Source organism: Rana temporaria, chromosome 9, assembly GCF_905171775.1.
Source record: "Rana temporaria chromosome 9, aRanTem1.1, whole genome shotgun sequence".
NCBI classification, from domain to species: Eukaryota; Metazoa; Chordata; class Amphibia; order Anura; family Ranidae; genus Rana; species Rana temporaria.
In genome coordinates, this window is record NC_053497.1 from 36305248 (window position 1) to 36449426 (window position 144179).

At 46.3% G+C, this 144179-nt stretch overlaps 1 protein-coding gene across 1 annotated transcript; it reads right to left on the reverse strand.

Annotated features, from left to right (window-relative positions):
- Positions 1 to 27924: 27924 nt before the first annotated feature.
- COQ8B (coenzyme Q8B) lies at positions 27925 to 101112 on the reverse strand. The gene is made up of 15 exons (XM_040323167.1): positions 100711 to 101112; positions 97138 to 97323; positions 93237 to 93518; positions 88071 to 88137; positions 87893 to 87970; positions 80392 to 80514; positions 53363 to 53448; positions 53126 to 53266; positions 47395 to 47476; positions 45587 to 45680; positions 41239 to 41380; positions 40273 to 40380; positions 37727 to 37792; positions 36258 to 36344; positions 27925 to 28468 (listed from the first exon to the last, which is right to left on the reverse strand). Exons 2-15 carry the CDS (start codon positions 97312 to 97314, stop codon positions 28163 to 28165), a joined length of 1839 nt encoding a protein of 612 aa, XP_040179101.1. The 5' UTR covers positions 97315 to 97323; positions 100711 to 101112; the 3' UTR covers positions 27925 to 28162.
- Between the last annotated feature and the right edge of the window lie 43067 nt (positions 101113 to 144179).

Here is a 144179-nt window from a genome sequence, read left to right on the forward strand (position 1 = left end):
GTCCGTCTAAAACTGATGTGTGAGCATAGGGCAGCCCGTCCAGCCTGGCAGTGCTCAGGGGAGGGGCCGCTCCTCTTCCTGACATGAGAGTTCTAGTTTTCAGTGGCTGCTGAGTGGTTCATGCCTTATATGTTGTGAATGGGTCATACCTTGTATTTTGTGAATGGGTCATACCTTGTATGCTGTGATTGGTTCATGTTGTAAATGTGTCATACCTTGCAGGGCCGTCTTTAATATTGATTGGACCCTGGGCAAAAAAAATTCTTCGGGCCCCCTCATGCAATTTTGCTCTCCACCTGCTCTGAGACATACAATACATATCAGCTAGACTTAGGCCCCTTTCACATGTGCGGACCGTATGTCCGCATTTTCATCCATCCGTTGCGGATGAAAACGGGACATACATTGGTCCCTATGTGATTGCGGGTGTCAGCGGATGACCATTTGCTGACACCCGTAATCACCCGCCTCCGCAAAGCTCTGATTTTTTGGACGGAAAAAAATCCTATTTTTCTTCCGTCTATCGGATCGGGTGAACACGGACATACGGTCCGTGTTCATCCGATCCCCCCATAGGGGAGAGCGGAGGAAAGACAGGGCGGTCCCTGTACAGTGTGCGGGGACCGCCCTGTCAGCCGACGGCTCAGTGGGGATTTTACGGAGCGATCCCTGCTGAGCAAAGCGGACACACGGAGGCGGATCATTACTGATCCGCCCGTGTGAAAGGGCCCTTAAAATCAGTTTACAACCTTTGTGGAAAAAAATAAATAAATTAGTTTACTGTATCAGATCAGGCAGTGATTGCGATTGGTTGCCAGAGGTTACAGCACACACTACGGCTCACTGATTAGTTGCTAGAGTTTACAGCACATGATTTCTTCTTGTTGATTGGTTGCTAGAGATTACGGTACAGTAATACTGCAGTAATACTGCTCACTGATTGGTTGCTAGAGGTTACAGCACATCATCTCTTCACTGCAGAGGGGCATAATATACATATGAATGCCACCTTTATTTACATATGAATGCTGCCTTTATTTACATATGAATGCCCATATAATTTAGATATGAATGATGGTTATTTACATATAAACACAGGGTCTGCAGGTAAGTCTTCTGTACACAACAATAGGGCAGAGCTGAGCAGCATTAGAAGCATCACTTCACACCACCGGCAGATCCAGGGGGGGGGGGGGCAACAGGGCAATTCCCCCCCCCCCCCAGGCAATTTTTTAAACTGCTTTGCGGTGCCTGCAGCTGCCGCTGCCGAGTCTCTCACTCTCTCTCTCTCATCACCAGGGCCAGACTGGCCCAGCCCGGTAGGCTGCCTGTCCTGAGGCTGCTTTGAGCTGTAGCTGACTGCAGCGTTCCCCCTCTCTCCCGCGTGTATGACACCGCGCATCTCTCGCTGTGTGTGAGAGCTGGGTCTGTGTTCGGCTGTGCTGCCTGTGCTAGACCTGCTTGTGTGATAGTAGATGGAACACTGATTGAATCAGTGTTTTGTCTATCACACAAGCCCGTCTAGGGGGGACCTTGCTAGAGCACACTGCCCTGCTGAACACAGACCTACAGCTCCTGTTTGTTCCATGACACACGTCGGGAGAGGAGATACCTGCTGTGTGTGATCGAGGCAATGGCATGGTGAGTACCATGCACAGTGGGGCTTCATTCATATACAAAAGTGGGGCTGCATTAATATACAAAGTGGGGCTGCATTAATATACAAAAGTGGGGCTGCATTAATATACAAAAGTGGGACTGCATTCATAGACAAAAGTGGGACTGCATTCATAGACAAAAGTGGGACTGCATTCATAGACAAAGTGGGATTGCATTCATAGACAAAAGTGGGGCTGCATTAATATACAAAAGTGGGGTTGCATTAATATACAAGTGGGGCTGCATGCATATACAAAGTGGTACTGCATTCATATACAAAGTGGGGCTGCATTAATATACAAAGTGGGGCTGCATTAATATGCAAAAGTGGGGCTGCATTCATAGACAAAAGTGGGACTGCATTCATAGACAAAAGTGGGACTGCATTCATAGACAAAAGTGGGACTGCATTCATACACAAAAGCGGGGCTGCATTTATATACAAAAGCGGGGCTGCATTTATATACAAAAGTGGGACTGCATTCATATACAAAAGTGGAGCTGCATTTATATATACAGCAGGGCTGCATTCATATACAAAAGTAGGACTGCATTAATATACAAAAGTGGGACTGAATTTATATACAAAAGTGGGACTGCATTTATATACAAAAGTGGGGCTGCATTAACATACAAAAGTGGGGCTGCATTAATATACAAGTGGGGCTGTATTCATATACAAAGTGGGGCTGCATTCATATACAAAATGGAGCTGCATTCATATACAAAGTGGGGCTGCATTAATAGACAAAAGTGGGACTGCATTAATAGACAAAAGTGGGACTGCATTCATAGACAAAAGTGGGACTGCATTCATAGACAAAAGTGGGGCTGCATTCATAGACTAAAGTGGGACTGCATTCATATACAAAAGTGGGGCTGTATTTATATATACAGTGGGGCTGCATTTATATACAAAAGTGGGACTGCATTAATATACAAAAGTGGGGCTGCGTTCATATATACAGTGGGGCTGCATTCATATGTACAGTGAGGCTGCAATGATGGGCACTGATGAGGCTGCATTGATCTCTTGTACCATGTCTCCAGTCTCTGACCATCCCTTGTACCATGACCATCCCTTGTACCACGTCTGCAGTCTCTGACCATCTCTTGTACAATGTCTGCAGTCTCTGACCATCTCTTGTACCATGTCTGCAGTCTCTGACCATCTCTTGTACCATGTCTGCATTCTCTGACCATTCCTTGTACCACGTCTGCAGTCTCTGACCATCTCCTGTATCATGTCTGCATTCTCTGACCATCTCTTGTACCACGTCTGCAGTCTCTGACCATCTCTTGTACCACGTCTGCAGTCTCTGACCATCTCGTGTACCATATCTGCAGTCCCTGACAATCGTCTACAAACTATGGGATAGATTTATGGCATTTATATTTAAATATTTTTTACTAGTAATGGCGGCGATCATTGATTTCTTAGCGGTACTGCAACATTGCAGCGGACACACCGGACACTTAATTGAGTTCCAGTAAGCAACACCTTATTTTCTGGCAGTGCCCCTCCCGAGACTAGACTCTGGATCCACCCTTGCTTCACACTGAGATATCAGGACACAGCACATGACTAAAACTTCAAGGGACAAGGGAATTTAAACTGGGATAGTTGGCAAGTATGAGGCAGCTGCTTTGGGCCCCACAACAATGACAGGGCCCAGGGCAGCTTCCCCTTTTGCCCTGCCTTAAAGACGGCCCTGATGCCTTGTATGCTGTAAGTAGTTGTGAATGGGTCAAACCCTGTATTTTGTGAATGGGTCATACCTTGTATGATGTGAGTGGTTCATGTTGTGAATGGGTCATACCCTGTGCATTGAGTGGTTCATGGTTGTATGTTGTGAATGGCTCTTGCCTTGCATTTTGTGAATAGTTCACAGAGTACAAGGCATTCTGTGAATGGCCAAGGGGAGAGAATGTGCCAAAAAACAACAGTAGTGTGAACTGCAGCTCTCATACAGGAAGGGCGCTAGAGTATCCAACATAAACAAAAGTCGCTATTTTAAGAGACACAGCAGCATTCCAGCAAGAGATTACACCTCGGGGTAGGTAACTTTTGTACACACACCTGAAATGTAAAAAAATATACATATGTAGATTTGGAGTTACGTTTTAAGGCTAGGGATATACACTATAATACCGACATATAATCACACACATAGGTTGAACTTGATTGATTTGTGTCTTTTTTTAACCTCACCTACTATGTAACTATGACCTTAAAGTACTGTAAATACCTAGCTTGTTTCACTGCTTTGCAAGTCATTTGCTAAGCAAAAGTACAGTGGAACCTCGGATTGCGAGTAACGCGGTTAACAAGCGTTTCGCAATACAAGCAATTTTTTTTTTTTAATCCTGACTCGGTTTGCGAGTGTTGTCTCGTGTTGTGCATTACCGCACCCATTTGGTCAGAGGTGCGGGGGTGCCGCAGCCGATCGGAGCCATTCGGAAATACTCAGTTCCCAAGTGTTTCCGAATGCAGCTTAATGGTCTCTGAGTATTTCCGAATCTCTCCGGCACCCCCCCACCTCTGGCCACATGTGGTATTGCATGCCATAGAAGTCAATGTGGAATAAATTATTTTCATTTCTATTGACTTCTATGGGGAAACTCACTTTGATATGCAAGTGCTTTGGATTACAAGCATTCTCCTGGAACGGATTATCCGCTTAAGGACCACCGCACGCAGATTTATGTCGACAGAATGGCACGGCTGGGAAAATGGGCGTATAGGGCGTGTGGTCATGAGCTCCTTGACCGTGCCTGCGGGATCCGCAGACTTGTTGTCCCCCCGTGTCCCGCGATCGGGTCACAGAGCTGAAGAACGGGAAGATGTCAGTGTAAACACAACATCTTGTCGTTCTTCTTGCCATGAATAAGCACTAACCAAGTGTGAAACGCGTCGGCTGTTTTTGATTTCTGCTGTGTATTTGCGGTGTTTGCTTATGTTCCTTCAATAAAGACAACTCAAGAGTTCTTTGGTGTGCGGCCGTCCATCCGTCCTTTGCTACTTTCCATTGCCTAGTGCATTGCCAGCACCCACATCCACCTGGACTTATCCACAATTGCAGTTGGGATTTCCCTGGAGCGGTGAACCCCACCTCGCTCAGTTGTCGTTCTTCTTAGTGACATGTGACTGATCGTCTGTTCCCTGTCATCGGGAACAGCGAGCGAAGCGACTGGCCACTTACAACGAGGTCCATGCAGGCGCCGTCTAAAGCTGACTCTCAGCTCTACATGTTCGGCTATTTTCGGAGGCAAGCGCTGTGCCAGTACAGGGGAGGCATAATCTCCCTTGGACACAGCCAATTACAGATCGCCGCGAACGGCCAATCAGAGTGGCCGTTTGCGATCTGTGCGGCCAATCAGAGATGATCTCATATGTAAACATCTGTGTCCCTTGTGCATAGACCGATCTGTGTCCCTTGTACATAGGGACATAGATCGGTCACCCCCCCTCCACCTACAGTTAGAACACAATGCAGGGAATACATTTAACCCCTTCCTCACCCCCTAGTGTTAACCCCTTCAATGCCAGTCACATTTATACAGTAATTAGTGCATATTTATAGCACTGATCGCAGTATAAATGTGAATGGCGCCAAAAATGTGTCAAAAGTGTCCGATGTGTCCGCTATAACGTCGCAGTCCCAATAAAAATCGCAGATAGCCGCCATTTCTAGTAAAAAAAATAAAAAAAAAATAAAAAATAATAATTCTGTCCCCTATTTTGTAGGCGCTATAACTTTTGCGCAAACCAGTCGCTTATTGCGTTTTTTTTTTTTTTTTACCAAAAATATGTAGAAGAATACGTATCGGCCTAAACTGAGAAATTTTTTATTTTTTTTTAAATTGGGATATTTATTATAGCAACAAGTAACAAATATTGTATTTTTTTCAAAATTGTCACTCTTTTTTGTTTATAGCGCAAAAAATAAAAACTGCACAGGCGATCAAATACCATCAAAATAAAGCTCTATTTGTGGGGAAAAAAGGACGTCAATTTTGTTTGGGAGCCACGTCGCACGACCACGCAATTGTTAGTTAAAGCGACGCAGTGCCGGAAGCTGAAATTTCACCTGGGCAGGAGGGGGGTATATGTGCCCAGTAAGCAAATGGTTAAAGGTACAGGCACCATGGGATGTTACCCGGCTTTAGAACCTAGACAGTCCCTGACATGTCTGAAGTCAATGAAGTCTCAAAAATGTCTGAACACTGATTATGTCGGCAAGGGCAACAGAGAGAGTTCTACTTCGGAGACTTTCAATTCCACATCAGGTGTCAGGGTTAGCTGAAAGTCAGGGTGATATAAAGTACAGAAGGAGGGGTTATTTAATACAGAGGGTAGTGGAGGGGGGTGAACGGAGATGGCAGGGGGGGGGTTTGCCACATCATGCTCGGTAAATGAGCACAGATTCTGCTCAGTGAGTCAACGCTGACCCCGGACTCCCCTCTGCTCAGTCAGTTCTTTTTCTTACTGTTAAATAGGTTTTCAAACCTTTTTCATAAAGTTAGCTTCTGAGAATCCAGTTACAGTAAATCCATTGTGCCTTGGTCATTGACCCTCGCCAAGTGAACTTCACTACCCTGCAGGGTTTTGTGTGCGGCGTTAAACCCTGCCAGGGAAAGGCGGTGCGGCGGCGATCCTAAATCACCCTCCTCCAGAGCTATAGACACAAATCCTTGCCACTCCGTATAACAATTCCAACTCATGCATTAAACAAACCCGGTCACAGATTTTTTTACGGAGTTGCCACTTGCCGTTAATATTTGAAACCCACGGAATAAAAATTGTGTATGTTAATATAATATCATACTGTTGGTTGGCCTGAAGATAATTATTTTCCCCCCATGACATTGCTGTTAGATTTCAATAATGAGATTTCATACACAAATTGCTAGGCGCTCGCTGTAGTGGCAATTAGTACATCAGACAACGTCCTCTGCAGCCTTGCTGAGCAATTTCATTTGGGAAACAGGAAGAGCACAAGATGCATTAAATGCACTAAAAAGTCTTCAGACAAAGCTCTTATCACTGAACTGCACAGAGATTGAGGAGCACATAAAGAGGCCCTGTCACCAGTCCAACATTTTAGGCTTCATTCAGGCAGGAGCTGACCCAGGCACAATTGGCACCTTTCGGGGGGAGAGGATACCTATCAAAGACAGGTATCCTTCCCCACTTTCGGGAGTCCAGCCGTGTCCGTGACGTCACCGCGGGGCTCCCTCCTCCTCCTCCTCCTCCCCTGGCCGCCGGGCTAAAAGGAGAGAGGAGCGGGCCTCGCGCATGCGCAGTAGGGTTCCTGGCGTGAAGCCGAAATACTACACTGCCGGGTTCCCTTACCCGCAATGGCGACGGCAGCACCCGACAGCTGATGGGAAACATCAGCTGCGGTGCCGACATCGAGGGTAGGGTTGCCACCTCATCCCTTTAAAACAGAACACATATTAATTACACATGTTCTGTGGCTAATTAAGGTGGTAATTAGACTCACCTGCATTAAATTAGCCTCAGAACCTGTGTAATTCATATGTGTTCTGTTTTAAAGGGATGAGGTGGCAACCCTAATCGAGGGACACCAGGACAGGTAAGTCTCCATTTATTAAAAGCCAGCAGCTGCAGTATGTGTATTTTTTTTTTTTTTACCCGGAACACCCCTTTAATGGCATCCCAGTCTTAGTCCATAGGGTTAGATAAATTTGTTTAGTTAAATTCGTTTTAGAAAAGTTTTCCAATTTTCAAACAGAATAAAATAGAATAGAAAAAAAAATTATATATATATTGTGACAGGAAGTCAGGTAAATCTATGGGTGTTGTCACAGACGGAACATACATTTCTGCCTTGTTTAGACGATACACAGATGGTTATCGGGCGTTGGCTACAAATGTGGCCAGGAAGGCTAAGGGCCGTTGGAAGACTCCAGCTGTTCAGAGTGAGGCAATTAAAGGCCTCTATAAAGTAGCCCAGAGGATTACCACTAATTGGCTGCATCACTACTAAGGCTGTGTGAGTAGGAGAGCAGTGCCAGAAAGTCTCCTGATGAGGTGAGGAGACCATTGACTTTTTCCTGTGTTACAAATATCAAAAGACTACTGTTTGTGCTGTATGACCAGCATTGTCTACCCAGCAGTAGGCTGTGTTAGACTTCATAGATAGGTTCCTGTGTGGAAGGTCGACGCCCAGAGTGGCTAGGATTTATTTTATGTTTGATTTTGTTTATGCTGTTTGGATGCTTGCAATTGTTTTCCAGCAAGATGGAAAAATAAACCAAGAACTTTGTTTTCAACCGTCTTCGACTGCCAGTCTGTATAAATTCAGTGTGTGGTGAACCCATCCAAGGGGTCACACACCCCGCTACCGAGCTAACCCCTTACAATAAATAAATATATATTTTCTATGCCATTACTTTATTTTTTATTCTATTATGTTTGGAAATTGGAAAACTATTCAAATTTGAAAACTTTTCGAATTTTCAAATTGAAAAGCTATTCAAATTTGAGTATTCAAAAACTATTTTAATTTCGTCTGAATTGTTTTTTTCATTATTTCAGATTCATTTAATTTCAGTACTATTCTAATTCAGAAATTCTGATACATTGCACAGGTCTTGTGACTCCTTTAGTCCTTCACTCCTGGATTCCTTCCCATCAATATATACTAATGGATTATTGTTTTAATCACCAATGGGTCTATAAGACGCCACATCTCTCCTCTAGCTTGGAAAGCCTGTGATTAAAAAAAAAAAAAAAACATCGGACCCGGCCTCTGAAGGTCATAAAGACTGCTGCAGACCATCTGGTCCATGGAATTATCTATTGTAAACTTCCATCGCCAGGGATTACTTTTCAGGTTCGCCGATCACATGGGTGAGCCGGTAGAAGCACCGGAGCGTGGTGAGAGGGAAGGGAAGGGGACATGCCCTCCCGCCACCTGTAAAAACAATCAACAAGCCGCTATGATTGTTTTTATGGTGCAGGCATTCAGATATCACCACTCAAAGCCCAGGACGTCATATGTTTTTGGTTTAACGTCGGTGTTGCCAACGTCCATATTTTTACGGACAGTTCGTAAAAACGGGCACTTTTTTTCCCACGTTCGTAAATGTCCGTGGTTGCGGGAATGTGACAGTAAAAATAGCCGAGATTGGTTCGGCTTGGAACTGCGCATGGAGATTGAAGGCAGGGGGTGTTGGTGGCACCGCAGAGGGGGATGGTGGCACCGCAGAGGGGGAGGGATGGAGACAAGGGTTCTTGTTGGCACCGCAGAGGGGGATGGAGGCAGGGGACGATAGAGGAAGGGGGTGATTGTGGGCAGGTAGGCCTGGGGGAGATTGGAGGCAGGGGGAGGGTGATGGCAGGGGATCGGGCACTGATGGAAATGTACAAAAAAAAAAAACACAAATAAAAGAATACATTGAACGATAGTGTAACATGTTGGTTTGAGAGCAATCTTGAAAACATGGACATCTCCCAAGGTGACTTTAGAATGTCATATCTGTAAAGCATAAATACAATTTTTTTTTTCTCCTGACACAATTACAATTAGGTGAACCACATCCCCCTAAAGCTATATTAAAAGGTATTTTTTTTTTTAAATAACAAACAGGTCATACTTACCTGCTCTGTGTAATGGTAGTGCACAGAGTAGCCCTAATCCTCTAGTTTTCAGGTCCCCCGCTGGTACTCCTGGTTCCTCCTCCTTGAGCAATGCCCCCAATAGCAAGCTGCTTGCTATAAGGGCACTGGTGCGTGCTTGTTCCTGAGCCCCACTCCATAAGACACATATAGGCATCTAGGGCCGCCACCGTTCTCTCATTGGCTCACTGGCGGTAATCGATAGCAGTGGGAGTCAATGGCTCCTGTGGCTGTCTCAGCCAATGAAAAGAGAGAGCTCAATCGCTGGATCGAGAGGCGAGTATTGGGGGGGCTGTGGGGAAAGCAGCACATGGAAGGCTTTTTTACCTTCATGCATAGAATGCATGAAGGTAAAAAACCTTCAGCCTTTACAACCACTTCAATTACCTTCTCTGAAGAAAGTGGCATCTACACCCTGGCTGGTAAAAAAAAAAAAAAATCTATTGCTGGGCTGCACATGTGTTAACATCCCATAGACTCAAATTAGATGTACCCATACTGTACCAGCAATGTCAATTCAAGTCAATAGGACTAACCCCTTTGGGTGTTTCCCGCCCAATTAGGACACAGGCAGTGAAGGCCTGATATGGGCTTTAACCTGTTGGACTTTAAAGTTAGATGTTTCTAAATTAGCAATAGTGCTGAAGTACAGGACCAGCTTTCTGTGCTCGTCTATAAAATGAGGATTGTGGAGCCCCCTTAAAATACTCTATGCCTAACATAGGGTCTTGACTCCGAGCACCAAGTTCAATCCCCCGACATTCATCTTTCCAAAGTCGGGGTTGCTACTGCCCACTAGCTTGCTGACAGTTGACAATTAAATGAGACATGGGGTTTATTTACTAAAGTTGGAGAGTGCAAAATCTGTTTCACTTCTGCATTGAAACCAATCAGCTTACAGGATTTATTGCCAAAGCTTAACTGAACAAGCTGAGGTTAGAAGCGGATTGGTCTCTATGCAGAAGTGAGCCTGAATGTGCACTCTCCAAAAGGGGGCAAAAGCCCCTCATCCATGCAGATTAAAAAAAAATGTAACTAAACTCAGCTGATTGCGTTGGGCAGCAGCATTACCCTTTCCAACAGTTTCATAAGGCTCCGTTTCCACTACTGCGAGTTGTTGTGCGACTTGACACATGTGAAGTCACATGACAAATCAAAATCCAAAAAGGTTTTTCGTACTACATCGTTCCGACTTCGGAGCAACTTGTTCTCTAATGGTTCTCACCAGTCCCATGACACTGCATCAAAAATCGCATTGAAAAGTCACACTGTAAATCGCGCAACTTTGGGGCCGCAATAGTGGAAACCTAGCCTTTACCGGTTCCCGACCGGCTCACGCAGATATACTGCGGCAGAATGGCTCTCCTAGGCGAAATCCCGTGTATATATACGGCTTCGCCCAGGAGAGCCACTAGAGGGCACGCGATCGCGTGCATGAGTGAAACCTGCACAGATGTCTCTGTAATCGCGGCTGAAATCGGGACTGCCAGCGGGAGTGAAATCGTGTGAGTTCAGCTGAACTCGCACGGCTTCATTCCTGCAGCCCAGTGGGAACCTGGGCTAAATGTTATACATTGTTCTTTTAAAAGGATCTACTTGTAAATCAGGTTTTTTTGCCTTTAACCTACAACTTTTGACTGAGCTATGTAAATTACACTCTCACCACAATGCCAATCCACTATGGCTGGGTTGAACATGGAGAAAATAATTTGAAACAAAGCTTAAGAAAGGAAATGAGTGTTATCAAGACTGCCAAAGTATGGTTTAAATACTTTAAGACGACAGTACGAAATAAAAGTGCAATAGTACGATTGCAATACTTTAAGAAGAAGAAATGTACAGTATAAAAACTGCCAAGGAATGGCCATAATATAAAATTAAATATACCTGCCATGATAAAATCATATTATAAGTAAGAATAGAAAGAATAGCATAAAAACTGAAATGTTATGCTCCCAATACCATGAAAATACAGAATGGAGTAAAACTGCGGTAAAGTCTAAATAGGATCCACAGTCAAAATGAAGTAAAACTGCCATGCTGTGGTCTCAAAGCCTTCGGAAGATAGACTGGCGTAAAGTTGCCATGGTATAGTCTCATATCCTTCCAAAGACAGAATTGCGTAAAATTGCCATAGTATTGTCCCAATACCTTCCGAAGACAGAATAGAGTAAACATGCCATGGTATGGTACCAATACCTTCCAAAGACAGAATAGAAAAAAATTGCCTTGGTATGGTCCCAATACCTTCCAAAGACAGAATTGAGTAAACGTGCCATGGTATGGTCTCAATATCTTTCAAAGACAAAATGGAGTAAACTTGCCATGGTGGGGGTCCCAATAACGTCTGAAGGCAGAATGGAGAAAAATTGCTATGGAATGGTCTCAATATCTTCCAAAGACAGAATGGAGTAAAATTGTGATGGTAGGGTCCCAATACTTTCTGAAGGCAGAATGGAGTAAAATTGCCATGGTAGGGTCAGAAAACAATAAGAAACCCAGTCTGTGCCTCACATTTACACTGTACCAAGCCAAATGATCAATGGTACGTGTCTTGTCTCCATAGTAGCAAGGATTACATTTCAAAGACTCAAAACAGTTAAAATAAGGAGTACGGCTTTATGTACACAGGACGTTGTTCAACCTCTCCTGAAAGAATTAGCTTGACAGCTAAAAATCAGTGTCTAAAAACGCCCGTTTAGCTGCGTTTACATGCCACGTTTGCGTCTAGAAGCATTTGAATTTATTATTTTTTTTGTTAAAATGAAATACATCTGTAAACGAAACGCTGCTAAACATGAGTTTCCGCATTTAGCTGGCTTGGTGCTTCAACTGCCTCTAAACACAGCTTCTGAACGCATTTTTTGGGGTTCAAGAAAAAGCCTCTAAACACAACTGCCTAGAAACGACTATAAAAGAACCAGTGTACATGTACCTATAAGATAACATAGAGGAAAGTTCAGGAGCAGGTGAAAAAAATGCAAAAAATGCTCCTAAACCTCAGTTTACCAGCAACAGTGTACATGAGGCCTAAGGGTCCTTTCACACATGCGGACCGTTTTTTAGATCAGTTTTTTATCATCAGTTGATCCGTTTTTCATCAGTTGTCATCCGTTTTTCATCCGTTTTTTCATCCGTTTATTTTTTTTGTTAGAACTTTATTTTTATTACATATTTTGATGAAAAACGGATGTTAGCGGATTGGATGTTAAATGGATCGTCCGCTAACATCCGTTTTTCGTCCGTTCCTTTTTTTTGACGGAAGAAAAATCCTGCTAACAATTACAAAATCTATAACTCATGATACAAAATGCTCTTTACACTTGTGGTCATTGGAAAGAATTACCACCTTACAGATAGCTAAACAATAGTGTCAGTGGGAACTTATCTGAGAGGCAGAAATTGCTCAAAGAGGAACCCTAGGTTTCCATTGAACCCTGGTTGAGAAACCTGATCTAAACTAAAGAACTGCAGATTTGTTCTATGAAAAAATGTACACTGCCTCATTTACCACCAATTAAAATTCATGAAATTAAAATTGGGTGTTCTAGATCAGAGTATGTGGTTAGAACCTGTGTTATCTAAACCTCAGACATCTAGGTTCTGATGTGTTCTTTGTTATTGATGTGTGTGGTGTCATCTTGCCAAGATCAATAGAGCTCTCCAAAACCCTCAGAAAGAATATTGTGGATGCCTGGGGTCCGGAAAGTGATTTCAAATGATCACCAATAGGTTTGAAATAAATCATTGCACACAAAAAATAATATATAATTGGATTTCCAGCAAATTTAACCCAAGAGCTGGTCACCTGATGCTAAAAGAAGTCTCCAAGAACTCCAAAATGTAATTGCAGAGCGTTCAGGTAAATATTGCAACAGTTGGGGTTGAAGAACATGCATCTACAAATCAGAAAGAGATTGCACCAATTTAACCACTTTCCGCCCGGCCCCATTGCGGTTGCGCTGTGTTGCTAAGACATGGCGCAACCCCGATCCCTGTAAAGAGCCGCTGGTATAGCTCTTTAATCATGTATTTGGCTGTGTCCAATTACAGCCGACCAGTTGTAAAAAAGGAAGTGTTGGTAATTGTCGCTCCTCACCTCACACTGACAGAGTGTGTGGCAAGGAGAGCCGATCAGCAGCACTATCCTGCAGGGACAGTAAGTGATGTAATCAGGGCACTGATGATCAGTGCCCTGATTACATTAGAGCACCAACAGTGCCTCCAATCAGTGCCCACCAGAGCCAGCAATCAGTGCCCATTAGTGATGCTAGTCAGTGCTGGCTTTCAGTGCCGCCACCAGTGCACCCATCAATGCCCATTAGTGCCGCTCATCAGTGCTGCCTATCCATGCCACCTATCAGTGCCCACCAGTGCCACCTATCAGTGCAGAATATTAGCGCCTCCTCATCAATGCCACCTAATCAGTGCCGCCTCATCAAGAACCTCACACCAACTGCGAAGCATAGTGGTGGAGAAATTATGGTCCTGTGTTTTGCTGCCTCAGGTTTTAGGTAGCTTCAGTCATCCAGTCCATTATACATTCTGCATCATATCACAGTGTGCTTAATGGGAACCCGAGACCTCCTGTCCAAAAGATGAAGCTGAACAAGAAATGCGCTGTGAGGATAGGAAGTACATTAGCAAATCCACCCAAAAAAATCTAAAAGTAAATAAATTAATGGCCAGATTCACGTAGAGGCGCGTATCTTTATGCCGGCGTAGAGCATCCCATTTTCACTACGCCGACGTAACATAGTGAGGCAAGTACTGTATTCACAAAGCACTTGCCTCTTAAGTTACGTCGGCGTATCGCAAATGGCCTGGCGTAACCCCGCCTAATTCAAAATAGGCAGGTAGGGGGCGTGTTGAATGGTAATGAATCGTGACCCCATGTAAATGAAGCGCCGATCGTATGGCACATGCTCAGAATCACGTCGCAAATACTCATTGCTTTCGACGTGAACGTAACCTACGCCCAGCCCCATTCACTTACGCAAACGACGTAAAATACGACGGCTGTTCCGACATCCATACCTTGCATGGGCTGCGCCATCTTTTTGGTGGTTTATCTTTACGCCGGAAAAACGCCTTACGTAAACAGCGTATCGGTTGCAAGTACGTTTGTGAATAGGCGTATCTTGCTCATTTACATATTCTAGGCGTAAATCAACATACACACCCCTAGCGGCCAGCGTAAATATGCATCTAAGATACGACGGCGTAGGAGACTTACGCCGGTCGTATCTTAGCAACAGAGAAGCATATCTCAGTTTGAGAATACGCTTAAAGATACGACGGCGCGCATTTGGACTTACGACGGCGTATCTACTGATACGCCGTCGCAAGTCTTTAAGAATCCGGCTAATAGTGTTATGAATATGGGAAGAGGTAAGGTTTGGGCCAAATTAGCAATCGCAGCTTTTGACAGGGGTGTATATAATTTTTCAATAGTACATAAATGGATATTTTTCTTGAATCCATGATTGAACAGGCAAATTCCTTATTCAAGTAGATCACCTTTAGTCCTTAAAAACACTGGCCCAGATTCAAGAAGCACTTGCGCCCGCGCAACCATAGGTTACGCAGCGCAAGTGCTTACTTGCTCCGGTGTAACGAGTGCTCCTGATTCAGGAACCTCGTTACACCGACTGCAGCCTAAAATCTGCGCGGCATAAGGCTCTTATGCCTCGCAGATTTTAGGCTGCATTCTTGCGGGGGCCGCTAGGGGGCGCTCCCATTGTGTATCAGCGTGTAGTATGCAAATTGCATACTACCACTGATTCACAAGCTTGCGCGGGCCCCGCGCAAGCCAGGTACGGAGTTTCCGTACGGCTACTTTTAGCGCAAGGCTGCCCCTTCTAATAGTAGGGGCAGCCAATGCTAAAGTATAGCTGGCCTTCCCGCGCCGTGAAATTTGAATTTCACGGCGTTTGCGTAAGTGAAGCGTGAATGGCGCTGGACGCCATTCACGTTCACTTAGAAGCAAATGACGTCCTTGCGACGTCATTTACAGCAATGCACGTCGGGAAAGTTTCCAGACGGAGCATGCGCTGTACGCTCGGCGCGGGAGCGCGCCTAATTTCAAATGATTTCCGCCCCCGGCGGGATCATTTAACTTGCGCGCGCTTACGCCGGGCAAATTTGCCGGCGCGCCCGCGCAATTCACGGAGCTACTGCTCCGTGAATCGAGGGCAGCGCAAAATATTTGCGGGGGCGCAGGGCAAAATCGTTGCCCTGCTCCCCCGCAAATATCGCGCAATTCTACCTGAATCTGGGCCACTGTTTGAATAAAGATCTAATGTTTGCCTGTGTAAATATGTTAAACAATTTTCATGGGGTGTACCCAATTTTTCACATGACTGAGGAAAACAAGGTACAGGTTGGAGTAGGACAGGGCACTTTATGGAGGGAAGTGAGGCACACAGGACAAGAGGAATCTTTATCATATGGATACACTTCTGTGGTTTTACAGATGCCATTGAAACAAATGCATCTAAAATAAGAGTAAAAAGTTTTGGTTCTTGGGAAAGACCGATTTTGGTAAAATAAAGGGTCTCTTCAGAATAGCAGCAGGAAAGAACGCGGGTGAGGAAATGTCTGCGCTATGCATGGCTGGCATGAATTTCCTACTAGGGGGTGCATGCTGCCATCTATTTATTTCCTTAATCTCTATTGTATATTCTGGCTCCGGAATATAAAGCTGCAATTTGGCTTTCTGAAGGCATATCAATGCCTGAAACCTGACTGACCCATTTTACATTGTTCCTGGGGTCCTCCTGTCAACGGGGAAATTTCATGGGGAATCCTATCTTCCTGAACAACCAGGCAGCTTCAAAGGACACAGAACAGTGGATTATGTGATTAATTAAACCAGTCAAATGACAAGTCAGTGAAAGTCACTGACAATTTTGGGACAGGCCCGATTTTCTCCAGCTTTGCAGAAATATATTACACAACCAGTTGAGAAAAAAAAAAAAAAAGAAACACAATATTTAAAGAGATATGTTATTTTGAGGAGCTTGTCAGAAGACAAATGTGTTCCACTTACTAGACAAAAGTATTAATTGTTTCTGCTAATTTCCGTATTAAAAAGAGTCAGTCCACCTGCACCGGCAGAGATTGCCTCCCATGTTTTCTTCAAGTTTACTTCAATTTTTACATAAAAACAGCACATACCGGTAAATGTAAGGGGTATTTTCACGGAAAGTGAGACGTTATGGGGAGTTTCCATGAGCAATGTCCTCTCCATCTGAAAATGCTAGATACTAACCTCCTGGCTTCCATACATGAATAAAAAGTTCAAGGTTCTCCAATTTCTTTGGTTTCGTGCTTTTTTCCCGCTCAAGGACACAATCAGTGACAGCCAGGCAATCAGAATATTCAGGAGGTCACCAGTAGAAGCCCATATATATCAATCAATAAATGTCTACTTTATTAACAGAAAATTCACACTGGAGCGGCCACTCTGCATTGGTTGGCACCGCTGTATGGTGTTGGCCACAGTGCTGCAGTTCAGTTGCAATCTTTTTATAGCCTAGGTCAGGTGTCTCCAAACTTTTTAAACAAAGGGCCAGCTTAGTGTCCTTCAGACTGTAGGGGGACCAGATGTTGGTGTCAGTAGGAGGAATAGTACCCCATCATTGGTATCAGTAGGAGGAATAGTACCCTATTATTGGTATAAGTGGGAGGAATAGTACCCCAACATTGGGGTCAGTAAGAAGAATGGTGCCCCAAAGTTGGTGTTAGTGAGATGAATAGTGTCTTGTACCAGTAGGAGGAATAGTGCCCCAAGGGCCGGATAAAGGCAAGCAAAGGGCCGCATCTGGCCCCCAGGCCGCAGTTTGGACACCACTGGCCTAGGCTATCTTTATGTAGAGCAACAATTCTATTTTTCAGGTCCTCAGAGAGTTCTTTGCCATGAGGTGCCATGTTGAATTTCCAGTGACCAGTATGAGAGTGAAAGCGATAACACCAAATTTAACACACCTGCTCCCCATTCACACCCGAGACCTTGTAACACTAAAATAAGTCACATGACACCAGGGGAGGGGTGGCTAATTGGGCCCAATTTGGACATTTTTACTTAGGGGTGTACTCACTTTTGTTGCCAGCGATTTAGATATTAATGGCTGTGGGTTGACTTATTTTGAGGGGACAGCAAATTTACACTGTTATACAAGCTGTACACTCACTACTTTACATTGTAGCAAAGTGTAATTTCTTCAGTGTTGTCACATTAAAAGATATAATAGTATATTTACAAAAATGTGAGGGGTGTACTCACTTTTGTGAGATACTGTAAATGCTCATTGCATATTCTCTAGCTGCTACATGGCCCACTGGCTACCCAAACATCTTAAAGTGGAAGTTCACTCTCCCAATCAACCTTGATTATTTTTGATCTTCAGGCTTTTGGCATCAGTAAATAGATATACTTTCATATCATATTTACTTGTTTTAAACTTTTGTTTTTACATTTCTTCAGTTACTTCCTGGTTTCTTGCCTAGGTAATTGATGTCATACTCCTGGGATGTATGACATCACTTACCTAGGTAAGTGATGTCATACCTCCCAGGAGCCTCTTCAGGAGGGGAGTGTCAGGTCACCTGTGGTCAGATGACAAGTGCACCCTGTTGGAGGCAAGGATGCACCACGAGGTAGTGAACCCAATAGCAGACTGCTGCGGAAGGACCACAGAATGGATATAGGAAAGAGGTTCACTGGGGCACAAACAGGGATCCTACAGGAAGCTAACCAAAGATTCCCCAGGGCGCGGAGTCTAAGATCCAGTTTGGTATTCACCAGAGCCTCTAGTAATGAGGATGGCCTTCGCTGCAACTGGATCCAGGTCGCGGCCCCTGGAGTCCCCTAGGTCACGCTCCGTAGGGAGAGAACGGAAGCAGCCACTCAGGACACAAGGAATAGTGAAGGGTAAGCCGAGGTTGGGGCAACAAGCAGACAAGGAAAACCAAGGGTCAGGGTTACAGGCAAACAGAAGTAGTCGTAGACAAGCCAAAGTTGGTACACAGAGATATTAACGTAGCACACGGCAAGCAGGAACACAAAGCTAACAGCAAAGCAGACCTGCAGTGCACTAGTTAATATAGACTTCCTGGGATGGCCTGGGGTGGAGCCATACAAAGAGGAGAGATGATAAAAGGCAGCAGATAAGAGAGTCAGGCCTCTAATAAACACATGGAGAAGAAAAGTAAGCTGCCAGACATTATTGCATAACCATGACAGGGAGGAAAGGGGAAGGGGTTTTCTTAGCTAAGCACACTCTCCTGTATGCATGCTTGAGCTAGTGGAAGGTTGATTCCAGGAAGTAAATGCTACATGAATCATCTGTCCTTACTCAAGATGGCCATTGCCAGAAATGCTATCGGGGTGTTTTTCAAAGTGATTTAACAAAATAAAGCACGTACCACGGGACGTTTTTACAACCTCTCCTGAACAATTTAACTTGACAGATAGTAACCCACGTTTGAAATGTCCAATTTGCCATATTTACATGCCGCGTTTAGCTGCGTTTTGCCACGTTTAGAAGCGTTTGTAAAAAAAAAATTGCCAAAAGACGCCTGTAAACGAAACACGACTAATTGCGCGTTACCACATTTAAAAATGGTTGGCGCTTGAAATGCCTCTAAACACAGCTTCTGAACCCAATTTTTTTTGCGTTCCAGAAAAAGCAACTAAACTCAACTGCCTAGAAAACGACTGTAAAAGACCCTGTGTACATGTACTGATAAGATAACAGAGGAGAGTTCAGGAGCAGTTGAAAAAAAATGCCCATTTACCAACAGCAGTGTACATGATGCCCAAGAAGAAGCAGAGGAACAGTAAAGCGCAAACACTGTGCACTAGTACTAAAGAGGAGATACAGCATGCAAATATATAATAAATAAAAGGAATATATCATTTATTCTGTAAAGGTATAAACATTTAAATGTGTGTTTTTAAATACTTTATCAGTCTAATGGCACATAAAATCGATAAATATATTGATAAAAAAATAATGGCGTTATAAGCAGAAACTGGATAAATACATTCTGTATCACTTGGGTGGGGGGTGTTGCCCATTGTTCAGGTTTCACTGTGCTAGAACATTCTGAAGCCCCATACACACGGTAGGACTTTTTGACAACAAATTTCAAAATGACCAGGTTTTTAAAAAAATCCTACCGTGTGTACGCTCCGCAAACGGACAAACTTTTCAGCAACAAAAGTCCTACAGAGCAAATTCCTATCGTGTGTACAGAAATCCATCGGACTTTTGTCCGAAGTACAAACATGCATGCCCAGAACCAATGTTAAATTCAACCAGCAATAGCAGAAGTTGACCAAAGGGTGGCGGCAAAGAGCAGAAAAAACACGTGATGTTGGGAAAGTTTGCAGAAAAGTCCTGCCGTGTGTATGCTATGGGTGTTCCCGGCCAACTCCCTTCAAACAAAAATCCACGGAAAAGATTGTTTGAAGTCCGATCGTGTGTATGAGGCTTAAAACTCTTGATAGTATGGTTTCTATCGCTAGCTGTCTGCTTTGGGCATTATAGAATTCTGGGGAAATCTGGTGTGGTTGCAGATGCTTCAACAGTGAAAAATCGCTATCTGGATGGATAGTCCCCTTATGGAGTCTACATTACATATGAATCACTACAGGAGAACAATGCTGTGAAGACCTTGTGGTCAGCAGCAGAAAGCTGCACTGTGAAATTTCACCAAATGCATCCACTGAGAATTAAGTCCACAGTGGAAAAATGATGGGACAGCAGGACTGGTTCCTTGACCATCTGCCTTCTGCAAACTGAGTTACGCAATCAAAGAAGTCAGATATCTACTGTATCTTATCACATTCAGTTAATTTTGTGATAAGGCTGATGCAAAGTATGAGGCCTAGTACACACTATGAGAAAATCGGATGAACAATCCAATTTTCCACAGGCGTGTATCATGATGTAACCAAGAGTGATGTTAAAGCAAAGTTCCACCCAAAAATGGAACTTCCGCTTTAAAGTGGAAGTAAACCCTCCTATCGCTTTCAGCCAAGGAAGCTGCCATCTTGGCCTCTGTTTAATTTACAACTGCCATGATTCTGCACATGTGATCAGTTATGACACCAGCCATTGGATGGTTTGACAGTCTGGTTGAGAGCACAACCAATGGGAGGGTTACGTTCCTGGCATGTTTTTTCCGGAAGTGTAACTGATTTGAAACAGTTAACTGGGTGGGTTTACTTCCGCTTTAAGTACTTGTGACCCCCTGACATGCCACATTTGGCATGTCATTTTTTTTTGGGGGGGGGGGGGGGTACCTAGTTTCCCCAGGTACCCAGCTCCCACTTCCTCTCCTGGCACCACGTGGAAGTGAACATCTCCCCCCTCCCTCCCTGCAATCGTCTGGGACACTTTACAGGTCCCAGAAGATTGCCCGGCCATTCACAACGCGCAGCTCGTGTATGCGCCCAGCTGTGAAGCCAGAGCCGGGCACCCACACTTGCAATATGCCAGCGGCGCAGAGAAAAGGGGGAGAGGAGCGAGGCTTCAGGTGGCCGCATCGCTGGACCGTGGGACAGGCAAGTGTGTGTGTTTATTAAAAACATTTACTTGTTTTAAACTTTTGTTTTTACATTTCTTCAGTTACTTCCTGGTTTCTTGCCTAGGTAATTGATGTCATACTCCTGGGATGTATGACATCACTTACCTAGGTAAGTGATGTCATACCTCCCAGGAGCCTCTTCAGGAGGGGAGTGTCAGGTCACCTGTGGTCAGATGACAAGTGCACCCTGTTGGAGGCAAGGATGCACCACGAGGTAGTGAACCCAATAGCAGACTGCTGCGGAAGGACCACAGAATGGATATAGGAAAGAGGTTCACTGGGGCACAAACAGGGATCCTACAGGAAGCTAACCAAAGATTCCCCAGGGCGCGGAGTCTAAGATCCAGTTTGGTATTCACCAGAGCCTCTAGTAATGAGGATGGCCTTCGCTGCAACTGGATCCAGGTCGCGGCCCCTGGAGTCCCCTAGGTCACGCTCCGTAGGGAGAGAACGGAAGCAGCCACTCAGGACACAAGGAATAGTGAAGGGTAAGCCGAGGTTGGGGCAACAAGCAGACAAGGAAAACCAAGGGTCAGGGTTACAGGCAAACAGAAGTAGTCGTAGACAAGCCAAAGTTGGTACACAGAGATATTAACGTAGCACACGGCAAGCAGGAACACAAAGCTAACAGCAAAGCAGACCTGCAGTGCACTAGTTAATATAGACTTCCTGGGATGGCCTGGGGTGGAGCCATACAAAGAGGAGAGATGATAAAAGGCAGCAGATAAGAGAGTCAGGCCTCTAATAAACACATGGAGAAGAAAAGTAAGCTGCCAGACATTATTGCATAACCATGACAGGGAGGAAAGGGGAAGGGGTTTTCTTAGCTAAGCACACTCTCCTGTATGCATGCTTGAGCTAGTGGAAGGTTGATTCCAGGAAGTAAATGCTACATGAATCATCTGTCCTTACTCAAGATGGCCATTGCCAGAAATGCTATCGGGGTGTTTTTCAAAGTGATTTAACAAAATAAAGCACGTACCACGGGACGTTTTTACAACCTCTCCTGAACAATTTAACTTGACAGATAGTAACCCACGTTTGAAATGTCCAATTTGCCATATTTACATGCCGCGTTTAGCTGCGTTTTGCCACGTTTAGAAGCGTTTGTAAAAAAAAAATTGCCAAAAGACGCCTGTAAACGAAACACGACTAATTGCGCGTTACCACATTTAAAAATGGTTGGCGCTTGAAATGCCTCTAAACACAGCTTCTGAACCCAATTTTTTTTGCGTTCCAGAAAAAGCAACTAAACTCAACTGCCTAGAAAACGACTGTAAAAGACCCTGTGTACATGTACTGATAAGATAACAGAGGAGAGTTCAGGAGCAGTTGAAAAAAAATGCCCATTTACCAACAGCAGTGTACATGATGCCCAAGAAGAAGCAGAGGAACAGTAAAGCGCAAACACTGTGCACTAGTACTAAAGAGGAGATACAGCATGCAAATATATAATAAATAAAAGGAATATATCATTTATTCTGTAAAGGTATAAACATTTAAATGTGTGTTTTTAAATACTTTATCAGTCTAATGGCACATAAAATCGATAAATATATTGATAAAAAAATAATGGCGTTATAAGCAGAAACTGGATAAATACATTCTGTATCACTTGGGTGGGGGGTGTTGCCCATTGTTCAGGTTTCACTGTGCTAGAACATTCTGAAGCCCCATACACACGGTAGGACTTTTTGACAACAAATTTCAAAATGACCAGGTTTTTAAAAAAATCCTACCGTGTGTACGCTCCGCAAACGGACAAACTTTTCAGCAACAAAAGTCCTACAGAGCAAATTCCTATCGTGTGTACAGAAATCCATCGGACTTTTGTCCGAAGTACAAACATGCATGCCCAGAACCAATGTTAAATTCAACCAGCAATAGCAGAAGTTGACCAAAGGGTGGCGGCAAAGAGCAGAAAAAACACGTGATGTTGGGAAAGTTTGCAGAAAAGTCCTGCCGTGTGTATGCTATGGGTGTTCCCGGCCAACTCCCTTCAAACAAAAATCCACGGAAAAGATTGTTTGAAGTCCGATCGTGTGTATGAGGCTTAAAACTCTTGATAGTATGGTTTCTATCGCTAGCTGTCTGCTTTGGGCATTATAGAATTCTGGGGAAATCTGGTGTGGTTGCAGATGCTTCAACAGTGAAAAATCGCTATCTGGATGGATAGTCCCCTTATGGAGTCTACATTACATATGAATCACTACAGGAGAACAATGCTGTGAAGACCTTGTGGTCAGCAGCAGAAAGCTGCACTGTGAAATTTCACCAAATGCATCCACTGAGAATTAAGTCCACAGTGGAAAAATGATGGGACAGCAGGACTGGTTCCTTGACCATCTGCCTTCTGCAAACTGAGTTACGCAATCAAAGAAGTCAGATATCTACTGTATCTTATCACATTCAGTTAATTTTGTGATAAGGCTGATGCAAAGTATGAGGCCTAGTACACACTATGAGAAAATCGGATGAACAATCCAATTTTCCACAGGCGTGTATCATGATGTAACCAAGAGTGATGTTAAAGCAAAGTTCCACCCAAAAATGGAACTTCCGCTTTAAAGTGGAAGTAAACCCTCCTATCGCTTTCAGCCAAGGAAGCTGCCATCTTGGCCTCTGTTTAATTTACAACTGCCATGATTCTGCACATGTGATCAGTTATGACACCAGCCATTGGATGGTTTGACAGTCTGGTTGAGAGCACAACCAATGGGAGGGTTACGTTCCTGGCATGTTTTTTCCGGAAGTGTAACTGATTTGAAACAGTTAACTGGGTGGGTTTACTTCCGCTTTAAGTACTTGTGACCCCCTGACATGCCACATTTGGCATGTCATTTTTTTTTGGGGGGGGGGGGGGGGTACCTAGTTTCCCCAGGTACCCAGCTCCCACTTCCTCTCCTGGCACCACGTGGAAGTGAACATCTCCCCCCTCCCTCCCTGCAATCGTCTGGGACACTTTACAGGTCCCAGAAGATTGCCCGGCCATTCACAACGCGCAGCTCGTGTATGCGCCCAGCTGTGAAGCCAGAGCCGGGCACCCACACTTGCAATATGCCAGCGGCGCAGAGAAAAGGGGGAGAGGAGCGAGGCTTCAGGTGGCCGCATCGCTGGACCGTGGGACAGGCAAGTGTGTGTGTTTATTAAAAGTCAGCAGCTACACTTTTTGTAGCTGCCGACTTTTAAATGGGTGGAACTCCGCTTTAACTTCTTAATTCTTGAACGGCAAAGGCAAACATAGCTGCATACGAGAGTCTTCCGGTTAGTTTGTTTGCTCCCAATCACGTGCATTATTTTCTATTCAACTGTTTCCATTACGCTTATTGTACACACTGAACAAAAATTGGACGTTACGTCAGCTTACAATAAAAAATTTCTAGCTTGCACCTTCGTTTTTTTATTTATTTTTTCCCAAACAGTCAGAATTGGCTGTGGAAAGCTCAATACTAACGAACAGATAATCGGCTGATCATTCCTCTTACAGAAATGTATTTCCGATTTTATTATCGTGTGTACTGGCCATTAAGCACATTTGCCGGTGATCTGCCGCGCTGGTTCCAGGTATCGTGGAAGTTCCAGCGCATGCGCAAACTGATGCGCTGAGATGGTTCCAGCTATCGGGAAAGTTCCTTCAAGGACTGCGCAGGTGCAAACTTGCTGACGGAAATCCCCTAACGGCGGCCGGCATCCAAAGCGACGTGGATTTTGAGGTAAGTGGCCAGTCGGCCCCTCACGTTCTCGCTGCGCTCGGACGGCTCGCTTCGCTCGGCCTCCTGGCTCTTTTTTTAACATCCTCCAATCCACGGGGATGTTAAAGAATGAGCCTGGATGCCGGGCGAGGTTCGGAGATTTCCGTCGGGAAGTTTGCGCCTGCGCAGTCAGTGAAGGAACTTCCCCGTCAGGGGAACATTGAGGACAAGTCACCGGTACAAAAAAAATACCTGCCGACATTCTGCCTGTGTGTATATCGGTCTGGCCAGCTTCTGTCGGACGTGAGTGTTGGATAACCAGCAGCCGACAGACTCCCGATCATCGCACGGTTAGTACAGCGGCTCCAACTGGACCTGGCAGTTTTTTTCCTGCAACCCACAGGGCTGCACGGAAAAAAATCTGTAGTGTGTACCCAGTTTTAGTCTTTTCACTGCCAAGATAAAAGCCAGTGTAGATTAAAAGCAAAAAATTGACAAATCCAACAGCCAATGTACCTAACTTTTTAGGCTTGCATTGGCTCCTTGGCTTTTAAACCTCGGGGGTGGGTATTGAGGAGCACTCAGTACAAAAGATCAGGAGACAAAAAAGGTAAAGTCAAAGGCCCGGATTCACGTAGAATCGCGTATCTTTGTGCGGGCGTAACGTATCCTATTTACGTTACGCCTCCACAACTTTTACAGGCAAGTGCCGTATTCTCAAACGAAAGTTGCGGCGGCGTAGCGTAAATAGGCCGGCGTAAGCCCGCCTAATTCAAATGTGGAAGATGTGGGCGTGTGTTATGTAAATTGTATGTGACCCCACGTAAATGATGCTTTTTACGAAACGGCGCATGCGCCGTCCGTGAAAGTATCCCAGTGCGCATGCTCCAAATTAACCCGCAAGAAGCCAATGCTTTTGACGTGAACGTAAATGACACCCAGCCCTATTCGCGAACGACGTAAAATTTTCAAAATTCGACGCGGGAACAACGTCCATACTTAACATTGGTACGCCTTATATAGCAGGGGTAACTTTACGCCGGGAAAAGCCTAACGCAAACGGCGTATCTGTACTGCGTCGGACGGGCGTACGTTCGTGAATTCGCGTATCTAGCTGATTTACATATTTCTAGGCGTAAATCAGCGTACACGCCCCTAGCCGCCAGCGTAAATATGCAGTTAAGATACGACGGCGTAAGAGACTTACGCCGGTTGGATCTAATACAAATCTATGCGTAACTGATTCTAAGAATCAGGAGCATAGATACGACGGCTCGGACTCAGAGTTACGACGGCGTATCTGGAGATACGCCGGCGTAACTCGTTTGAGAATCCAGGCCAAAGTGTTAATTAAACAAAAGGTATCCAATGAAACCAACAGGTTTTGGAGGCTATGCCAACAGTCTGCAATAAGTTCAAGCTTGACAGTTTAAATTGAGCCCTTACATATGTCTCCTAACTGTATCTTGGCGAGTCCATTCATACCCATGGCTTCAACCCTGAGTAAGGGGGGGGGGGGGCATTTCCCCCGAAACATGTTGGCGTCATTTGATCATTTTGTCCAATAAACACTTAATTTTGACCTTTTTTGAGTCATTAACTTTTTACTGGGCGCTCAATACCCACCCTAAAAGTACTGTCATCCACTGAGTGTTCACCTAGAGACCATCGGAAAGGAAGCAGTCCGAGACCAGAACAAGATTCATCTACATGGCACCTTGACTGCACATCAGCCCCTGTGAAGGAGGACTGAATTCTACGATTTATCCAATAATATCAACACTGCACTCCTATTAGTCCAGTGCCATCACACCTAGATGTTGCCTACACTGATCAGCCATAACATTAGACCACTGACAGGTAAAGTGAATAACATTGCCATGAATATTGAATAACATGAAAGTGTGTGGCATAAATTAGGTCGCAAGTAGGGTTGTCCCGATACCAATACCAGTATCGGTATCGGGACCGATACCGAGTATTTGCGGGAGTACTTGTACTCCCGCAAATACCCCCGATACCTAAATAGAATACTTGATACATCCACCTACCCCCCCGCCGCCACGAATGTCGCCGCCGACCCCGTCGCATACCGCAACAACGCCGCCGCATGGGTTAAACAGCGTGCGGGGAATATCACAGCTTTCATTTGAATAGCTGTAGTATTTCCCGCCGCGCAGACACTCCCCCTTGCTCAGGATCTGTCCAATCCCGAGCAAGGGGGAGTGTCTATACGCGGCGCAGCGGGAACACTACAGCTATTCAAATGAAAGCTGTGATGTTCCCTGCACGCTGTTTAACCCACGCGGCGGCGGCATCTAGGTATGGGGGGACATGGCTGGATATAGGGGGGACATGGCTGGATTTATGGGGGACATGGCTGCATATAGGGGGGACATGGCTGCATATAGGGGGGACATGGCTGCATATGTGGGGGGACACGGCTGCATATGTGGGGGGACACGGCTGCATATGTGGGGGGACACGGCTGCATATGTGGGGGGACACGGCTGCATATGTGGGGGGACACGGCTGCATATGTGGGGGGACACGGCTGCATATGTGGGGGGACATGGCTGCATTTGGGGACACATTTTAAAAAAAAAGTATCGGTATTTGGTATCGGCGAGTACTTGAAAAAAAGTGGTATCGGGACAACCCTAGTCGCAAGTGAACACGTTGTCCCTGAAAGTGATGTATTGAAAGCAGAAATAAAATGGGCAAGTGTAAGGATTTGAGCAACTTTGACAGGGGCCAAATTGTAATGGCTAGATGACCAATTCAGAGCAACTGCAGTGGTCAGGACCTGCAAAAGCATTCCAAGGGAGGAAAACCAGCAACATGGTCCTGGACGACTAATTCTCACTGATGCACGTGGGGAGGGAAGGCTGGCCTGTGTAATCCAATCCAATAGAAGAGCTACTGTAGCTCCAATTGCTGAAATGTTCATGCTGGTTCCGATACAAAGGTGTCAGTACATCTCAGGTTGTTGTGTATGAGGCTACATAGTCACAGACTGGTCAGGGCGCCCATGCTACCCTGTGTCCACGGCCAAAAGGCCTAAAATGGGCATGTGAGCATCAGAACTGAATGAGCCCAAATTGCCACAAGCGCTTCCCAAAATCGAATAGAAAGCCTCGTCAATAGAGTGGTGGCTGTTACAAATGCAAATGAGGAGGGGACAACCCTATATTAATGCCCATGGTTTTGAACTGGGAAGTCCAACAAGCTCATACAAGTGTGATCATTAGGTGTCTACATATTTTGGCCATGTTTGGACTGCAGGGAGCTCATGCATGCATAGTGAAGATTGTTTTCAATAAAAGGTGCTTTTTTAAAGTAATTTTACTAACAAGGTGGACCCATAGTGAAAACTTCAAAAAAGGACAGTTATCTCTGTGATACATCGGCGTTTCACCACAAATGACCATAACTTTGTGCTTGACAAGTCCTCTAATCTCTTGCCAAACATACTGCCATTTAAAGAAGACCCCTATTAAAATCAGGGATTCCTGCTTGAATTTCAAGTTTCAGTTCAAGTAGGTGACAAAAAAGGTGAAGTGGTTCATTCAGAGGTCGTCTGCTTCCCCTCACGTCCACGTTTTGACCAATACTCCCTGTAGACATCCTCAAAGAGCTGCTTGCACGAAATGGTGGCCTTAAGTTTGGCACAGATCAGAAATGAACCTGCCATTTTCCGGTGCAAGGAGTACGTTTCTTCGGGTGGAGGGGTAAGTCGGTGCTTCAGCATCACAGGAATCAAGTCGTGGATCCTTTTGGTTGTGTTCTGTGTACCAAAATTGAATGGCTCCTTAGAGGCAAAGGCCTCTCCTAGGATCATGACAGTATCTATATGTGCTTCTTCAAATACCTGGAAAACACACAAAACCAACAAACACTGGTTACTCATAATAAGGTACAGAGCTATCCTAGGTTGGTTGGTTAGGCTGGACATACACCCAACAATCTTACTGAACAAACTTGTTTATATTTAGCTAATCTATGTAATACGCAATGTCAATTTTGACCTCAATTTTCTATTTCGTTTTAGCCACAGTCCTTTGACTAAATGTCATTTTAGTTTTAACCGTATTTTAGTTGACTAAAATCGAATGGGTTAAGTTGTAACGGGAGGGCCCGTGGAACCCAGAAGCTCTTAGAAAGCATGAGCCAGAAAATAATGGACATTCAGAATATATCTTGGACTACCCGAGACAGGGCAGTAATGATTATCCACAATATATTCCAGGATATCTTTTAAGAACTAATTACTGTTCGTTGATTCTGAACTCAACAGGTTAATTGAAAGATGTTAATGTCATCACTTCCAGCTACTTGTGTAATGTAAATTGAATCCAGACTAACTTCTAAGGATCTTTCATGGTGGCTTGTGCTAAATGACCCTGTAGTGTGGTAATTAAAGCAGAGGTTCACCCTAAAAATCATCTATATACCATTACATCCAGCATACTGCTGACATCTACAATATGCTGGTATTTTTTTTTTCCGCTGTACTTACCGTCTTATAGTTCTTTTCGCCCGGCTCCGAGTTCTCACTCCCGCGGGGAGTAGGCGTTCCTATGAAGAGGCGTAGATGATGGACGTGTGTGTAAGGCGCGTCACGCGTTCCAAAAATAGACGAACTAGGACTCAACTCTATATGGCGCTATACGGCGCCTGTGCCTGCCGTGTAGAGCTGAGTCCAAGTTCGTCTATTTTTGGAAAGTGTGACGCGCCTTACCCGCACGTCAATCATCTACGCATCTTCATAGGAACGCCTACTCCCCGGGGCACTGAGAACCCGTAAGCCGGGTGAAAAGAACTATAAGAAGGTATGTACAGCGAAAAAAAATAAAAAAAAATACCAGCATACTGTAGATGTCAGCAGTATGCTGGATGTAAAGGTATATAATTGTTTTAGGGTGAACCTCCGCTTTAAGTCTGCTACTGTGATAATATGTATTGTAAGTTGGCAGACAGCCTAAAAGGTCAGGTGTCTGAGTCATCAGCTGTAGTTAATTAGCTCATGTAAATTAGGTCAGGTCACAGAGCCAGGGTGTCTGCAAAGAGATGTATTGAGGATGATGTGTATTGCCCCCCCAATAAATCCTCCCCTAAAACCGTAATGCGAGGCTTTCTCCCTGGTGTGGAGTGTCGTGCTCGCCCCCTCCCTTGGACTACAGGACAGTCAGCCTGTTCTCTCAGCACATCCATAAAACTGACCTCACGGAGATAGATGTAATTTAATGCCAAGTGTAGTCAGTTTGAAATAGGAAAGCATTGGGCCTAGCGGGACCAAGGAAGCAATACAAAGAGAACAGGATACTTTAACATAAGTACAACAGGTACATGTTCAGAGTGTGAAAATGCTGGGGTAACATTTTTTAAAATGATACTTTATATAAGAAAAAGAAAAAAAAACTCTCAGCTAAACAGTATCATGGTGAAAATTTCCTATGGTGAAAAGTAGCATGAATTAAAACAAAAAGTTCAAGAGCTAGAAAGAAAAAATGTTTAGCAATAAATACTGGCATTACAAATGGTAATGACGAACTATACAAGCAACTTCAAATATATTTCTATTGCATTTAAAGTGGTTCTAAAGTTTTTCTATGCATTAAAAAGGTACTAAAACATTCTTGTTGCAGCTCCCTCTCAGCCCCCCTCCCCCTATACTTACCTGAGCCCCATCTCAATCCAGTAATGTGCACGAGAAAATTCTTGTTGCAGCTCCCTCTTCAGCCCCCCCCCCCCCGCCCATTACTTACCTGAGCTCCATCTCAATCCAGTAATGTGCACAAGAACATTCTTGTTGCAGCTCCCGCTTCAGCCCCCCTCCCCCATTACTTACCTGAGCTCCATCTCAATCCAGTAATGTGCATGAGAACATCGGCTCTCCCGGGTCTCTCTCTCTCTCCAAATCAGCTCACAGCAACGGGAGCCATTGGCTTCTGCTGCTGTCAATGACAGCCAGTGAGCCAATAAAAAAAAGGGGGTGGAACAGGGCTGAGCCAGGCTGTGTGTGTAAATGGACACGCAGAACATGGCTCGAGAGAGAGTCTGCTTGAGTGCCCCAATAGCAAGAGTCTTGCTGTCAAGGGCACTTGGCAGGGAGGAGGAGCCAGGACCGTCCGCAGGGGACTCAAAAAGAAGAGGATTGGGGCTGTTCTGTGAAAAAACATTGCACAGAGCAGGCAAGTATATATTTTTTTAAGTTGATCCTGCTTTTCTTGGAGCTTTTGCTCTCTCCAAGGACACACAAGCTGAACAAGTAGCTTGTTCCCATCAGTGAGAACCACAACTTCAAGACCGCCCGTTTTACAGCCGTCATGTCACTGCTTACAGAAGTGCACCCTTGGCTATGAAGCACCCCAGCCAGGGGTTCACAATTTGGAAACCGGTACAGAGTATGAGAGTAGTGCATAGCATAGAGATCCAAAAATCAGGTTTGGAAAAAAAAAAAAAAGGCGAACATAATTTATATTGCACTTTTAAAAATATTTTTTTTTCATGAAAGATTAAATATAATTTGATATGTTACGTTGACCCTCTGACTTCAATGCTGTGAGTCACTACCCAAAACACAGAACGAGATCAGATAAACCCAATAAGGGTGGGGACCAGTTCTCTCTTCCAAGCAAAGGAGAGGTCTTTTGGATAGTCACAAGGGACACGAAGATTCTAAAGTGATTTAATTACGATTGGGATGTTTTCCCGTCTCCCAGAAATGGAAGGCTTCTAGAAGAACGTCTCAACTGAAATTCAAAACCAATGTCATCTGATCAAAAGGAAAGGGAACAGTCCTTGTTTGATTAAAGTGGATGTAAACCCACTCTCATCCTTTCTAAACTCCTGCCATAGTGCTGATCTAGAAGGATATAAATGCCTCCTGTATGTATCTTTACCTGTCAAATGTCTCCCCTCTGTCTGTTGTAAGAACTGAAAAACTGCAGATTCTGTGGGTGGATCTGTTGTCTGGAGCTCGGTGGGTGGAGTCGTGATGTCAGTAGGCTCCCCGCCCTCCTCTACACTCCCCTTGTCAAGATGCATTTTTTCCTGTGTATTCCTTACACTAAATTCTGCTATGATGCCTAACATCCGGTCAAAATTTAGAAAAGTAACCGCTTCAGAAAAGGAGTGAGTGGGGGTGTGAATTAAAAAATAATGCCTGTCTACAGACCAGTGCATGAGATATGTAAATAACCTGTCACTCACAGCAAGGGGGCGGAACGGACTAAGGTTTTTCTCTGCAAGTCTGTTTTATTTCACTGAACAATAAAAGAGGATTGCTCAGAGCTGGATTAACTCTGTGTGGCAAGACTGGGCACAGATGATAGGAAATGTCGTCCATCCTCTTACGTCACATCATAGCTGAAGTTATCCTCTTAGGTCACATCATAGCTGAAGTTATCCTCTTAGGTCACATCATCGCTGAAGACGTCCATCCTCTTTTACGTCGCAGCATAGCTGAAGACGTCCATCCTCTTTTACGTCGCAGCATAGCTGAAGACGTCCATCCCCTTACGTCGCAGCATAGCTGAAGACGTCCATCCCCTTACGTCGCAGCATAGCTGAAGACGTCCATCCCCTTACGTCGCAGCATAGCTGAAGACGTCCATCCCCTTACGTCGCAGCATAGCTGAAGACGTCCATCCCCTTACGTCGCAGCATAGCTGAAGACGTCCATCCCCTTACGTCGCAGCATAGCTGAAGACGTCCATCCCCTTACGTCGCAGCATAGCTGAAGACGTCCATCCCCTTACGTCGCAGCATAGCTGAAGACGTCCATCCCCTTACGTCGCAGCATAGCTGAAGACGTCCATCCCCTTACGTCGCAGCATAGCTGAAGACGTCCATCCCCTTACGTCGCAGCATAGCTGAAGACGTCCATCCCCTTACGTCGCAGCATAGCTGAAGACGTCCATCCCCTTACGTCGCAGCATAGCTGAAGACGTCCATCCCCTTACGTCGCAGCATAGCTGAAGACGTCCATCCCCTTACGTCGCAGCATAGCTGAAGACGTCCATCCCCTTACGTCGCAGCATAGCTGAAGACGTCCCTCCCCTTACGTCGCAGCATAGCTGAAGACGTCCCTCCCCTTACGTCGCAGCATAGCTGAAGACGTCCACCCCCTTACGTCGCAGCATAGCTGAAGACGTCCATCCCCTTACGTCGCAGCATAGCTAAAGACGTCCATCCTCTTACGTCGCATCATAGCTAAAGACGTCCATCCTCTTACGTCACATCATAGCTGAAGACATTTATCCTTTTAGGTCACTGATGCTTTTAGTAGGAGGGGCCATCATGAACTGATCCCCCACAGGTTTGTTTGCCAGTGTCCAATCCTCCTGTAGGCAGAAGTATAACCCGACTGGGAAATACTTTCTGTGCCCCTCGAAGAATGAGAAAGAAAAGGAGCTTTCATCTGAAGTGCGGCTGTCCTCCGTTTGCTTTTCAGTGAACACAGCTTACACTGAATGAGTCAAGATTGCAAGAAAAGCGTCCATTAGATCTACTTCTAGCTTACATACGGCAGTCACATCATTTTCAGATTTATCACACAAGATATCATATTATAGCTATACTTCATCTTGGCATTTGCACTAAAGAACCGTCTCATTTTGTTATCATCACAACAAACTGCAAATACAAAAGTTCTTTATACAGATAACTAGCTGTCTGCGGCTAATTCGCTGACTGTGCAAGATTTGCTTTTTGTTCTTAGTACAATTAATCCAGGAGGAGCTCTGTAGTCAGCTGCAGCTGGCAAAGGTAGTTGCTGTAGTATAATCTGCAATATAACAGATCATCACTCTAAAAAGGATGTCCCAAGCTTTTCCCGTACATCAAATCACTGATTACAATGGCTCGGGAGAAACCAGCTGCCTTACGTGTTCATAGCCCGGGAACATTTAACAATGGAAATGGAACACAGCAATGTCCTGACCAGCCTGTTGTACAGACACCGTGTTCCTCAGCATGGACATTGACAGCTATGAGAGCTTTACATCTGGAACAGTAAGCAGAGAATCAGCTGAACACCGCAATCTCTACTCCAGATCCCGAACATTCATTGCATATTTGGCCAAACTCTGACTGCACATCTGACCTCCATATGCTACCTATGGCCAGCTTAAGCCTTAAAACACACAAGCATTGTTCGGTCCCTGGATGTAAATGCTAGTTTGACTGCATAATGGTCCGGGTCTTAAGCGGTTAAAGGACCTGGCCCCTTTTTGTGATTCGGCACTGCATCGCTTTAACTGACAATTGCGCAGTCGTGCGACGTGGCTCCCACACAAAATTGGCGTCCTTTTTCCCCCCACAAATAGAGTTTTCTTTTGGTGGTATTTGATCACCTCGGGTTTTTTTTTTGTGCTATAAACAAAGATAGGAGCGACAATTTTGAAAAAAAAAAAATCAATATTTTTTACCTTTTGCTATAATAAATATCCCCCCCCAAAAAAATAACCTTTTTTTTTTTTTTACCTCATTTAGGCCGATACGTATTCTTCTACATATTTTTGGTAAAAAAAAAAAATTGCAATAAGCGTTTATAGATTGGTTTGGGCAAAATGTATAACGCTTACAAAATGGGGGATAGTTTTTTGGCATTTTTATTATTTATTTATTTTTACTACTAATGTCGGCGATCGCCTGGGAGTGGGGGGGGGGGCGAGCACCGCGGCGGGCTGGGTTGATCGGGAGCTGTCAGATATCACAGAGGAAAAGGAGAGCTGTGGATCGCAGAGCAGTATTGCCCGCTGTTAGAACTTACATTGAAATTTCCTCCGCTCTGCTCGCTCATACAGCCCTGCCTCTTCCTGACCCCACACCTGTGATAGACAGAATTGCGGGTCCAATGCTGGGATGTGTTGTCTATCACAGGCGCGGGGTCAGGAGGAGGCGGGGCTGTGTGAGCGAGCAGAGCGGAGGAAATTTCAATGTAAGTTCTAACAGCGGGCAATACTGCTCTGCGATCCACAGCTCTCCTTTTCCTCTGTGATATCTGACAGCTCCCGATCAACCCAGCCCGCCGCGGTGCTCGCCCACTCCCAGGCAATCCGTGGCTCTTCACTTTATCCTGTCATGATCTGGCCAGCAATCGGGGGGCACAAGGACTCAGCAAATCAGGGGGGCACAAGGACTCGGCAAATCAGGGGGGCACAAGGACTCGGCAAATCAGGGGGGCACAAGGACTCGGCAAATCAGGGGGGCACAGTGGGGCTGAAATGTGGGGCACAGCGAGGCTGCATTGATGAGCACAGGTGAGGCTGTGCTGAGGGGAACTGATAAAAGTTGTTGTTAATATTTATTTCCGTAACTTAATTCTGCATAAAACATTTAAGTGTCATTTCATGAGATAATTTATGAAGGCGTGATTAGCGGCAGAATTAGGGGCAGAGCAGTGTAGGGAGTGGGTTGGGCAACTGATGGCGAGAAACCCTTGAGGCCTGGCTAGTGGCTCAAGACTTGAAATTTTGAGCCCTGGGATAGACAACGTTGTCACCCTAAAAAATACACTCAGCCCCCTTTCACACTTGTACGACTTCAAAGTCGTGTGATTTTGCGGCCGCGATTTTACTGCGATTTTAATGAATGCCTGTGTAAGTGGTATCAAAATCGGACCAAAGTAGTGCAAGGACTACTTTGAAGTAGGCACAACTTAAAGTCGTGCCAGTATGAATGGTAGTCATTGAAAATAATGGAGAATGACTTTGCAATCCAAAATCGTGAGACAAGTCGTATAAGTGTGAAAGGGGACTCAAGGGTCCCGGCCCCAGACATTCTATTGTCAAACACGCACAGCATAGCGGCTATACACATACATAGCTGTAATCAGATCACTGCTCCTCATCATGACACAGCCCAATGATTTCTGATGTGTCCCATGTTCCCCCCAGACATCACAGCACACGTTCATCAAGATCTGTATATTTTCCTCTTACTGTTCCTGATGCAGACACCCAGCCACCCAGGTAATGATCGCCCACCCCAGAAGGGATTGCAGTCAGTTCAGTACACACCTGGCTCCAGGGTCCAATGTTGGTGTGCCTGGCAGAAGTTTCTCCTTTTGTTGGTGCCTGCGATCGCCCTCTTCCTACTGATGCCCCTCTTCATCATCTACGCCCACCATCATGGCCTCCCATTGGCTCTATCCCCACCACATGTTCACCTTGCCAAACTTCATTCAACCTGGCAGCAGGTTGAATGAAGGTCTCACCCACGCCAACCCCGTACACGTCACACTTGGCTCCAGAGCCATGTGGGAGATGTAGTTCTATGGGGGAGTGCAGTGTGGACAAGTTACACCTCATATAGGATTTTGAGGGAGTATAGCTGGCAAACCTACAGAGAGGGCTCTGCGTGCCGGTTGTGGCACGTGTGCCATGGGTTCGCCATCACTGCTCTAGAGTGAAGAATGTTAACTTGGTTTAAAACTGCACTGTATCCTGTGGCTTTTTTGTGTGCGCACAATAAGGAGATTTAATATCATATCGTTGTCAGGCTTCTATTTTTATGACCGGTCCCAGAATTCTTGATTATTGTTTGCAGTATTTCAAAACCGATCACAGACCGACCTATGATCGGCTCTCATTTGTCAGATAAAATTAACAGCTATTGGTACTTTTTTTTCCCCCCACTCTTACAACTCTTACCTTTGTTTCGTACCCAGTGAGGAATTTGAGGTCTTTGGATTTCTGGAGAACTCTTGCTCGATCCCCTTCTGCTGCTGCTTTCACAACCTGTGCGATTTAGAGTGGTATTCAGTCACTGGATCTATTAGATTAGAGCATCACATGTATAATTGTCATTCTTCCTTCAGAACCTCTCAATTTAGAAGTCTGAACAAGGAGTTCACAACCAATGTTTCACGAGAACTGAGCTTGATCCAAATTTGCCATCAGATCACTAATACTGACCATTTTCTTGTGCCATCTACAGGCGACAAGGTCTGTAGAAGAGACAGAGGTTTTGGAACTGGAGAGAGCACAGAAAATGCAACAAAACTGCGTGACAGCTTTTTTGATTTGCCAACAAGGGACCCTACAACCCTAAGGCCCATTTCACGCCGACAGACTGATCGGATCCGCCTGCCTTTTTCAGGTGAATGGGTAGGGGTACGACGTACCCTATACTCATTCACATAGGGTGGGTGGCCGGGATCATACCAGATTCCGATAAGCCCCAAGACCTTCGCCCACAGACCCCGACAGCCAAACGGTCAGGGTTGTCGGGAAGGGGCTCTTGTCCTTATCAACATGGTGCCCCTTAAAGTGGAGGTTCACCCCGAAAAGTTAATTTTTAACCTTAGATTGATGCTCATTTTGTCAAGGGGAATCAGGGAGTTTTTTTTAAAATCGAAGCAGTACTTACCGTTTTAGAGAGCGATCTTCTCCGCCGCTTCTGGGTATGGGCTGCGGGACTGGGCGTTCCTATTTGATTGACAGTCTTCCGACAGGCTTCAGACGGTCGCATACATCTCGTCAAGATTTTCCGAAAGTAGCCGAACGTCGGTGCGCAGGCGCCGTATAGAGCCGCACCGACGTTCGGCTTCTTTCGGCTACTCGTGACGCGATGTATGCGACCGTCGGAAGCCTGTCAATCAAATAGGAACGCCCAGTCCCGAAGACCATACCCGGAAGCGGCGGAGAAGATCGCTCTCTAAAACTGTAAGTACGGCTTAGATTTAAAAAAAACTACCCGATTCCCCTTGACAAAACGAGCATCAATCTAAGGTTAAAAACAATTTTTCGGGTGAACTCCCGCTTTAACTTAAAGTCGTGCCAATATGAATGGTAGTCATTGAAAATCATGGAGAATGAGTTGTCATGCGATTTTGCAGTCCAAAATCGTGGGACAAGTCGTACAAGTGTGAAAGGGGCCTAACTGATAAAAAAAAAAAAAGTGTTTCCATCAAAAGGCCCCCAGGTGGGCTCCAACTCTCATAAGCTGGTCCCTTTTGCAGACAGACAATCTTTTTAATGTTCAACTGCTTCAGGGATCTAAGCAATTTTTAAATAAATGCTTCCAAATTTAAAATTTAAAGACAGCAATTGAATAGAAGTTCTACTTGAAATATTATCGATCTGCTTTAGCACTCCTTATGATGGCCCATAATACACACCTCAATATATTCATCTGTGAATTTCTCCCCAAATTCTCGACTGGCTCCAAAATCCAACAGCATAACCTAGAACATGAAAGCCTGTTATTAAAAGAGGAACTCTAGACTCATGTTGTTTTATTTTTTTGGCTATACATCAGCAAAATGAGCTGCCAAGTGTAAGACATATAGATGTTCTGTCATTGATGTTAATGCAGCACTTACAAGGAGGAACATATGGATACTTTGTATGCACTTTTCATTTTATGACCTCAAAAGACCACTGTAGCCAAGAACTGTGCCCTTCCCTAATACATTTTTTACAAAGTATAGTTTTATTACATTTACTAAAATTTACTACACTATGCAGAGTCCAATTTTTAGAATAAATATCTTTGCGATGACCTTTACCCAAAAAAGAGCAGCAGGGCCGAAGGAGCATTTTTATTGTTTGTGAAATGGACACACAGAGTACGACTTGGGAGCCAGCCAGCATGAGTGCCCCCATAGCAAGCAAAATGCAATGGGGGCACTCAGCAGGGGGAGGAGCCAGGATCGCCAGCAGGGTACCTAGGAGAAGGATCGGGCTGCTTTGCACAAAACCATTGCATAGGGAAGTATAACATGTTTATTATTTAAAAAAAAAAACTTCTCTTTACAATCACTTTAATGGGAATGACTAAATATATTTCCGCACACATTCTATGGATTGAGATGGAGATCATTTGTATCCGATTAGTTCACAGGAATAGACAATTTTTGATGATCATGGTTTATAGCTATATAATCCATTATTATGAAATAGGGAGTGTGGGCAGGACCGTCTTAATAGCAGCATGGGCCCCTGGGCAAAGTAATGCAATGGGGCCCCCTACCAGCTTGCCCCAATCTACACACCTACTTTCAAGAAATAAAGTATAAATAGTTGATAGAATTAAACATATATTCATTAGTACTTTCAATAAAATCGATTTTACAAAAGGAAAACATTCCATGAATCAAATACTAGTCAACACAAAGGGCACAGTACGGGGGGGGGGGGGGGGTCAGGAGGGCACAATACTGGGATCTGAAGGGCAGAGTATAGGTTCTGGGATGCTTCCCGGGACACGACCCTAATCAGGACACTTTAGTAAAAAGCATGACTGTCCCAGCAAATCCCGGACAGTTGGCAAGTATGATGTAATGCAAGATTACTGTGGGCCCCCCCCCCCCCCCATGTACCTGGGGCCCCTGAGCAGTGCCCTTGCATTAAGATGGCCCTGAGTGTGGGATAGATTAGTGCTACATGATAACTACATGATTTTTATTTTCAGTTTGTTTGATTTCATCTGTGACAAAGGTCCAGAAACACCTCTAGGTGTAGAGACCCCTCTTCCAGGTCCAGAATATAAGAGCTCCTAATGTCAGTGACTTTGGACCTGAACAACACTCTGCGGCTAACCTAAAGTGGTTGTAAAAAAAAAAAAAAAAAAAAAAAAAAAAAAAAAAAAAAAAAAAAAAAGGGGAGATCCTGTCACCTTAGAGCAGATTAAACAGCACAGTACTTGTGCTGTCTAATCTGGCCCTTTATAAGCTAAAAAAACCTGGTTGATCCTGCCTGTGTCCCCCTCTGTGTGCAGATCACAATAATCATGGCTGCTGATCCCAGATTACCATGGTCAGGTTACATCATTCCTTTACACTCTCCCTTTCCCTGCCTGTGTGTGTGTGTGTGTGTCCCCTTCTTAGCCCCTTACCTGCCGCTATTAGTAACTGTCAGTAAAAGTAAAGATTACAGCCAGCCCCTCTGTTCTATTAATCTCTCCTACACTATGTAAATGCTTTTGTAAAACAAAGCCTGCAAATATCTTATCTTTGATCTCTTCTGGCCGGTCACATGACCTCTGGCCACTTTCCTTCCCTATCGAAAGGCTACAGTGGGAGCGGCTGAGTGGACAGCACAGCGGTCATGTGACTTCCCTGGCTAACCTCAGAGGAGGGTCTCGGCCCCTTCTTCTGTAGCCTGTAGAACAGAGGAATAGAGCAGCCGGAAGTCATGTGACCAGCCAGAAAACATCAAAGATAAAGGTATTTACAGGCATCGTTTAAAAAAACGATGCCTAAAAAAAAATACATGTATACGGTGTAGGAGAGAATAATAGAACAGAGGAGCTGGCTGTAATTGTTCTTTACCTTAACCACTTTGAGCAAAACCCAAGTCTGAAAACACAGTGCCCGAAGGTCATTTCCAGGCTAGCCCCACAATATCAAGTCTAGCAGCGTCTGGATGTAGAATGGTCCAAAAACCAGGTTAAGGACTAACCCCACCCCGGGTTTTTGAACCATACCACAAAAGAAAGATTATATTCACCTAGGATGTGATCATAAAACTGAGGCATGCTGGAGATAGGAGAGGCTGGCCTACAGTTTTGTTTGCCAGTGTCCGATCCTCCTGTAGGTAGCAGTATTACCCAACAATTTAGGACTTTCTGTGTCCCTCAACAGATGAGAAAGTAGCATTAAATGATTGTTTTCTTTCACGCAGCACTTAACCTGGCCTCCCCTATATGGGGCGTCATACTCACCTTGTTGATATCGGCGTCATATAAAAAGTTTGACCAATTTGGATCAGTCTGCATGAAGTGGAACTGAAATAATTCCTGCAGGCAAAGGCGTAGGATGTTGTATGAAATCTAAAAAAAAATATATATATATATAAAATAAGCACTAAATAATTGCAACTTAAAAATTGCCCATCACTAGTACAGAGAAATGCACATAAAAAAAAAAAGAGAACCTGGGCGTGACCGGAAGCGGACCTGGATGGCTGCCTAATTGCCTAGCTCCCTCTCAGCCCACAGAAAAATCTGCATTTTCGGGACTCTAAATCACCACGAATATGGGCAAATCCCACACGACCCGATCCACAGCAGCCAGAGGGTCGTCCCAACCTCCCCCCCGGGCTCCTCAACAGATCTCCGGGCGTATTTTAGCCTCGCGGAGGGATCGCCGGCCAGGACACACAGGCGCCATGAGGCCTCCTCTCCAGCTCTCTTCCTCGGTTGTCCCTCTACTCTTTCCTCCTCTTCTCTTCTTCCTGTCCTTTTTCTTCTTCTTTCTTTTCTCTCCCTCCATGACTCTGGAGTCCGTTTATGACTCCGATTGACATGACATACAGCTGTTAGGCTTCTTGATCACTCTAGCCACAACACACAGGCAGTCCTTTTAGACGAGGGCAAGTTTGCACCCCTCCACATTGGCACTATCGGAAACGATATACGAGCTGACACTGCAGACTACAGGAAGCAAAGGTATTGAGCACTCTGCTTTAATATTACTGTGCCTTCTTCATGTTTTTTTTTTTCTATGTTGTCTTTATCTGCATCCTTCCTTATTTGGAAGACTGAGTTATGTATGTACTAATCTTTTCTGATCAATAAAATTGTTATTGGGAAAAAAATAAAAATAAAATAGAACCTGTGTATATACGTGTGATATACGGCTCATTCCAAGATTTTTCTATGGGAAGACCGATGAGTTGCTTGCCTTACCTTATTACGAGTTTCCTGGTCCATTTCGGCACATTGATCCAGTGGAACCCCAGACACCAGTTCAACAGTCAGTACCCTCTTAGTAGTAAGGTCATCTATCGCCCCAGGAACTTTGAAGAAGAGGTCGTCATGGAGGAGCTCCCTGTACAGTAAAGATTAACATATTTAAATTGAATTCAAAAAGATAGTCAACAGCTGAGAATCGTCTAGGCCAGCAAACAAACCAATAACAGAAATATGTCCCTTTGTGGGAGCAGAACTGCTACTGGTATACAGTATTGGCATGCACAATAATTCTCATCATTGCAGGGATGATGGTCCTAATCAATATAAAAGGCAGCAAAATCACTGGACTTTAACCACTTGCGGACCGACCCATAGTAGCTTTACTGCAACAGGGCGGCCGTTCTGTGCAGAATCGCATATAAATAAGTGATTCTGCACTTCTGGGCAAGGGTCGTGCACACGCGCCGCTTCTGCAGCCTCCTCACAGCAGAAGCGAATTAGCTAGTGCCAGCCAATGGATGACTGCCAGTAGCCGCTGATCGGCGAGGAGACAGACAGGATAAAGCTCTGCCAATGTAAACAAGGCAGAGTTCTGTCTTGTCAGCGGGGATGTGCTGGATTTTGTTTCCCTGCAAAGCAGTGAATAAAATCCAGCACATCCATAAGTGAAAGCAGCGCACTGTACACGCAAAACACTGGTTAGGCACACATTTAACCCTTTGATCTTCTAGATGTTTAACCCCTTCCCAGCAAGTGTCATTAGTACAGATCCCTGTATTAGTGTCACAGGTTTCCACAAAGTGTCAAATGTGTCAGTTAGTGTCAGACTGTCCACCGCATTATTGCAGTGCCACTATAAGTCACTGATCGCCACCATTACTAGTATAATAAATAAATAAAAATTCCAGTATATATGCAGATCATAGTTTGTAGTAGCGGTGCACCGAATGGAAATTTTGGTGCAAAAACAGAAACCGAAAATTCAGGATGCACTTGGCTGAAACTGGAATTTACAGTTTTTTTAAAAGAAATATATATTTTTTTTAAATATAATTGTATTATATTCTACTTTTTAAATAATATCATGAATTTAAATGAATATGAATTTATTGTTGCTCTTTGTCACTTTTAGTGCAAGAAAAGCTCAAGAAGAACGCATCCTTTTGAGTTCTATGTATGTCTTCACACTGATCCATTGCACTTCCACTGTGGTGTTAAAAAATTTTGCTTGCTGCATTTTTGATTAGAAGAAAAAAAAAAAAAAAATACAACACACCAAAAATACACCTCCTTGTTGAAATGCATTGAAAATACAGCAAGCACGCATCAATAATGAACACGTGTTAACTTTTAAAGTGTTTTTTTTTTAGTCACATGACCTATAAAAAACATACCATAAGCATGGCAAAATCGCGTGAGTTTTTATACACTTATTGGGATATTTTTTTTTACCAAAAATATGTAGCAGAATACATATAGTACTAAAATTATGAAGAAATTTGATATTTTTTAAAATTTTTATTGGATAGTTTTTTTAGCAGAAATTAACAGTATGCATTTGTCATTAAAAGTTACTTTTAAATTAAATTTAGATGGATTTCAGTTAATGGCAATATGTATGCATGAAAGAAAAGCCTTCTTTCTGAGCATGGCCACCAATAGGCAGGAGAATCAGGTTGAAGTCAGGCTCTGTGTGAGGCAGAGGTACTGACTGCCTTGCACAAAGGAGCAGATACCGGTCCTGCTGATGGGTTAAGGACCTTCTACGGCTCTGTCCAGCTCTCCTACAGTAACTGCCTGTCTCCTGGAATCTCCTCCATGCTCCTGAGACTGTGCTGGGAGACACAGCAAACCTTCTGGCAATGACATGTATTGATGTGCCATCCTGGAGGAGTTGGACTGCCTGTGCAACCTTTATAGGGTCCAAGTATCGCCTCATGCTACCAGTAGTGACACTGACCCTAGCCAAATGCAAAACTAGTGAAAAACGGTCAGAAAAGATGAGTAGGGGAAAAAAAACGTCAGACACCTCCACCTGAAAAACCATTCCTGTTTTGGAGGTCGTCTCATTGTTGCCCCTCTAGTGCACCTGTTAATTTCAATTAACAGCAAAGCAGCTGAAACTGATTAACAGCCCCCTCTGTATACACTCCTCCCCTCTGCTACTTAAAGTGGAGGTTCACCCTCAAAAAAAATTCTGACATCACATGGAGTCGAGCCATCCTACCGACAGAATGCCGGTGTTTTTTTTTTTTCTCAGCACATACCTCGTTATCACGATTTTCACCCCCCCGGCGATCCCGCGGGACTGGGCGTTCCCAAGCACTGCCTGTGATTGACAGGCTTCCGAACGGCGCATACTGCGCGTCACAGGTTGCCGAAAAAACCCGAACGTCGGTGCGGCTCTATACGGCGCCTGCGCACCGACGTTCGGGTTCTGTCCGCAACCTGTGACGCGCAGTATGCGCCGTTCGGAAGCCTGTCAATCACAGGCAGTGCTTGGGAACGCCCAGTCCCGCGGGATCGCCGGGGGGGTGAAAATCGTGATAACGAGGTATGTGCTGAGAAAAAAAAAAAAAAAAACACCGGCATTCTGTCGGTAGGATGGCTCGACTCCATGTGATGTCAGAATTTTTTTTGAGGGTAAACCTCCACTTTAACTGACCAGATCAATATCCCAGGAGTTCTGATTCAAAAGTGTCCCTTTAATTTTTTTGAGCAGTGTATTTAAAGGACTCCATACAAAACATTCAAATTGGAAGCCGATTACACAGATAGCTGTGAGCAGGTAATTTATATTTGATGTTTTGGTATTAGCTTACAGTTTGAAGGGTCAACATTTAGGCTCTGAAGCGGTCATCCTGATTAGTAATGAAGGCTTTGGGGTGGTCATCCTTATCCTGACTTTACTACCTAGTGAGACACAAACCTAGGACAAGCAAGCAACTAGTGAAATCTGAAACTCCCATCCTGAATTTGTTGAGCCATTCCCATTTTTGCTTGCCATTACACATTTTGTGCAATACGCGATAGATGTTCCTGCCTAAAGCGGAGGTCCACACAAAAAATGAACTTCCACTTTTCGGACCCCCCCCTCTGGTGTCACATTTGGCACCTTTCAGGGGGAGGGGGTGCAGATACCTGTATAATACAGGAATCTGAACCCACTTCCAGGCATAGACTCCTGCAGGAGTCACGCCTCCCCCCCCCCGCTGTCTTCTGGGGAAACACACAGGCTTCACTTCCGGATTCCCTCACCGAGGATGGCAGCGGGGGCAGCCGAGAGACAAGCGATTGCTCGGCTTCGGCTGCTGACTTCGCAGGCACGCTGGACAGGCAAGTGTCCGATTATTAAAAGTCAGCAGCTGCAGCATTTGTAGCTGCTGGCTTTTAATATTTTTTAGGTGGACCTCCGCTTTAAAGTGGAGCTATGGGCAAAATTTGAAATGACATATAATGCAATCTGTCACTTGTGTTAGCAAAGTCAGTTTTTCTTTTATCCAAGTCCCTGTACCATAAAAAGAGACAAACAAAGCAAACTAAATCATAGCTACATTCTCCTTTTCTTTACAGTAAGGGAAGCTGCCAGCTTAGCCTTTGATCAGCAGTTCCAATGGTGCCTGTGGGCAGCTGAGAGTAATGTCAAAGTCAGGCTACCAGGAAAGACATGGATCCAGGAGTGGTCACACATACAAATTTCCTGTGTGCTAGATGCGTGTACAAGCAGTGCGCAGAACGTTAACTGAGTGTATTAGTGGTTGATTAACTAAAAGTGGTATTAAAGGTTTGAATATATAAAAAAATTTAAATAACAAACATGTCATACTTGCCTCCACTGTGCAGCTAACTTTGCATAGAGTGGCCCCGAACATCCTCTTCTGGGGTCCAACGGCGGGTGTCTCGGCTCCTCCCTGCTTCTGATAACCCCCTCTGAGAAGTGCTCTCCCAAGGGGATTTCCTTGCAGGCACGCTCCCGCGTCCTGTATTTGGCGTACATCGCCGCCGAGTACAGGACTCGGCCCCGCCCCCAGCGTCATTGAAGTTGATTGACAGTAGCGCGAGCCAATGGCTGCACTGCTATCAATCTATCCAAATGAAGAGCTAAGAAGTCTGGGCCGAGAAGAGCTGAAAAGCCAGCGCGTTCTCGATGCAGGACTTTCGATGGCTCAGGTAAGTAAATGGGGGGGGGCGTTGGGGCCTGTAAGTATCGGATGTTCTTTCACCTTAATGCATAGGATGCATTAAGGTGAAAAAACATATTTTACAACCCCTTTAACTACCAAGATCCTATTTTCCATTCCAACACTCCTTGCATGAGTAGCAAATAAAGAATTGGACTTACCTGAATTTTTTGCCGCACTCAGCTTCCCGCAGGTAGTCACACTCCCAGGACAGCTCTTTCTGCAGGACCTGAACACTGTTCTCAGGAAACAAACCTGGGCAAAGATAGAACAGACAGATTTTACCTGACTGCTTACTATTATGTGGCAAAGCAAGCTATACCGGCTCTAAATGTCTGCAACTTATTTGTTTTTTAAGCCCAAAAACGTTTTACCTTAATTTCTTCCCTTTTTTTATGAAACCCAAACTTTTCATGCAGAGAATAGATTGGGGTAAAAAACCTTCAGCCTTTACAACCACTTTAAAATGTTTTCCACCAGAGTTCCACTAAACCACTTACTTCTAGATCAGGGGTCTCCAAACTTTCTATACAAAAGGGCCAGTTTACGGTCTTTCAGAATTTAGGGGGGCTGGACGAGGACCAGTGGGAGTAAACAGTGCCCCACTCTCTGGTGTCACGTGGAAGGAATCTAGTGCCCCACTCTCTGGTGTCACTGGAAGGAATCTAGTGCCCCACTCTCAGTGTCAGTGGAAGGAATAGTGCCCCACTCTCAGTGTCAGTGGAAGGAATAGTGCCCCACCCTTAAAGTCAATAGGATGAATTGTGCCTCATTGTTGGCATCAGTGGGAGAAATTGTGCCCCATTGTTGATATTAGTGGGAGGAATTTATGCCCTTTTGATTGTGTTACTGGGAGAAATAATGCCCCATTAATAGTGTCAGTGACAGGAATTATTCCCCATTGTTGGGGTCAGTGGATGGACTAGTACCCCAAGGACCAGATAAAGGCAAGATAAGGGCCACATCCACTCCCCGGACAGCAGTTTGGAGACCGCTTCTCCAGATCATAATAGTTCATCTTTACTCATATGCAGTGTTTACGTAGACAGAACATTTAAGTTTATTCAAGACAAAATAAATCAGGTTGCTCACATTGTGCAATACCTACACATTCCTCCTGGTTTCATCTCTTTGCCCCAATACTACACATACTGATAAACACAATAAAGTCAATACAGAACACAAAGGGGTGAATTGACAAAAACTGAAGCAGACAGAATCTAGAGCAGCTGTGCATAGTAACCAATCAGCTTCTATTTACATCTTATTCAGTTGAGCTTTGAAAATAAAAAGATAGAAGTTGATTGGCTGCCATGCACAGCTCCTCTAGTCTTGGCAAATCCCCCCCAAAGACATCTGAAGTAATTTCTGTAAAAGTCTTATTTTCTAGGTAAAATGGTTTTGCTGTAATTGGGGCACTATATGGCACAGTGACAGCCATAGAAGACACACATGATATTTACTCGCCAACAGCAATCATTATATAAAATCTTGTATGTTGTTTTAAGGGCCCTTTCACACGGGCGGACAAACGGACCGTTTATTACAAGTCCGTTTACGGACTTGTAATGTATCCCTATGGGATTGCAGACGTTAGCGGATGATGCATCTGCTAACGTCCGTAACAATACGCGTCCGCAAAGTTCCGCTTTTTCAGACGGAAGAAAACACTATTTTTCTTCCGTCTGGCGGAACGGATCGGATGAATACGGACACACGGTCCTTATTCATCCGATTCCCCATAGGGGAGAGCAGAGCAAAGACAGGGCGGTCTCTGCACAGTGTGCGGGGACCGCCCTATCCGCCGACAGCTCAGCGGGGATTTACGGAGGATCCCCGCTGAGCCGACGGACACACACGGGGCGGATCAATATGGATCCACTCCGTGTGAAAGGGCCCTTAGGGTTTCAACTGAAGGATGAATCACTTGTTACTCGGTTGTGGAATGCCATTACATTGTAACTCTTACCATCAGGCAGAACGAGGCTCATCTTGAGGACCGACAGTAGATTGTCCACATCACTCCTGATGCTCTGAGCAATTCCTGGATACTGAATGGGGAGATGGTGGGAAAAAAAGAGATATAGTAGTACAAAGAACTACATTCACATGGTGTACTCTTAACTAGCACATGGAAGAATATGTACATAGGATTTTATGTGTGGAATTAACCACTTCAGCCCCGGAAAGGTTTTACCATCCTTAACCATTTGAAGCCCAGACCAATTCTGACACTTTGCTCCTACATGTAAAAAATAAGATTTTTTAAATACAGCTTACCTGTAAAATCCTTTTTTTGGGAATACATCACAGGACACAGAGCCTTAATTACTTAATGGGATGTCCCATAGCAATGCTAAAATTTGAGGGGAGGGAGACACAGATCAGAATAAGACCGTCACCGAGCCAGAGGATCTATACTGCTGCCTGCAGCACACTACGCCCGAAGGCGGCATCCTAGTACCCTCTGACATCTACCTAGTAGAATTTAGTAAATGGATGGACCAAAGACCAAGTAGCAGCCTTCCAGATCTGAGCCATGGAGGCCTGGTGATGCACTGCCCATGAAGCACCAACTGCTCTAGTCGAGTGCGCTTTCACCTGAAAAGGAGGGATCTTCTTTTCGAAACCATAGGCCTGAATAATGACTTGTCAAATTCATCTTGCAATAGTGGATTTTGACGCTGCCTGGCCCTTCTTTGGGTCTTGTGGCAGAATGAATAGACAATCAGTCTTCCTTATCTGAGCCGTAGCTTGCAGATAAACCTTTACCGCTCTTACATCTTGAGAGCAGGGCTCAAAATTTCAAGTCTTGAGCCACTAGCCAGGCCTCAAGGGTTATTTGCCACCAGTTGCCCCACCCAACCCCTACCCCACCCCCAATTCTCCTGCTAATCACACACTCATAAATGATTTTGTAAAATGTTTTATGCAGAATTAAGTTGCAAAAATAAATATTAACAACTTTATCAGTTCCCCTCAGCGCAGCCTCGCCGTCCCCACCATTGCAGCCTCACCGTCCCCACCATTGCACCCTCCCCCGTTATCCCAGGTCAGTGAGGACCCCCTGAGTGGATTTCCCGATGAATGGGACCCGTGTGTGTGTGTGTGGTGGGGAATGATGAGGCCGCTCCAAGCCTAAGAAGATTATACAGATCCTTCCCAGACTGAACAAAGTGCAGCTTTCCTGCAGAACTCACCCTCCACATCCCATGTATGGGGGCAGACTCCGGGGTGCGCTCCTCTATAGGTCCATGGTGTGGATGGGACTTCCCGATGGATTCCTCTATCTCTCTGTGACACCGGGGGAGGAGGGTGACACACAGCTATACACACACACACACACACACCGGGGGGGACTACAAGTACCAGGGAGGAGACACACAGCTATACACACCGGGGGGACTACAAGTACCAGGGAGGAGACACACAGCTATACACACACCGGGGGGACTACAAGTACCAGGGAGGAGATGCACAGCTAAACACACCCGGGGGGGGGGGGAGAATACAAGTAAGAGGGAGGAGACACACAGCTATACACACCGGGGGGACTACAAGTACCAGGGAGGAGACGCACAGCTATACACACCGGGGGGACTACAAGTACCAGGGAGGAGACGCACAGCTATACACACCGGGGGGACTACAAGTACCAGGGAGGAGACACACAGCTATACACACCGGGGGGGGGGGGGGGGGAATACAAGTAAGAGGGAGGAGACACACAGCTATACACACCGGGGGGACTACAAGTACCAGGGAGGAGACGCACAGCTATACACTCCGGGGGGACTACAAGTACCAGGGAGGAGACACACAGCTATACACACCTGGGGGACTACAAGTACCAGGGGGGCTGCTGATTGGTGGCTGCATTTCTTCTATTGTATTACTAATTGGAGGCTTTACAGTGAACTGTAAAAGTGAAGAGGAGAGTCGTTCTCCCAGGGAGCATAGAGGAAGAGAAGAGCTGCGCATCGCAGAGCGGTATAGCACGCCGTTTCAACTTACATTGAAATTTTCTCCACTCTGCCCACAGCCTGCCTCCTAACCCGAGGCCTGCAATAGACAGAATGCGGGTCCAATGCTGAAATGTGTTGTCTATCACAGGCGTGGGGTCAGGAGGAGGCGGGGCTGTGGGAGTGAGCAGAGCGGAGGAAATTTCCAATGCAAGTTGTAACAGCGGGCTATACCATAGCGAAGGTAGCTTCTGTAAAACAGACAACACCAAATTCAAATCCCACAGGCACACGGGAGACTTAACCGGCGGATTTAAATGCAGTGCACCCTGAACAAATGCCCTGACTAGGGAATGAGAGGCAAGCGGTTTCTGAAAAAAAATACAGACAAGGCCAAGATTTTGCCCTTTAACACTAACCTATCTAGCCCTGTAAAGAAGAAATCAGTATACATACCTTTTCTGAAGCCGATTCGACCCAATCCCACACTGAGCTATCAGCGACGGCTTCACTGTGGAGATGGGAGCAGAGGGCACAGCCGACAACGGAAGCCCCATAGTAAGTCTATGGGCAACGTCACTCCCCATTCATTTCCCAGCCATTGTCGGCTGGGTCCTCCTGCAGAGCTTCTGCCGCTGGAGACCGGACCAGAGCGACTTTAAAAAAGGTATGTATACAGATTTCTTCTTTACAGGGCTAGAAAAGTTAGTGTTAGATCGTGGATGTCTGAAAATGTAGTGATCTTAGTGTTAGGGTGGACTTCCACTTTAAAGCAGAGCGCTGTGTAAGTATAAAAACACACATTAGTCCAGTCACATAAACTTTAAAAATATATAACAAATAAAAAAAAGGTACTATAATATCCGGTACTATAAGACTATAACATAACCACTTATTTTCTGTCTTTATATTTTCTTCCCAAAAAAGGTACTGCAGAAATGATACTGGTAAGCAATCAGGTTCTACAGACTTATGGAGTGAACCAACAGGGCAACCTAGGCAGGCTCCATGGGCCCAAGGAATGTCCAGGGGACAGCTACAACCTTCAAGCTCCTGAATTAAACCAGGCAGATAAAGTATGTGAAAGTTCATGTGCAGATGTCTGTCACTTCACAAAGAAGGATTTATTTGTAGGAAGTTGGTTTCTAATGGGGTAGGCTATACCAGTACAGACAAAGGAAGTTTCTTCGTACCCTTTGCAATTCTTATCAATATGAATTAAAGAGAATTGGGGGTGGGGGGAGGCAATGTTGCTACTGTGCTTACGGCCCCATTCTGCCTTAAGACCAGTCCCTACTGGTGCGATGTCTGAGATCGGATGGGATTCTCACCGCAGATCACATGCGATCTCTGTGCAATGCGATTTCAGCCATACAGATAGTATGGCTGCATTTGCATCAAACTCGCACAGGACCCTTTTCTGGTCCGCAGCAGAATCGAGTCGCATGGGTCTTCACACTGATCTGATTCCTGTCCGAGTTAGCAGATTGCACTCCGATATGCGAACTGATTCGGGGGTGTCATTAACTTTTAACTGACACTCCCAGCAGTTCCCATAGGGCAGTGTGAGCTGCCGCCGGGAGACACGCGATGCGGGAACCCGCATAGGAGTCGCAGGGTTCCTGCATCACAGCAGTGGGAACCAGCCCTTAAAAAAAGTGTTACTAAACCCACAACAGTAAAGTCAGTCTGTATATACAGTAAAGCATGCTTGTTATACTCACTGTGGATCCTAAGGGGTTATTCTTCTGCATTGTGTAAAAAGGCTGTTTGATCTGGTTTTTACAGATCCTCCTCTTCTGTCAATGCCTCCAAAACAGGTCCGGATAAGACAGTAACTGAAGTCAGGCTGCACATGCTCAGTTTGGTGTGTATTGCTAGAGGGGTTTTTTTTCCCCCTTGGGGTGCATGTGATCAGCACAAGGCCAATCAGCACTGTCCAGACAGAGGGTCAGGGTTCATGCAGCTTCATAGGACAAACTGGGGAAAATGAAAACTCCTCCTATAAGCTTTAATCAGGCACTGATGGCAGTCACAAGACTGCTGATAAGAAAAGGTATTTAGCAGTTTATTTTCACTGAAATAATTGCATTTCCATGTTCTGTGTAATGTGGGAGACCAGATATGGTGAATGCAGGCTCCTGTGTTTAGTTACACTTTAATATATCCAAGACCCCTTTCAAACCGACCCTAAACAGCTGCTGCCGTTTCTCCAGTGGGAAAGCTGGAGCGGTGCGCTAGCAGGACGGGGAAACCGCCTCCAGAGGCGTATTGCGGGCGGTTTTAACCCTTTCTCGGACACTAGCGCGGGGGGGGGGGGGTAAAAATAGCGATGCTTTACCGCCACTGCACCTCCCGCCCCAGTGTGAAAGGGGCCTTAATATAGGGCTTGACATATCCCAGGTGCCAAGTTGCCATGGCGACAAGAAATTGCTTTCTGGAGGCAGGGCTGCCACCCAAATGCTCCACACCCCCCGCACGTGGTCCCCCTCCGCTATGCATCCTAGGCTCCACTTGCCCATCAGTAGAGGGGAGTGAGGAGAGTGGCCACACATCTGTTTCCCTCCGCTTCTTGTTGCTGACCCGAAAGTGACATCAACTCTGGGTCCCCGGTTTTCATGGCCATGAGAGAATGTAATGCAGTGTGAAGTGAAGCACAGGGGAGACATGCTAGGTCTTTTAGACCCTGCATGTCCTGTTAAAGAGAACCTGTCACCAATAAAAATAATCACATAGGGGACCCCTATGTCCCCTATGTGATGAAAAAAATAAAGTTAAAAGTAGAAATTATTTTAGCCCCCCCCCCCCCCCCCCCCCAACATATAGGCACGTACAAACGTAAAAGCACGTGTTGGGGTGCCTACTCCTGAAAATGGTGCCTCTAAATACTCTTCTTCCTTATCTTCAGGCCGGTCATGTGACTCCCAGCCACTCTGCTACTCCGATCCAGGGCTACAGCGGGAGGGGACAAGATCTCCCTCTGGCCGGGAGTAACGTACTAAAACCTTTATAGTAATAGTGGCAGGGAGGGGGGCGGGGGGAGTTTAGACACAGAGCTGACAGGCAGGGAGGGGAGAGAGGACAGGAGAACTGTGAATGATGGAGACACGTAAATTGATCACGGTGTCAGGGCTCAGCATCCATGATAAACCATGGTCACTTTACAGGGGGGGGGGGGGGGGGGCGCAAAACCAGGCAGGATCAGACAGGTTTTTTTTACAGCTTAGAGAGGGGCAGGTTAAATAGCACAAGCACTGTACTGTTTAACCTGCTTATTATAAGGAAACAGGATTTCTTTTTCTTTTTTTAGGGTTAAACACTTTGGCCTAAAATGATTTATACTCATAGGTCAAGGGATATTGATAGGGACTTTGAATCAATATCCCTTGACCTATGAGTATTTATGCTAACTGGCCCCAAGCAGCCATTGGTTTATATTCACCTGGTCTCATCCCCTATGAATTAAACAGGATGCTGGCACATTTAACCAATTATATAGCAATTCTAACAGAGGCCATACTATTCCTTTTTGACTAAAATGATTTATTTTAAACGTGTGCAAAAAAAAAGAAAAAATTGGCTCTGGCAGCAAAAAGGTTAAAGAATAAGTTCACCTTTTGGAAGATTTGACATGTTCCACCCATAAGATTTGTTAGTTAGAAAAAAAAGCTGGCTCCTAACTTTTTTATCTGGCTCCTAGATTCAAAGCAAATTTGACAAGCCCTGCAGTAAACTCACCTGAATCTTCATAGCCACCTCACGCCCATCTAGCAGCCTTGCGAGGTGTACCTGACCAATAGAGGCTGCTGCAAAGGGTCGCTCCTCAAAGTATTCCAGTTTGTCTCTCCAGTCAGGGCCCAGTTCCTCATCTAGGACTTTCTGTGAAAACAAAAGGAATAAATAAATCCCCATTATCCTTCTGGACAAATATAACCTTAAAATTGTCAGTAAACCTGGAAACGCGGCCACACTCACCGTCATCTGCCAGGCTGGCATATAATCTGCACTCTGTCTAACCCTCTCAAATATCTTCTGCAGCTGTGGACTAATGAAACTATTATCTGTGGATCAAACAGATACAAAAAATTATAAAATATATGTTTTATTGACCCAAATATTCAAGAAGCAGCAATAGAGGCTCAAAAAGAACAGGATGAATGAAAGAGGAGCAGGGAGATCCTTGCACTGCAGGTCCTCATGTGCGGCTTTCTTTCCAACAACGAAAAAAATGAGTGCTACAATGGTAACATAAATAAAACCTAACTCCAAATCTTGTGAGGCTAGCAGTCATAAGCAGTAGTGCCTTAGATTAGCCTTTTTCAACCAGGGTGCAGAAGCACCCTGGGGTATCTTCAGGTTCCCTCGAGGGTGCCTTAGAAAGCATTGTATATAAGCCAGCAGGTAGTTCAAACCTGCCTTTTAGTTACAAAGTTTTTCATTATGCACCATTACACCCTTGCCGGTGTTGTGACGAGAAAGGTCCCCCGTTGAATAATGTTCGCCGTGTACTGCGCAGGCGCAGCGCTTGCGCAATACGAAGCACTACGGAGCCGCTGAAAGGCTCTGAACATTAACAGCAGACCACTTTGTGCCACTTGCTCCCGATGCTTGTGCAACTCTGCAAGGGCCGGATATAATGTTCATTAAAGCATGTGAGGGGCGGATGCCTACAGAAGAGGCCGTATTTAATAATGATGGGCCGAGCTGATAAATTGGGGGTGGATTTCTCAATAATACATCGGCCCCTTTGAGAAATCCACCCCCATCGTATGAGCTCTGCCCATCATGATACAATACGGCCTCTTCTTTATGCATCCGCCCCTTGCAAAGTTCAATGCAGAATACACCCGGCCCTTGCAGAGTTGCACGAGCATCGGGAGTGTGTGGCACAATGTTGCCTTCATTGCGAAGGAGCCGTGTACAGCTGATAAACAGCTGTTCATGTTCGGAGACTTTCGGGGGCTTCGTTGTGCTTCGAACTGTGCAAGCGCTGCGCCTGCGCAGTACAGGGCGGGCATTATTCGACAGGGGGCCTTTCTCGTCAGAACACCGGCATCCTAATAACCAATGATTCAATTGGTTGATAAGGAAGTTGGGCGCCTGAACAGCATCCTTGTTTGCTAATCCCCTGTCCCTCTTCATCAGCACTGGGGTCACATCGGCTGAGTGAGGGAGAAAAACATAGGGAAGAGAGAAACATTGGACTACTAGTCAGTACAAATATGTAATGCCGGGTGTCCTATGTTGCTTCGTTATGTAAAACTTAAATTTTTTTACACTTTAGAATGGGGTGTCTCAAGAATTGCAGAATTTTGAAGGGTGCATTGACCGAAAAAAGGTTGAGATACACTGCCTTAGATGATCTTACACTTCAGATATACAGCTATGAGGCTCATGGCGCAGGAAGTGCACTGCCATTTTTCAAGAGGAATTCAAGACAAAAAAAAAAAAAAACATTGTGGGGTAGGTACGCCTGTACACAAACAGACACTTTGGGATAGATTCAGATAAAATTTACACCGGCGTATCCATAGACACGCCGCGTAAATTCAAATCTGCGCCAGCGTATCTACTTTCTGTATTCAGAAAGCTAGATACGCCGACATTAGCCTAAGATACGACTGGCATAAGTCTCTTACGCAGTCGTATCTTAGGGTACATTCTCACGCTGGCCGCTAGGTGGCGCTCCCGTAGTTTTCAGCGTAGAGTATGCAAATTACCTACTTACGCCGATTCACAAACGTACGTGCGCCCGGCGGTAGTTTTTTACGTCGTTTTCATAGTAACGTTGCTCCTGCTATTAGGAGGCGCAGCCAATAAAAAGTATGGACGTCGTTCCCGTGTCGAAATGTGAAAATTTTACGTTGTTCGCGTAACTCGTCCGTGAATGGGGCTGGACGCCATTTACGTTCACGTCGAAACCAATGACGTCCTTGCGACGTGATTTACCGCAATGCACGTCGGGAAATTTTAGGGACGGCGCATGCGCAGTACGTTCGGCACGGGAACGCGCCTAATTTAAATGATCCACGCCCCCTAACCGGATCATTTGAATTAGACGGGCTTGCGCTGGGGGATTTACGCTACGCCGCCGCAACTTTACAGGCAAGTGCTTTGTGAATCAAGCACTTGCCCGTAAAACTTGCGGCGGCGTAACGTAAATGTCATATGTTACGCCGCCGCAGATTTGCCCGATTCTACGTGAATCTGGGCCTTCGTTAGTTGTGCTAGAACAGGTATGATCTGGTTCACATAATATCATTAACCGCTTCAGGACCACCCCACGAATTTATACTGGGGCAGAGCGGTCCTTCAGCGCAAAATCACGTACCTGTAAAACTACCCCCATCATATTGCCCCATCCAAATTGCCTCCATCCATATTGCCCCCATCAACATCGCCACCTTCATAGTCCTGTATTATAAATCATTAGTAGATGGGGTGGCTGTTCTGTCCCCCGGGTTCTGTAATCAGAGCTGAACTGCTCCAGTCCTTCCCCCACTGCCTATCACTATGTATAAGAAGATTTGGTAACCAAGCCAACAAAAGCCTGGTTACCCTTTTTAAAAAAGGCGCCAAGCCATTTATGCCAATGAATGGCATAAATACATGTACTAAACTGTACACTCATAATTAATGAGTGTACAGTTTAGTGCTGGATGGGGAGGAGTTCAAAATGTGGGAGGAGCTCCACTTTAAGCGATGGGACTGTAAGAATGTAAACATGTTTTTTTTTTAAAGGCGCCACATACTTGTATTGGATTTGTATACTAAGCCTACTGGCTGAATTTCAAAACCAGGAAGAGGCTCCTTTAAGAACAGATGTCAGTTAGAAGAGCGCACCGACCAGAGGTCCAGTCAGTTGCTCTGTGTACTACCAACGGATAACAGGAGCTTTTGCTTGGTGAGTTTTTCTTGTAATTTGATCCGATTTTATCAGATTTAATTGCAAATTTGGGGGGGTAATCCACAAAAGGGATACGCCGGCGTATCTACCGATACGCTGTCGTATCCCTGTTTCTATCTATGGAACTGATCCACAGAATCAGTTTACCATAGATAGGCAGACGATCCGACATGTGTAATTGAATTACACTGTCGGATCTTAAGGATGCAATTCTAGGCCGGCCGCTAGGTGGCGAGGCCATTGCGGCCGGCCTAGAATATGCAAATGAACGGCGATCCACGAACGTTCCGACGGGCTAAATCTACGTCGTTTACATCGAGTTACGCCGCATAAAAATAGGGCTGAGTCCTATTTGACTAAGCCCTATTAAGTATGGCCGTCGTTCCCGCGTCGAAATTTTCAACTCTACGTCGTTTGCGTAAGACGTTCGTGAATGGCGCTGGACGCCATTTACGTTAACGTCTAAGCAAATGACGTCGGAGCGACGTCAGTTAGCGCCATGCACGTCGGGTAAGTTACCCGACGGAGCATGCGCAGTACGTCCGGCGCGGGGGCACGCCTAATTTAAATGGGAATCGCCCATTTGTATTAGGAACGCCTTGCGCCGGACGGAGTTAAGTTACACCGCCGCAAATTTCCAGGTAAGTGCTTTGTGGATCGGCACCTAACTTGGGAGATTTGCGGCAGTGTAACTTAACTCTGAAAAGTTAAGTTGCGCTCGGCGGCTGTGGATCTGGCCCTTTATTCTCTCCCTATTCTTCATAATGAACCGATTTAACCTTAAAAAGTTTTTTTCTCAAAATAACACCAAAGAGAAACGTATGATAGGAGATATCAGTGTCCATCTTGCAGATATCCCACCCGAGATGCTCACAAGAATCAAGAGAAGTCTCTGGGCTTTTCTGAGCGATTGCTTCAGAGCCATTATGGGATTCTTTGGTGTCGGCTCTAAAGTCAATGACCACCAGCAGAAAACAGAAGAAGACCTGAATGGTAAGTGTTATAGATATTAATAGATACCAAGACATGCAGAGCTAATCCATTTATAGCCCCTCCCCCGACACACACTTCAGGCTCCCGTCTCAGGAGGTCAATACATCATCACAACTCTATCTGTCCTCAAACCCCTTGTGCCACTCCACCCAATTGATGGTTGTGAGTGCTGAACCCATGATAGTCACCCCCATCCCCCTCACCTTACCACATTTTTCTGGGAAGTCCCTATGTAGATATTTATAGCTAGATTCAGGTAGATGTCCGCAACTTTGCGGCGGCGTAGCTTAAGGAATTTAAGCTACGCTGCCGTAAGTTAGCGAGGCAAGTACATGATTCACAATGTACCTGCCTGCTAAGTTATGGCGGTGTAGCCTAAATCGGCGGGCGTAAGGGCGCCTAATTCAAATGAGTTTGAGTGGGGCGTGTTTTATGTTAATGGGGCTTGACCTTACGTTTTTTACGAACTGCGCATGCGCCGGGTGCCTACATTTCCCAGTGTGCATTGCGGCCAAGTACGCCGCACGGGCCTATTGATTTTGACGTGGACGTAAACGACGTAAATCCCTATTCACGGACAACTTGCGCAAACGACGTACAAATTTCGAATTTTGACGCGGGAACGGCGGCCATACTTAACATTGGCTATGCCAACTAGGGCCTAGCTCTAACTTTACGTGTCCTATCTCTTACGTAAACGGCATAAATGTACTGCGGCGGCCCGGGCGTACGTTCGGGAATCGGCGTATCTACTGATTTGCATATTCTACGCCGACCGCAATGGAAGCGCCACCTAGCGGCCAGCTGAAATATTGCAATCTAAGATAGGACGGCGCAAGCCGTCGTATCTTAGATATGTTTAAGCGTATCTCTGTTTGAGAAAACACTTAAACACAGGTCGGCGTAGATTCAGAGTTAGGTCGGCGTATCTACTGATACGCCGACTTAAAGCGGAGTTCCGGCCAAAATTTCACTTTTTATATATAAATACCCCTGTAATACACAAGCTTAATGTATTCTAGTAAAGTTAGTCTGTAAACTAAGGTCCGTTTTGTTAGGTTGTTACAGCATTTAGACACTTTATAAAATAGAAATTGACTGGGGCCATCTTAAGTGTGGGCATCATGAAGCCAGACTGTATGACTTCCAGTAGTGTAATAGGTTTCAGATCAGGTTTCAGCACATGTACTGTCCAAGTCACATGATTCTCGAGAAGTTACACCCACTACATTCCCAGGAGTCTGTGCGGTGTAGGTTAGGAAGCTTAAAGCGGTGGTTCCCCTAAAAATAAAATGTTAACATTGCCTTTCCCAAATAAATTACGATTAGAATCGGCCGGTTTTATTAAAAAAAAAAAAGGTCCGTACATACCGTTTGTTAGATTCGTTCCCACCGCCACTTCCGGGTACGATGCTGGCGGTGGGCATTCCTAATTGATTGACAGGCATCCGACCGACGCATACATCGCGTCACAAGATGCCGAAAGAAGCCGAACGTCGGTGCGCATGCGCCGTATAGAGCCGCACCGACGTTCGGCTTCTTTCGGCATCTCGTGACGGGGTAAAAATTACCGCACCAGCCAAGCAGACACTGGCTGGAAAAAGCGCCCAGAGGCGATTCAGTTCGCATGCGTTGCGCTATACAAGTCATTCATTCATTCATTCATTCAATGTATGCGTCGGTCGGATGCCTGTCAATCAAATAGGAATGCCCACCGCCAGCATCGTACCCGGAAGTGGTGGTGGGAACGAATCTAACAAACGGTATGTACGGAGCTTTTTTTTTTAAATAAAACCGGCCGATTCTAATCGTAATTTATTTGGGAAAGGCAATGTTAACATTTTATTTTTAGGGGAACCACCGCTTTAAGCACCTAGGTGCAGGAAGTGGGAAGATTAACTATTCTGCCTAGCAACAACACTTTGAAGGCATCTAAAAAAAAAAAAAATTCTTAAAGGACTAATGAAATTTTTTTTAAACTACTGATGTAATGTTATATTTATGGGTGGAACTCCACTTTAACTCTTTCTGAATCTACCGAATAGGATTTTTCTCTAAGTACCGTATCATTTATTTGCATTTTCCATTCTCCTAATGTCAGGGGATGTGGAGACATACATTTTTGGGCTATAAGTTTACGGGCCAGAAAAAAAAAAAAAAAAAAAAAAGAGTCCCAGCTACATGGGTGTTTTCCGGGATGTGAGATCCATCTATCATACATAAAAGGCATCCCCCGAGTTCTTCCATCAATTCTCTCTTAACCATTTCAGCCCTGAGCCTCGTTTTGAGATTTGGCGTTTACAAGTTCAAAACAGTTTTTTTTTTGCTAGCAAAATTACTTAGAACCTCCAAACAATATATATATATATATATATATATATATATATATATATATATATATATATATATATTTTTTTGTAACACCATAGCGAATAAAATGGGGGTCATTGCAATACTTTATCACACCGTATTTGCGCAGCGGTCTTATAAGCGCACTTTTTTGGGAAAAAATACACTTTAAATTAAAAAATAAAACAGTAACGTTTTTTATATTGTGAAAAATGTCACGCTTCAAAATTGCGCCTGCTCGTAGAACGGCAAATTTTTTTTACCCTTTAAAAATTTCCATAGGCAACGTTTTAAAAATGCTATAGGTTGCATGTTTTCAGTTACAGAGGAGTTCTAGTGCTAGAATTATTGCTCTCGCTCCAACGATCGCGGCGATACCTCACATGTGTGTAAACACCGTTTTGATAGGCGGGCGCTGCTCACGTATGCGGGCGCTTCTGCATGCGAACTCGGCGGGACGGGGCAGGTTTTTTTTTTTTTAGCTCTTATTTTCAGTGTGCTCCTAAAGCCGGCGATAGACAGTTTGAATCTCGGCCGGTTCAGCCAGGACCAGCCGAGATTCTAACCATGTATGGGCAGGCTAATTACCGCCAGAGGTTTCATGCGATTATTGCCAGCCAGTGGGTCGGGATGAGTGGCAGGCAACCAGCATTTTTTTTTTCACTTTATATATTTATTTATTATTCTTTCCATATTATACATATAGCTACATGTGAGTGGGCACAGAGCGGATACAAAACCAAAAACCGTTACCTATACATTCATCTTGTCAAAATTTACAAATGCTTTCGCCCTGATCCATTCCGTAAACCATTTCAATACATTTTTCCGCCATGACCCTCTTCTAACCCTCACGGAGAGATGAGTGGGGACTTCTCCCTATCCCAGCTCCCCCCCCCCCCAAAAAAAAGGGAGGAAAAAAAATATATATACAGTTGTGTTCAAAATTATTCAACCCCCCAATGCTGTAAAGGGTTTTAGGGAATTTAGTGTACATTTGTAATTGTATTCAGAATTAAATCCTACAAGGACTTCTTAAAGAACCATATTCAACTAAAATGACATCAATTGGTTTTGTAATACAGTAGTAAATGTTTCTATTGTGAATTCTTCATTAACACAATTATTCAACCCCTTAAAGACTACCACTCTGAAGAACAGAGGTTCATTGAAGTGTTTTCAATCATGTATTGAAAACACCTGTGGATGTCAGGGAGCAGCAATAAAGCCTAATAAGCACCAATTAGGCAGCTTTAAAATGACTGTGATACTCAGCTCCTTCTAGACATTTACTGGTGTGGTTACAAACATGGGGAAGTCAAGAGAATGGTCCAGGAAGACAAGAGAACAGGTGATTACTCTTCACAGGAAGGGCAATGGCTATAAGAAGATTGCAAAGATGTTAAACATACCAAGAGACACCATAGGAAGCATCACTCGCAAATTTAAGGCAAAGGGCACTGTTGAAACGCTACGGCCGGGTACACACGGGCAAACATGTACGATGAAACCGGTCCGTCGGACCGTTTTCACCGTACATGTCTGCCCGAGGCTTTCTGTACGATGGCTGTACTAACCATCGTACAGAAAGCCGCGCGTAAACAATACGCGGGCGTATTGACGATGACGCGGTGTCGCCGCGACAATGACGCGACGACGTGGGCGGGCCTGCCAGTTAAATGCTTCCACGCATGCGTCAAAGTCATTCGACGCATGCGAGGGATGGCGGGAGCTCGGACATGTACGGTAGGTCTGTACAGACGACCGAACATGTCCGAGCGGGCAGGATTCCAGCGGACTGTTTTAAAACAAGTCCAGGAATATTTTTTTTTTCAAAATTGTTTATTTATTAAGAACAGGAAACAGGCCCGCCGGAACTACAGCGGCAACATATACAGTACAGCCACAATTGTATGGGCAAGGTAGAGTACAAAGAAATACAGTACAGGTAGGGGTGGGCATTCATCCCATCTATTACAATGCAGTTGACATCATACGTATTTTACCCATTTGTTCCCATCCAGTAATCAGCTGCCCAGCCTACACAGCTCGCAGTCTGTTTGCCATGGTCCCACGGGACCGCCACCCGTCACTTTTTTTAAGGAATAAGGTCTAGAGAGGGAAAAAAGAGGTTAGAGGAGGTAGCCTAAGGGAAGGCCAGAGAGTTGCCGGGTAAAGCCCGGTTGGAAAGGGGGCAGAGAAAAAATAGCAGATATGGGGGGGGGGGGGGGGGAGGGATCCGCAGACATGAACTTACATTTCGCCCGAAGTGTTCTATTAGTACCGAGGGCCGTCTAGCTAGATAAGCGTAGTCGAGCTTGCAAGACTCTTCTGAGATTTCTAGTGCGCTCCTCTAAGTGCTTGTCCCTCATCCGAGTACTTAAATATATTCCAGAGCTGCCACGTCTTAGAATATGTTTCGCTTCTGTTTTGGCTCGTAAGGATCAGGTCTTCCAGTCTGCTGATGTCATCCACTCTCCGCAGCCACATGGCGACCGTCGGGGGGTGGGGAGACTTCCAGCACAGTGGAATGCATGCCTTCGCTGCGTCAAGAAGGTGGCGGATAACTGATTTCTTATATATACGCATAGGTACGTTGTTTGCGTGCAGCAGGAAGTATGCCGGGTCGTCGGGTATCACCCGGTCAGTAAATTTTTGCAAGATTGTTCGCACTTCTTCCCAGTACGGTCGTAGGGTCGGGCATGTCCAAAAGACATGCAGCAATGTGCCTCTGTCTGTCTGGCATCGCCAACAACGGTCCGACGTTGTCGGGAAAATCTTACTCAGAAGGGCCGGGGTCTTGTACCACCTTGTCATGATCTTATAATTGGTTTCTTGCACCTTGGTGCAGATTGACGATTTATGTGTAAACGTAAGGATGTGTTGTGCCTGCCCCGACGAAAATGTACACTGCATATCTCGCTCCCACTTAGCCAGACTTGGAATTCTGTAGTCCTCCGCCGGCGTGACCAATATTGTGTGGATAAGGGACAGGGCATGCGGCAGCGTGCCCGATTCCGAACATATCTCTTCAAAAGTTGAGAGAGGGTGGTCAGGTCGGGTGGGGGGGGTCATTGTATTCAGAAAATGGCTAAGTTGTTGCGCACGCAGGAAGTCCAGCTGAAATTGACCCGTTGGGTCCGTGAGTTCTGTCGGTGTTCTCCACCAGCCCGCCACACTGAAGTGAGAGGCCTGAAATAGGCCAGCGTCTCTTAAGGCGGAGAATTTTGCATCCCGCATGCCCGGCTCAAAAGAGGGGTTCCCTAGTATTGGCCGTAGCGGTGAGATCCCCGACGAGAGGTGCGATTGTGTCAGAAGTCTAGCGCAGACTTTAATGGTGGTCCCTATCAACGGGTGGTTTTTAGATGGTTTCCGTATTGCCGCTTGGCACCACGGCGCTCGGTCCAGAGGGGTCTCACACTGTAATTGTTCCAGTGTCAGCCACAATTTAGTGGTCTTGTGTCTGCACCAGTCTACAAGGCGGTTCAGATGTGCTGCGTGGTAGTAGGTCCTGATATTTGGCATGGCCATGCCACCATAAAGCTTAGGGAGGGAAAGGACCCTCTTATGAATTCTAGGGCGTTTTCCGGCCCACAGAAACGTCGTGAACGCGGTCTGGGTTCGCTTGAAGAAGTCGACTGGTATGTGGATAGGGAGAGCCTGCAAGAGATATAGGAATTTTGGCAGTATGGTCATCTTGAGGATGTTGCTCCTGCCAAACCAGGAGTGGAATCCCGAGGTCCTCTGTGTCAGCAGCGTCTGGACCGATCTAAGTAGGGGCGGGAAGTTTAGTTTATATACTTGGGAGATCTTTGGTGGAATTCGCGTGCCCAAGTAGGTCAGGGCCGTATTCGTCCACTTCAGGGGGAAGCTGCTACGGAGACTAGCCAGTTGTGCCTCGGTCACTCCCACCCCCATCGCTTCTGATTTTGTGAAGTTTATTTTTAAATTTGACAATCGCCCATATCTCTCAAATTCTTCCATTAAGGTGGGTAGGGATATTGATGGTGACGTTAACGAGAAGAGCATGTCGTCAGCGTACGCTGATATTTTAAATTGTTCTTCCCCTATCTCTACACCCCTGATGTTTGGGTTTAATCTCACATGTCTCAAGAAAGGTTCCAGGGACAGAGCAAATAGTAGGGGCGAGAGCGGGCATCCCTGTCTGGTCCCATTGGTGATTGGAAAAGGCTCCGACAGTGTACCATTTGCTCTAACTCTAGCTGTCGGGTTCGTGTACACCGCCGATATCCAGTTCATCATTTTTGGTCCTATTCCTATATGTCTCAGGGTGGCGAACATGAATGGCCAGCTAACCCTATCAAATGCCTTTTCGGCGTCTGTCCCTAAAAAGACACAGGGGGTTTTTGTTGTCGTGGCTACCTGGATCAGATTCAACACTTTGACAGTGTTGTCTCTGGCCTCTCTAGTCGGGACAAATCCGACCTGGTCGAGATGTATTAGGTCTGGGAGATGTTGTTGGATCCTGGTTGCTATTATCTTGGTGAACAATTTAAGGTCCGTGTTCAACAGCGAGATCGGGCGGTAACTACCGCACTGTCCCGGGTCCTTTCCGTCTTTATGTATCACAGCTATTTGTGCTTGTAGAGTGGAGATGTGCAGTTTCGACCCGTCACTTAGGTTATTAAGAAGTGTCACCAAATGGGTACCCAGGGAGGGAAGGAGGGTCTTGTAATAGGCAGTGGTTAGTCCGTCCGGGCCCGGGGCCTTATTCAGCTTGGTCGTACCAATTGCAGTCGTAAGCTCCGAGAGGGTGATCGGCCCTTCTAGAAGGTCCCTCGTCTCTGCGGTCAGTGTCGGCATCAGCGAGGAGGTTATGTAGGTCCCTGTCGTGTCAGCGTCTGGGATCGGGGGAGTGGTGGGTAGGTTATATAGAGTATGATAGAAGTCTCTGAATTCTTGAGAGATGTGTTGGGGCGTTGAGATCTTCCGACCTCCGCGGGACATGATATGTGGTATGTAGGCTGATGTATTTTGTGCGCGGATAGCTTGGGCAAGCATCCGTCCGCATTTATCGCCTGACTCATATACTTTACGTCTACATATCTGAAGCGTCGCCTTAGCCTTAAATTGCAGTAGTTCAGTGACTTGTCTGCGGGTAGTGTCCAAGTCAATGCTAAGTTGTGGCGTCTGGGCCTGTTTATGCTGTGTTTCTAACGTCTGGAGTTTAGAAAGTAGCGTATTCAGTTGTTCAGATCTCATTCTCTTTATCCTAGCTCCGTGCTTAATAAGTATGGCCCTGACAACCGCCTTATGGGCCTCCCATATTACTTCCGGATTACTATCTGGGGTAGAGTTCTCCCTGAAATAGTGCCCTATTTCCCTTACTACTTCCGTCATGGTGTCTTGGTCTTGTAAGAGGGATTCGTTCAGTCGCCATGGGTGTCTCTGGGCGGGTTGTCCTTCAGACAAGGCGTAAACCAGCTTGATCGGAGCATGATCCGACCACGTGATGGAACCTATTGTGGTGTCCTTAACGGCTGCTAATTGTCTGTGTGGGATCAAGAAGTAGTCAATCCTGGAGTAGGATTGGTGAGGTCTGGAGAAGAAGGTATAATCCCTCTCTCCGGGGTGAAATAGGCGCCAGGCATCTATCAATTGATTGGAGTGTAGCAGTGTCTGGATGTTTTTCCGCAGGGCCCCAGAGGTCGAGGACACTCCTGAGGAGGTGTCTTCATGTGGTGACAAAGGAATGTTCAAGTCGCCCCCTACCACCAGTTGTCCCTCTACAAAATTGGTCAGTTGTTTAATATGTCTTGTCAGGAACCAGTCTTGTCGGTCGTTTGGGGCGTAGATGTTCGCAAATGTAATTCGCGTCTCTCCTATTTTACCTTTTAAGAATATAAAGCGACCCTCCGAGTCTAGTTTCACGTCACCGTGCGTCCACGGCACTTTCGCAGAGATCAGTATGGATACTCCCCTGGACTTGGACCGCTCATATGTCGAATGGTGGACTTTGGGGTAATATTTGTTTTTTAGCATAGGGTATTGATTCCCCTTAAAGTGCGTCTCTTGTAGGAGGATAACGTCCGCTCGCAGGCGGCGCATGTCATTCAAGAGCATCCTCCTCTTCTCAGGGATATTTAGGCCCTTGGCATTGAGTGATACAATTGTTAGTTCGTCCATGTCTGCGGATATGGGGGAAAAAACTGGAGTTAAAGAGGGGGGGGAGGGGCCGTAGGGCGGTCAAAGAGTAACCACACGGGCCCCGAATCAAATGGGATGGGGAGGGGAAGAGGTTAAGATCTAGGTAGAGAGAGGTAGGCTACTGCTCCCGAAAGAGAAGGCTTAGGGCAGTAGGCCGCTACTAGGGTGTGCGGCACCAAGTAAGAGGTCTAATTTAGCCAAACGGGCTAAAGCGCTCTCCAGGTAAACCCTGGATATTGAGCACGGTCCTATGTGGGTGGTTGGTTGAACAGAGCCTGCGGAGCAAGCCCACCGGCCCTACCAACCCCCCCCGGCTAGTATTTAAAGTTGGATCAAATGTCGGCAAAACAATCGAACAAAACAGTGCAATTTAGTAACATTTATAATCTTTATAACATTTATAATCTTTAGTAACATTGCTAGACCCGGCATTGCTACCTCTGAGCCCCTCAGTCATGTGAGGGGCTTCCGGTCTGTACGGCCAAAAAATATGGTCTGACCAACTAATAGTCACCCCCAGATCTTACGTGAAAAACATCGTTCAGCGACCCTCATCATTCTCAGCCTCCCCCGCCCCCTCCTGGACCATACACATCAGAGTCTTCTGTAAGACCAGTAGGGGTCTCACCATCCCCCGCCCCCCCCTCCCGCCTAGTAAAATGTCTCGTCCCCCACTCTTGTCCTGCGAGCGTGTCATTTTGCTGTGTATTCTGCCCCAAAACCCTCACGGACATGATCACTCCGATCAGGAATTCACAGAGGTTCGGGGGTGGTGGTAGTCTGGGTCCTGAGCTCCGTAAGTCCCAACGGAGTAAACACGAACCCAAGTACAACAGGGGGTATCAGAGCTCAGGAAAGTCACCTGTTAGGGCGCGTCCTAACAACGCGGGGGCCCATAGCTACACCCAGCTCGGGGCTTCAGCATAAATCTCCGATTCCTGAACTGTATAACCCGGGGGCTCACCTCTCTCTAGTCTTCAGCAGGAAAGGTGGGAGCTTGGTATGCAGGGTGAGGGGGGTATGGTGGGGGCGCGTTAGCGAAACATAACAGAGGTTCCTCTATCTGCTCCGGGGGCCGTATAAGGCCTGTGAGGGATAGGGTGGGAGTCAGACGGGGTGTATCGAAATGGTAAGAGCATGGGGTGCTGGCCAAAGGCCTACTCACGTCTCTCCTCCCCGGACGGCGCTCGCCGTCTTCGTCTGCCGCCTCTCTGCTGCCTGGGTTGTGCTGCCATTCTATAGGTGGAAGGGCCAGACCTGCCGACGGAGCGTGGTTGCAGTTGGAGCCAGTCGGGGACGTCTATTCGTTCCGCGTCCATGAATCCGAAGAGGGCCGGGAGATCCGCTGGAGTCTGCAGGGTGAAGGCTGAGCCCTCCCTCCGGAAGGAGACCGACAGCGGGTAGCCCCATCTATAGGTGAAACCATTCCGTCTCGCCAGATCCAGGACAGGGCGTAGCATGGCCCTACGTCTCAAGGTGGCTCTCGAGAGGTCCGGGAGGATCTTGACCTGTGCGTCTTCCAGGAGTCTGTCTCTGCCGTCCCATGCGTTGCGCAGGATTCGTTCTTTCTGGGCGAATCGCAGGAGTCTACATATTACGTCGCGCGGCCTGGCTGGATCTGTTGATCTCGGGCCTAAGGCCCTGTGCGCCCTGTCGAGCTCCACCTGCGCCGTCGGCTCGTCTAGTACCGTGCGGAACAGCTCTTGTAGCCTCTCCTCCAGGGTCTCCGCCTCCACAGTCTCCGGTATTCCGCGTATCCGCAAATTATTGCGGCGGCTGCGGTCTTCCACTTCCTCCAGGTGGAGCTGGAGGGTGACCGCTGCGTCTCTGTGTTGGTCCCTGGATCTCTCAAGGTCTGCGACTCTTAGCTCCAGTGCGTTAAGTGATGTCTCTCCTGTGGTCACTCGCTCCGCTATCGTGGTAACCTCTTCTCTCACCTCCTGGAATTCCCGGCGGTGGGTCTCCTCCAGTTTGAGGATAAGGGCCTCGATGTCCGTTCTCGTGGGTAGGGCCCGCAGGAGGGCCCGAATATCCTGGTCTGTCTGTGGGTGTTCCGGGGACTGCGACGGGGAGTCCATGGTGTCCCAATTTGTGGGTTGTGCTGACGCCTGTCCGTCCCTTGGTTCCGTTGGCCTCCGGGTGTCTGATGAGGAGACTCCCTCACTCCGCTCCTGGTTCAGTGCCAATGGGACTCTTACTGTGCCTCGTGGCGTCGTAGCTCGGGCCCCGGGAGAGATCTGCTGTTGGGTCGGGAAATAGCGGTGTAAGTCGCCCGCAAATGCGCCAGATCGGGTCACTCGGGTGTGCACTCTCCTTCCCTGTTTTTTGGAAGATTGCATGCCTGTTTTGATGGTCTGGTAGCCGGCGGAGGAAGGCTCAGGCCAGGAGCTCAGATGAAACACAGCTTCACACGGCCATATCCAAGCCACGCCCCCCGCGCGCCTAGTCCAGGAATATTTGTCCGCTGGGAAAAGGCCCGGCGGGCAAATGTTTGCTGGAATCCTGCCCGCTCGTGTCTACACACGACCGAACATGTCTGCTGAAACTGGCCCGCAGACCAGTTTCAGCAGACATGTTTGGTCGTCTGTACGGGGCCTACCTGGTCGTGGCAGAAAGAAGATGCTGACTTCGACTGCTGTGCGCTACCTGAAGCGTACAGTGGAGAAAAGTCCCCGTGTGACTGCTGAGGAACTGAGAAAAGATTTGTCAGATGTGGGTACTGAAGTTTCTGCTCAGACAATACGGCACACACTGCGTAATGAAGGCCTCCATGCCAGAACTCCCAGGCTCACCCCCTTGCTGTCTCCAAAGAATAAGAAGAGTCGACTGCAGTATGCAAAAGTCATGTGGACAAACCACACAAGTTTTGGGATTGTGTTCTGTGGACTGATGAAACAAAATTACAACTGTTTGGGCCCATGGATCAACACTATGTTTGGAGGAGGAAGAACAAGGCCTATGATGAAAAGAACACCTTGCCTACTGTGAAGCATGACGGGGGGTCAATCATGCTTTGGAGCAGTTTTGCTTCTGCAGGTACAGGGAAGCTTCAGCGTGTGCAAGGTACCATGAATTCTCTTCAGTACCAGGAGATATTGGATGACAATGTGATGCAGTCCGTCACAAACCTGAGGCTTGGGAGACGTTGGACCTTTCAACAGGACAATGATCCCAAGCATACCTCCAAGTCCACTAGAGCATGGTTGCAGATTAAAGGCTGGAACATTTTGGAGTGGCCATCGCAGTCACCAGACTTAAATCCGATTGAGAACCTCTGATGGGACTTAAAGAAAGCAGTTGCAGTGCGCAAGCCTAAGAATGTGACTGAACTGGAGGCTTTTGCCCATGACGAATGGGCGAAGATACCCGTAGATCGCTGCAAGACACTTGTGTCAAGCTATGCTTCACATTTAAAAGCTGTTATAACTGTAAAAGGATGTTGTACTAAGTACTAAGATTGAATGTCACTTGGGGGTTGAATAAAACTGATAATGATGTGAGCACAGAAAAGACATTTGTGGTTATTTCATTATAAATGTTATGTTATATTTGTCTGACCTACATGTGCATCTTTGATTTAATTGTAAGCAGGATGACAGGATGATCAAAATGTCAAACTGGCCAAAACAATCAATTTCAGTGGGGGTTGAATAATTTTGAATACAACACATACATACATTATATATATATATATATATATATATATATATATATATATATATATATATATATATATATATATATATATATATATATATATATATATATATATATATATATATATATATATATATACACACATACATACATACATACATATATATATAAATTAAAACAGAATTAAAACAGAGAAAATAAAAAAATAAGGGAGAGGGCAGAGAAGACAGGTAATCCCCATTTTCTCTCTCTCTGAAAGGGGTCAATTTAACTTTTGCATTGTAATTCCCTGCGCTTCCCTTACTTCTCAATGCTCCAGTTCGGCCATCAGTCTCTTCCCCGCATCCGAATTTTTAAATAAATTCCAAATCTTCCATATTTCTTCATATTGATTTTTCTTACCCTTGGCTGAGAGGACTAGGTCTTCCATAGCTTCTATATCTCTGACTCTATTTAACCAGTCTAACACTGTTGGCGACCTATTATCTCTCCAGCGTAGGGGGATCCCTGCTTTAGCTGCATTTACCATGTGACAAAGTACTGAGGGCCAGATTCACCAATAATTGCGGCGGCATAACGTAACCCGTTTACGTTACACCGCCGCAAGTTTTCAGTGTAAATGCCTGATCCTTAAAGCACTTACCTGTAAACTTGCGGCGGTGTAACGTAAAGTCGTCCGGCGCAAGCCCGCCCAATTCAAATGGGGCGGGAACCATTTAAATTAGGCGCGCTCCCGCGCCGGACGTTCTGCGCATGCTCCGTTCGCAATTATCCCGACGTGCTTTGCGCGAAATTACGGCGGCCCGACGTGTTTGTAAATCACGACGTGCGTAACGTACTTACGCCGAAAAAAAAAAGATTCAAAATCAAAGCGGGAACGACGGCCATACTTTAACATGGTGGAGTAAATTTACACCATGTTAATAGCACACTTAACTTTGCGACGGGAAAAAAAATACTTGCGCCGACGTAACGAATGCGAAAACCTTCGTGGATCGCCGTAAATCCTCATTTGCATACCCGACGCTGGAATACGACGCGAACTCCCCCCAGCGGCGGCCAAAGTATTGCATCCTAAGATCCGACGGTGTAAGTCAATTACACCTGTCGGATCTTAGGGCTATCTATGTGGAAATTCTATGAATCAGCCGCATAGATAGAACAAGAGATACGACGGTGTATCAGGAGATTCTGTGAATCTGGCCCCGTATTCCTATAAATCTGAGCTGGGATCTGGGAGAGGTGAAGCAAAAAAAAAAAAATGCGGGATCATTGGGTATTTTTAAATCAGAATTTTTTTGTAAAATACTCATGATCGACAGCCAATAAGGTCTTATTTTTTTACATAACCAAAATATGTGAATCAATGTCCCTGCATTCTTCTCCACATCTCCAACATCTGTCAGAGTTTTCACTACAGAACTTTTTAAGTCGGGCTGGAGTGTGGCACCACTGCGTCAGGACTTTAGAGTTTAGTTCTTGTGTACGTGTACAGATTGAAGAATTTAGTGTCAGGAAAATGATCTGTTTACGTTGAGATAGGGTAAAAGTCCTGTCTAAATCCTTCTCCCATTTGTTAAGACCTAGTATCTCAAAAATCGTCCCTAGGTTTATTTAACCACTTAAGCCACGGACCATTTTGTTGCTAAATGCCCAGGCCAGGCTTTGCGATTCGGCACTGCGTCGCTTTAACAGACAATTGCACGGTCGCGCGACGTGGCTCCCAAACAAAATTGGCGTCCTTTTTTCCCCCACAAATAGAGCTTTCTTTTGGTGGTATTTTATCATCTCTGCGGTTTTTATTTTTTGCGCTATAAACAAAAATAGAGCGGCAATTTTGAAAAAAATTCAATATTTTTTACTTTTTGCTATAATAAATATCCCCCAAAAATATATTTCCTCAGTTTAGGCGGATACGTATTCTACCTATTTTTGGTAAAATGCGCAAAATTTATAGCGTTTACTAAATAGGGGATAGTTTTATTGCATTTTTATTAATTATCTTTTTTTTACTACTAATGGCCGCGATCAGCGATTTTTTTCGTGACTGCGACATTATGGCGGACACTTGACAATTTTGACACATTTTTGGGACCATTGTTATTTTCACAGCAAAAAATGCATTTAAAGGGGAGTTCCACAATTTCACTTTTTAAATATAAATACCCCTGTAATACACAAGCTTAATGTATTCTAGTAAAGTTAGTCTGTAAACTAAGGTCCGTTTTGTTAGGTTGTTACAGCATTTAGATAGTTTATAATCTAGAAATAGACCGTGGCCATCTTAAGTGTGGGCATCATGAAGCCAGACTGTATGACTTCCTGGATTTCAGCTTTGCATATCTCGCACATGCTCAGTGCACAAGCAATGTAATAGGTTTCAGTCAGGTTTGCAAGGACTACTGGGAAACATGATGCCTATCCCAGAAACCCTTGCAAATAGCCTAGGCTAATAAGGAGGAGGAAGTAATGAAGGACTACAAAATAAAAGGTATTTACAAGCAACAAATTAAATAAAAATTGTCCATTCTGAACACTATGAGATTAGAGCATGCAGCACAGACTAACATAAAAAAAATGGGTGGAACTCCACTTTAAATTGCATTGTTTATTGTGAAAATGACAGTTGCAGTTTGGGAGTTAACCACAGGGGGCACTGTAGGAGTTAGGGTTCACATAGTGTGTGTTTACAACTGTAGGGGGGTGTGGCTGTAGGACTGACGTCATCGATAAAAGGGATCACTCGATCGATGCAGCCGCCACAGTGAAGCACGGGGAAGCCGTGTTTACATACGGCTCTTCAGCTCCGGGGAGCGATCGCAACGGAGCGGCTATAAACGAATAGCCGCACCGTCGTCCCGGATCGCTCCCTGAGGTAAGCCGCCCGCCGCGGGGGGGGTCCCGATCGGACCCCCGACCCGCTAGAAGGCAGGGACGTATATATACGCCCATCTGCCTGTACGTGCCATTCTGTGGACGTAAATAGGCGTGCGGCGGGCGTTAAGTGGTTAAATTAGATAGCGTGGCATATTTCTCAATCTCTCCATGCAAAGCAGGGAGAGAAATATGTGGATGTGTCACTGAGATCAGCATATCGTCAGCATAAGCAGAAACCTTCTGAGTTCCTCCAGCATTTTATACAAAGACCAACAACAGTCATCTTTGTGTCCCTGTCATGTAGAGTTTATTAATTGTCCCTGGCACATGAGTTTTGAACTTCTCTCTATAATTTGATGTTGTACAAAAAAAAAAAAAAAAAAAAAAAATATATATGAAATGTAGGTGAAGGTGCTAAATCTAATTCCTCTTTTTTTATTGAAGATGTACGCAGACTAGGCTCACGCGGCATGCCTGTCGTCCATCACATTCAGACTCCAGAGTGCGCCCCAGGCGAGGCCGCTCCACCAGAACGTCATGTCCGCTTTACGCTTCCTCCAGGAATGGACAATGATACTCGACGAAAACGTAGCCGTCTCTTTCAGAAAGCAGCAAAGAAATACCTCCGCCGAAAGACTCCACTAAAACGTCGTGATCGCCCTACGCTTCCTCCAGAAAGCGACGATGACACAGAGACTCCACAAAAAAGTGGCGCTCTGTGTCAGAAAAAAAACAAGAGAGAGAACAAGAAAGAGATTCAAAGACCAGAAGTGTCATGAGCACCCCCCTGCAGATGAACCCTCGATCATCACGAACAAAATAAAAAGAACCAAAAATATAAAAAAAAAAAGCTTGGTATTTGTAGATGTCAAGGAATGCCAGACCTCCATACCTTTTGAGGAGGGCCAGTGTGCCCGATTTAGGTCTGGGGAGTTTCTGGGCCTACATGAATTAAAAAAAAAAAAAGAAGAAGTTCACTGGTTTAAGGAAGGGGAAGGGGAAAGGGATGTGCAGAGGCGGCTCTAGGCTTTGTGAGGCCTTAGGCCAAACCTAACATGGGGCCCCACTCACACCAATCATGGAAAAAATAATTCAAGGACAAGAGCCTCATCCCACAACCATGGCCGGTGGTTGTGGGGGTCTGCGAGCAGGGGGCATATCGGAATCTGGAAGCCCCCTTTAACAAGGTGGCCCCCAGATCCTGCTCTTTAATAACTAAGGGGCGGGGGTCACCTGGTGAACCCGCCCCCTTGTAACGTCATTGACTGAGGGCATGCTGGGTCATTGATGCCACAAGGGGTGGTGTCACCGATATTCACTGGTTGTTAGGGACGCTGGCGGCCCCGTTCCCGAGTCAGGGCTCTTAACGCTGCCTGAGCACAGCAGTGTTAAGGTCCCCTATCCCTCAAAACTGGGGTAATGCATTGGGCAAGTTAGGCGGCCACGAGGCCCCTGTGAGTGTGAGGCCTTAGGCTACCGCCTAATTAAAGGGGTGGTTCCCCCTAAAACACATTGCTAACAATAGATTCGTAAGACCCGTTACACTGCGGGTAGGCTGGCTTTTTTTTTTTTTTTTTTAGTACATACCGAGATCTCCCCGTCTCGTCCCTTGTCGGTGGGCGTTCCTAGTTGATTGACGTTCCTCGGACGGGCGCGTACGTGACGTCACGACTTTCCGAAAGAAGCCGACTCTATACGGCGCATGCGCAGCGACGTTCGGCTTCTTTCGGAAAGTCGTGACGTCACGTACGCGCCCGTCCGAGGAACGTCAATCAACTAGGAACGCCCACCGCCAAGGGACAAGACGGGGAGATCTCGGTATGTACGAAAAAAAAAAAAGCCAGCCTACCCGCAGTGTAACGGGTCTTACGAATCTATTGTTAGAAATTAGTTTTAGGGGGAACCACCGCTTTAAAGAGCCGCCTCTGGGGATGTGGATCAGGAGGGTCACTGAGAAATTTTGTGAGGATTGTCATTTTAAGGCTATTGCAGGGAACGAACCAGGAAAAGGGACCAGTGTTTCTTTTTTGTAGAAGTTGACGGGTCCTGATTTAAGAGGAGGCCAGAAGTTTTCAGGCATGTTTTGGAACTTTTTTTGCTAAAATAGAAGGCGATTTATTTTTATTTTTTTTGCAAGTATCGTTTTTAGTACATTTCAAGAAAGGGCAAGGCCCAAGTATTACAGCAGCAACATTCAAACAGAAGAGGGCGCAGCCTTGTATCAGCATATCACATTGAGTGGAGATGTACACTAAAGCTATTATTACGTGTGTTGAAGATCCTTCAAATAAAATTCTCAGTTATCTTGTATTTTCACATCTCCTTGTGCTGTAGGTAACTTATGTATAGTTGTTAAAGGGTCACTAAAGAAAAAAATTTTTTTTTGCTGAAATGACTGTTTACAGCAGTGGTCTCAAAGTACCGGCCCGCGGGCCATTTGCGGCCCGCGGACCAGTTATAAATGGCCCGCAGGCAGGGTGGAAGTGAGGGGAGCAAAAAAAAAAAAAAAAATGTTTTTTTCTTTTTTAGCTGGCGCCATCTGGTGGTGGCCGTTGGTATTACAAGTTAAGCATTACAAGTTAAACAGCAATTCTAATGTCATTTTACACTATTTTCACTGCCATATTATTCTCTCTAATTAGAACCCCCAAACATTATATATATTTTTTATCCTAACACCCTAGAGAATAAAATAGCGATCGTTGCAATACTTTCTGTTACGCCGTATTTGCGCAGCGGTCTTACAAGCGCACTTTTTTGGGAAAAAAATTACACTTTTTTTAATTAAAAAATAAGACAACAGTAAAGTTATCCCCATTTAAAATTTAAATTTTAAAATAAAAAATTTTAAAAAAATCTACAGGTTGCATGTTTTGAGTTACAGAGGAGGTCTAGGGCTAGAATTGTTGCTCTCGCTCTACCAATCGCGGCGATTCCTCACATGTGTGGTTTGAACACCGTTTACATATGCGGGCGCTGCTCACGTATGTGTTCGCTTCTGCGCGCAAGCTCGTCGGGAAGGGATGCGTTTTCTGGCTCCTAACTTTTTTAGCTGGCTCCTAGATTCCAAGCAAATTTGTCAAACCCTGACACACCAGTGCTGGTGGTAATAATGCGCTCGCTGACACCAGTGCTGGGGGTTAATAATGTGTTCGCTGACACCAGTACTGTTGCTTTTGAAGTTTGAAAGTTTGCATGCGGCCCCCCATGGCATATGAAAACTTGTCTTGTGGCCCTCAGGTAATTTGAGTTTGAGACCCCTGGTTTACAGGGTATAGAGACATAAAAGTTAACGGATTCCTTTTAAAAAAGGATTACAAATAGATAAAAATCAATCATATAATGTGCCTGCAAGTTTAGTTTCACTTTTAAACTGGTTTCATGTTCCTGTGAACTAGAGAGACACACAGAACAAAAACAAACAAATCCAGGGCAGCGTTTTGTTTTTAAAATGAATCTGATTGGTTCTGTTAAGTTTTAGACACACAGTAATGACAGCTTAGACCTACAGTGAAAAGCACCCAGTACTGTGGTTATAAGGAAACGGACAAGCAGGAAGTGTGGAGATCAGAGCAGAATTACAGCCACTTCAAAGCAAAAACGAGCAATGAGGACATGAAACCAGTACTGCAGTAAGGTAAAGGAAGCTATTTAGCTAAAAAAAAAAATTCCTTTAGTGATCCTTTAAGGGAATAGGGCTACCCGTTCTTGTTTTCCATTTTTCCTTGAAATAACAAATACCGTATTTAATCGGCATATAACACGCACAGACGTATAACATGCACCTTCATTTTAAGAGGGAAGTTTCAGAAAAAAAAAAATTATATTTTAAATAAAGAACTTTGAAGCAAAATAAGGGTCAGTGCCCATCAATGCAGCCAGATCAGTGCCGATCTGCGGCCTCAAAATTGCCCATCAATGCCCATCTGCAGCCTTCCCATTGCCATGAATGCAGCCTGATCAATGCCCATCTCAGGGAGGGGGGGCGGGATGAGCGCTGTCAGATTACATACAGTGAGAATCTCCTGTTGATTCGGGGGCCTCTTTAATACAAAGTCCCGCCTCCTGGACCGGCTTCTATGAATGAATGACTTGTATAGCGCTACACATGCGAACTGAAATCACCTCTAGGCGCTTTTTGTAGCCAGTGTCTTCCTGGCTGGTGCGGTCATTTACCCCGTAGGATCGACACGCTTGGGACACAGTCGTACACACATTGTGTATATTTATTTATATACACATACATATACATATATACAGTGAGGAAAATAAGTATTTGAACACCCTGCTATTTTGCAAGTTCTCCCACTTGGAAATCATGGAGGGGTCTGAAATCTGTTATCGTAGGTGCATGTCCACTGTGAGAGACATAATCAAAAAAAAAAATCCAGAAATCCATACAGCTGCAAATAAGTATTTGAACACCTGAGAAAATCAATGTTAATATTTGGTACAGTAGCCTTTGTTTGCAATTACAGAGGTCAAACGTTTCTTGTAGTTTTTCACCAGGTTTGCACACACTGGAGGAGGGATTTTGGCCCACTCCTCCACACAGATCTTCTCTAGATCAGTCAGGTTTCTGGGCTGTCGCTGAGAAACACGGAGTTTGAGCTCCCTCCAAAGATTCTCTATTGGGTTTAGGTCTGGAGACTGGCTAGGCCACGCCAGAACCATGATGTGCTTCTTACAGAGCCACTCCTTGGTTATCCTGGCTGTGTGCTTCGGGTCATTGTCATGTTGGAAGACCCAGCCTCGACCCATCTTCAAAGCTCTAACTGAGGGAAGGAGGTTGTTGCCCAAAATCTCGCAATACATGGCCCCGGTCATCCTCTCCTTAATACAGTGCAGTCGCCCTGTCCCATGTGCAGAAAAACACCCCCAAAGCATGATGCTACCACCCCCATGCTTCACAGTATGGATGGTGTTCTTGGGATGGTACTCATCATTCTTCTTCCTCCAAACACGGTTAGTGGAATTATGACCAAAAAGTTCTATTTTGGTCTCATCTGACCACATGACCTTCTCCCATGACTCCTCTGGATCATCCAAATGGTCATTGGCAAACTTAAGACAGGCCTTGACATGTGCTGGTTTAAGCAGGGGAACCTTCCGTGCCATGCATGATTTCAAACCATGACGTCTTAGTGTATTACCAACAGTAACCTTGGAAACGGTGGTCCCGGCTCTTTTCAGGTCATTGACCAGCTCCTCCTATGTAGTCCTGGGTTTCTCACCTTTCTTAGGATCATTGAGACCCCACGAGGTGAGATTTTGCATGGAGCCCCAGTCCGAGGGAGATTGACAGTCATGTTTAGCTTCTTCCATTTTCTAATGATTGCTCCAACAGTGGACCTTTTTTCACCAAGCTGCTTGGCAATTTCCCAGTAGCCCTTTCCAGCCTTGTGGAGGTGTACAATTTTGTCTCTAGTGTCTTTGGACAGCTCTTTGGTCTTGGCCATGTTAGTAGTTGGATTCTTACTGATTGTATGGGGTGGACAGGTGTCTTTATGCAGCTAATGACCTCAAACAGGTGCATCTAATGTAGGATAATAAATGGAGTGGAGGTGGACATTTTATAGGCAGACTAACAGGTCTTTGAGGGTCAGAATTCTAGCTGATAGACAGGTGTTCAAATACTTATTTGCAGCTGTATCATACAAATAAATAGTTAAAAAATCATAAATTGTGATTTCTGGAATTTTTTTTTTTTTTGATTATGTCTCTCACAGTGGACATGCACCTACAATGACAATTTCAGACCCCTCCATGATTTCCAAGTGGGAGAACTTGCAAAATAGCAGGGTGTTCAAATACTTATTTTCCTCACTGTATACATATGTTTTATATATATATATATATATATATATATATATTATATATATATATATATATATATATATATATATATATATATACACACATACACACACACACACACTACATACATACACACACACACACACTGTGCCAATTTGGACAGGATCAAATTAACCTACCAGCATGTCTTTGGAGTGTGGGAGGAAAATGAAGTACCTGGAGGAAACCCACACAGACACAAGGAGAACATGCAAACTCCAGGCAGATGGTGTCGTGGTCAGGATTTGAACCAGCGACCCTTTTGCTGCTAGGTGGAAGTGCTAACCACTACACCACTGTGTACCGACAGAACACTGATCCAATGCCAGCCCAGGAGACAGGACTTCTTATTACAGTGGCCAGTTTGTAAAACAGGAGATTCTCGCTGTATGTAATCTAATGGCGCTCATCCCGCCCCCCTCTCCATTCTCTCGGAGGCAGCCCAAATTGCAGTATCGGCATATAACACGCACACTCTATTTGCGTGAGCCGGTCCTCCACCAAATGACCATGACTTGTAGCGGTCACTTAGAGGGGGGCATCCTCTCCATCACCCTCTTGGGGCGATGTCAGTACCCCTCCAGACCCATGGTCCAGGAGCGGTCTTAGCATGGCCCGGTGCTGCAGAGTGGCCCTTGAGAGATCTGGGAGGACTTTAACAGCAACCCCATCAAATTCTGTTTCTCCCGCATCCCATGCCTTGCATACGATGTGTTCCTTGTGGATATAGTGATGGAGCCTGCAGATCACAGGGCCTTGTGTGATTGGCCGGTCTGGGGCCCTGTGTATCCAGTCCAGTTCCACACAATCTGGCAGTTCGACCCCCGCTATACTGGGAGTTTAAATAATCACTGAATTTCGCTCGCTGAAGGTGAAGGTTTTGTAAGTTTATTGTTCCTTTTCGCCGTCTTCTTCTTCGAGGAGTACATAGTTTGCAATATAAAGCCGGGGTGGATAGGAGACGGTCAGGAGCTCAGCAGACACACGTCTATCCGGCCATGTCCAGACCACACCCGGAAGGCGATTTCACATATGACTGCAAATATATGCAACCAATACCTCTGTTTTTTATGAATTTGTTGAACTAGTTTAGACTCTCAATGAATTTCTTGCTATGCATGTCTCCATTTGGAATCAATGTTAGCGTAGAATTAGGGACTGCACTTTACAGAGGAGCCTTGACATGGCAGTGCGGCTTCACATATTTGCAAATGTATTCAACGTTTTAAATACTGACCGTTACAAGTATTTTCACAGCTTATCACCCCCTTTTTTTATGTTTTTCATTATTTGTGATTTATATATTTTACCGCTTCCATTTGGCACCGATATGTAGAATTGATGGGCACTGATAGGGGTTACTTCTGGGCAGTGATTGGCACTGACAGCCATTATTGATGGGGCACCGATTGGCAGATAATGGGCACGGAAATAAGGACATTTAAAAGCAAAAATGGAAGGATGAGGTAAGTGAAGGAGGACTGCACTAAAGTAAAGGAAACTATTTAGGGGAAAAAAAAAAAAAAAAAAATTGTACCTTTACAACCCCTTTAAAGCTGAACTCCAGGAAAAACTATTTACACACCAGTTTGCAGCACTTGTGTGGTCCTACCTGAATCTGTATACCTGGGATCCTGCCGGATCTCTCCTGGCAATGCCCAGGGTCCAATCAATTTTACAGACGGCCCTGTTCACATTGCATGGAACATACCAAATATGTACGCCGGGTAGAAGGGGGTCTTTACTGACGTAAAAAAAACTGGGAGAGTGTAAGGTGCCCAGGGTGGGAGCACGACAGCTGGAACACATAAACCCCCCCCCCCCCCCCGGAGTACCTCAGTTCCCTGTTTGAATACAAAATAGATAGATTTCTCTTAATAATTTCCACTACCTGTTTGTATTCACAAGAAAAAGTGGAGGGGTTGATTTACTAAAGGCAAGCAGACTGTGCACTTTGCAGGTGCAGTTGTTCCAGAGCTTAGTATATGAGGTAAACCTTCACATTGCAAAGAATACCCAATCACATGCAAGGAAAACAAAACAGAAAATAGCATTTATTTGCTCGCACATGATTGGATGATGGAAGGCAGCAGAGCTTCCCCTAATTTACTAAGCTCTGGAGCAACTGCACTTTGCAAAGTGTGCAGTCTGTTTAACTTTAGCTACTGTCTCAGTACACAAATTATTATTTAATTACCTTGAATACTAAGCATCTGACCAATCTTCAGCGCAGCTCCTCGCACTTTACACAGAGTGTCCACAATTTTCTCTGCATTCCCCTCAGTCATCAATGAATTTGTCTCCAGAACAGCGGTGCCGGCTAAAGAGAAAGGACAAAAATGGACATCAATAACTCTGGCACAGTAAGTTTGTAATCCAACCTGGGCAACCACTGGGCAGCAAAGTGGCTCAGTGGTTAGCACCCTGCCTGGTAGCAGTAGAGTCATTGGTTTGAATCTCAACCATTGCTCTACCTGCCTGGAGTTTGCATGTTCTCCCTGTGCCTGTATGGGTTTCCTCTGGGTACTCCCGTTTCCTCAAACACTCTAAAGACGTGCTGGTAGGTTAACCACTTCAGCCCTGGAGAATTTGGCTGCCAAATGACCAGGCCATTTTTTGCGCTTCGCCACTACGTCGCTTTAACTGACAATTGCGTGGTCATGCGACGTGGCTCCCAAACAAAATTGATGTCCTTTTTTCCCCCACAAATAGAGATTTCTTTTAGTGGTATTTGATCACCTCTGCGGTTTTATTTTTTGCGCTATAAACTTTTGCTTTTAAAAAAAAAATATATATATATATATATATATATATATATAATAAATAGAACACCATCCTAGAACTTAAGAGACAATACGGCAGGTGGGAAGTGGTTAACCACTTTAAAACCGCACGCCGTCATATGACGTCCTAAAAGAGATCCGCTATCCCAGGTGGACGTCATGACGTCCTGTACTTTGTGCGGGGATATCTCAATGATGCCTGCACCTAGAGGCATCATTCAAATATAATTTTCTTCTGGCGGCGATCCGGCGCACCGTAAGAAGGATCATAGCGGCAGTTCCGCCGCCTGATCGTTCTTATAAGCGGCGGGGGACATCCTCCGCCGCCATCCGGTGCTTCTCCGGGCTCTCCTGTGCCATCGGGGGCCCAGGGAGATGATCGACATCCGCCGGATGTGAGGCATAGAGATGACTGGTGACCAGATGGTCACCAGTCATCTCTATGACCGTCGGAGGCCCGGGCGCGATGTGATGACATCACGCCCGGGTACCCGTAAGTAAACAAACCGCAATTGCGGCTAGTAAGAATGAGATCTGTGAGTTTTTTTTTCACAATCTCATTCTTTCCAGCCTGGAAGAGAGATGTGGGGTCTTATTGACCCCCCACCTCTCCATAAAGAGGACCTGTCACACACTATTCCTATTACAAGGGATGTTTACATTCCTTGTAATAGGAATAAAAGCGATTGAAAAATAAAAAAAACCTTAGTTAGACTTACCGGTAACGGTATTTCTATGAGTCTTTTAGGACAGCACCTGGAGAGAGCGCAGCTCCACCCACTTCCCAGGAAACACTGCAGTCAATGCTATAACTTCCGCCCCCTTCCACCATGGCCTCAGTTGTTCACGAGTACCTCCGGCCACGCTGAAATTAGATAAGCAGAACATAGAAACTACACGCATTAGCATATATATATATTATCTTTAATAACAAAAGGGCGGGTTATCGGTGCTGTCCTGAAAGACTCATAGAAATACCGTTACCGGTAAGTCTAACTAAGGTTTTCTCACCTCGTCTTTCAGGACAGCACCTGGAGATGATAACCGAGTACTTACTCTAGGGTGGGACCACCGCTTGCAGGACCTTCCTGCCAAAAGACTGCTCTGACACAGAGAGCAAATCCATCCTATAATGACGAGCGAAGGTGGAAAAGCTTGTCCACGTTGCCGCTTTACAGATGTGTTCTGGCGAAGCTCCAGCCCGTTCTGCCCAGGAAGTTGCCACCGCCCTAGTAGAATGGGCCATTACTCCCGGAGGAGGATCCAAACCTTTAGCTTTGTATGCCTCATGGATAGCCATACGTAACCATCTAGCCAGAGTACTCTTGGAAGCCCCATGCCCCTTGCGGGATCCTGAAAACAGAACGAAAAGCGAATTCGCCTTTCTGAACTCACTAGAGACCTCTAGATAGCGTCTAATGCATCTCCTGACATCTAAGGAATGGAATTCTCTCTCCTTCGGACAAGAAGGAGTTGGACAAAAAGGTAGGTAACACTATTTCCTGCGTCCTATGAAATACTGACACTACCTTCGGAAGAAAACTCGGATCAGTTCTTAATACTACCCTATCAGGGAAGATTGACAAAAAAGGCTCCAAAATAGAAAGCGCCTGAAGCTCGCTAACCCTCCTCGCTGAGGTGATCGCTACCAAAAGCACCAATTTCAAAGTCAGAAATTTTATAGAAGCGTCTACCAGTGGTTCGAAGGGTTTTTTAGTCAAACCCCCCAGGACCACTGATAAATCCCACTTGGGGAAAAATTTAAACGGGGAAGGCCTAGCCCTGGCTAAGGCCTTAAAAAATCTGATGACGTAGGGCTCTAGAGATAAACGTCTCTCTAGAAACACTGACAAAGCCGCCACCTGCGCCTTCAAGGTGCTGGCTGCCAGACCCATATCCATACCGTCTTGTAAAAACTCCAAGACGGAAAATGTATTCAAAGGAGAATAATTTTTACCTTCACACCAAGAATTGAAAACTTTCCAAGTCTTGAAGTAGATGGCCCTCGTGACCTTTTTCCTACTACTAAGTAGCGTATCTACCAAACGTTTGGACAAACCCTTACTGCTAAGAATTAGCTCTTCAGTAACCAGGCCGTGAGTCTTAACCGACTCACGTCTGGATGAAGTAGAGGGCCCTGAAACAGTAAATCTCTTCTGACTGGTAGTACCCAGGGAACTTCTACTGCCAGTTCCAACAGACTCGAAAACCAAGGCCTCTTGGGCCAGTACGGGGCTATCAGGATCAGAGAAGTCTTCTCCTCCTGAAGCTTCCGTAACACTAAAGGAATGATCTGAACTGGGGGGAAGGCATAGCACAGGCGGAAGGGCCAGCGTTGGACTAACGCATCTAGACCCTCTGCCTGGTCCATTCTGTTGAGAGAAAAATAAGCCGGAACCTTGGCATTGGACTGGGACGCGAACAGGTCTATCTGAGGGGTTCCCCACCTGTTTACTAGCTCTTGGAAGACCTCCGGGCATAAACACCATTCCGATTCCAGAACCCTCGTCCGACTTAAAAAGTCTGCCAGAAGGTTTAGGCTGCCTTTTAGGTGTACTGCCGATAGGGATGCCAAGTTCACCTCTGCCCAGGACAGAGTCTGTAAGGCCAGATTGAGGAGTACCTTGCTTCTCGTGCCCCCCTGTCTGGAAACATACGCCACCGCTGTGGCGTTGTCTGACAGAATCTGGACGTGTTGGTCCAGAATCAGCTCCTGGAAGGCCCTTAGCCCTAACCAAATGGCCCCGAGTTCCCTCCAATTGGAGGACCTTCTGGACTCCTCCCTCGTCCAGGATCCCTGTGCCATCTGCCCGTTTAGGTGAGCACCCCATCCCCACTAACTCGCGTCCGTAGTTAGGACCCTTGTAGTGGGGAAGGACCAAGACAGGCCTAGGCGCAGATTTGCCTGGCCTCTCCACCACCAAAGTTTCCTTTTCACTGAAGACGGAACTCTGAATCTTTTCTCTAGGGATTCCCCATGGGTCCAATTCTGAAGGATCGCCTGTTGTAGGTCCCTTGAATGGAGACGAGCCCACTGCACCCCCGGAATGGCGGCCGTGAGTAAGCCCATTGTGGACATGGCTGAGCAAACCGAAATCGGCACATTCGACTGAATCGTCTTCACCGCAGCCTGAACTTTCTCTATCTTTGCTTCTGGTAGAAAAATCTTCCCCTGAACAGAGTCTATAGTGTATCCTAGAAAGACTATCCTCTGGGAGGGCACTAGATTTGACTTCTCTCTGTTCAGAATCCACCCGAGCCCTTCCAAATGAGCCTGGGTCCTCCTCAGGTCCAGGAGAAGCTGCTCCTCCGACTTGGCGAACACCAGGAGGTCGTCCAAGTATGGAATTATAGAAATCCCCTTGAGCCTTAGGGGTGCCAAGGCCTCTGCCACCACCTTTGAAAAGACTCTGGGAGAGGAGGAAAGGCCGAATGGGAGGGCTCTGAATTGGAAATGTCTCACTCCGCTCTCTGTTCTGATGGCTAGGCGCAGATAGCGCTGAGAGGAAGTCCTGATCGGGACGTGCAAATATGCATCCCTTAAATTTATCGATGCTAGAAAGCACCCCAGAGGAAGAAGCTTTCTCACCGAGTATATAGAATCCATGCGGAATCTCTTGTACCGGATAGCTAGATTCAGGACTTTTAGGTTTAAAATTAACCTGAATTTGCCCGACGGCTTCCTTACTAGAAATATATGGGAATAACAGCCCTCCCCCTGTTCTCTCTGGGGCACTGGCGTAATCACCCTCTGTTGGAGAAAATCTTCCACTAATGACAGCATTGCCCGAGATTTCTCTTGCTCCCTGGGCAATTGGGTCACATAAAACCGCGACGGTGGTCTTCCCGAGAACTCCAGTGCGTAGCCCTCTGCAATCAGTTTGAGGACATACGGACTGGACGTCGCCTCTGCCCACTGTGGAAGGAAGGCTTGGAGCCGACCTCCCACAGCTGGGAGACCGTCACTGGGGCTTAGCAGGCTGGCTGGGGGAGCGAAATAACACCCCAGGCTTTCCGCGGCCCCTCTGGGACCGCCAGGGTCTACCACCCTGGCCTCTTTGCGCATCCTTAGGACCCTTGGCTTGGAAAAAAGGACGAAAATTTTTCTTGGGCCCCGAATCTACCTTTTTTAAAGGAAGAGCCTTCTTTCTATCCGCCGTCCTATCCAGAACGGCGTCTAGCCCTGTGCCAAACACCAAGTCTCCTTCAAAAGGTAACCCACACAGTTTCACCTTAGAGGCTGTGTCCCCCTGCCAGGTCTTAACCCATAAGGCCCTTCTGGTTGAATTTATCAACGCCGAGGATCTGGCGGAGAGCTTCACGGATTCAGCAGATGCATCCGCTATATAGCCTACCGCTTTCATAAGGACTGGAAAGGACTCCAAAAGCTCTCTACGAGAGGTCCCAGCCTCGATGTGACCTTTAAGCTGATCCAGCCAATGTTCAAGGTTTCTAGCCACCACAGTGGATGCCATAGCTGGCTTGAGATTAATCAAGGTGGTATCCCAGGCTTTTTTGAGCAGGGTATCTGCTCTTTTATCCAGGGGATCTTTAAGGGTACCTGTATCCTCAAAAGCTAGGTCCGTATTGCGAGAAACTTTTGAGAATGCTGCATCCAGCTTAGGCCTTTTATTCCATGCCTGCGTTGGATCTTCATAGAAAGGAAATCTCCTTTTCAGAGATTTAGAAAAGAAGGGTGCCTTTTCCGGGTCCTTCCATTCTCTCTTAATTGTTTCGGACAATACTTTATGTACCGGGAAGGTACGATGTTTCACCTCATCCAAGCCCTGGTACATCCTGTCATGCAAGGACAGCTGAGTCGCATCTTCCTTAATGTTTAGGGTAGAATGAATAGTCCTTAATAGGTCATCAACCTCCTCTAAGGACAGTTTATAGCGCGAGGAAGAAGTATCCCTTTCTTCTTCTTCCTCCGCCTCTGATCCTGAAACAACATTTTCAGGCTCCTCCTCCTCGGACTCACTGTCTAACCTTCTAGATGTGGAGGGGGTACTGGCCCTGACCTTAGATCCCTTAGTCGGACCCTTGTCCAGGAAGGAGCGAAAAGACTGGAAAGTCTGGTGCAACTCCTCCCTAAACGAAGAGAGCAACTCCCCCGTACCCTTGACGGTGGGCTGCTCAGAGGCCGAACTAGTAGAGGCCTCCCCCCTGACAATCTCCGCAATACAAGTTTTGCATAAAGGTTTGGTCCAGTTCCCCTTAAGGGAAGCTTTACAAGTAGCACACCGCTTCTTGGAAGGAGGAGGTTCTACCACTTTAAGTTTTTCTTTAACTTTCTGAAACGACACAAAGGACAACAACGCTATGTTTAACCTTTGTATGCCAGACCAGCAAATCACCCAAGTGCACACAGCTAGTGAACAAAATAAAACCAGAACCCATCACCGCTGTACCAGAAAACTACACACACCCACAGAAGTGACTAGGGTGAGTGATGCAGGCTCCCCTCCCCCGAAGGGGCAGAAAGGAGGGACATAACAATACCCTGGTACATTGACCACCGCTGGGTCTCCTACCTGGGCCGGGCTGGTGCTTGTGTTTCCTGCTCCCGCCACCTCCGCTGCGTCTTCTGGCTCCATGGTCCCAGAACGCTGCGGGCGTGCGACAGCTTTTTTAATTTCCCGGCTCTTTCTCGCCGCTGCGAGACCCGGAAATAGCACCGCCGAGGCCACTCCTCCTCCTGCGTTGCAGGCGGCCGGAACCGGAAGCCGCCACGCGCCGCCGGAAGTCCCGCCTCCACCCGGAAAGGACGTCACTACGCCCTCCGCTCCGGGACCTCGTATGCCGGAAGAACGGCACCTGACTGCCCCCCCCGCAAGCTACGATGCCCAGACTCAGGGAGCGGGACCTCCAGCAGCCTCTGTCCTCGCCGGACCGAAGAGGAGAAGTACCCGACCTTCACCCGCGCGTCAGGGGAGAAGTCGAGTCCGCCTCCTGGAGGATCACCTCCTAACATCAAAACACTGGTATGCTCAAAAACCACCTTCCCCGCCTGGGGAGAGAACAGCACACCCTTGGTTCCCTGCAGCGCTTCCACCATGGCCAGAGGAAACACTACAACTGAGGCCATGGTGGAAGGGGGCGGAAGTTATAGCATTGACTGCAGTGTTTCCTGGGAAGTGGGTGGAGCTGCGCTCTCTCTCCAGGTGCTGTCCTGAAAGACGAGGTGAGAAAAATATGTAATAAATAAGTAAAATAAAAAAGAAATAAATATTAATAACAATAAAAAATTAAAACGCCCCTATCCCCGATAGCTCGCGCTCAGAAGCAAACGCACACGCAAGTCCCGCCCACGTATGTAAACGTCGTTCAAACCACAAATGTGAGGTGTCGCCGCGTGTGTTAGAGCGTGTGCAACAATTCTAGCACTAGACCTCCTCTAACTCTAAACTGGTAACCTGTAAACAATTCAAAGCGTCGCCTATGGAGATTCTTAAATAACAAAGTTTGGTGCCATTCCATGAGTGTGCGCAATTTTAAAGCGTGACATGTTAGGTATCTATTTAATCGGCGTAACATCATCTTTCATATTTTACAAAAAAAATTGGGCTAACTTTACAGTTTCGTTATTTTTTAATTCATGAAACCATTTTTTTTTTTTTTACAAAAAAAAAATGCGTTTGAAAAATGATTGCGCAAATACCGTGCAAGATAAAAAGTTGCAATGACCGCCATTTTATTCCCTAGGGTGTCTGCTAAAAAAACATATATAATGTTTGGGGGTTCTGAGTAATTTTCTAGCAAAAGAATGATGATTTGTATATGTAGGAGAGAAGTGCCAGAATAGGCCCGGTATGGAGGTGGGTTTTAAAGCCTGGTATTGAAGTGGTTAAAGAAGATGCCAACTTTGCCCTGAATGGATTGTTACCCTTGTAAAAACCCAACATCCACACTCACCTTCTGTCTTCTTCTCCCCTTTCAAAGACTGTTTTGCTACCTCAGTCAGAGCACCAATTCCAAGGCTGACAGCTAGACCTGTGCAATGAGATCAAGAGAGACACAAATAAAAAACTACCATTTAAAGATTAGGAGAACAAACAGGATAAAGCAATTTCCTCAAAAAAACAAAAATTACCCCCAAAGTTTGCCATGCGGCTGAGACGGGATGCAGGAACCTTCCTCTCTCGGGCCCTCTCGCTCAGCTGTCAATAAAACATAGTACTCATGATAAGGAGGAGTTGTGGCTCCAGAATTCCAGGCACATAAAATGCTAATAAACATATCAGTATAAATGTTACACGACTTCCTAAAACTTGATCTGTCAAAAATGGAGCTCATAATATCCCCCCCTGTACAACTTTACCATCAATAGCGCCACTATTAGTCCCTCCCATCATTTTAGTGTCACATCCAATAGGGACCAAAAACTTGGAGGAGAATTTACTACCATAACATTTCCAAAGTTTGCCCCACCATAACCAACGATACCGCAAAACTATAATTCATTCCCTGGTTATTTCCCAACCCTCAACATTTGCAACTCCCTCCAAGTTGGCCTACCTCTACACAGGCTATCCCCTCTTTGGTCTATCATGAATGCTGCTACAAGATTCAACCACCTTACTAACCAACCAGCGTCTGCCACCCCTCTGTGTGAAATTCAATATACTAAAAACCACACAAAGCCGTCCACATCTCAGCCCCCAGCTACAATCACCAAACCTCAACTTAAAATACCATCCAAACTGTCCCCTCCACACCATATTAAGACCACCTGCTCTCTAGTTCCCTTGTCCTCTCATGCTCACCTCCAGGACTTCCACAGAGCCTCCCCCATCCTCTTGAACTCCTTACCCCAACCTGTCTGGTACCCTCCTACTGGCCACTTTTAGGTAATCCCAGAAAACTCATCTTTTCAGAAAAGCCAATCTTGCCTCTACCTAAAAGTTGTTTTTCTATCTTCTCCATCAACCTATCCCTTAGGCCTTGTACACACGACCAGACATGTCCGATGAAAACGGTCCGCGGACTGTTTTCATCGGACATGTCTGCTGGGAGGTTTTGGTCTGATGTGTGTACACACCATCAGACCAAAATCCCCGCGGACAGAGAACGCGGTGACGAATACGACACCAATGTTCTCTAACACGGAAGTACAATGCTTCCGCGCATGCGTCGAATCAATTCGACGCATGCGCGGGATTTTCGGTCCGTTGGTTCGACGTACTAACCAGCGGACTTGTCCGACGGACAGGTTTCCAGCGGACAAGTTTATTAGCATGCTAAGAAACTTTTGTCCGCTGGAAACCTGTCTGCTAGGCCGGAAAAATGTCCGCTAGGCCCTACACACGGTCGGACATGTTCGGTCGTGTATACAAGGCCTTACAGTTATTACCCTTTGTACCTCTTCCCTTTAGATCAGGGGTGTCCAAACTTTTTTCAAAGAGGGACAGATTTGGTGAAGGGAACATGCGTGAGGGCCGACCATTTTGCCTGACATTTTTGGAACCATTAAAATTAAATTCAAATTAACTAATACACTGCCAAACAAGAAGGATCATTCTGGTACCTCCCAAGTATAGCACACCATCTGCTCTGGTGCTACAGAGGGAACCTCTCTGTCTGTAACTGCTGTCATTTACAAACCCACAGCATTTTGATCAGACAATGCTATCCCCGCTCAGGAAGTTCTCTTTTAACTTATTAAACATATGCTCTACATTTTAAAGGCCTCTTTATAAAACTTCTTCCCTTCTGCCAACAATTCCACACACCTCCTGGGTTTTTGCATGGTCTTTCCATCTTTGACCCGGCCCTGTTTGGGGGTGACCCCCTGTGGTGTCGAGCGAGGGGTCTTATTCGGCGTGGAGATCCGATTTATTGCCTGGGTTGTGGATCATCTTTGAGTGGGCGATGCGGTGCTGCTCTACAGGCTCACAGTATTAACACTGAGACACCTTACCAAGTTACACAATTCTCTGAAGAAGACCTTGTAGGTCGAAACGTTTGTTAGATTGTTTATGCTACAGTACATATTTTTGGCTGTATAAACACTATTTATGTACTGTATTGCATATCTATGTAAACGCTGACTATGTACTTGTCATAGCTCATATTCTATCCACTTTTGCTATTTCATTCTTGCCCGATTTTTTTTATCATGTGAATAAATACAATTTTTTACTACATGGTATTATATTCTTCTACACTAGCTGCCTAATAACCCCACCTGGGAAAATCCGTTCATCAACAAGAATGATCTTGCCTTTGTGGCTGTGTGTGGTAAAGAGTCTAAGGATGAGCTTGGGCGTGTTATTTGGATATACCGTATTTATCGGCGTACAACACACACCTTCATTTTAAGAGGGAAATTTCAGTGGGAAAAAAAAAAACCACATTTAAAATAAAGAACTGTGAAGCAAAATAAGGGTCAGTGCCCATCAATGCAGCCTAATCAGTGCCCCAATGCAGCCTCACTATTGCCATGAATGCAGCCTCACCATTGCCATCAGTGCAGCCTGATACATGCCCATCTGCAGCCTTGGAGAGAACAGGGAGGGGGCGGGACAAGCGCCAACTGATTACATACAGGAGAATCTCCCGTTTACTCAGCGGCCTTTTTAATACAAAGTCTTGCCTCCTTTGATAGACAGAACAGTCCTCCAATGCCAGCCCAGGAGATGGGACTTCCTTTTACAGAGGCCGCTGAGTAAACAAGAGATTTTCCTGTATGTAATCTGACGGCACTCGTCCCGCCCCTCCCTGGAACAATAAATACAGTGGGCCGGATTCAGATACGAGATAGGATGGCGTATCTCCAGATACGCCGTCGTATCTCTGAGTCCGACCGGTAGTATCTATGCGCCTGATTCATAGAATCAGTTACGCATAGATTTCCCTAAGATCCGACCAGCGTTAGTGTTTTACACCGTCGTATCTTAGGCTGCATATTTACGCTGGCCGCTAGGTGGCGCTCCCTTATAGTTACGCAAGGAATATGCTAATTAGGTATTTACGCCGATTCAGAAACGTACGTCCGGCCGACGCATTTTTTTACGTCGTTTACGTTAGGCTTTTTCCGGCGTAAAGTTACCCCTGCTATATGAGGCGTAGCAAATGTTAAGTATGGACGTCCTTCCCGCGCTGAGTTTTGAAAATTTTACGTCGTTTGCGAATAGGGCTTTGCGTAAGTTACGTTCACGTTGAAACCAATGAGGCTTTGCAGCGTAATTTCGAGCATGCGCACTGGGATTCTTTCACAAGCGGCGCATGCGCCGTTCACAAAAAACGTAAAATACGCAGGGTCATCTTAAATTTAAATAAAACACGCCCACAACATCCCCATTTGAATTAGGCGGGCTTACGCCGCCACACATAGGTTACGCCGCCGTAACTAAGGGCGCAAGTTCTTTACGGAACTTGCGCCCAAAGTTACGGCAGCGTGCCGTATCGCAGATACGTTACGCCAGCAGATAGATAGAGAAATCTATCTGAATCCGGCCCAGTATATATATATATATATCTTTTGTGCCCCCCAACGAATCCCCGAGCAGTACGCAGTGCTTGGGGATTCGTTGGGGGCCACAAAAGATATACATTTCCAAATTACTAGTGGGGCCGCACGAAACTGGACCATGGGCCGCAATTGGCCCCCGGGCTGGACTTTGGACATGCCTGCTTTAGATTGTAAATTCTCACTACAAGCAGAAGCCCTCTTTATCCTCTTGTATGGAATTGTATTTATAAAAGTCCAGATTCACACTGATGTGAATTCTATGCGCATTATATTGATTCGAAATTCATGGGATTTGCATATCATGTGAAAAAACATGGGTTTCAACGAAGGCCATTCACATCTATGCAGTGCGATTCTTGATCTGGTTAAAAAGGGTCCTGTGCCTGTAGTTTAGTGCGGGTTCAGTGCGAATTTCATCTCCAGCTATGCCAAATCCCCTCAGAAATTGCATTCATTCACATTAGAATCGCAGTTGAAATCATGCTGTGAAATCTCGGCGTGAACCGAGATCTCACTTTATTTTTTTAACCACTTAAGGACCGGACCAATATGCTGCTAAATGATCCAAGGGGGTTTTACAATTCGGCACTGCGTCGCTTTAAAAGACAATTGCGCGGTCGTGAGACGTGGCTCCCAAACAAAATTGACGTCCTTTTTTCCCCACAAATAGAGCTTTCTTTTGGTGGTATTTGATCACCTCTGTGGTTTTTATTTTTTGCGCTATAAACAAAAATAGAGCGACAATTTTGAAAAAAATGCAATATTTTTTACTTTTCGCTATAATAAATATCCCCCAAAAACATATATACATTTTTTTTTCCCCTCAGCTTAGGCCGATACGTATTCTACCTATTTTTGGTAAAAAAAAAAAAAAAAGAATTATCGCAAAAAGCGTTTATCGATCGGTTTGCGCAAAATTTATTGCGTTTACAAAATAGGGGATAGTTTTATTATTTATTTATTTATTTTTTACTACTAATGTCAGCGATCAGCGATTTTTTTCGTGACTGCGACATTATGGCGGACACTTCGGACAATTTTGACACATTTTTGGGACCATTGTCATTTTCACAGCAAAAAAATGCATTTAAATTGCATTGTTTATTGTGAAAATGACAGTTGCAGTTTGGGAGTTAACCACCGGGGGGCGCTGTAGGAGTTAGGGTTCACCTAGTGTGTGTTTACAACTGTAGGGGGGTGTGGCTGTAGGACTGACGTCATCTTTCGAGTCTCCCTATATAAGGGATCACTCGATCGATGCAGCCGCCACAGGGAAGCCGTGTTTACATACGGCTCTCCCCATTCTTCAGCTCCGGGGAGCGATCGCGAGGGGGCGGCTAGAAACGAAAAGCCGCGCCCTCGTCCCGGATCGCTCCCCGCGGGAATCTGACCGCCGCATGTAGCGGGGGGGGGGGGGGGGGGGGGTCCCGACCCACGTCTAGGCAGGGACGTACAGGTACGCCAATGTGCCTGTACGTGCCATTCTGCCGACGTATATGTACATGCGGCGGTCTGGAAGTGGTTAAACTGTTGGCACGATATAAATCCTGCATTATAATAAAAAACATATTTTTTCGTTTCCCCTTGTTTTATTGGAATCAGTATACAGTGAGGGGAAAAAGTATTTGAACAGTTGCCATGAACAGCTGTTCCAGATTCTGGCTGCTCCAGTTTTAGGAAATCCTCTTAGTCTGTACACCTGTATTGCTGTGGTGGCTGTGAAAAGGTCCATGCACCCACTTGAAGCTACCTTGACCATTTTATTTCCTAGCAATAAGCTCTTACCTTCTGTCTCTTGGGCTTCCCATGATCCTCTGCTTCGTTGTTGGTCTTGGCGCCTCGCGCTCTCTGCAGTTCATCAGCCGTGAGTCCTCTGACGGTGCTGTAACTTCTGGCTTGTCCCATGTTCATCCCTGACATGCCTGCGCCTGTCTTCTGAGACCACTGACCAGGGTTAGTCCTGGGGGGCGGCTGCTCTTCCTCTGGAGGAATCTCTGACATCACATTCCACGTATCCGCGTTGAAATCAGAGGATTCTGGGCGCACTCTGGAATCTGTCTGCCGGACCTATACAAGAAAGAAAAAGCCAAAGTAATAACCAAAGAAACTAAATTAAAGTGGATGTAAAGGCAGAAGTTTTTTTTATCTTAATGCATTCTATTCATTACGATAAAAAAACTTCTGTGTGTAGCAGCCCCCCTAATACTTACCTGAGCCTATCTCTATCCAGACTGTCTGGGACTCTCTTACCTGATTGGCTGAGACAACAGCAGCACCATTGGCTCCCGTTGCTGTCAAAGTCAGTTAGCCAATCAGGAGGGAGAGGGGGCGGGCCGAACCACAGCTCCATGTCTAAACAGACACAGGGAGCTGCAGCTCGGCTGCCCCATAGCAAGCTGCTTGCTGTGGGGACACTCAACAGGAGAGAGGGGTCAGAAGTGCAGACGAGGGACCTGAGAAGAGGAGGATCTGGGCTGCTCTCTGTGCAAAACCATTTCACAGAGCAAGTAGAACATGTTTATTATTTTTATTAGAGCCGGTGACTTGTCCTTAATGTTCCCCTAACGGGGAAGTTCCTTCAATGACTGCGCAGGCGCAAACTTGCCGACGGAAATCTCCGAACCTTGCCCGGCATCCAATCCCCGTGGATTGGAGGATGTTAAAAAAAGAGCCAGGAGGCCGAGCGAGCGGAGCAAGACGTCCGAGCGAAGCGAGGACGTGAGGCCGACTGGCCACTTACCTCGAAATCCACGTCGCCCTGGAGGTTCGGAGATTTCTGTCAGCAAGTTTGCGCCTGCGCAGTCCTTGAAGGAACTTTCCCGTTAGCCGGAACCATCTCAGCACATCAGATTGCGCCTGTGCTGGAACTTCCCCGATAGCTGGAACCAGCTCGACAGATCACCGGTTCACACAGGGGCGACACGACTCTGGCCACGACTTTGCGAAGCGACCTGAGCGCGCACCACAGTGCGACTTACAAGGCGACTTCAAGGACAGGAGGCTTTCCGGTGGTCAAACAACAATCAGCTCTGTGGGAGGGAGGGGTTTGCCTGAGAAAACAATTTTCTCTTCCTGTATTGTTGCTTCAGTTAAGACACGATCCAACTTTGGAGGCGACTTCCATTGAAATCAATGGGTACAAGTCGGATTGAAGTAGTACAGGAACCTTTTCTGAAGTCGGAGCGACTTCAGTAGTGTTCATTAAGACGGCTCCATTCACTTCCATTGCTTTTCTCAACAGCGCGACTTGAAGTCGGACCCCAAGTCGCCCCTGTGTGAACCGGCTCTTATTTTTATTATTAAAGCGGAGCTCCACCCTAAAGTGGAACACCCGCTGATCGGAACCCTCCCCCCTCCAGTGTCACATTTGACACCTTTCAGGGGGGAGGGGGGTGCAGATACCTGTCTAAAGACAGGTATTAGCACCCACTTCCGGCCACACAGTCTCGGGCAGACTGCGGGCATGACATCACCAACCCTCCCCCCCCCCCCCCCCCGTTGTGTTCTGGGAACACTCGGCTCCCAGTACACAGCGGGAGCCAATCGGCAGGTGTAGCGCCATTCGCGCATGCGCCGTAGGGAACCGGGCAGTGAAGCCAGAGCGCTTCACTTCCTGGTTCCTGCACCGAGGATGGCAGGGGGCAGCAGAGTGACGAGCAATCACTCATCCTCTGCTGCGGACGGCGCTGGACTCCAGGACAGGTAAGTGTGCGGATATTAAAAGTCAGCAGCTGCAGTATTTGTAGCTGCTTGCTTTTAATATTTTTTTTTCAGCGGAGCTCCGCTTTAAGATTTAAAGCGGAGTTCCGCCTTTTTTTTTTTAAAGTGAGTAGCTACAAATACTGCAGTTTCATACTTTTAAAATAAGAACACTTACCTGTGCAGGGCGCCCGCGATGTCAGCACCCGACGCCGAGCTATCGCTTGGCTCTCGGGTCCTGACACCGCCGCCATCTTCAGTAAGGAAAGCAGGAAGTAAAGCCTTGCGGCTTCACTTCCTGTTTCCCTACTGCGCAATGCGCGATCCCACTGGTCCCTGCTGTCTTCTGGGACCTGTGCGTCTTCCAGAAGACAGCGGGGGGAATAAAGTAAGTGGTGTAGATACCCACGGGTGGCTCAGGTATCCATGCCCGGAAGTGGGAGCAAAATACCTAAATTACACAGGTATCTGCTCCCCCCTCCCCCCTGAAAAGGTGCCAAATGTGACACTGGAGGGGGGTGGGGTTTGAGGGTTCCAAAAAGCGGAAGTTCCTTTTTTGGGTGGAACTCCAATTTAAGGTTTATAGAAAGAAAACACAGTACACAATTAACAGTTAACAGTTAACGGAGGAATCCACTAAGTGTTGACCAACCAGCCTGCAATGGAGCTCCTCATCGGCAGGAACTGTGGTGCTGCACTGCAACTCAGTCATCGTATACTCTGTGCTAGTCCCTCCCTAAGGCAGGTCATACATTATGCGATTGTCTTTCCTTCAACCACAGATTGAAGAGAAAATAGCTTGATTCCTCCAACAACGTAGTCAATGTTAATGGGGAAATCCCTCCCACAACACTATTGTGTTCTGCTGGCAGGTAGCGTTCCCCGCCAGCAAAACACATTGGCCCGGATTCAAGAAGCAATTGCGCCTGTGTAACCATAGTTACACAGCGCAATTGCTTACTTGCCCCGGCGTAACGAATGCTCCTGATTCAGGAACCTCGTTACGCCGACTGCAGCCCAAGATATGCGCGGCATAAGGCTCTTATGCCCGCATATCTTAGGCTGCATTCTTGTGATGGCCGCTAGGTGGCGTTCCCGTTGTGCTCAGCGTATAGTATGCAAATTGCATACTAACGCCGATTTACAACGTTACGCGAGCCCTGCGTACGCAGTTTACGTTGTTTCCGTACGGCGTCTTTCGTGCAAGGCTGCCCCTGCTATTAGCAGGGGCATCCAATGTTACGTATACCCGTCGTTCCCGCGTCGCGAAATTTCAAATTTACGTAGTTTGCGTAAGTGATTCATGAATGGCGCTGGACACCATTCACGTTCACTTTGAAGCAAATTACGTCCTTGCGACGTCATTTGCCGCAATGCACGTCGGGAAAGTTTCCCGACGGAGCATGCGCTCTACGATCGGCGTGGGAACGCGCCTAATTTAAATGATTCCCGCCCCCTACGGGATCATTTAAATTGCGCGCGCTTACGCCGGGCATTTTGCCGGCGCGCCCACGCAATTTACAGAGCTGCTGCTCCGTGAATCAAGGGTAGCGCAGTAAATTTGCAGGGGCGCAGGGCAAAAACGTTGCCCTGCGCCTCCACAAAAAAAGCGCAAATGTACCTGAATCTACCCCATTGATCACTGCCAGCAGCATTGATCGCATGCAAAGAATCCATCAGGTATGATGAACTCAAGTCAAATCTATGGCCTGATTTCAGTACAACCAGCCTGACCATAGATGGATCGAATCTCAGCCGCTCCTTGCTGAACCAGCCAAGATTCGATCCATCTATGGCCAGCTTTACTCTCCTAGAACAATCAAAGAACAGGACATCAAAGACAAAACATTTTTTACAAAATTTGTGTGTGAAGTGGCCGCCTTTCTCACTGAGCAGCCAACCAGGTTCTCCCATTCTTGCTGGTGGGCAGGTTAGAAAATTAAATGAAGAAACCAATTGGCTCCTAGCTGGAAAGATCTTTTATTACCTGCATGTTTGTGAACGCGGCCCCCACACATCGCTCAGCGGTAGCCTGCGCGGATCTCACTGTGGCCCCCAGAGTGGATGTTGTAGCGGCCATCCGCAGTTCTTCACAGCCCATCTTTGCCACAGCCTGCGCCACGCGGGACGCTCCCTGTAACACCAGCGCCAGCTCGCCCCACATTGTCCAGGTCTGAAATGTGAGAACATTATATATACACACTGAGAGAATGTACAACGCAATCACATGCACAGATTTTATGAGAACTTGTGACAAACATTCTGAAGGTCATTAAATTGGTTTATAGAGCCGTGTGTACTGATAGGACAGAAGTGTGCCTACAACGTATATATATCATGGGTCTTCAAACTACGGCCCTCCAGTTGTTCAGGAACTACAATTCCCATCATGCCTAGTCATGTCTGAATGTCAGTGTGTTACAATGCCTCATGGGATGTGTAGTTCTACAACAGCTGGAGGGCCGTAGCTTGGAGGATCCCTGGTATATATAGTACCCATCATTACCTCACACGGCGCCACTTTTATTTCTTACCTACCAATGTTAGAAATAGGAGAACCAGCCCTCAAACTTTAGCTGGCGGAAATTCCGACAGAAAAGTCTGATGGAGCGTATACACAGTCGGAATTTCCGTTCAAAAGCTCACATCGGACTTTTGCTGGCGGAATTTCCGATCGTGTGTACGGGGCATAAACGTCGGTGACGCGGACTGGGAGAGTTGTCCTTAATTTCTGGAAGTATTTAAAGATGCTAAAAGCAGTATTAACCACTTGACCTCTAGATGTTTTCTAGACCAGGCCATTTTATTGCGTTACTTTAATTGACAATTGCGCGGTTGTGAGACGCTGAATCCAAATAAAATTGTTGTCCTTTTTTCTCCCCCACAAATAGAGATTTCTTTTGGTGGCATTTGATCACCTCTGTGGATGACAAGTAGCAGAATACATTTTGGTCTTTTTTATTTATTTTTTTGTTCATTAAAGCGGATGTGCCAGTAAAAAAAAAAAAATATTTAAAGCCAGCAGCTACAAATACTGCAGCTGCTGACTTTTAATATTAGGACACTTACCTGTCCTGGAGTCCAGCGCCGTCCGCAGCAGAGGACAAGCGATCGCTCGTCTCTCTGCTGCTCCCCCCGCCATCCTCAGTGAGGGAACCAGGAAGTGAAGCGCTCCGGCTTCACTACCCGGCTCCCTACGGCGCATGCGCGAGTTGCGCTGCGCCGCTGATTGGCTCCCGCTGTGCTCTGGGAGCCGAGTGTTCCCAGAGCACAACAGGGGGGGAGAACGGAAGGAGAAAACTGCCCGCAGAAAACCCGAGACTGTGTGGCCGTAAGTGGGTGCAAATACCTGTCTTTAGACGGGTATCTGCACCCCCCTCCCCCCTGAAAGGTGTCAAAAGTGACACCGAAGGGGGGGCGGGTTCCGATCAGCGGAAGTTCCACTTTAGGGTGGAGCTCCGCTTTAACCACTTTAATACTGGGCACTTTCGCCCCCTCCTGCCCAGGACAATCTTCAGCACTGTTGCAAATTGAATGACAATTGCGCGGTCATGCAACACTGCACAAATAGATATTTCTTTTGGTGGCATGTGATCACCTCTGGGGTTTTAATTTTTTGCTAAACAAACTACAAAAAAAAAAAAAAATTGATAAATAAAAAGTTTTTTCTTAGTTTCTGTCATAAAATTTTGTTTTACCCTTACTGACGGGCACTGATAGGCGGCACCAATAGACCGCACTGTTTAGTTACTGACAGGTGTTACTGCTGGGCACTGATTGGCACTGGCAGTATTATTGCCAGTGCCCACCACAGTGCCAATCAGTGGTGGGCACTGGCAATAATAAATACTGCCAGTGCCCACCACAGTGCCAATCAGTGGTGGGCACTGGCAATAATAAATACTGCCAGTGCCCACTGGTGGGCACTGGCAGTGTTTATTATTGCTAGTGCCCACCACTGATTGGCACTGTGGTGGGCACTGGCAGAATTTATTATTGGGGCACTGATTGCTAGCCGATTGGCAGATCTGAGGGGGCTGTGCCCATAATCAATGTGCTGAATATCAGCACAGACCCCCCCCCCCCTCCTCTGACAGGGAGACCTGCTGATCGGCTCTCCGTGTCAGCGCGAACCGAGGAATGCCATTCACCGGCACTTCCTGGTTCACAAGATGATCGGCTGTGATTATCATCTGGACGTCATATGAGGCCCAGTCAGGATAACAGAACCACTTCCCAGCTGTCATTCCACATACGGCGGGCGGGAAGTGGATAAATAAAAAAATAAAAATAAATAACCCAGGAGGTGATCAAATACCACCAAAAGAAAGCTCTATTTATGTTAAAAAGTGATATAAATTTGTGTACAGTGTTGCATGACCGTACAATTACCAGCTAAAGTAGTGCTGTGCTAAATAGCATAAAATAGCCTGGTGATGAAGGGGGGGGGGGGGTAAAACCTTCTGGGGAAGAGTAAAGCTGAGCCTGCCTGTGATGTTTATGGGGGGGGGATAGTAAAGCTGAGCCTGTGATGTTTATGGGGGGGGGGGGGGATAAAGCTGAGCCTGTGATGGTTATTGGGGAGGGGGTAGTAAAGCTGAGCCTGTGATGGTTATGGGGGGGGGGGGGGTAGTAAATCTCAGCCTGTGATGTTTATTGGGGGGGGGGGGTAGTAAATCTCAGCCTGTGATGTTTATGGGGGGGGAATAGTAAAGCTGAGCCTGTGATGGTTATGGGGGGGGGGGGGTAGTAAAGCTCAGCCTGTGATGTTTATGGGGGGGGGGGGTAGTAAAGCTCAGCCTGTGATGTTTATGGGGGGGGGGATAGTAAAGCTGAGCCTGTGATGTTTATGGGGGGGGGGATAGTAAAGCTGAGCCTGTGATGGTTATTGGGGGGGGGGGTAGTAAAGCTGAGCCTGTGATGTTTATGTGGGGGGGGGGTAGTAAAGCTGAGCCTGTGATTTTTATGGGGGGGTAGTAAAGCTGAGCCTGTGATTTTTATGGGGGGGGGGGGGTAGTAAAGCTGAGCCTGTGATGTTAATGAGGGGGGAGTTGTTGGTACAGTTGAGCTTATGTTTATGGGGGGGGGGGGTTGTTGGTACAGCTGAGCCTGTAATGTGTATTGGGGGGGGGGGGGAGTTGTTGGTACAGCTAAGCCTATGATGTGTATTGGGGGGGGGGGAGTTGTTGGTACAGCTGAGCCTGTGATGTGTATTGGGGGGTTAGGTTGTTGGTACAGCCGAGCCTGTGATGTGTATTGGGGGGTTAGGTTGTTGGTACAGCCGAGCCTGTGATGTTTATGGGGGGGGGGGGATAGGAGATAACCCCCCAATGGGGTCACAGACAAAAATACAACCCTGAAAGAAATTCTAATGTCTCCCAAACAACAACCTCATTGGATCAAAGTCCCCTGAGGAGCACAAACTACACTCAGCCATCACACGGCCCCACACACCATTGTATTCCAGCATCTGACATACAATAAGACGACTAGAAGGGTCGCTCATCATTCAGAATCTTACACTAGAACAGCATTAAAACATGACACAGACAGAGCTCACCTTTCTCTCTTTTGCCCTTACTGTGCTACTTCCGCCGCCATCTTTGATTATGGCAACTTCTAAATCTATGGACCGATCCGGATAGCTGTCACTGGGCACACAGTGACCCCCAAGACCGAAAGGACATGCTAGAATATGGACCGGAAGTCTGCTGTAAGTAAGGGCAGAACACGTTCTATTTGCAGCCAATCAACGACACGCATACAATCAGCCAATCGTTACCCTCTTGTTGACGGCGAGCTTGTCTTCGAAAGAAAAGACAAGAGCTGCGATTAGCTGTCAGCAGATGCCGGTGTCGTAACTTCCGGAGCATTCTGTGATAGGGAGCGGAATGTGACACTACACCGGCGTGGTTATATATTGAAACATGTTCGCCGGAGGGCGGTCACGTGGTCTGTTTCATAACACCAATGTCCAGAAGGGGCGTTACAGCACATGACACAACTCGACTTCTCCTACAGGACAAGACCCGCCCCCTCCTGTACAAACCGCACAGCCCTCCCTCACACTCTCCTGTAAAGTCTCCTCCCCCTCCTGTACAATTTCCTCCCCTCCCTACACTCTCCTGTACAGTCTCTTCCCCATAGCGCCAATCTCGCCCTACTCCTGCACAATCTCCTCCCCCTCCTCACAATTTCCTCCTACTCCTGCACAATCTCCTTCCCCTTCTCACAATTTCCCCCTACTCCTGCACAATCTCCTCCCCCTCCTTACAATCTCTTTCTACTCATGCACAATCTCCTCCCCCTTCTCACAATTTCCTCCTACTGCTGCACAATCTCCTCCCCCTCCTTACAATCTCTTTCTACTCATGCACAATCTCCTCCCCCTTCTCACAATTTCCTCCTACTGCTGCACAATCTCCTCCCCCTCCTTACAATCTCCTCTAACTCCTGCAAATCTCCTCCCCCTCCATACAATCTCCTCCCCCTCCTCACAATTTCTCCCTATTCCTGCACAATCTCCTCCCCCCTCCTCACAATCTCCCCCTACTCCTGCAAAATCTCCTCCCCCCTCCTCACAATCTCCCCCTACATCTGCACCATCTCCTCCTACTCCTGCAAAATCTCCTCCCCCTCCTCACAATCTCCTCCAACTCCTGCAAATCTCCTCCTACTCCTGCACAATGTCCTCCCCCCTCCTCACAATCTCCTCCAACTCCTGCACAATCTCCCCCTACTCCTGCACAATCTCCTCCTACTCATGCACAATCTCCTTCCCCTTCTCACAATTTCCTCCTACTGCTGCACAATCTCCTCCAACCCCTGCAAATCCCCTCCCCCTCCTCACCATCTCCCCCTACTCCTGCACAATCTCCTCCCCCTCCTTACAATCTCTTTCTACTCATGCACAATCTCCTCCCCCTTCTCACAATTTCCTCCTACTGCTGCACAATCTCCTCCCCCTCCTTACAATCTCCTCTAACTCCTGCAAATCTCCTCCCCCCTCCATACAATCTCATCCCCCTCCTCACAATTTCTCCCTATTCCTGCACAATCTCCTCCCCCTCCTCACAATCTCCTCCTACTCCTGCACAATCTCCTCCCCCTCCTCACAATCTCCCCCCTACTCCTGCAAAATCTCCTCCCCCCTCCTCACAATCTCCTCCCCCTCCTCACAATCTCCTCCTACTCCTGCAAAATCTCCTCCCCCTCCTCACAATCTCCTCTAACTCCTGCAAATCTCCTCCTACTCCTGCACAATGTCCTCCCCCTCCTCACAATCTCCTCCAACTCCTGCACAATCTCCCCCTACTCCTGCACAATCTCCTCCTACTCCTGCACAATCTCCCCCTACTCCTGCACAATCTCCTTCCCCTTCTCACAATTTCCTCCTACTGCTGCACAATCTCCTCCAACCCCTGCAAATCCCCTCCCCCTCCTCACCATCTCCCCCTACTCCTGCACAATCTCCTCCCCCTCCTTACAATCTCTTTCTGCTCATGCACAATCTCCTCCCCCTTCTCACAATTTCCTCCTACTGCTGCACAATCTCCTCCCCCTCCTTACAATCTCCTCTAACTCCTGCAAATCTCCTCCCCCTCCCATACAATCTCCTCCCCCTCCTCACAATTTCTCCCTATTCCTGCACAATCTCCTCCCCCTCCTCACAATCTCCTCCTACTCCTGCACAATCTCCTCCCCCTCCTCACAATCTCCCCCTACTCCTGCAAAATCTCCTCCCCCCTCCTCACAATCTCCTCCCCCTCCTCACAATCTCCTCCTACTCCTGCAAAATCTCCTCCCCCTCCTCACAATCTCCTCCAACTCCTGCAAATCTCCTCCCCCTCCTCACAATCTCCCCCTACTCCTGCCCAATGTCCTCCCCCTCCTCACAATCTCCTCCAACTCCTGCACAATCTCCCCCTACTCCTGCACAATCTCCTCCTACTCCTGCACAATCTCCTCCTACTCCTGCACAATCTCCCCCTCTTCATCATCTCTCCCTACTCCTACACAATCTCCTCCCCTCCCTCACACTCTCTGTACAGTCTCCTCCCTCTCCCTCACAATCTCCCCCTACTCCTGCACAATCTCCCCCTACTCCTGCACAATCTCCCCCTACACCTGCACAATCTCTACCCCCCTTACAATCTCCCCCTACACCTGCACAATTTCTACCCCTCATCCCAATCTCCCCCCTACTGCACAATCTCCTCCCCCTCCTCACAATCTCCCCCTACTCCTGCACAATCTCCTCCCCCTCCTCACCATCTCCCCCTACATCTGCACCATCTCCTCCCCCTCCTCACTATCTCTTCCTACTCCTGCACAATCTCCTCCCCCTCCTCACAGCTCTCACTACTCCTGCACAATCTCCTCCCCATCCTCACCATCCCTCTACGCCTGCACAATCTCCTCCCCTCCTCACACTCTCCTGTACAGTCTCCTCCCCCTCACAATCTCCTCCTACTCCTGCATAATCTCCTCTCCTCCCTCACACTCTCCGTACAGTCCCCCCCCCACCCTCACAATCTTCCTCTACTCCTGCACAATCTCCCCCTACACCTGCACAATCTCTACCCCTCCTTACAATCTCCCCCTACTGCACAATCTCCTCCCCCTCCTCACAATCTCCCCCTACTCCTGCACAATCTCTACCCCTCCTCACAATCTCCCCCTACTGCACAATCTCCTCCCCCTCCTCACAATCTCCCCCTACTCCTGCACAATCTCTACCCCTCCTTACAATCTCCCCCTACTGCACAATCTCCTCCCCCTCCTCACAATCTCCCCCTACTCCTGCACAATCTCTACCCCTCCTCACAATCTCCCCCTACTGCACAATCTCCTCCCCCTCCTCACAATCTCCCCCTACTCCTGCACAATCTCCTCCCCCTCCTCACAATCTCCCCCTACTCCTGCACAATCGCTACCCCTCCTCACAATCTCCCCCTACACCTGCACAATCTCTACCCCCCCCTTACAATCTCCCCCTACACCTGCACAATTTCTACCCCTCATCACAATCTCCCCCTACTGCACAATCTCCTCCCCCTCCTCACAATCTCCCCCTACTCCTGCACAATCTCTACCCCTCCTCACAATCTCCCCCTACTCCTGCACAATCTCCTCCCCCTTCTCACAATCTCCCCCTACGCATGCACAATCTCCTCCCCTTCTCACACTCCCCTGTATAGTCTCCTCCCCCTCCCTCACACTCTCCTGTACAGTCTCCCCCCCCTCACAATCTCCTCCTACTCCTGCATAATCTCCTCCCCTCCCTCACACTCTCTGTACAGTCTCCTCCCTCTCCCTCACAATCTCCCCCTACTCCTGCACAATCTCCCCCTACACCTGCACAATCTCTACCCCCCCCTTACAATCTCCCCCTACACCTGCACAATTTCTACCCCTCATCACAATCTCCCCCTACTGCACAATCTCCTTCCACTCCTCACAATCTCCCCCTACTCCTGCACAATCTCCTCACCATCTCCCCCTACTCCTGCACAATCTCCTCCCCCTTCTCACCATCCCCCCTACTCCTGCACAATCTCCCCCCCCTCCTCACCATCTTCCCCTACTCCTGCACAATCTCCTCCCCCTCCTCACCATCTCCCCCTTCTCCTGCACACTCTCCTCCCCCTCGTCACATCTCCCCCTACTCCTGCACCATCTCCTCCCCCTCCTCACCATCTCCTCCTACTCCTGCACAATCTCCTCCCCCTCCTCACCATCTCTCACTACTCCTGCACAATCTCCTCCCCCTCCTCACCATCTCCTCCTACTCCTGCACAATCTCCTCCCCCTCCTCACCATCTCTCACTACTCCTGCACCATCTCCTTCCCCTCCTCACCATCTCCTCCTACTCCTGCACAATCTCCTCCCCCTCCTCACCATCTCTCACTACTCCTGCACAATCTCCTCCCCCTCCTCAAAATCTCCCCCTTCTTACAATCTCCCCCTCCTTACAATCTCCCCCTACTCCTCACAATCTCCCCCTACTCCTCACAATCTCCCCCTCCTTACAATCGCCCCCTAATCTTGCACAATCTCCTCACAATCTCCCCCTACTCTGCACAGTCTTCTCCCTCTCCTGTACAGTCCCCCCCCCTCCCTCACAATCTCCCCCTACTCTGCACAGTCTTCTCCCTCTCCTGTACAGTCCCCCCCCCTCCCTCACAATCTCCTCCTACACCTGCACAGTCCCCTCCCCTCCCTCACAATCCCCTCCTACTCCTGCACAGTCTCCTCCCCCTCCCCCACTATCTCCTCCTACTCTGGTAATCAGCAGGGACGACCGGAGCACAGCAGGAGGGGGGGTGCGCACCTCCCCCACCACCGATAAAAGTGATCTCGCAGCGAATCCACTGCGAAGACCACTTTTACCTTAAAGAGAAACGTACGGCATTCCCGAAAAATACCGGGTTTATGGCAGCTAGCTGCTGCCATAACCCTGGTATTAAGCATCAAATTACTGACGTAGGGGCACGTTGTTTTGCGTGAAGAGGTTAATCAGTAATCTTATCAAAGTGATTGAGAGCAGAGCAGAGGCGTATCTAGTGAAAATAGAGCCTATGGCAAGCACTGAAACTGCACCCGTCGAAACATTTGAAACTCATCTTTCAGATAACCTTAACAAAAAAAACAGCTAACAAAACTAGTGATATTTATCATCCCTTGTGATACCTTGGGTAGTGACATATCCTCTTTATGGAGAAATCTGGGGTTTATTAGACCCCTAATACCTCCATAGCTCTCCAAGGCCAGGTAAATGCAGATCCAATACTGGACGTGATGACATCTTCTCCACTTAAGGCCTCAGTTTTCACAGAGGAGAGGGAGAAACTGATGTTCCTCCTCCTTCTTTGTGCACTGCCAATCCGACCAGATGGAATGGGAGAGCCAGGGAGAACAGGGGAGGGCTGTGGCTGAACGCAGCAGGGATAGCGCTGCCATTGTCCATTAGCAATGGTGCTGAAAAGGAGATCCTGCCTATGCTCGGGAGGAGGGAAGAAGAGACCCTCAGGCCCTGGTAAGTGCCTTGCTGCCCAGCCACTCAACAGTGCCCCCTTCATATGGCGCCCATGGCACTTGCCATGGCTGCCATACCCTAGATACGCCACTGGAGCAGAGGAACTACTGCAACCAGCATAGAACATTAACCATAAGTATATAGATGCACACAAGTATGGAAATAATACAAGCTTTATATAAGAAAAGATGAAAGGAAAAGTATATCCAAAGCTATTATGGCTATACTCCTCCTGGGGATCACAAGAGTACAGTTTGTTCAGCACTCCCTGTGGCATCACTCAGTTGGTCCAGGCCCAGGAAAGATCCCATCTTTAAAGGAACACTAAAGGCAAACCTTTTTTTTTTTTAAATAACAAACATGTTATACTTACCTCCACTGTGCAGCTCGTTTTGCACAGAGTGGCCCCGAATCCTGTCTTCTGGGGTCCCTCGGCGGCTGTCTCGGCTCCTTCTCGCAAAAGCTTTCCATCTTCATGAGAGCGAGCTTGCATGGTGGAAAGCTTATGCGAGCGCGCTCCCATGATACAGCGGCGGGCATAGCCGCTGACTGTATCACTCGGCCCCGCCCCCCGGCGCGCTGCGTCATCCGCTGTGATTCACAGCAGCACCAGCCAATGGCTGCGCTGCTATCAATCCGTCCAGCCTAGCCTATCAACATGCAGGCTGGGAACCGAAGAGGATCACGTGGACGCGCGCGGGACTTTCGAGGGGTCAGGTAAGTAAAACAGGGGTTCCGGGGGGGGGGGGGCGCTACCGTCGGATGTTTTTTCACCTTAATGCATAGGATGCATTAAGGTGAAAAAACTTTTACCTTTACAACCCCTTTAAAGATGCCTAGACCGACACATGGCTAAGCCTCTCAGCGATCCACTGAGACCCTGCCCCCTCCACAGCCTGGCGCTCCAGTGAGCACTGAAGGGGCAGTGAAGAAAGCCGGTGTCTGAAAGTCACAGGCTGAGGACCAAAAAGTGATCAACGGTCTTTAATCGCTTAGTTCTAATGCCGCGTACGCACGATCATTTTTCGGGTTGTAAAAAACAACGTTTTTCAGGCTCTAGAAAAAACAAAGTTTTTTTCAACTTGATCATTAAAACGATGTTGCCTACACACGATCGTGAAAAAAAAATGCTCTAGCAAAGCGCGGTGATGTACAATACGTATGACGGCACTATAAAGGGGAAGTTCCATTCGGATGACGCCACCCTTGGGGCTGCTTTAGCTGATTTGGATGGATGAATGAGCACAGGGGGCACCTTTGCACGGCAGCATAGTCAGTCTGGGGGTAGGGGAGTGTTAGATGTATTTAAATACACTAACACATTAAAGCCAAACTCCAGCTAACACTTTAAAATCAGGTACAGCAAACTTTTTTTTTTTGTGATAAAGTTTTTACATGAATAAATAAAAGCTAGTGTTAACCATTCGCTTACTGGGCAATTAAACCCCCTTCCTGCCCAGGCCATTTTTCATCTGTCACTCTTTGAATGACAATTGCATGCAACACTGTACCCAAGTTACATTTTTATTATTTTTTTTCACACAAATAGAGCTTTCTTTTGGTGGAATTTAATCACCTCTGGGTTTTTTATTTTATTTTTTTAAAAATGAAAAAATACCAAAATGTTTTAAATAAAAATAAACAGTTTCATAGTTTGTTATTGTTGCAAACAGGTAATTTTTCTCCTTCACTGATGTGCGCTGATGAGGCTGCACTGATAGACACTGGTAGGCTATATTGATAGACACTTATAAGGCAGCACTGGTGGGCACTGATGAGGCGGCACTGATGGGCAATGATATGTGGCACTGAAGGGCCCTGATAGGTGGCACTGATGGGCACGGGTAGGTGACACTGATAGGTAACACTAACAGGTGGCACTAATGATGAGGCACTGATTGGCACCGATAAATGGTACTGGTGGGCATTGATAGGTGGCACTGATAGGCATCACTAACAGGTGGCACTGATGATAAGACACTGATGGGCACTGATTGGAAGCACTAATAGGTGGCACTGATATGCACTGGTAGGTGGCACTGATGGGCACCGCTTAGCAGCAGTGGGTGTCTGTGTGCGGGACTGATGTCCCTCTGACAGAAGCCGGTGACAGGCTTTTTTTCCCTCCTCACACTGTCAGCGTGAGGAGAAAAAAAGCAGATTACGATCTTCTGTTTACATCACGTGATCAGCTGTCATTGGCTGACAGCTGATTATGTGGTAAGGGGCCGGGATCGCGATCAGCCAAATCTCATTGACTCACTAATCACAGAGCGAGCCATGTGCGCCCTGCAGGAGGCTCGCAGGCGGTGCATTCTCGGGACGACATAAATGGACGCCCTCCCGGCAATTAAGGCTGGCACTGTCGCTGTCTTTCGGCTGTAGTGCGGGCGGGAGGTGGTTAAATGGTTTATCTCATTCCTGTGAATCAATACATCTAGAAGAGCGCATTCAGACTTGCTGGCTAGATCACCAGATGAAAATAAAGGAAGGGAAGCCTAAAAAAAGGAAACTAATGCAACCATTACCTCTAATTGGTAAGCTGCAACATAATAAATGTTTGATTTTGGGTTTAAAGGGGTTGTAAAGGTACAAATGGGCCAGATTCACAAAAGAGATACGAAGGCGTATCTCCTGATACGCCGTTGTATCTCTGTTTTAGGGTCTTCCTACCTATGCGACTGATTCATAGAATCAGTTACGCATAGTTTGCCCTAAGATCCGACAGGTGTAATTAAATTACACTGTCGGATCTTAGGATGCAATACCTCGGCCGCCGCTGGGGGGAGTTCGCGTCGTAAACCAGCGTCGGGTATGCAGATTAGTACTTACGGCGATCCACAGCGGTTTTTCGCGTTCGCTACGTCGCTGCTAGTCTAGTTTCCCGTCGCAAAGTTAGTCGTCGTCTTAGCTGCCCTAACTTTACACAGCCCATGTTAAAGTATGGCCGTCGTTCCCGCGTCGAAATTCAAATTTTTTTTTTCTTGCGTAAGACGTCCGGGAATACGAAAGTACGCTACGCACGTCGCGGTTCGAAAAAATGACGTCACTTCGCGCAAAGCACGGCGGGAAATTCAAAAGTTAGCATGCGCAGTAGGTCCGGCGCAGGAGCGCGCCTAATTTAAATGGCACACGCCCCTTTGAATTACGCGGGCTTACGCCGGAGGCCGCCGGCGTAGGTTTTCATTGCAAGTGCTTTGTGAATCAAGCACTTACGCCGAAAACTTGCGGCGGCGTAACGTAAAGGGGATACGTTACGCCGCCGTAATTATTCGTGAATCTGGCCCAATGTTTTTTCCTAAATAGCTTCCTTTACCTTAGTGCAGTCCTCCTTCACTTACCTCATCCTTCCATTTTGCTTTTAAGTGTCCTTATTTCTTCTGAGAAATCCTCACTTCCTGTTCTTCTGTCTGTAGCTCCACACAATAATGCAAGGCTTTCTCCCTGGTGTGGAGTGTCGTGCTCGCCCCCTCCCTTGGCTACAGGAGAGTCAGGACGCTCTCTACGTTGCAGAGAGAGAAAGGAGCTGTGAGGGGGCGAGCACGACACTCCACACCAGGGAGAAAACCTTGCATTACTGTGTGGAGTTACAGACAGAAGAACAGGAAGTGAGGATTTCTCAGAAGAAATAAGGACATTTAAAAGCAAAATGGAAGGATGAGGTAAGTGAAGGAGGACTGCACTAAGGTAAAGGAAGCCATTTAGGGGGGGAAATATGTACCTTTACAACCCCTTTAATACAAGACGTTCAGGGACGGCTGGTTGGGAAAGTTCCTCGCTGTTACAGAGCTGTTATTATTACTATCCTATAGTTTGCCGACACTTCCTTTCTGCTATCTCTCGTGTCACCAGTGTGACGCAAGGGATAGCGGAGGAAGTTTAAGCTGACGGCTCGGCAGACGTAGTTATAGCCCTATAAACAAACACAAGCCATATTGCTGTGGGGTGAGATGTGAGCCATCCACTGGAACAGGTATGTAAGATTCTCATTTCCCAATACATTGCTTATTCCTAAAAATGACACAGATCAAGATGTTTAAACTACCAGCGATTACTGTCTATACCCGACATGCAAAGTATTGTGAAAGTCTGATATTGTAAAGTGTTTAAAAGCTCTAAAAATGTACTTCCTCCATCTGATGATAATATATACTATTAGGATACGTAAGACAGCACATATTAAGTATTTGCACATTGATGCATGTATAATGTGACCCATCTTTTAGTTATATAGATTTATAGCTATAGGATTGTGAAAACATTTTTGGCACTGTCACTACAGTATGTGTGTTCCTCTTTGCACACATATGCTGCTCTTTAACCACTTAAGACCCGGACCAAAATGCAGGTAAAGGACCGGGCCAGTTTTTGCGATTCGGTACTGCGTCGATTTAACTGACAATTGCGCGGTCGTGCGACGTGACTCCTGAACAAAATTGGCGTCCTTTTTTTTCCCACAAATAGAGCTTTCTTTTGGTGGTATTTGATCACCTTTCCGGTTTTTATTTTTTGCGCTATAAACAAAAATAGAGCGACAATTTTGAAAAAAATAAAAAAAAATTCCTTTTTGCTATAATAAATATCCCCCCAAAATATATAAAAAAACTTTTTTTTCCTCAGTTTAGGCCGATACGTATTCTTCTACATATTTTTGGTAAATAAAATCGCAATAAGCGTTTATCGATTGGTTTGCGCAAAATGTATAGGGCTAGATTCAGCAAGAATTTACGCCGGCGTATCTATAGATACGCCGCGTAAATTCAAAGCTGCGCCGGCGTATCTTCTTTCTGTATTCAGAAAGCAAGATAGGCTGAAATTAGGCTAAGATCCGACTGGCGTAAGTCTCTTACGCCGGCGTATCTTAGGGTGCATATTTACGCTGGCCGCTAAGTGCCGCTTCTAGATTTACGCAAGAAATATGCAAATGAGCTAGATACGCCGATTCAGAAACGTACGTCCGGCCGGTGCATTTTTTTTACGTCTTTTACGTTAGGCTTTTTCCGGCGTATAGTTACCCCTGCTATGAGGCGTATCCTGTGGCCCGGATTCAAGAAGCAATCGCGCCTGTGTAACCATAGGTTACACAACGCAATTGCTTACTTGCCCCGGCGTTACGAATGCTCCTGATTCAGGAACATCGTAACGCCGACTGCAGCCTAAAATCTGCGTGGCATAAGGCTCTTATGCCACGCATATCTTAGGCTGCATTCTTGCGATGGCCGCTTGGGGGCGCTCCCATTGTGCTCAGTGTATAGTATGCAAATTGCATACTAACACCGATTCACAATGTTGCGCGAGCCCCGCAATTTACGTCGTTTCCGTACGGCGTGTTTAGCGGAAGACTGCCCCTTCTAATAGCAGGGGCAGCCAATGCTAAAGTATACCGTCGTTCCCGCGTCGCGAAGTTCAAATTTTACGTAATTTGCGTAAGTGATTCGTGAATGGCGCTGGACGCCATTCACGTTCACTTTGAAGCAAATGACGTCCTTGCAACGTCATTTGCCGCAATGCACGTTGGGAAAGTTTCCCGACGGAGCATGCGCTCTACGCTCGGCGCAGGAGCGCGCCTAATTTAAATGATTCCCGCCCCCTACGGGATCATTTACATTAGGCGCCCTTACGCAGGGCAAGTTTACACAGCGCACACGCAATTTACGGAGCTACTGCTACTGCTTAAAATTTTACGTTGTTTGCGTAAGTCGTTCGCGAATAGGGCTGGACGTAATTTACGTTCACGTCGAAAGCAATGACGATTTGCGGCGGAATTTCGAGCATGCGCACTGGGATTTTTTCACGAACGGCGCATGCGCCGTTCGTAAAAAACGTCAAATACGCGGGGTCACAGTTAATATACATAAAACACGCCCACATCATCCACATTTGAATTAGGCGGGCTTACGCTGACACAGATACGTTACGCCGCCGTAACTAAGGGCGCAAGTTGTTTCTGAATACAGAACTTGCGCCTAAATTACGGCGGCGTAACGTATCTGAAATACGTTACGCCGGGCGGACAGATAGACGATTCTATCTGAATCTACCCCATAGTGTTTACAAAATAGGGGATAGTTTTATTGCATTTTTATTAATATTTTTTTTTTTTTTTACTACTAATGGCGCCGATCAGCGATATTTTTCATGACCGCGACATTATGGCGGACACATCGGACAATTTTGACACATTTTTGGGACAATTGTCATTTTCACAACAAAAAATGCTATACAAATGCATTGTTTACTGTGAAAATGACAATTGCAGTTTGGGAGTTAACCACCAGGGGGCGCTGAAGGGGGTTAAGTGTGACCTCATATGTGTTTCTAACTGTAGGGGAGCGGGGCTGGACGTGTGACGTCATTGATCGTGTTTCCCTATATCAGGGATCACACGATCAATGACAGCGCCACAGTGAAGAACGGGAAAGCTGTGTTTACACACAGCTCTCCTCGTTCTTCAGCTCCGGGGACCGATCGCGGGACGCCAGCGGCGATTGGGTCCACGATTCCCGCGGCCACGGAGCTTCGGACCGGGTCACGGGCGCGTGCCCGCGACCCACGGCTGGACACTTAAAGAGGACGTACATGTACGTGCTTGTTCCCAGCCGTGCCATTCTGCCGACGTATATGTGCAGGAGGTGGTCCTTAAGTGGTTAAACATGCTGCAAATATGAATATTGGAGTACATAACTTCCTTGAATGTGCGAGAGTTTGCCAGCTAATATAGGCAGACAACTGCTGGCAATGATAGTTACATAGTTAGTCAGGTTGAAAAATGACACAAGTCCATCTAGTTCAGCCAATAATAAAAAATAAAAAAAAACATACAATCCCGTATACACAATCCTAAAGCCACAGTTGATCCAGAGGAAGATGAAAAACCCCAGTAGAGCATGATCCAATTTGCTACAGCAGGGAAAAAATTCCTTCCTGATCCCCCAAGAGGCAATCTGATATTCACTGGATCAACTTTTCCTATAAGTGTTAGTACTCAGTTATATTATGTACATTCAGGAAAGAATCCAGGCCTTTTTTTAAAGTGATCTACTGATCTGGCCAGAACCACTGGAGGGAGTCTGTTTCACATTTTCACAGCTCTTACTTTCCGTATTTGGAGATGAATTTTTTTTCCTCTAGACGTAAAGAGTGCCTCCTTGTCCTCAGTCAGTGTTGACCTTACAGTTAATAACTCAACACCAAGTTCACTATAAGGACTACTTATGTATTTGTACATGTTAATCATATCCAGGGGTCAAGTCCTGGGGAAAAAAGTTCCAAGATCCACTCCCCCACCAAAAAAAAAAATTATACGCTCATATGCATGATTACTAAACCGCATGTTTTTTTTTTCCGATCCATTGTACCTTAGTAATCCTTTATGTTACTGCCCGCTTCCTGTATATGGATTTATTGGGTAGTGTGCGGGTATTGCGTCACTTCCTCGATGCTGCAATGTCTCCTGGGAGCTTTTGTCATTGTTCCCAGGAGACATTGCGCAGGTCTAACGCGAGTTATCGTGGGATTTAGAAAGAACTTTCTAAATCCCGTATTACTAAGGTTCGCCTGCCCCTGACAGTGACTCGAGCTGGGCATCGCCGCTTAGTGAAGGATTGGCACGGGCGGCTCGGCTGCTCTAGTCCTGCAAAGGGAACTGCGTTCCTGCTGTGAAAAAAGTGCAGGAACTCCGTTCCCACGCGTTCCCGCAGGACTTGAGCCCTGATCATATCCCCCTTAGGGCTCTTGTGTTATCATGCTAAGGGGGAGTACAACTGGGGGGATCTGTAGTGGAGAAGGATCTGGGGGTTTTGGTAGATCATAAGCTTAATAATGGCATGCAATGCCAAGCTGTGGTTTCCAAAGCGAGCAAAGTCCTTCTTGTATTAAGAGAGGTATGGACTCCAGAGACAGAGATATAATTTTTCCCCTGTACAAAACATTAATAATACCTCATAATACCTTACACGGGCGGACTGTATGTCCGCTTTTTTATCCATCCGTGCACGGATGAAAAGGGACATACATTGGTCCCTATGAGATTGCGGGTGTCAGCGGATGAACATCCGCTGACACCTGATCTCATCCGGGTCCGCAATCCTCCGATTCTGCAGACGGAGGAAAATCCTATTTTTCCATCCGTCTGCAGATCGCATCGTGTGAACACGGACAGACGGTCCGTGTTCATCCGATCCCCCCATAGGGGAGAGCGGAGATCTGACAGTGCGGTCCCTGCACAGTGTGCGGGGACCGCCCTGTCATCCGCCGGCTCAGCGGGGATCTGTGGAGCGATCCCTGCTGAGCAAGCGGAGGTTCACGGGGCGGATCATCACGGATCCGTCCCATGTGAAAGAGGCCTGAATATCCTCTTCTTAAGAGAGAATGAATTCAGTTCCTCTAATCTTCCCTCATAGCTGAGCTCCTCCATGCCTCTTATCAGTTTGGTTGCCCTTCTCTGTCCTTTCTCCAGTTCCCCGATATCCTTTTTGAAAACTGGAGCCCATATTCCAGATGAGGTATTATTAATGTTTTGCACAGGGGCAAAATTATATCTCTCTCTGGAGTCCATACCTCTCTTAATACGAGAAAGCACTTTGCTTGCTTTGGAAACCTCAGCTTGGCATTGCATGCCATTATTAAAGCGGGAGTTCACCCAAAAACTTAATTTTTAACATTAGATTGATGCTCATTTTGTGAAGGGGAATCGTTTTTTTTTTTTTAAATCGAAGCAGTACTTACCGTTTTAGAGATAGATCTTCTCTGCCGCTTCCGGGTATGGGCTGCAGGACTGGGCGTTCCTATTTGATTGACAGGCTTCCGACGATCGCATACAGTGCTTCACGATTTTCCGAAAGTAGCCGAACGTCGGTGCGCAGGCGCCGTATAGAGCCGCACCGACGTTCGGCTACTCGTGACGCGATGTATGCGACCATCGGAAGCCTGTCAATCAAATAGGAACGCCCAGTCCCAAAGACCATACCCGGAAGCGGCGGAGAAGATCGCTCTCTAAAACGGTAAGTACTGCTTGGATTTAAAAAAAAACACCCGATTCTGCCTCACAAAATGAGCATTAATCTAATGTTAAAAATTGTTTTTCGGGTGAACTCCCGCTTTAATACAAGAAAGGGCTTTGCTCGCTTTGGAAACCTCAGCTTGGCATTGCATGTTATTATTGAGCTTATGATCTACCAAAACCCCCAGATCCTTCTCCACCATTTATTCCCCCAGTTGTACTCCCCCTTAGCATGATAACACAATGCTAAGTCAAATTGCCATATTGAGTATAATATCACAATCAAGGTTGACTTCATAATCCTAGTAATGGTGGGAATCAGAAACTCTATACCTGTCGCTGCCACTGCCTGTCAAGTCTTACGCTTTTTTTTATTAATTCTGCACTGACTGTCTTTGAGATTGCCCCAGCCCCTGTTCAAATCCAAACCCGGGGACAAAACCGGGGACAGACTTTTTTTTTTTTTTTTCCACTTCAGACTTCGCCAACAAAGGACTTCCCCGACAGGGGACAGGGAGACTTGCTCACGGGAAAATCCGCCCATAGCGTCTCATTTATGGCTTTGCATCATATGTGGTTATTTCTTCGTAAACAATTTTTTTTTTATTATTATATTTTTCCTCTTTTTGATATATTTATATTCTTTCCTGGTGCAAATGCAATGTTTATCTTTTTTTCCACGGACATATTATGATCATGCACTCTTCCCCTCTGGGAGATATAGGCTTAATATAGTTACTAGCCTCTTCTTTTTTTTTTTATTGGATTTAATGTTTTGTTATCCCGAATCGGCTGTGGTAAAGTGCTCACAAAGGGGTAGATTCAGAGAGCAATTGCGTCTGCGTAACCATAGTTACGCAGCGCAATTGCTTACTTGTGCCGGCGTATCGAATGCTCCTGATTCAGGAACCTCGATACGCCGACTGCAGCCTAAGATATGACTGGCATAAGGCTCTTATGCCGTCATATCTTAGGCTGCATTCTTACGCAGGCCGCTAGGTGGCGTTCTCGTTGTGGTCAGCGTAGAGTATGCAAATTGCATACTAACGCCGATTCACAACCCTACGCGAGCCCTGCGTACGCAGTTTACGTCGTTTGCGTACGTCGGTTTTTGCGTAAGGCTGCCCCTGCTATTAGCAGGGGCAGCCAATGCTACGTATACCCGTCGTTCCCGCGTCACGTTTTTGAAAAATTACGTTGTTTGCGTAAGTGAATCGTGAATGGCGCTGGACGCCATTCACGTTCACTTTGAAGCAAATGACGTCCTTGCGACGTCATTTTCCGCAATGCACGTCGGGAAAGTTTCCAGACGGAGCATGCGCACTACGTTCTGTGCGGGAACGCGCCTAATTTAAATGATCCACGCCCCCTACGGGATCATTTAAATTGCGCGCTCTTACGCCGGGCATTTTTCAGGTGCGCCCACGCAATTTACAGAGCTACTGCTCCGTGAATCGAGCGTAGCGCAGGTACTCCCAATCACTCAAGTGTTGATCCCCTTCTACCGTTTTTATGTCCTGTCTTGCTTTTATTTTTCCGCGTGTGACGATATCAACCGGGGACAGACTTGATCCGGGGACAGTGTCCTCAATCCAGGGACTGTCCCCGGAAACCGGGGATGTCTGGTCACCCTACTGTATAAGAAAATAGCCTGTTCAGCAGACTCAGGAGTCATGACAGGGAGAGATCTCACTGTTGGAATATCCAGGACATATGAAAAGGTAGACACTAAGGCCCCGTACACACGAGAGGATATCCGCTGGAAACGGTCCGCGGGACCGTTTCCAGCGGATAAATCCTCTGGCGGATTTGGATCTGATGGCTGTACACACCATCAGATCGAAATCCCAGCGGAATACATCCGCGGTGACGTGGCCGCGCCGTCGCCGCGACGATGACGCGGCGATGTGCGCGGCCCTGGAAGGTAAATACTTCCACGCATGCGTCTAATCATTACGACGCATGCGAGGGATGGGAGCGGACGGACTGATCCGGTGAGTCTGTACAGACGACCGGATCAGTCCGCTGGACTGGATTCCAGCGGATAGAGTTCTTAGCATGCTACAAAATTTTTATCCGCTGGGAATCCGTCGGCTGGATTTTTATCCGCTGGAAAATGTCCGCTAGGCCCTACACACAACCGGATCTATCTGCTGGAACTGATCCGCGGATCAATCCCAGCGGATAGATCCGGTCGTGTGTACGGGGCCTGACTCAGTCCAACAGACTCGATCTGTAACTAAAATAACAGTTTTGGTTGGACCACCCTTTAAGCATAAAAGCCTTGGCAGCTGATTGGAGTCATTGTTTAACATTTACAGCAAGCTAGGTCTGTGGGCTCTTAGCCACACATTTCTAGGCTCTAATTCATATAACAACCTAATATAGCCTGTAAGTTAGACCTCTGTCTCTTGTTTACCCACAGGCGTGTTGGTTTATTAATGGAAAACATCAGCGCAATGATCTTCTGGAGTAATTAACACAGACTTGGCAGAGCCTCACCACTCTCAAACACAGAAAGTATTTGATTGTCAGGGACAGCGAATATTGGATGGAATTCTTAAGCTCATTGTGGATAGTTGGGCTCGCAGGAAGCACAAGCTGCTATAACAAGGTGCTAAAACCTAATGCATGGTTCAAAAAACATTTTGCAATGTTCTTAATGAAAGATTGAAAAGATTAAAATGTAATTATTTATTATGAATGCTGCATTCATAGGTGGTTATATATTAAGTTGCATTATTGGAATTTGGCACTTGTCTACTTGGATAAAGGAAACCCTGTCAAGTGACAGGGGGCCATATTCTGAGTATAGTTACGACGGAGTATCTCAGGATACTCCGTCGTATCTCTCTTTTTTGACCCGCGTATCTATGCGAGTGATTCTTAGAATCATTTTCGCATAGATACGCTGAAGATCCGACGGGCCAGATTCACGTAGATCAGCGGATCTATAGATCCGCTCGATCTACGTGATTTAAGATCCGCTCCCGCAAGTTTGAGAGGCAAGTGGCTAATTCACAAACCACTTACCTCCAAACTTGCGTCAGCGGATCCTAAATCCCCCGGCGGAATTCAAATTCCGCGGCTAGAGGGAGTGTACTATTTAAATCAGGCGCGTTCACGCGCCGATTTAAATGCGCATGCGCCGTCCGCGAAATTTCCCGGCGTGCATTGCTCTCACTCACGTCGCTAGGACATCAGTGGTTTCGACGCTTACGTAAACGACGTCCGTCCGTATTCGAGAACGACTTACGCAAACGACGTTAAAAAATTCAAATTCGACGCGGGAACGCCGGCTATACTAAACATTGCCCGCGCCTGATAAAAGAAGGGGTAAGTATACGCCGGGAAAGCCGTTACGGAAACGTCGTAAGAAGAATGCGTCGGGTCCGCGTACGTTCGTGAATTTGCGTATCTCGCTGATTTACATATTATTTATCGTAAATCAGCGGGAACGCCTCCGGCGCCATTTTTAAATGGAAAAAAAGATCCGACAGTGTAACACAGTGTAACACTGTCGGATCTAGCCCTATCTATGCGTATCTGATTCTATGAATCAGGCGCATAGATAGGACCAGTGTAAGTCAGAGATACGATGGTGTATCTGTAGATACACCGTTGTATCTCTTTGTGAATCTGGCCCTTAGAATCATTTTCGCATAGATACGCTGAAGATCCGACATGTGTAAGTCACTTACACTGTCGGATCTTAAATGTAATTACCCAGCCGGCCGGTAGGTGGCGTTTACGTTCAGGTCTCATTTGTTTATGCAAATGAGCCTGATACGCCGATTTCCGAATGAATTTGCGTCGCGTAACCGTCGCTTACGTCGTTTGCGTAAGCGTAAGGTTACCCCTGCTATATGAGGGGTAACCTTACGCCAGTCCCACGTAGGTCATGTTAAGTATGGCGTCGGGTCCGCGTCGTCTTTTCCCGTCGGGTACGTCGTTTCCCTAAGTCGTTCTTGAATACGACTTTACGTCAATGACGCGCACGTCGGAGTCATTGACGTTTTCCGCCGAGAACTGGAGCATGCGCACTTTCAATCGAAACGGGGGCACGCTTAATTTAAATACAAGCCGCCCCCTTGGAATTACGCGGGGATACGCCGGGCCAATTACACTACGCCGCCCCAAACTACGGAGCAAGTGTTTGGGGAATACAGCACTTGCTCCTGTAAGTTGGGGCGGCGTAGTGTAAATGGCTTACGCTACGCCCGCCTCAACTATACAAGAATATGGCCCAGGTTCTCTTAAAATAACACTTCTCCATTGCTCCGTTGTTGTCCTGGGGGAAATACTGTTTCTGGCTATGGGGGAGCATTTTAGCTCCTCCCTTACCTTCTAGGGGTGCAGGACTCTGGGCTGAGTAGTCAATTACCAGACCGAAATACTGTCAGGTGAGGGAGGCCTGATGTGTGTATGACATAGCTCCCAACTGTCCCTGATTTGGAGGGACTGTCCCTGATTTGGAACAATGTCCCTCTGTCCCCCATTCCCCTCATTTGTCCCTCATTTTGGCCTGATCAATATAGATGTATATAAAATGCACTATTTATCTATCAAAAAGTGTTTTCCAGCACTAAACCTTTCATCTGTTTTCTAAATTGCTGCATTTGTAAATTACAAAAAACAATATAAAGGAACAGTAGGTGTAAAAAAAAGCACTTGTGGGTTTAACCAATCTTGTTTTTTTGTACAATTCTCCTTTAACCACTTCCCGACCTCCTCATGTACATATACGTCAGCAGAATGGCACGGACAGGCACATGTACGTACCTGTACGTCCTCTGCTAGACGTGGGTGGGGGGTCCGATCGGGACCCCCCCCGGTACATGCGGAGGACGGGTCCGCTCGGGGAGCGATCCGGGACGACGGCGCGGCTATTTGTTTGTAGCCGCTCCGTCGCGATCGCTCCCCGGGGGTGAAGAACGGGGAGAGCCATGTGTAAACACGGCTTCCCCGTGCTTCACTGTGTCGGCGCATCGATCGCGTCATTCCCTTTATAGGGAAGACACGATCGATGACGTCATTCCTACAGCCACACCCCCCTACACTAGTAAACACACACAAAGTAAACCCTAACTCCTACAGCGCCCCCTGTGGTTAACTCCCAAACTGCAACTGTCATTTTCACAATAAACAATGCAATTTAAATGCATTTTTTGCTGTGAAAATGACAATTGTCCCAAAAATGTGTCAAAATTGTCCGAAGTGTCCGCCATAATGTCGCAGTCACGAAAAAAATCGCTGATCGCCGCCATTAGTAGTAAAAAAAATAAAAAAATAAAAATGCAAAAAAACTATCCCCTATTTTGTAAACGCTATAAATTTTGCGCAAACCAACCGATAAACGATTATTGCGATTTTTTTTACCAAAAATAGGTAGAAGAATACGTATCGGCCTAAACTGAGGGGAAAAAAAATGTTATATATGTTTTTGCGGGATATTTATTACAGCAAAAAGTAAAAAATATTGAATTTTTTTCAAAATTGTCGCTCTATTTTTGTTTATAGCGCAAAAAATAAAAACCGCAGAGGTGATCAAATACCACCAAAAGAAAGCTCTATTTGTGGGGAAAAAAGGACGCCAATTTTGTTTGGGAGCCACGTCGCACGACCGCGCAATTGTCTGTTAAAGCGACGCAGTCCCGAACTGTAAAAACCCCTTGGGTGTTTAGGCAGCAATATGGTCCGGGGCTTAAGTGGTTAAGGGGGCGTGACAAAAGGTGTGTCCTATGCCTGCATACTTTTGCTGATAGGTGTCCCTCATTCCCATTTCAAAAAGTTGGGAGGTATGTGTATGATAATGCTGGACCTATATACAGTAAATAAAAATTGTCTCTGGTATTGTTGGGTACCTTGATAAAATTGTAGTGTGGGTGGACCCTCTTCTGGTCCTAGGCTCATGTGATAGCGACAAAGGAAGGGCTCGCTAGATGGTTAATACTTGGATGTGTACAGAGGAGCACCTAGTACAAAAGTTTCTCTCGTGTAAATGACTTTTTGAAACATTTAATGGCTAAGAGCATCAAATACAACCAACGCAGTTAGGGGGAAAAAGCCTCCCGTCCCTTTTACACAGCTTAACCACTTCCCTACCTGCCCATAGACATATGACGTCTGCAGGAGGGATCTCCCATTCTGGGTGGGCGTCATATGACGGCCTGGGCTTCCCGGCCGTCTGGGGGTGGTGCGCACACTCGCCCACCGAGTCTCTCGGGAGCCGGTGCGCGTGCCCAGCAGCCTCGATGTCCGCCGGGCAACCGCGTTTGTAGTAATAGAGCAGGGACGTGAATCTGTGTGCGTAAACACACAGATCCATGTCCTGTCAGGTGAGAGGAGACCGATGGTGTGTTCCCAGTACAGAGGAACACCGATCGGTCTCCTCCCCTCCCCCTAAAGTTAGAATCACTCCCTAGGTAACACATTTAACCCCTTGATAACCCCCTAGTGTTAACCCCTTCCCTGCCAGTGACATTTATACAGTAATTATTATTATTATTATTATACAGGATTTATATAGCGCCAACAGTTTGCGCAGCGCTTTACATCAGGGAAGACAATACAGTCACAATACAATTCAATACAGGAGGGATCAGAGGGCCCGGTTCGTTAGAGATTACAGTCTAGAAGGGAGGATCAAGTGGAACAAAGGGTAGTAGCTGTGGGGGATGATCAGATGGACAAAATGAAAATACAGTTGTTAGGTGTGGGTAGGATAGGCTTCTCTGAAGAGGAGGGTTTTCAGGGATCCTCTAAAAGCTAATAGAGAAGGAGATAGACAGACAGATTGGGGTAAGGAGTTCCATAGGCTTGGAGAGGCTCTGGAAAAGTCCTGGAGACGAGCATGGGAGCAGGTGATGAGAGAGCTAGAGAGCAGGAGGTCTTGAGAAGAACGAAGAGAACGATTAGGTTGGTATTTAGAGACTAGGTCAGTGATGTAGCTGGGGGCAGAGTTGTGGATGGCTTTGTAGGCAATTGTTAGTATTTTGAATTTAATTTGTTGGGCGAGCGGAAGCCATTGGAGGGATTGACAGAGAGGAGCAGCAGAGCGGTTGGTAAGGTGGATGAGTCTGGCAGCATTCATGATGGACTGAAGGGGGGGTTAGAGTATGCAGAGGTAAACCAATGAGGAGGGAGTTGCAGTAATCGAGGCGAGAGATGACCAGGGAGTGAATTAATAGTTTTGTTGTGTCATCGGTTAGAAAGGGGCGTATTTTTGGAGATGTTGCGGAGGTTGAGGCGGCAAAAATTGGACAGTGATTGGACGTGGGACTTAAAGGAGAGTTCGGAGTCCAGGACTACTCCTAGGACCTTGGCATGTGGGGATGGGCTGATAGTTGTGCCATCGATTTTGACAGAGAGATCAGGGGAAGAGGCACGTGGGGGAGGAAAAATTATAAGTTCAGTTTTGGATAGATTAAGTTTGAGGAAGTGGTGCGACATCCAAACTGATATATCTGATTATAGATTAGTGATGCGTGAGAAAAATGCAGGAGTGAGTTGAGGGGCAGCGAAATAGATTTAAGTGTCGTCAGCATAGACGTGGTATTGGAAGCCGTGGGAGGCTATCAGCTGACCCAGGGAGGAGGTGTAGATTGAAAATAGGAGAGGTCCAAGAACAGGGTAGTCAGTGCATTGTTATAGCACTGATCGCTGTATAAATGTGAATGGTCCCAAAAGTCTCCGTTTTGTCCGCCGCAATGTCACATTCACGATAAAAATCGCAGATCAACTGTGTGGGATACGGAGAAGTCCTAGCCCATGGAACCAATTGCTTTAGCTGCATCCCATGTGTTTATACCATTGATGCCAACGAGATGTCAGTGTATGGGATTGTGTATGCGGAGAAGATCCACTGTATGTTCAATATTGTTGTGGTTTCTGTATCACCGTATCTAAATAAAGAATTGGAAAAAAAATAATAGCAGATCGCCGCCATTACTAGTTAGAAAAAAATTATAAATAATGATAAATCTATCCCCTATTTTGTAGACGCTATAACTTTTGCGCAAACCAGTCAATATACACTTATTACATTTTTTTTACCAAAAATATGTAGAAGAATACATATCGGCCTAAACTGATGAAAAATATGTTTTTTTTAAAAAATGGGATATTTATTATAGCAAAAAGTAAAAAATATTGGCCCGGATTCACGTAGATCTGTGCATTTTTAGTCAGAGAGGCAAGTGCTGTATTCACAAAGCACTTGCCTCCTAAGTTACGGTGGCGTAGCGTAAATGGGGCCGGCGTAAGCGCGCCTAATTCAAATGAGGATGAGGGGGCGTGTTTTATGTAAATTATTGGTGACTGAACGTGATTGACGTTTTTTACGAACGGCGCATGCGTGTACACGGGAACGACGGCCATACTTAACATTGGCTACGCCACCTAGGGGGCAGCTTATCTTTACAGGGCGTACCTCTTACGGAAACAGCGTACGTTTGTGAATCTGCGTATCTAGTCATTTACATATTCTACGCCGAAATCAACGGAAGCGCCACCTAGCGGCCAGCGAAAAAATTGCACCCTAAGATACGACGGCGCAGGCCGTCGTATCTTAGCTAGGTTTAAGTGTATCTTAGTTTGAGCATACACTTAAACTTACGACGGGCTTAGATTCCGAGTTACGTCGGCGTATCTACTGATACGCCGGCGTAACTCTGAATCCGGCCCATTGTTTTTTTTTTTTCAAATTTATCACTCTTCTTTTGTTTATAGCGCAAAAAATAAGAACCGCAGAGGTTGGGTACAGTATGCGTGACCATGCAATTGTCATTCAAAGTGCGACAGCGCTGAAAGACTAAAAATTATCCTGGGCAGGAAGGGGGTGAAAATGCCCTGTATTGAAGCAGGGGTGCCCAACCAGTGGCCCGGGGGCCACATGTGGCCCGCAACCTTCTGCTCTGGGTTGGAATAGAATGTAATATTGTTATTAAAGGTCAGTTTATTACTAAAATTACAGTGTATATATGGGCATATCTGTTCTGCAATGGTTACTGGGCTGCTTTTAACGATTTTGCAGATGCAGAGCAGGGTTACCTGCACAGAACCATAGACTTCTGTTATTACCCGCGAGTTTGGTGAGCTTTCTGAAAGTGCACCAAACCTGCAGAATATAATAGAAGTCTATTGCAAAGTGCAGAAAAGCCAAAGGTACACTGCGTTGCACCCGCGGCCCCTTTTACACGGTCAGTCTGACCCAATTGGACCCTCCATTCACCTCTAAGGAGTGGCAGATACCGACTTGTGTCCTACCTCCAATCCGCCCGATCCGCTTAAGTGGCCCTTGCGCTTCAAAAGGTTGGGCACCTTTACCACAAAACTGTCTATGCAGATAAGGGGCATCTGTAGATAAAAACAAACCGTGCGACTTTTTCAATGCAAATTCACTCATCCACCCTTATTTCATGTTTTATTTTGTTGAGAAATCATTTTGAAAAACACCCCCTTATAAGGTGACCAGATTTTTAAAAGGAAATCCGGGGACATATTTTTTTTCATACTAGTAATGACGGCAATCGGCAATCAGCGACTCTCTGCCCGGCGCCGCCTTCCTTTACAGCCTGTCAAGTCTTGTACACACGACCGTTTTTTCCGGCAGGAAAACTGCCAGGAGAGCTTTTGGCCGGGAAACCTGGCTGTGTGTATGCTTCCTCGCAGTTTTCCCGTCAGGAAAACAGCCGAGAATCCCAACGGCAAAATAGAGAACCCCGCTCTCTATTTTCCCGTCGGGATTCCCGGCAGAGTGTTGCCTGCCGAGAAAAACGGTCGTCTGTATGCGCATGCTCGAGTTCGACACATGCGCGGTAGCATACAAGTTTAGTGTGGGGTGTAGCAAGATGGTGGCAACGTCATCGAATTTGACGAGCTCTGGTTTGTCGTAGTCGATGACGTCACCACGTTCTTGCCATTCAAAACAGAACAGCGGTTCTTTTGAATGGCCGTCTGTACAGCTTTGCAAGACAAGCTGCCAGGCTGGTGAGGGAGGCCTGTCCAGATGCACTATACCCACTCTGGCTGGTGTGGCGAAGTAAAGTGGTTGTAGGAAGCAGGACTGTTTCCATACCCAGTTACACCTGAATTTGCTGTCTCCTATTTCGCTATCCCTTCACCTTTCCACTGTTTATTGTTTTTACCCAGCTGGGTAATAAAAGCACAGAAAAGACACCTGTTGTGTGGACCTGTCCTGTGGACATTGGGGTAGATTCAGGTACCGCTGCGCACTTCTTACGGAGGCGCAGCGTACCGTTTTTACCCTGCGCCTACGCAAATTATCTGCGCTACGCTTCATTCATGAAGCAGTAGCTACGTAATTTGCGCGGGCGCTCCTTAAAAATGCCCGGCGTAAGGGCGCGCAATTTAAATGATCCCGTAGGGGGCGGGAATCATTTAAATTAGGCGCGTTCCCGCGTCGATCGTAGAGCGCATGCTCCGTCGGGAAACTTTCCCGACGTGCATTGCGGCAAATGACGTCGCAAGGACGTCATTTGCTTCAAAGTGAACGTGAATGGCGTCCAGCGCCATTCACAAATCACTTACGCAAACTACGTAAAGTTCAAATTTCGCGACGCGGGAATGACGGGAATACGTAACATTGGCTGCCCCTGCTAATAGCAGGGGCAGCCTTACGCGAAAACCGTTGTACGCAAACGACGTAAACTGCGTACGCAGGGCTCGCGTAACGTTGTGAATCGGCGTTAGTATGCAATTTGCATACTATACGCTGAGCACACCGGGAACGCCACCTAGCGGCCATCGCAAGAATGCAGCCTAAGATATGCGGGCATAAGAGCCTTATGCCACGCATATCTTAGGCTGCAGTCGGCGTAACTAGGTTCCTGAATCAGGAGCATTCGTTACGCCGGCGCAAGTAAGCAATTGCGCTGCGTAACTATGGTTACGCAGGCGCAATTGCTCTCTGAATCCGGGCCATTGACTTTACTACAGCTCTCATCCAATACCCTAGACGGCGGAGATACAGAGGTAATGTGCTGCCGAAAACAAATCAGCAGCTCCTTCAGGGGTAGTGCTACAGTTTTTTTTTAAACATGTAAATATATTAAAGTGAAGCTCCACCCAAAAGGGTGGCCACATTTGGCACTTTTTGGGGGGTAGGGGGGAGCAGGTACCGGCTCCCACTTCCAGGTAAGATTGGTGATCTACAACATTTCTGGCCCCTCCTACTTCCCCCCGTTACCTTCTGGGACACACACAGGTCCCAGAAGACAGCGGTACCATTCAGAAAGCGCAACGCGACTCACGCATGCGCAGTAGGAAACTGGCTGTGAAGCCTGAAGGATTTAGAACTTTGGAGTCTGTGCTTCTCAGGAAAGGTCCTCTTCATTACAAGTAACTGCTAGGTGGTGTGAAGGTATACCCAACAGAATGTAATTCAGCTGGATTGTTTTGAAAGATTCTAGCATTTTAGTGTACATAGCTGTTCAGTAAATATAACTGATTCAAATCTGACTTTGGTCATCACACCCTTCATAGCTGGTAATGTCTGTTTTTATATATTTAACCACTTCAATACCGGCCCATTGTCATATGACGTCCACAAAGGACCTCTACCGATCCGGGTGGACGTCATATGACGTCCTGGGCTTTGTGGGGGGATATCTGAATGATGCCTGCAGCTAGAGGCATCATTCAGATATCCTTCTCTTCTGCCGGCGATTCTGCACAACGTAAGAACGATCATAGCTAGATCGTTCTTACAGGCGGCGGGAGGGGACATCCCCCCCCCTCCCGCCGCCATCCGGTGCTTCTCCGGGCTCTCCCGTGCCATCGGGGGCCCAGAGAACGAATCGTCCGGCGCTGGCAGGAAGCATAGAGATGACTGGTGACCAGATGGTTACCAGTCATCTCTATGACCATCGGAGGACCCGGGCACGATGTGATGACGTCACGCCCGGGTCCCCGTAAGTAAACAAAGCCGCAATTGCGGCTGCTAAGCAACAGTAATCATGAGATCAGTGATTTTTTTCACTGATTTCATGCTTTCCAGCCTGGAGGAGAGATGTGGGGTCTTAATGACCCCGCATCTCTCCATAAAGAGGACCTGTCACACACATTCCTATTACAAGGGATTTTTACATTCCTTGTAATAGGAATAAAAGTGATAATAAAAAAAAAAAAAAGTGTAAAAAAATAAATAAATATGTAAAAAAAAAAAAAAAGAAATACATTTTTTTTTTTTAACGCCCCTGTCCCCAGTAGTTTGCACGCAGAAGCGAACGCACACGCAAGTCCCACCGACATATGTAAACGCCGTTTAAACCACATATGTGAGGTATCGCAGTGTGCATTAGAGTGCGAGCAACAATTCTAGCACTAGATCTCCTCTGTAAATCTAAACTGGTAACCTGTAAAAAATTTCAAAGCGTTGCCTATGGAGATTTTTAAGTACCGAAGTTTGGCGCCATTCCATGAGTGTGCGCAATTTTAAAGCGTGACATGTTAGGTATCTATTTACTCGGTGTAACATCATCTTTCATATTTTACAAAAAAATTGGGCTAACTTTACTGTTTTGTTATTTTTTTAATTCATGAAACAATTTTTTTCCAAAAAAAAGGCGTTTGAAAAATGATTGCGCAAATACCGTGCAAGATAAAACGTTTCAATGACCGTCGTTTTATTCCCTAGGGTGTCTGCTAAAAAAACATATATAATGTTTGGGGGTTCTGCGTAATTTTCTAGCAAAAAAAATCGGATTTGTACATGTAGGAGAGAAGTGCCAGAATAGGCCTGGTATGGAGGTGTGTATAAAAGCCCTGTATGGAAGCGGTTAACATGCCCACCTACGCTATTGATTTTGTTTTGTCTGTTTTCCATGACATTTAAAAAAAAAAAAGGAAGTGTAAGCTCTAATTGGTGTTTCTCTGTGTTTATCACATTCTAACATAGTTATTTATTGATGAAAAATATGTGACTGTTTCCTCTTTTTCTGAGCTACCTAGATCATCCTTTCACAACCTTTTTAAAATGAAAGAACCCATGACAGGGTTTACCCATTCTGTTTTTGTTCAACTCCAAAAAAAAACTGACAGATCTCAACATCAACACAATTGATATGTGATCTTTCCCACTGGGCTATTGTATTCTCACCCCCTTCAGAAAACACAGATCAGCGCTGCAGCCATTGGCTGAAAGCCTTGATCAGATGCTGGTTTTCCATCATAACGGTTCGACAGAAGCTGGTTATTAGACCGGCTTCTGTTGAACAGTCAGTGGTACATTCGAATTAAAAGGTTCCTGCTGAACCCGCATGATTTTTGTCCCTTTTATACCCTGCTTTACTTTTTGGTTTCAGTAAACCCCTGCTTATAATTTCCATATCCCCAGATTGTGATTCATTAGTGTGATGGTCAGTGGGAAACTTGCTCCTTATGTAGCGCCCTGCTCCCAAATGACTGGGCGCTATGCTAAATTTAGTGGGTGTCTGAGCCGATAATGTGGCTCAGACTGTATGATTTATTCGAAATTGGCCTCTGTTCTTAGTGGCATTTTCCCACTGTTGCCTGTGGGTGGCGATACCCCTCACAGGCCTGTGTTGGAACAAGGGCAAGCCAAAGGTCATTTAGTATCTTTCCTCTGGAACAGCCCAGTGGTAGTGGTGCCCTGCTGTGCATGCCGGGAAGGGGTACTTAAGGGGCAGACGCCATATTTCGGGGTCCTTCGCCTCGTGGCCCTCTTGGCACGAGATATGTGTTGTGTGATTTCCAGCCCCAGGACCACGTTGGCCCGAGGCTGCATCTCTACCAGTAGGCCTAGTTATGCTGGCTGGGGCCTTGTTATGTACTGGAACGTACCTTGTAGCCAGAGCCTAGTGTGCAGGAAGAGGCCTCTCTTACAGCCCCGGCTCTGGAGCTGCTGGAGTTGGGACAGCAAGCTCGGGAGCACGGCGAGGTAGGAGTGCCTGGTGATGATAGCAGCTCGGCACGGTTGGTGGTCCTTCGGGACGGTGGTTGCAGGAGACAGCGTCTCTGGTGCTGGCACAGGCACTGGATAGCAGGAGCTGGTGAAGCAAACCGGGTAAGCAGATAATCAGGTGGGTTAAGCAGGCGTAGTCAGATTCAGGCACAGGGTCTGGTAACGGTGGGCAGGAGAGCAGAGCGAAGTCAGAGCAAGCCAGGGGTCGGAGTGGAGAGGGTCGGATGGTCAGACGGAGCCGGGTCAGTTTGAGGTAACAGGTTACAACAGGTCACAGATTTCACTGATACAACGCTGCAGATCAGACAGCAAAGTGTCACTGCAGCTGCTAGCTTTTTAAAGGCTGAGTGGCGCCAATCGCGCATTAACGAGCACGCGCGCGTTTCCGCCGTCGTGCACGTGCGTGTGTAGTAGGCGCATGCGCGCGTATACGCGCGCACACATTTGGCGCGCAGATGCGCGCATTTGGCACATATCCGTGTGCATGTGAGGCGCGCCTGCGCACATGAATAGGTGACTGGTTTTGATTCCGACCATTAGTATGTGTGCGCATGCGTGCACGCCGGAGCCTATTGGCAGGTCCCTGACAGGCCTACGCATCAAGAGGGATCCTAAGCTGTCCATCTAAGTGAAGGAAGCATTAATGAAGGAAACCGGGTGAGGACCTGCCCTGGAGGAGACCAAGCGGAAGGCTTATGTCTCGGGATAGGCCTGGTGACCTTATTAAGGAAGGATCCACAACTCAAGTTGTCCTACAGTTCACCGGGTCGGCTTAAAGGCACTTTAACTGTAAGGCTGGAAGTTCGGGTGTTACATCCTGTGGCAGAGGATTCCGGACTGTTCAAATTTGTTCTCAATCAGTCTGTGGCAGAGACTGTTGTCGAACTGGTTCGTGCATCATTCTGGCTGCTAGGCCAGGTGAGAGGGGTCTATCTGGGTGGGCAATACCCAATCAGGAGGGAGTGGTGAATATCTTTGGAGTTTAAGGGGTTTTCCCCCAGTGATCTGTACAGTGTACCTGAACCTTCCCTTCCCCTTCAAACTTCTACCTTCTTCACAAGTTTTTCAGCAAAATAATAAAACCTGACAGTTGGAGGTTTTACGTCTTGTGTGGACATTGGAGTTCTTTTAGACTTTCTTTCCCTAGACAACAAATGTTGAGGTAACGTGCAGGCCCAAAACGAACCAGCAGCTCCTACGGGGGTAGTGCTACACCTACCGTATTTGCCGGCGTATAAGACGACTGGGCGTATAAGACGACCCCCTAATTTTCCAGCTAAAATGCTGGTTTTGGGATATACTCACTGTATAAGACGACCCCTCACTGTGCCATTATACATGCCTCACTGTGCCATAATACATGCCTCACTGTGCCATAATACATGCCTCACTGTGCCATTATACATGCCTCACTGTGCCAGTATGCCGCCCTCACTGTGCCAGTATGCCTGCCTCACTGTGCCATTATGCCTGCCTCACTGTGCCAGTATGCCTGCCTCACTGTTCCAGTATGCCTGCCTCACTGTGCCAGTATGCCTGCCTCACTGTGCCAGTATGCCTGCCTCGACAATCTTCCTACCTTCTCCTGTTTGCAGAGTTTCTCAGGCTGCGGGCGTCCATTATTCAAAAGCCGCGCCTATCAAAAAACAGTCTATGGAGGAGGCGCGGCTTTTGAATAATGGATGGCTGCCGTTTGACAGACAGGTACCCGGCGTATAAGACGACCCCCGACTTTTGGGGAATGATTTTAGATGCAAAAAGTCGTCTTATACGTCGGAAAATACGGTACATTTGTGGTCAGTGGTTAGATCCCCTTTCCCTTACAAATTGCTAAACTGATAATTATGCGTAGTGGTTACTTAAAGTGGTTGTAAACCCCAGTCATAAAATATGAACTAAGCATATAATATATCTGTGTTTACCTGTCTCTTTTCTAAGCTCTAAGACCCCATTCACACCTGAGCGTTTTGTAGCTTGAAGCCTGAAGCTACTGTAGCGCTACCCCCTCAGGAGCCGCTGATTGTATTGGGATCGGCGTATTAAGTTACCTCTATGTGTTGTCTAGGGGTGAAGGTAGTGAGTAGAGCAGTAATTGAATGTCCAGTCTGCAAATGAAGTTTTCTGAATGCTTTATTTCTTGGTCCAACACGACCAACATCAACTTGAGGTAGACAGGAAAGGTTGATGAAATAAAGGAACTCTGCGGTATCAGGCCTTGGATAAGGAAAAGCAGTCCTGCTTTTCAACAGCTGTAACAATACGTTGCCACTCTAGCCTGAGTGGGTGAAGTGCCCCCGGACAGACCTCTGCCACAGGCCTGGCAGTCAGAGCGTCACTTTAGGTTGCTGGAAGGAACAAGTCTCTGCCACCGACTTGGCTCTGATTAGATTAGGATGCCAGATGAAACCTCTGCCACAGGCTCAATGCTGACAATGTGAACAGCAGAGCGAATCCTCCCAGTAGATCACGTCAGGGTCACCGGTTGACAGTGCAAGTGTACCTGTCAATGTCCGGTCACCAGATCCCTGATGGTTCGTTCAAGCCCTTTTGGATAACCTGCCTCCGGGTTTTCCTCAAGCCGATCCCCCACCGAACGGCATACAGCCTGGGATCTCCTCAGTAGAATTGGGTACCCAGTAAGTCACTGGGGCCCCTTTGTGGCATCAGTTGCTCCAGGCCAGGAGGGCCCAGAATCAGGAACTCCGCATTGCGCGTGACCCTAGGCCAGATAGGTCATAGTGGTGGGGCCCGCGATGTGCGCACACCCTAAAGGTGGGTGCCGCACCTGGAACCAGGAACCCGCGAAGAACCCAGAACAACGGCCTCCGCCACAGAAATACCCTCTCCCAGCATGCACAGCGAGGCTCAACTCCTCTCATTGGCTGCTGGGAAGAAGCGGCTCAGCCTGGATCCCTCTGGCGCCATCTGCCGTCCAGAGATGAGACCATATCTCTGGACGCACAGACTGACCCACAGGACAATCCAGAATTTGGCGACAGCCAAATTTAACAAAATTTAGAATGAGAGCAACTTACCTCTCTCATTCTCCCACTAACTTTAGCATAGTGCCCTTACTGAAAGTAAAGGGGGCGCTACACTACAAAACGCTTGAGGGGAAAAAATCAATTATTCTCTATGGAGATGGTTCACATCTCCACTCCAAGTTGCCTGAAGCCCAACGCCTGAAGCTTAAACAAGTTCAGGACCCTTTTTTGTTGCTCGAATCGGGCAGATCTGGGCATTTTTGGCAGTCAAAGCCTCCGGGGCTGAAGTGGCTAGATAATACAATAGTGCCAGTTTTCCTTCTAAAACCAAGCAACAGTATAAGAAGTAAAGATAGCAAGTTCGGTTGCCCTTCTCTGCACTTTCTCCAGTTCCCCGATATCCTTTTTGAGAACTGGTGCCCAAAATTGAACTTCATATTCCAGATGAGGTCTTATGCCTAGTACACACATACAGGATTCCCGGCGGTAAAAAGTCCACCGGGAATCCCAAGGGGAAAACCGAGAACCTGCTCGGTAAGTTTTTTTCCCCCTACACACGAGAGGTTTTCCCGACATAAGAAAACTGCTGGGAAAAAATCTCCAGGGAATCCCGGCGAGAAAAAAGAGAGCTGTCTCTCTTTTTTTCCGGCAGTTTTCCTGTCTGGAAAACTGCGATGGAGCATACACACGGCCGGGATTCAAGGCCAAAAGCTCTCAGGGCAGTTTTCCCGACAGGAAAACCGGCCGTGTGTATGAGGCATAACTAATGATTTGTACAGGGGTAAAATGATATCTCTCTCTGGAGTCCATACCTCTCTTAAAGTGGAGGTTCCCCCAAAAACCTTTTTTTTTAACATTAGATTGAGGCTCGTTTTGTCAAGGGGAATCGGGTGTTTTTTTTACAATCGAAGCAGTACTTACCGTTTTAGAGAGATCTTCTCCGCCGCTTCCGGGTATGGGCCGGGACTGGGCGCTCCTACTTGATTGACAGGCTTCCGATGGTCGCATACATCGCGTCACGATTTTCCGAAAGTAGCCGAACGTCGGTGCGCAGGCGCTGTATAGAGCCGCACCGACGTTCGGCTTCTTTCGGCTACTCGTGACGCGATGTATGCGACCGTCGGAAGCCTATCAATCAAATAGGAACGCCCAGTCCCGAAGACCATACCCGGAAGCGGCGGAGAAGATCGCTCTCTAAAACGGTAAGTACAGCTTCGATTTTAAAAAAACTACCCGATTCCCCTTGACAAAATGAGCATCAATCTAATGTTAAAAAAAAAAATTTGGGTGAACTCCCGCTTTAATACAAGAAAGGACTTTGCTCGCTTTGGAAACCGCAGCTTGGCATTGCATGCCATTATTCAGCTTATGATCTACCAAAACCCCAAGATCCTTCTCCACCATTCATTCCCCCAATTGTACTCTCCCTAGTATGTATGATGCATTCATATTCTTAGCCCCCAAGTGCATAACTTTACGTTTATCAACATTAAACCTCATCTGCCACTTTGTCGCCCAATTAGACAGAGCATTGAGGTCGGTTTTTAATTGGAGACATCCTGCAAGGACGTTATTCCACTGCATAGCTTGGTGTCATCTGCAAAGACAGAAATTGTTCTTTTAATCCCAGACCCAAATATCGTTTATAAAGATATTTAAAAGTAAGGGTCCCAACACTGAACCTTGGGGTACACCACTGATAACCTTAGACCATTCAGAGTAAGAATCATTAACCACTACTCTCTAAATCCGATCTTTTAGCAAGTTTTCTATCCATTTACAAATTGATATTTCCAAGCCTGTAAACTTCACCTTACACATTAGCCGTGTGTGGGGAACTATGTCAAATGCTTTTGCAAAATCCAAGTATAGCACATCCACCGCCACCCCTCTGCCCATGGTTTTACTTCCCTCCTAATAAAAAGAAATCAAATGTGTTTGACAACTTCTGTCTTTCATGAATCCATGCTGTCTGTTGCTTAAAATATTTTTTTCCCAGCAAGAACTCTGTGTGATCCTTTATTAAACGCTCCAGTATCTTCCCAACTATAGAAGTTAAACTAACAGGACTATAGTTACTTGGCAAAGACTTTGATCCCTTTTTAAATACAGGCACCACATTGGCCCTACGCCAATCCAATGGTACCATTCCAGTCATTAACGAGTCCCTACATATTAGAATCAATGGCCTTGAAATGATAGAGCTCCATGTGCTGCTTAGTGACTGACTGAATAAAAAAAAAGAAAAAGAAAGAAAAAAAAGAAATGATAGAGCTCAATTCTTTTAGGATCCGTGGGTGGATGCCATCTGGTCCAGGGGCTTTATCCACCTTTATTCTGTCTAAATATTTCTGGACCATATCACTTTTGAGCCATTGTGAACCATTTGGGGCTGTGTCACCCCCATTATGGACATGAGCTCCCCCATGCTCCTTTGTATACACAGAGCTGAATGATGTATTTAACCTCCCTGGCGGTATGATTATGTCAGATTTTTGATGCTGAAAGTGGTACCATTATTTTGCATAGAAATGTGGTGTTTTACATTGTAGGCCTGTAATTTTTAGGAATAACTCACTTAAATCTGTCCAAACAAGATTCTAGTAGACATCCCGGATATGATAAAGTTTGAAACACGAAATCATAAATTATAATATAATAAATAACTATAAGTAAATAATTATAACAAATAATAATATAATAATAATACAAATTATTCAATAATGTAATCAAATCCAAAACACTGAAATTTGCTCAGTTGCAGAATTGTCGCTGTCATTACTTTCAGTGTCTGATGACGAATTTCCCCATAAATCACTTTCGCTCAATTCTGCAAGTGATTCTAATTTATTATCGCTGTTTTCTAGCTGGTCTAAAAGCACTTTTGATGTAAACAGACACTTTTTGGTTGCTATGGGCAATCTCTAGTTTCCAGGCAGAAAGAACAGTTTTTATAATATAAAACTTGAATAGGTAAAAAAAAAAAATGTTTGCGCTAGGTGAAAAATGGTGTATAAATGAATAAATGTGTCTATGTTAGATTCTGCTGCTAAACACTATAACCTAGATATAAGGCACAACAAATATAGATACAATAAGTGTAGCGCTGAAAAGCTGAACCTTAGAGCCGGTTCACACTGGGGCGACCTGGGATCCGACTTCAAGTCGCCCCAAGTCGCGCGGTCTAGAAAATGAATGGAAGTGAATGGAGCTGTCTTAATGTACACTACTGAAGTCGCTCTGACTTCAGAAAAGGTTCCTGTACTACTTCAATCCGACTTCTACCCATTGATTTCAATGGAAGTCGCCTCAGAAGTCGGATCACTGTCTTAACTGAAGCAACAATACAGGAAGATAACATACATTTCTTAGGCAAACCCCTCCCTTCCCCCTCCCTCCCACAGAGCTGATTGTTGTTTGATTGGCCACTGGAAGGCCTCCTGTCCTGGAGGCAACTTGAAGTTGCCTTGTAAGTTGCCTGATAATTCATACTCAAGTGTGTCCAAGTTGCCTCCCAAAGTTGTGCTGGAAGTCGTGTTGCCCCTGTGTGAATGGACTCTTATGTTGCCAAGTGATTCCAAATGTAAACAACGTGAAAAAAAGTATGAAAAACAAAAGTGATAAAAACTAATAAAAGTGAAGGAACCCGTGAAGAAAAACAGGGTTCAATATGTTCCTGTGATTCTTCAATGATAATAAGTGGGTGAAATCCAATCCGTGAAGAAGCCCACCTCAATAGCACCTTGTGGGAACCCTCTAGATACGACCATTCACAGTTGCCACTGCAGCAGTTACCAGCTTCCAGGACAGGTACTTGAGAGATGATTGGCTCTGCCATAACTAGCTTTAATTGTTGGGTTAGACTCTAATATACTGTATATACTTAAAAACAGTCATTCTTTAGGCTTAAAGGAGGAACAATTGCATGATTAAAAAAGGACATGGGGACAGTTTGTCTCTGCTGCCTCTGTTTGGAAGCTTTCCCATGCATCCATTATACTCAGAGGCAAGCCTGTTATGTTCTGCACTATTTGTGCTCAAACATTCCACAATTTCTAATTTCTTTGGTATTCCTGGCATTGCTGTAAGGCACTGACTGAGGTTATTAGTGGCTGTGAGCGGGGCTGAATTCTTGGCTGCATCCTTATTGGCTGTAAGGGGGAAGAAAGCTGTGCTGCTTTGGACTCAGCTCGCTGATGATGATCCCTGACAGTCCTGTGGCACTATCTGCAGCTCAATCATCCAGCCTGGAGAGACCCCCACGTATGTATATACATTTTTTTATATTACATGATATACTGTATATTCTTACACAGCATTATGGTATTTGCAGTGTATAGTGATCTAGACCGCTTTATGCTTTAAACAGGTGGTATGATTATTTTGGAAAGGGTCACCACCATCAGATGGGTTCATATTGGGCAATCTTCCTATCATTTTTAAACTTTTGCCAACATATGTTATTTTCAGCTGTGTATGAAAAAAAAAAGTTATGTTTTAGGACTTAGTGGGTTCTGTGAGATTGGCGCACAGCTCTTGCATTGATTTATCAGTTGTGACTATCACAAAGCAGCCGTGTTTAATTTAACGCTAGATAGTCAGGTGATTTTTTTAGGGAATACAGCATGGTGGCAGCTTATCGTTTGTTGACAAATTTTGGCAAATTTCTGGATACCCCATGGCTCTGAAAATGGTCTACTGATGCCTTCATTCATGCTCCACATATGCTGAGATCGTTACATAATCCCAGTGATATAGATTGTAAAGTCCTGTACACACGGCTGGGAATCCCGTCAGGAAAAAAACGTTGGTTTTCCCGACGGGATTCCTGGCAAGTTTACCGTGCATACAGACGGCCATTCAAGAGAACCGCCGTTCTTTTAAATGGCAAAAACGTGGTGACGTCATCGACTATGATGAGCCTGCGCTCGTCACATTCTATGCCGTCGCCGCCATCTTGATACACCCCACAGTAAACTTGTATGCTACCGCACATGCGTCGAACTCTTATCGAGCATGCACGGGTTTCCAATGGAACAGGTAAGCATACAAACGACAGTTTTTTTCGGCAGGAAACACTCTGCCGGGAATCCCGACGGGAAAATAGAGAGCAGGTTCTCTATTTTTCCTGGGCAGTTTTCCTATCGGGAAAATTGCTAGGGAGCATACACACGGCTGGGATTCCCAACCAAATGCTCTCCTGGCAGTTTTCCTGCCGTGAAAACCAGTCGTGTGTACGAGGCTTCACTTTAAAATTTACTGACACAGTTATCATGCCTAGGTGGGTCTGTTCCCAATAAGAGGTATGCCTATCCTTTGAATTGCACAGTTATGTGACCTGTTGCATCTTTTCTCCTTGATTTAACCAAGATATAGATATTTCACACTATTGACAAAAGGTGTAAACGGAGAGCAAGAGAACAAGAGCGCAGAGGGTTCAAAGGTTTTCTAACATGATAGAGAATCTCTGTGTGTGAAGAACATTTTTTTTAACCAGTACACGTTGTTGCTATCATTATCCTTTACATGGTATACAAAGAGGTGGAGATTTACCTGAACAACATGGGAGAAGTCAGTGTCGACACCTCACACCTGATTTAAACCTCTAGTTGCCGTACTACCGCGTCGCAATCGTATGCATTGCACGGCAATTATGAGTATAAATCAGGTGGAGAGGAGACAATATATCGTCTCCTCACAACCTGTCAACACACACTTGAATCGCTTTTCAGATGAGCAGCAGTGTCTGCTTAGGCACCTTTGATCAAAGGCCTTGTTTACTCCTTTACAAATGTAGCGTTTATGGTTGTGGCCAAAAAGCTACATTTTGGTCTCATCACTCCAATGACTTTGTGCCAGAAGGGTTTAAGTTTGTCTCTGTGCTGTTTGACATGTTGTACACGGGATACTTTGTGGCATTTGCGTAGTAATGGCTTTCTTCTGGCGACTCGACCATGCAGCCCATCTTTCTTCAAGTGCCTCCTTATTGTGCATCACCACATGTTTTCAGAGAGTCCTGTATTCCACCTGAAGTCAGGGCCGATCCTAGAAGGGTGCACCGGGTGCACTGCACCCAGGCGCCGCAGATGTGGGGGCGCCGAAGTGCTACCCTCCCTCCTCCTCTCCTTGTGTGTGGGCAGACGTGCTAGTGTGAGCACAACCGCCCAGGGACGAACTGACCGCCAGCACCGCGCCCTGCTCAGAAAATATCATCCTCATCCTAAAGAGGTGTCCTTGCAGCGGTTCCACTCACGACAATCATGCGATGTGCAAAGAGCGGGTTGCCGGATTATTGTAATGCTGGATAGATGCCCGATGATCAGCAAGCAGAGATGGGCCCTTCTCGGCCGGGTTGGAATGTCGTACACCATGTGGTAGGCGGAGCTGAATGGGCATGCACCTGAAACTGAAGACATTTCCCCTCTGCTCCGGCCAGCACATGATCATTAGAAAGGGGCACAGATAATGGAAAAAAAAAATGTTTTTTTTTTTTTATTCTGCACAGACTGTCTTTGAATTTGCCCCAGCCCCTGTTCAATTCCAAAACCGGGGACAGACTTGGTCCAGGGTCCATGTCCTCAACCCTGGGATTGTCCCCGGAAACCGGGGATGTCTGGTCACCCTATACTGATCCCACAAGACCTTTTGGGTCGGCTCTCAGATATGATGTCAGTTAGTGACCCTGGGCACTAGAGGGACAATACAGTACATAGAAATGGCGGGAAATTGCTAGGCTTTGCAATTGTAGTCCACATTGCTACATAAGATTGAAGGCGCACAATTTTCCAAAATATCTTTGTATGCTGTAGCAGTGACAGTGGAGATCAATGGAAACCCCAGAGCTCAATAATTTGAAGGCTAGTCCTTTTGGGCATATAGTATAGCTGTGATGTTCAGGTGTTCACAAACATAGTTACATAGTTAGTCAGGTTGAAAAAAGACACAAGTCCATCCAGTTCAACCACAAAAAAATAAACAAACAAAATAAAAAACATAGTACAATCCCATACACCCAACTCCATACCCACAATTGATTCAGCGGAAGGCAAAAAAAACCAACAGAGCATGATCCAATTTGCTACAGCAGGGGAAAAAATTCCTTCCTGATCCCCCGAGAGGCAATTGGATTTACCCCAGATCAACTTTACCTATAAATCTTAGTACTCAGTTATATTATGTACATTTAGGAAAGAATCCAGGTCTTTCTTAAAGCAATATACTGAGCTGGCCAGAACCACCTCTGCAGGGAGTCTGTTCCACATTTTCACAGCTGTTACTGTGAAGACACATTTCCGTATTTGGAGATAAAATCTCTTTTCCTCTAGATGTAAAGAGTGCCCCCTTGTCCTCAATGTTGACCGTAAAGTGAATAACTCAACACGAAGTTCACTATATGGACCCCCTATATAGTTGTGTACATGTTGATCATATCCCCCCTTATTCTCCTCTTCTCAAGAGTGAATCAATTCAGTTCTTCTAATCTTTCCTCATAGCTGAGCTCCTCCATGCCTCTTATCAGTTTGGTTGCCCTTCTCTGCACTTTCTCCAGTTCCCTGATATCCTTTTTGAGAACTGGGGCCCAAAACTGAACTGCATATTTCACATGAGGTCTTACTAATGATTTGTACAGAGGGGCAAAATGATATCTCTCTCTGGAGTTAATACAAGAAAGGACGTTGCTCGCTTTGGAAACCGCAGCTTGGCATTGCATGTTACTATTGAGCTTATGATCAACTAAAACCCCCAGATCCTTCTCCACTACGGATCCCCCCCCAGATCCTTCTCCACTACGGATCCCCCCAGTTCTACTCCTCCTAGTATGTATAATGCATGCATATTCTTAGCCCCCAAGTGCATAACTTTACATTTATCAACATTAAACCTCATCTGCCACATAGTCGCCCAATTAGACAGAGCATTGAGGTCGGCTTGTAAATTGGCGACATCCTGCAAGGACGTTATTCCACTGCATAGCTTGGTGTCATCTGGAAAGACAGAAATGTTACTTTTGATCTCAGACCCAGTATCATTGGACCATTCAGAGTAAGAATCATTAACCACGACTCTCTGAATTCTGTCTTTCAGACAGTTTTCTATCCATTTACAAACTGATATATCCAATCCTGTAGACTTTAGACAGAAGACAGCTGCTGCCACAACTGAGATATCCATCTTTTCCTTGAGCGGTTCTGTAAACGATAATGGTGGACTCCGTGGCGGATTCGCCACAAGATCACCGTTATCGGCGGCGGGAGAGGCCCCCCCCCGCCGCTCTCCAGCGCCCTCCTGCGCCCCAGGCGATTGGGTGCTGTCTCCTGCTTGCTGTGCGAGTGAGGGCAAGATGGCCCCCACACGTCCCCATAGCATAGCAGGGTGGAAGTGACGTCAAAACGTCACTTCCGCCCATGCTTCTTAAAGCAATATTTTCTTGTTGTAATTTTTTCAAATGACAATTTTTTTTTTTTTTTTTTGCATTTAAGTCTAAATATGAGATCTGAGATCTTTTTGCCAGAGATCTCATATTTAAGAGGACCTGTCATGCTTTTTTCTATTACAAGAGACGTTTACATTCTTTGTAATAGAAATAAAAGTGATCCATTTTTTTTTCAGTGTAAAAATGAATGAAAAAAAAATAAGAAAACAAAAAAAAAATGTTTTTAAAGCGCCCCGTCCCGGCGAGCTCGCGCGCAGAAGCGAACGCATAGGTGAGTAGCGCCCGCATATGAAAACGGTGTTCAAACCACACAAGTGAGGTATCACCGCGATCGTTAGAGCGAGAGCAATAATTCTAGCCCTAGACCTCCTCTGTAGCTCAAAAGATGCAACCTGTAGAATTTTTTAAACGTCGCCTATGGAGATTTTTAAGGGTAAAAGTTTTAAGCCATTCCACGAGCGGCGCAATTTTGAAGAGTGACATGTTGGGTATCATTTTACTCAACGTAACATTATCTTTTACAATATATAAAAAGATTGGGCTAACTTTACTGTTGTCTAATTTTTTAATTAAAAAAAGTGCGCTTGTAAGACAGTTGCGCAAATACGATGTGACAAAAAGTATTGCAATGACCTCCATTTTATTCTCTAGGGTGTTAGAAAAAATATATAATGTTTGGGGGTTTTAAGTAATTTTCTAGCAAAAAAAACTGTTTTAGTCTTGTAAACGCCCAATCTGAAAAACAGCCAAGGTCCTTAAGTGGTTAAATATTTTTTTCCCAGAAAGAACTCATCTATGCGGTCTTTTATTAATCTCTCCAGTATCTTCCCAGCTATAGAAGTTAAACTAACAGGTCTATAGTTACTTGGTAAAGACTTTGTGCCCTTTTTAAATATGGGCACCACATTGGCCCTCGCCAATCCAGTGGTACTATTCCTGTCATTAATGAGTCTCTAAAAATTTGATACAATGGCTTTGAAATTACAGAGCTCAATTTTTTTAGGATCCGTGGGTGTATGCCATCAGACCCAGGTGCTTTATCCACCAAACATTGGACTTTATTAGCCAGATTCAGGTATAGTTACGCCGGCGTATCAGTAGATACGCCGTCGTAACTCTGAATCTGCGCCGTCCTACATTTAAGCGTATACTCAAACTGAGATTCGCTTAAATGTTGCTAAGATACGAGCGGCGTAAGTCTTCCTATGCCGTCGTATCTTAGCTGTCTATTTACGTTGGCCGCTAGGGGCGTGTACGCTGATTTACGCCTAGAATATGTAAATCAGCGAGATACGCCTATTCACGAACGTACGCTCGCCCATCGCAGAAAGATACGCCGTTTACGTAAGGCGTTTTCAGGCGTAAAGATAAACCACCAAAAAGATGGCGCAGCCAATGTTAAGTATGGACGTCGGAACCGCCGTTGAATTTCACGTCGTTTGCGTAAGTCGATTCAGAATAGGGCTGGGCGTAGGTTACGTTCACTTCGAAAGCATTGACTATTTGCGACGTGATTTGGAGCATGCACACTGGGATACGACCGCGGACGGCACATGCGCCGTTCGTTCAAAACGTCATTTACGTAAAACACGCCCACCCCCATCACAATTTGAATTAGGTGCGCTTACGCTGGCACATTTACGCTACGCCGCCATAACTTAGGATGCAAGTGCTTTGTGAATACAGCACTTGCCTCTCTGACTTGCGGCGGCGTAACGTAAATTACATACGCTACGCCCGCACATCTTTAAGCCGCCGTACGTGAATCTGGCCATATATAAAAATGGGAACTAGATATGTTATCTATAATTTAGAAGCACTGCGTTGAATGGTATGGCCAGTTCTGAAGGTTACTGCATATATAAAACATTTGAATACCACATATGTAGTAAGTCATTAACTGTCTTTTTCATAAACATTGGAAGGTGTACAGTTCCAAGTCTAGTAAACCGACCATAAACCATCACTAAAAAACTGCCTGTACTATATGGAATATTATTGGCTGTCACATAAGCAACATAGGGCCAAATCCACAGCCCCGCAGCGCAACGTAACTTAAGTGATTTAAGTTACACTGCCGCAAATTTCCTAAGTTAGGTATCGATCCACAACACACTTACCTGGAAATTTGCGGCGGTGTAACTCAAATCCGTCCGGCGCAAGGCGTGCCGAATCTAATGGGGCGAGTCCCATTTAAATTAGGCGCTCCCGCGCCGGACGTACTGCGCATGCTCCGTCGGGTAACTTACCCGACGTGCATTGCGCTAACTGACGTCGCTCCGATGTCATTTGCTTAGACGGTAATGTAAATGGCGTCCAGCGCCATTCACGGACGTCTTACGCAAACGACGTAGAGTTTGAATTTTCGACGCGGGAACGACGGCCATACTTAATAGGGCTTAGTCAAATAGGACTCAGCCCTATTTTTACACGGCGTAACTCGACGTAAACAATGTAGCATTAGAGCGACGGGCCTGTCGGAGCGTTCGTGGATCGCCGTAAGTGTTCATTTGCATATTCTAGGCCGGCCGCAATGGCCTCGCCACCTAGCGGCCGGCCTAGAATTGCATCCTTAAGATCCGACAGTGTAATTCAATTACACATGTCGGATCTTCTGTCTATGTCTTGGAAACTGATTCTGTGGATCAGTTCCATAGATAGAAACAGGGATACGACGGCGTATCAGTAGATACGCCGGCGTATCCCTTTTGTGGATTACCCCCATAGTTTCCACTTAAATGATACCTAAAGTCATTTTTTTTATGTGGGATAGGACAGGCAATGATTATAACTCCTGTCATTGTGTTATTGGCCATCTGCGTCTTATTGGGGAGATTTTCCTTCTTTTCCTACTCTTTAGATGCAACTCAGGAAAGTCCCCCTGTTATGCAGTTGGCACCAAAACAATGTCCTCATTGGAAGATCTTACATAATTTTATTGGGTATTTTATATTATTTATAATTTTTGCAGACAACAAAATACACTAGATGATTCAGATTTTTTTTAATATATTTAAACAGAGGGGCAGATCCACGTAGAATTGCATGGGCGCAGCATATGTGACATACGCTACGCCGCTGTAACTTACTTTTTTTATCTTCGAATCCAGAAAGAATTTGCGCCGTAAGCTACGGCGGCGTAGTCTCTCTCGCGGCGTAACGGCGCGTAATTCAAATCGGCGCGTAGGGGGCGTGTTTCATTTAAATGAAGCGCGTCCCTGCGCCGAACGAACTGCGCATGCGCCGTCCCTAAAATTTCCCGCCGTGCATTGCGCTAAATGACGTCGCAAGGACGTCATTGTTTTGTCGTGGACGAAAATTACGTCCAGCCCGATTCAAGGACGACTAACGCAAACGAAATACAATTTTTAAAATTATACGCGGGAACGACGGCCATACTTAACATTGCGTACGCCACCAAATAGCAGCTTTAACTATACGCCGAAAAAAGCCGACTAGAGACGACGTAAAAGAATGCGACGGCCGCTCGTACGTTCGTGGATCGTCGGAAATAGCTAATTTGCATACTCAACGCGGAAAACGACGGGAACGCCACCCAGCGGACGCCGAGGAATTGCATCTAAGATCCGAAGGCGCACGAAGACGTACACCTGTCGGATCTAACC

Excerpts from the sequence above, each read along its gene's own strand:
- COQ8B (XM_040323167.1), bottom strand. The coding sequence starts at position 97,314 with ATGTGGGGCGAGCTGGCGCTGGTGTTACAGGGAGCGTCCCGCGTGGCG. Across the intron at positions 93,519-97,137 it reads CCGCGTTCACAAACATGCAG|GTCCGGCAGACAGATTCCAG; the intron begins GTAATAAAAGAT and ends TTTCTTGTATAG. Across the intron at positions 53,267-53,362 it reads TGCCAGCCTGGCAGATGACG|AAAGTCCTAGATGAGGAACT; the intron begins GTGAGTGTGGCC and ends TTGTTTTCACAG.